General features: G+C 46.3%; 1 protein-coding gene across 1 annotated transcript; it reads left to right on the forward strand.

Moving 5' to 3' along the window:
* Positions 1–3,084: 3,084 nt before the first annotated feature.
* On the forward strand, positions 3,085–92,126 carry SORL1 (sortilin related receptor 1). Its single transcript, XM_063139547.1, has 48 exons — positions 3,085–3,124; positions 22,350–22,466; positions 24,371–24,496; positions 26,565–26,726; positions 29,448–29,515; positions 30,640–30,820; positions 34,466–34,567; positions 35,185–35,354; positions 36,482–36,674; positions 37,132–37,249; positions 37,874–37,947; positions 41,197–41,285; positions 42,305–42,483; positions 43,807–43,993; positions 44,861–44,989; positions 45,098–45,183; positions 46,092–46,264; positions 47,723–47,854; positions 51,380–51,471; positions 51,678–51,924; positions 53,744–53,882; positions 54,872–55,045; positions 56,403–56,516; positions 57,028–57,150; positions 58,751–58,870; positions 63,416–63,541; positions 64,503–64,610; positions 64,855–64,986; positions 66,297–66,428; positions 67,605–67,739; positions 68,224–68,379; positions 69,495–69,644; positions 72,165–72,293; positions 74,617–74,743; positions 75,082–75,251; positions 75,485–75,597; positions 76,697–76,801; positions 79,041–79,113; positions 79,759–79,841; positions 80,578–80,674; positions 81,653–81,837; positions 83,090–83,209; positions 83,910–84,074; positions 85,987–86,161; positions 86,523–86,629; positions 89,120–89,312; positions 90,179–90,391; positions 90,720–92,126. Exons 2-48 carry the CDS (start codon positions 22,377–22,379, stop codon positions 90,785–90,787), a joined length of 6,330 nt encoding a protein of 2,109 aa, XP_062995617.1. The 5' UTR covers positions 3,085–3,124; positions 22,350–22,376; the 3' UTR covers positions 90,788–92,126.
* The last annotated feature ends 52,053 nt before the right edge of the window (positions 92,127–144,179 follow it).

Consider the following 144,179-nt stretch of genomic DNA (forward strand, 5'->3'; position numbering starts at 1 on the left):
ACCCGGCGCCTCTGCAGACGTCAGTGGGACGATTCTTGTTAGATCCAGGGAGGCTTTTCTCTCTCCTTCTTTTAATGACTGCAGGCAGGCAGGAGACAGATTGAAATCTACTGGTATATCTCTGGAGGATTCAGAGTAGATCCTTCCGGGTTTCTGACTCCCATTCATTTAACAATTGGAAGCAAGCAACAACCAAGCTACTTTTCCATGGCTGGGCTTGTGCTAATCACTAGGGCTGTGCTCCGCTTCTCTTAGGATCGGAGAAGCAGAAGCGGATCGGGGTGCTTCGCCTCCCCTTAAGGCGGAAGTGAAGAGGATTGGGGAGGCAGCGCAGTGCCGCGGAGTGGATTGAGATGAAGGCGGATCCTTCGCTTCGATCCTTTGCTCCGCAAAAAAGGTAAGGGGGCCTTACCTGGCACTGCCACCACCTGTGTGGCAACGGCGGCAGAGGCAGGTAAGGGGGCAGGGGGGATGGGTTTTTTTACCTGGTCCATTGTGGCCTATCGCCGGCTTCACTAGAGCCCGCGGCTCAACCCGGAAGTGTAGGCCCCGGGGCCTACACTTCCGGGTTGAGCCATGGGCTCTAGTGAAGCCAGCGACAGGCCGCGACGGACCAGGTAAGTGGTGTGCATGAGGGAGGGTTTACCTGGCCCTGCCGCCACCACCTGTGTGGCGACGGCAGCAGAGCCAGGTAAGGGGGCAAGGGGGAGGGGATCTTACCTTTGTTGCAGCCTGGTCTTCCAGTTTGAGTCCTTGGGCTCAGTAGAAGCCGCTGCCGGACCGCGGACTGATGCAGGTAAGGGGGTGGAGAGAGGGGGGCCTTACCTGGCGCCGGTGCAGAGCTCAGATTCGGATCTGGAGCTCCGCAGCAAAGTGAAACAGACCACTGGCAGAACGGCGTGGAGTGGACCAGATCCGAAAGTTGCGGATCAGGATCCGAAGTGGATCGGGGGGGAGGGGTCCGTGCACAGCCCTACTAATCACTTGTCTTTTAGCCTTAGTATTTCCCCACCTGTAAAATGGGAATATTACTTGGTTGCCTTTGACCAGGTCTTTATGCAACTCTGCACTGGCCACTGTGAGAGTTATGTATTAGATTCCTCGATCTAAGGTAACTCAGATGTAGGCTTGTGTTTGTAAATACAGAATGTGGCTCTTGGGGGTGGGGTAGTTGTCACTAGATGCCCTGATGATTTTATACCTGGCTCTGATTAGTGGATATCAGGGTTCTAGTAAAAACAAAAACAAAGTAGAACCCACACACGCAGTCTGCATTAGAACAAAGTTAGGGAGGAACAACACAGCAGCTTGTGGTGACAAAAGAAACAAAAGGTTGTCTGTAATCTCCCTCTTTCTTATGGCTCTGCCCATTGGTTGAGCTGTTGTGACATCACGGAATGTTCCCTAAAGATTCTAACTACCCAGGGGAAAGCATATTGAAAATCTAAGGGGCTGAGGTGGTGCACAGCAAGGACGAAAGGCGACAGGCAGAATGGCTGAAACAGGGACTTGAGGAAACGATGGATGGGGGTACCACAACTGAGTTTCTCTCTGCAGCCGTTCAGATGTGCAAGGTAACACCTGCTGGGATTGAGTGATGAGCAGGTATGTGTTAAACAGCTCTCAAAGCACCAGGAATACAACCCACGCATCTTGACAGCTAAAGGTTGTTCTATGCACAACCTTTCTAGCCTCTCCCTTGACTTCATAATGAGATGGGGGCTGGCTGAGAGAGAGCAAAGCGGAGACACCCCTCCCAGCTCTGAACCCAGTCTAGTATGTGGCTCCGTGCCCCCCCACCCCCCAGTCATGCCTCCAACTTTCCCTTCCTTATTTATCTACGTTCATGTGTATGCCACTGCTTTCTTCCATTGCAGGACTCCCAGGGCTCTTCCCATCTGGGCACGGACCAAATCCAACAGGGCCAGTGCCAAAGGTAGGCGCACTTGTGGAAGGCCCTGGTCCCAGCAGAGGCCTACTGACAAGAGCTCCCTGGAGTGGTTTCCTCCTTTTCATGCCACCTGCCTCTGGCTTTGGCCCGGGCAACCACAGTGGCCAGAAGGAGGACCAACCAGGAGATGCTGCTGCGGCCCGCAAGCCAAGCCAGCAAGTGGCAGGAACGAGGAGGAAGACGAGGGACGTTGGCGGTGAGGAAGCAGACTTCACCGAGGGAGGGGCCCTTGCCTGAGGGCCCTCCAAACCTTGGGGCTGCCAGGCTGCTTAGCTTCAGAGGTGGCCGCAAGCGACGCGCCCTCCCACTGGGGATCCATTGCCGGGTTCCCCGCCGCCGTGAAACACACCCACTGCCCCGGCGACCCACGCAGGTAACACCCCTCCCTTGGGGCAAAAAGGAGAGGAAAGAAAGAACGCTCCAAGCGCTGAAATTGCTGTGGTCGGAGGCGGCGGCGGTGTTCTCTGCCCATGCCCGGATCCGATGGCGAGCAGCCGGCGCGCGCGCGCGCCCCAGGGGCAACTCGCGCTCGCCCCGCTTCCTTCCTCCGGGAGGTCAGCGAGGCGGACGCGGCGAGGCGAGCGGGCGCTCGGCGCGGGCCCCGCACGTGGCGCGCCCCCGCAAGCCCGAGCTGCGCGCAGCTGGCCTGGATCCGCTGGCCGCCTCCTCCTCCTCCTCCTCCTCCCTCGGTGCGCGCGGGAGCGGGGACGGGGGCGCGCCGCAGCCTCTTGCACATTCTCTCCTGGCGGCGGCGCCCCACGTTGCCGCGGCAGAGCCGGCGAAGCAGCAGCAGCAGCAGCAGCAGCAGCCGCGGAGGAGGCAGCAGGGAACATGGCGACAGCGACCAGGAGCCGCGCCGGGAAGGAGCCGCCGCCGCCGCCGCCGCCGCGCACGGGTCCGCCTCGGGCAGCAGGAGCCGCCGCCGCCCGGCTGCTGTTCTGGCTGCTGCTGGCGCTGCTGGCCTGTGGCCCCGGGCCGGCCGCCGCGGCCGGGCGGAGGACGCCGCCGCCGCCGCTGCTGCTCTCGCCCGCCGCCCGCCCCTCCCGGCCCCAGGAGCGGGGCTTCGCCGTGCTGCAGGCGCCCGGGGCCGAGAAGCCGCGCGGCCGGAGGAGCGCAGCCCAGCCGCCGCCGCCGCCGCCGCCGCCGCCGCAGCCCATCAAGGTGTACGGGCAGGTGAGCCGGCGGCCGCCTCCTCGCCTCCGCTTCCCCCCCGCCTCCTTCTCTTGCGGGTCCCCCGTCTGCCTTTGGCCAGCGCCCCCGGACGCGTGGCCAGACCCCTCTCGCAATTGGCGAGCCCCGCTCCGAATGGGGCAGGAGTCCTCCCCCGTCCAATGCCCCCCCCCACTTCTTTCATTTTAAGAGAGCATCGCACGGAACTTGGAGAGGGGGGCGAGGGAGGGTCCCCCCTTGCGCCGTTGGAAAGCCCTTGCAACACCCTGCACACACACACACCGGACTCTCTTTCCTCTCCCCTGTGCAAAGGGGGCTTTTGTTGGTGTAGCGTCGCTGGCCGGCGCGCTCTGGCAGCGGTTCCAAATTCGATGCGCCTTCCTCCACCTTCTGCTCCAGCGACCCGTGCGCCATTTGGAACTGGGTGGCGGGCACCCTTCCACTTGTCCTGACTTCTCTCCCCCCCCACCCCAGCCACCCCCGCCGCACTCTTAAAAGGAACCGGATCTGCCTTTCTAGCACTTCCCCGCTTCCCCTCCTTACAGCCCAGGTGACTCACAGGTTCGGTTCAGGGAGCAAGCGTGGCGGGGGGCCTGATGGATGGAAACCAAGTGTGGAGCGGGGAGTAAGTTTTTAAAAACGAATCCTTCAGTGTCAAACATGCACACAGAAGCAGTGCAATGCAGAGGGAGGGAGGGGATGCTGCAGCCTTGCAATGGGCCTTTGGGCCTGGGGCCAGTTCAGCTACCTGGGTCCAGGCCATTGATTTATAATTCTGGCCTTTTCTTCTTCTTCTGCTGCTGCTGCCGCTGCTGCTGTTTCTTCTTCTTCTTCTTCTTCTTCTTCTTCTTCTTCTTCTTCTTCTTCTTCTTCTTCTTCTTCTTCTTCTTCTTCTTCTCCTCCTCCTCCTCCTCCTCCTCCTCCTAATTTTTTTTTTAAATGGTTAGGCTGGGATCCAGATTTTTTCCTTCTTGCTCTGCAAAAAAAGGGAAATGGATCCATGCAGATTGCACCAGCTTTGCAAATAAGTTCCTAGTCCAAGAGTGTCATGACATAGGCTTCGTTGTAAATTTCTATCCTGTGGAAAGAAACACACACAGCTTATAAGACTTCCATTGCTGGTCACCTCCAAATGCTCCTCTCCATGGTCAAGAGGCTATTTCCAAGACCGTCCATCTTTCAGATTCAGGTTGCTCTCTTTTCTTAGGGCCATCCAATCTAGTATTGATTTCCCTTCCGCCCGATCCTAAGTGACAGTGTAGCTTTTGGTACTTGCTCTCTGCGAAGGGGAAAATGGCAACAACCTGTGAATAACCTAAGACACTCCCCAAACGTGTGGGCGGCTGGAACACCTTGGAATTCCTTGTTTGTGTAGGCAAGGGTTTGTAATCTCAGGAGAACTCCCCCCCCCGCCCCACCGCACAGCAACACCTGAATCTTGTTCATGTAAACATGTTGCCAACCTGGGACGGCATTGCCTCGCCATGTACTAAGCCCTTAGAAGGATTCAGGCTGGAGTTTATGGTGTATTTTGTGGCTTAAGGAGCGTGACAGAACATAGTTCGTTGTGCCCTCTGAACGTCTGATCTCTCAGGTTGCATACCTGATAGTTGCAGTGTGATCACTTTACACACTAGTAATGAGCCACTACAAGTCTGGGAACTAAATCTGGCCCCTAGCATTTTTTTTCTCCCTTATTCTCAGCTTAACCCCTGATCCCAATGATTCTGCACACCATGTATACCTGAGGCATATTTTCTTACGCTGAGACAAAAGCAAAGGACTCTTGTTCTACACTGGGAATGGTAGGAGAAGCTGTGGTAGGGCCACATTGTGCATCTCACCTGTACACCCTTTCTCTCCTCCCCCCCACACCAGCCTTTGCATTTGTCTCATGCACAAGGCACAGGGAAATGGTAGTGAGTAGCCAAGGGGGCACAGAACCTCTTTTGCTGTTCTGGCTGCAGGGATGAAAGAGCCCATTGCTTGTGGCTTAGTGGAGAGAGCTGGTGTTTGCCGGCATGCCTGCCTTTGCTGACTTCTGCCAGGCTGCTGCTGAAAATGGCCAGAGCTGTAGAACAGCACTTGATGTTGTATTTTTCTTCTCCTAATGCCCGACACAAAGTTAACAGAGGAGTGTCTTTTTAGGCGCTAGGAAAGAGAAGAAGTGAAACAGCATTGTGGAAAAACAATTCGTATCCATGCTGAAATCAAAGCGTAACTTGCATTTCTAATAGGCTGCCGGATCTGTTTTCAGAAACGGCAAACCACTATTTTTAGGAGAGAGAATGAGGAGCGCTTAGAGCACAGCATGCTTTCTGCCTGCTGAAAGGTGTCCCCAGACTTCTGCCTGCTTCTTATCTAAAGAATTATTCAAGTCATGGTTATTTGGGTCTTCTTCCCAACTTGGAAAGATGGCCTTATATCTAAAGGCACAGGCCCTTTTGGACTAGTTAATTCAATGTGTTGTATTTATTACTTGTTCATCCTCAATACTTCCTGTGTTGTTTCTGAGATGCCCAAGTTGCTTACATAAGGAACCATTTTTTAAAAAAACAACCAGCCATATAAATATGAAAACAGGAAAACACAGAGACAGGATCAGAGTAAATCAACAGCAACCGATTTTTAAAAAGCAAAGAGGAAAGAAGTTAATACGCCAGGGAGGCAAAAGGGTGGCTGGAACAGGTAATTTTTTTCTCAGCATTTAAAAACCATTAAGTGAAATTCCTTGAGGTAGGGAGTTCCACAGACTGGATGCTTAAATGGGTACGGTCCTCTCTCAAGTCCATGCCAACCATGCCTGTGACTGTGGTGGGATATGAAGCAGGTTTCCCACTGGCTACTTGAGAGAAGTACGTTTATATGGGAGGAACATTTTCAAGGTGGCCATACACTGACCTAGTTTGTACATAATGGGAAATTGTGGGTTAATTAGCCTATGATTTGCTGGGCATGAGCAGGAGTGAGCGTGCCGCCTGTGTCATGCTCTTCAGTTCTGCTGTCATTTTATAATGTATGATTGCCCTGATCATAGGTTACTTTTGTGACATCCAAACCCAGGCAATCTAGGTTGTTTATGGCTTAAACAGCCCAGAGTTAACCTATGATGATTTGTTCTATGTTTAACCCCTTATCATATGCATGCTGTGATACCACGTAGGTTTATTTTCTCGTGCATCAGTAACCCACATCCAGTGTGCTACTTGGGAGTTGGCTTGGCTTGTTAGGACTCATGTGTTCTTGAATTCTCAGAAGAGGTTGTAAATACAGAGTATGTTGGGAACGGTTGTAGAAAATGAAGATCAGTTTTTAATCAAAAGCATTGTTGGTTTTTTTCCTTGACTCCACCCTAGAAAATTTGGCTACTGATTTCATAGATGTGTCTATCCCTTTGAATTTTGAAAGTGAAACACTGAGGAAGCTGTATTGTACATCAAAGCTGATTAAAGGGGAGATTTTTTTTCAGCAGGGCAGGGGAGGGCAGGTCCTAACCAGCGGTAGATTTTGAAGTGCAGGTACGCATGTTCGTAGTCCCCCACAGCCAAACTCCCAAGGAGAGTCCCTCAAGGCAGGCAACTGCATCGATCCATATTTGTGTGTGCGCACGCTGTTACAGTTGGCTTTTGTAGGTCTTTTGAACAGCTAACGAGTCTAAATTAGGGGTGTGCTCTGCTCCGTTATGGATCCAGACCTCCAAAGCCTGGTTCCAGAGCAGATCGGGGGAGGTCCGGACCAGCCCGAAGTGGTTCGGAATGGTCCGAAGGAATTCGAACCGTTCCGAAGATTTGGAGCCAGGTAAGTGGGGAGGGGAGCTTACCTGACTCCACCACCACCACCGCAGTCCATGGGGCTACGGTGGCGGAGCCAGGTAAGTGGGGAGGGGGAGGGGGTTTACCTGGCTCTGTCGTCCGCCAAGGTCCATGCGGCAGCTTCAACTGCTGCCTAGGCCTAAGGCAAGTAAGTGGGGAAGGGGGGCAAAATGGTGTCCGAATATCGATCCGAACCTCTGGATCTCGCTCTGGTTCCGGAGTGGATCGGGGGAGGTCCAGATTGACCCAAAGTGGTTCAGGCCCGATCCAGAAGATCCGGATCAGGATCCGAAGCAGTTCCAAAAGGGGGTGCACAGTCCTAGTCTAAAATACCTATTTAAGACCAACCCCCCCCTCCTTCCAAATGCCCTGCATTACAACAGAGATAGCTCACAACACTGTATTGCTGGGGAAACCCATTTTCTGCAGCTACTTGTGGAGATTGCATCCAAGCTCATTTGGAACCAGGATGCCTGGGGGCGGGGCCAGAAGGTGTCAGCGTTCCTGGTAATCAAAGTCTCCTGGCACTTCGACCCCATGAGCCCTGGTTCCAGCGCACCATGGGTTCTAACGTTAAGGCCAAGAGCAACCGTGGTTGTTTTGTCAAGATGGACGTTCATTGTCTTTGCCTGTGCTGCTAGTCTGCATGGAGTGATAATGAGTGGAGAATAGCTATGACTCCTTCCCTCCTTTGCTGAATGTCTTACATAAGTGACATTCTGACTTTGGGATGCCAGTTTCCCTCAAAGACGACCCGTGCCCCTCCAAGACCTGCACAGGCCATCAGCCACATTTTCAGGACTGCTGGTGTGTGAGTGTCTCACAACTCCACCTCCCGATATTTGCAGTCCCAGGAAGTCCGCGAAAGCAGGAGATGAGCAGCCACAGATAGCGGGCAATCTGGGCTTAGGGTGATGGGTCTCCCCATTAACTGCCCTTCTCTTGGGCCGTTTCTACACCTGCCTTTTCCCCCGGGATCATCCAAGGACCATCCTTGTGCATGCAAATGACACACACAGGATCCCGGGAACAGGCAGGGATGATCCCACCATTATCCTGGGATAATCCTTAGGTGTAGAAAGTAGGGCTGTGCAAGGACACCCGCTCTGCCCCACTCCCGATCCGCAAATTGTGGATCGGGCCTGCTCCGCCCTGCCTTGATCCGCTCCGCTCCACTGCGGAGCTCCAGCTCCGAATCGGAGCTCCGCAGCGGCAGGGGGCAGCACCAGGTAAGCCCCCCTCCCTCCTCCCCCTTACCTGCTTACATCCCGGCCTGCTGCCAACTTCACTAGAGCCCGCGGCTCAACCAGGAACTGTAGGCCCCGCTTGTGGCCTACACTTCCAGGTTGAGCCACGGGCTTTAGTGAAGCCAGCGACAGGCTGCGGCCTGGTCTTCCTGTTTGAGTCCTCGGGCTCAGTTGAAGCAGCCATGGGGCCGTGGATGGATGCAGGTAAGACCCCCCTCCCCCTTGCCCCCTTACCTGGCTCTGCCCCAAACCCCCTTATCTTTTTTGCGGAGCTCCGGATCGAGGCGAAGGATCCTCCTTCACCTCGATCCGCTTCACGACGCTCCGCTGCTCCCCTGATCCTCTTCGCCTCCGCCTTAAGGGGAGGCGAAGCACCCCAATCCGCTTCTGTTTCTCCAATCCGAGGAGAAGCGGAGCACAGCCCTAGTAGAAAGGGCCTTGGTTTCTGCATTGCTCCCTCGCAATGGGAACTGAGCAACGTAGCCATTATGCAAGCAAAATTCTAAAGCTTATCTTTACAAGTACGGGTTTTCAAACAGAACGTTTCCCACAGCCAAGTTGTTACTTGTGAACAGGCATGGGTTTAAACATAACATTAAATAAATAAATAAATCCCAAAACAAATGTGGAGAGGAAACAAAGCAAAACAAAAATCCAATTGCAGTGTTATATAGTATGCAGTCTTGTTATTTTTTTTCTTTCTGGAAGTTTTCTGTTTATCTAAATTCATGGTTGGCCTGTATATATGTCAGCGTAACCCTGTGAAAAACAATGCTACTGTTACATCAACTGTTTGGTTATCCAAGTGTTTTTGCCTGTGCCCTGGGCTGTTTGGATGAAGGGGTTTTGTATTATGCACTACTGAAATGCAAATCGTTTTCCAAGAAGAAAAGGAAGACACTAGAAGCTGAGAAGGTCTACTGAGTCAGACCTTTGGTCCATCTAACCCAATATTGTCGACACGGACTGGCAGCCGTGGCTCTCCAGGGTTCGATGATGGGGATTGAGACTGGGACTGGAAATTGACAAATTCTTTGACAGGTGTATGGAGCTGATGAAACTGACAAGGATATTAATAAGAGGGTAATATGCTACATAGCAGACAGGTGGACTTGTGATCCAGTGCACTTGCATAAGATCGCTAATACAATATATATATTTTTTAAAATGACCTCATTTTCACAAATTTCAAGTCCTCCTCAAATACCAATTTGCGCAAAATGCCATTCGCATAAATTACTGGTCCCAGAAAAAAGTGCAAAACATTTCCAGAATTGGAAGGGGAAAAAATCTACTACATTCTGCCGCTGCTTACCAGAATGGATATTCATTTCCCTAACCTTCCCTAAAGGCCCTACCCTCCAGATGTGTTGGACTGCAACACCCATCATTCACAGCCAAGCACAGTGTACTTAACCAAGAGCTGTTCTAGTCACTGCAAAGCAAGTGATTACTTTGCCATGGAAAGCGGTATTGTGGTTAGAGTGAATGAAGCAAGAAAACAGCTTGATTATTTTTTTAAAGCCCAGCTTTTAAAGTTGTTTGCAAAGGCAGCTTCCTAAGCATAGTGAAAATTGATTTTTGCATTTGCTGTGAACCGTAGTTAATTTTAACCTAATTTTCTGGCTTTGTCAACTGTGGGCCTTTTTCAAGAACAATCAGACCTTAACCGCCTAGGATTCTATTTTCTGCATTTGGCATCTCATGAAAACAGCTTGATTTAGGGGGCTTTAAAGTTTTGCTTAGTTAGATAATGCTTCTCCCCCCCTCCCTTACAGCTGTTCAAGAATTAGTTATTACACAGAATTAGCTCTTCATAATCCTTATTTCATCATCCATTCTTGCTCTAGCCCGGTGGTGGTGATACATTATTTTAATTATACAGGAAACTGAGGCTTGAGTGGGTAATGTTTTGGCCCAAGGCCACCCAGGAGATGGCAGGGGGCAGGATCAGAGGACACTCACAAATCTCCTTCTAACAGCTGGATCCCACAAGACGCAGCCAGAAAGAAGTTCAGTGATTTCCCCTGACTGCTAAAATAGCCAGGTGTTTTTATCTTCATCTGTAGCTCTGAGAGTCCCAGGTAGCAGGTGGAGGATAATATAAAGATAACCTGACTTCCTTAAACTGACAGAAAACCCATTTCTCCTTGAAAATTCTTCCTCTCCCATTCCTTTTGGGCTTCTTTACTTGCAAATAAGCCATACAGATCCAACAGGAAGGATTGCACCCTTTGAAAGAACTTCCGTTTCAGCTGGATTGTGCCCAGTGGAGCTTTTTATTAGCAAAATGTTTGTCATTGTGACTGGCAAAGCGAGTGTGTGTCCATGTATAGAGGGGGGCTGTATTGTGCAAGACTTGTGTGTGAATACGTGACCCCGTTGCTTACACCATGCTGGTGCACACTATTCAGACGTTCTTGCAGCAAATGGGAGCCACTCAGCAACCCAGGTATGCTCCAAGCTTGCATTGTTGTCGTATTGCGTTTGAACCCAGACTTCTGACCCTCAACAAGCTAGAGAAATAACACAGCAACAAGACTGAGCATCCCTTGGTTGATGAACAAACATTGTGTGTCTGTGTGCTCTGCACACAGATGAAATATAGCCTTTCCCCCTCCATGGTGTTCCTTGTGGAGTTTGGACCACTTACTCTCAGGGTGATGGCCAGGTTTTAGCGTCAATGCAACATGAAGTGCAATGCGTCATTTCCCCTCCTCTCCATAGAAGTGAATGGCAACCATTTACTACTGAGAGTGGGTTAAGGGAGTGAATTTGGACAGCTTTGCTGCACTTAATTGTCCACGTTATCCAAGGTCAGGGTCTGACCATCCATGTGTGACCTAGACTTCAGCTGGTGTCATTTCCTTATGTACTTGGAACTCTGTGATCCGGCGCAGACATAATGTTCGTGATCTACGGTCCGTGATTTGGAGAATGGGCACATTCTGTAAGCTGACATTGTTCCTTATTCCGCCTCGCATGTGAATCTTTCATCCCGGCTTCTATGCTTTTCTTTAAGCACAACCGTGTAACATTATAGCCGCGTTTGTGTCTGCTGTGATTAAGGCTGAGGCCTTGGGAATCCGGATTTGAAGCCAGAGTTTGAACTGTATTTGTTTGAGTGATTTGTGCCTTGCCCTTCAAGGGTAAAATTACCAGGTTGGATTCCAAAAGACATAATGCAACTAAGAACAATTGAAGGAATTCAAAACCATTTAAAAATGAAACTGAAGAGGGGGAAAAAAACTACTTTAAGTAGAAATGAAAACCAGAAGAAAACGGTATGGACATTAATTGCCTAGGTACATTGTTATTTTAGTCTTATGATGGTTTGTTTGTTTGTTTGTTTGTTTATTTGTAAAACTTATATGCCGCTCGGTATGGGCATCCAAATGCCAGATGTGCTTCAATGTAAGCAAGTGTAAGGTGATGCACGTTGGGGCAAAAAACCCCAACTTCAAGTATAACCTAATGGGATCTGAGCTGGCGTTGACCGAACAAGAAAGAGATCTTGGGATTGTGGGGGACAGCTCCATGAAAATGTCCACCCAGTGTGCAGCCGCTGTAAAGAAGGTAAACTCCATGTTAGGCATTATAAGAAAAGGAACTGAAAATAAAATGGCCAGTATCATACTGCCCTTATACAAATCTATGGTGCGACCACACTTAGAGTACTGTGTACCAAAAGGGGGTTGGATAAATTCCTGGAGGCGAAGGCTATCCATGGCTACTAGTCCTGATGGTTGTGTGCTGCCTCCAGTATTCGAGGCAGTAAGCCTGGGTGCAGCAATTGCTGGGGAACATGGGTGGGAGGGTGCTGTTGCACCATGTCCTGCTTGTTCATCTCTGGCCGATGGCTGGTTGGCCACTGTTTGAACAGAGTGCAGGACGAGATGGGCCCTTGGTCTGATCCAGCAGGGCTCTTCTTATGTTCTTATGTTCTGAATATAATAAAATCTCTTTAAGCGATTGCTCTGGTTTGTATAAGCTATTAAAAAAAGTCCTTATGTAAACTGTCCAGGCAATATCTGTTGAAGGCCAGTATAGAAAATTGTAGATTATATTTTGTGTTTTTTTATTACTGCTATGGTTAGTGAACATGTTTAACCCATGGTTATATAGCCCCCATGGTTAAGAATGCTTCACACGATACACTAAGTCATGGTTCACGCAACACACTAAGCCATAATATTTCGCTCAAAATGCTTACCCACCATGGCTTAGCGTGTCGCCTGAACAAGGTCTTACTTAGACATGGCTGAAGTAGGGCAGACATGCCTTCCAGATGTTTTGGACTACAACTTCTATCATCCCTATCTGTTGGCCAAGTTGGCTGGTCCAATACATCTGCAGGGCACCAGGTTGGAGACAACTTAAATACTCTCTCTCCCCCTCTTTCTCTCCCCCACTCCCCCTTGGGTAATATTCAGGTCCTGCCTGGGAGATGAGGGGGTATTCATAGTTGCTTTCATGTTGGGACTTGGCAGGTGGGGGGTTTGCAAAGGCTGGCTCTTGGAACGGTGTTCAGGAGATGATTCTCTTCCTCCCTTCTTCTTCTTCTTTGAAGAAGACAAAAGCAGTAGCATGGTCATTTGGATTCAGGCTGGATTTGTTACGCAATGGCATATTTCCCCCTCCAGTATTTAGACTTTGGACTGCATGCAGATTAATTCTGTGCTGATAGCCTGGGGGAAACCGGCGAAGGGACGTAATTCCAACACAGCTGCTGGATTATACTGATTGGATGACAGCCCGGTGTCATTGCCGCCCGTAGTTGGGATGGCTGGGAAGGGATTCAAGCCAAATCTTTCTCCATCGTATGAACCTATGGAGCTGGCTTTATACTGAGGCGGAGGGTCTTCCAGGAGTTATTTTTTGAGGTCTCAAGCAGAAGTCTTCGTTATCTGAGACTCTTTGAGCTAGAGATGCCGAGAATCAAACCTGCGACTTTCTGCATGCAGAAGAGGGGCTCTCGCACTGAGCTACGGCATCTCCCCTTTCAAGCAGCCTTGCAAATAGGGGCACAACCCTATGCATGTTAAGACAGAAAAAAAGTCCTACAGCTCCCTGCATTCTCCAGCCAGGCTGGCTGGGGAATGCTGGGAGTTGTAGTACTTTTTTTCTGTCTAAACTTGCATATAATTGCACCTTAAGTCTGCTTAAGCTACTAGCCTGAAAGGGAAAACAGATTTTCCTTCACTGTACAACTTTTTAGGGCTGGTTTAAACATGCAGTAGAATCATTCATTCATTCATTCCATGTCTGTACTGCTCAATTGTCAAATCTCTCTGGAGGCTTTACAAAGAGTAAATCCCTAAAAATGCAATGTAATAACATAATATAAAGCCATTTGCATACAAAAATATGAAGCGGTTTTACACAGTCAACAATAAAAATCCCATTAAAAACCTTCTCATATGATGTCAAATGATAGTGGCTGCAGCTGGACCTCACTGGGGGGGCCTCAACCAAGAAGACCCTTCCTTGTTGCCATCGTCCGAACTTCCTTTGTGCAGGGAATGAGATGGTCTGGTTGAACGGACTGTACCACTTAACACTGCAGGTAGTAGATCACGTGTTTTTTTTTTTTTAAAAAAATGCTTACCTGTGTGGCTAAACTTGCTGCAGGTAGAAAACAAGCAGTCTGGGATAGATAATTCTCAATGTGCTTGGTTGGAAAAAACCTTTAAGGCAGATTTTAATATGGGGGAGCATTAAAAATGCCCCACCCCCGTGATGTGAGGCTCCACAGTCAATTCTAGAACCTCAGGACTCTACCACATTCTGCTGTATGTGTAAACCAAGCTTTATTCATTACAGGCAAATAGCTATTTACACGATTTGTATGACTCAAATAAACCAAGAGTCTTCAACATGGTGAGGATTAAGACATAATTTGCCCATCATACTCTGTGGGGGGAAAACAATGTCATGAAGCCAGATTTTATTGATGTGTTACAAAAAAGAAATCCAGTTTTGCTGTTTATTGGGTTTTGCATTGCGTTGAGATTGTGAAAGTGGGTCCTGAGATCAGAAAGGCTGTTTATCTTGTGGCTTGCTACTTGTGGCTTTCACCCACTTCCTGATTTGTACTCGGTTGCAATGTGTGTTTCAGAAGACTTCGTCTTCACGGCTTGGTTTTGTGATATGTAAAGACTTCCTGCCCACATCCTGAAGGAGCAGATACTGTCTTCTGCATCTTGGGGCATGTCTAGATGGAGCGATATCCCAGGGATTGTCCCCGGATCATTCCTGTGCATCCACATGACACACAGGGGATCCCGGCAGCAGGGAGGGAAGATCCCTGCCTTTCCCCGGGATATTGCCCTACACTTCTGTCCTGGTTTTTCCCACGGTCCTGGAATGATTCCGAGACATGGGATGTGTGGGTGGCTGTCCTGGTTTGTCCCGGCTCCTTGTGAGTAAATGTGAGGAGCCGGGCACAGGGCTCTTCAGGAGCTCCGTGCCCATTGAGGGTGGGAGGGGGGAGCGGGATTATTATTTAAAAAGCCCCTACCTTTTGCAATCGAGCGCTCATGCGCTCTTTTTCGATAAAAAAAACCCTAAAATGGTGGGCGCCACGTCCTTTTCCTCCCGGGACATCACGCGCTGCATGTAGATTGAGGGGGAGGATCTCACTATCACCTTATCGCGAGATCCTCCACCTTCCGCCGGTAGGTGTAGACATGCCCTTAAAATCTTTCCTAACCATTTAACGGTGGAGTTGCCCCTTTGCAGAAAATAAAGATACCTTTTCAGGGTTACAGAAGGAATGGTGAATGTGCAGCCTCCAAATGTTGTTGGACTACAACTTCTATCATCCTCAACCATTGGTTATGCTGGCTGAAGCTAGTGGGAGTCTAGAAAGCTGCTGTAGCAGGACACCACTGGGCGATAGATGGAGCCGCAGATGAGAGGCTGCCCTGTTTGCAACCGAGAGGCTGCTGAAAATTTGGAGCCCAAGTTTGGCCTGAATATCCCATGACAAAGATGACTAGTGGCAACATGCACAGCCTTTTTTGTGATGGATGAGAGGGCCCTGATTTCATGGCCTTTGATGGCTCGCAGCTCACACCTGCCTGGATGGAGGCTGAAAGGACCACTTTTTCTGCTTGGACATCGGCAGAAGACAGAGAGGATGAAGCTGGCCAGAGGAAGCTGTAGGGGTGTGCTGTTGCTTGTGCACAGGTGGGACTGATGCTGCTGTTACTGGTGCTACCTTACGCAACGGCTTGCTTTCTACCTACTCCACCTGTATATCTGCCAGTGAACAGATACTGCTCCCAAGGAAGCTGATCCCGTAGCGGATCGGATCCCTCCTGCTTGGAGAAGTGAGCGCTGTGCTGAACAATTCTTTCTTCTGCTTGCTTTGCTCAGTGCCGTGCTGTTGACATCACCTGCAGCCAAACACCTGCTGCCAACTCTTATTTACTGCTTATGGGCGGCTCCATTAAGAAAGTTGTTCTCGGGGGGCACCTGGGTCCAACTGCATTATCTGAGTCACAAGCGAGATGATTAATTAACAGCTGAATGAACGCCCGAAAGCACCGCGGGCACGCTGGATCCACTGGGAGCTAAGTATAAATAATCGGCGTGGGTGTAGAGGCGTCATTACGTTGGCAAGGTTCCGAGCGCTGTCGATCACACCCGTGTGTGTGTGTGTGTGTGTGTGCGCGCGCGCACTTAATTAATTAATTTATTTATTACATTTCTATACCGTCCAATAGCCGGAGCTCTCTGGGCAGTTCACAAAAATTAAAACCATTCAAAGTATAAAGCAACAGTATAAAACCATAATATAAAATACAATATAAAAGCTCAACCAGATAAAAACAGCAGCAATGCAAAAATACAAATTTAAAACCATGTTATTTAAAATTTATAGATTGTTAAAATGTTGGGAGAATAAAAAGGTCTTCACCTGGCGTCTAAAAGCATATGATGTAGGTGCCAAGCGAACCTCCTTAGGGAGCTCATTCCACAGCCGGGGTGCCACAGCAGAGAAGGCCCTCCTCCTGGTAGCCACCTGCCTCACTTCCTTTGGCAGGGGCTAATGCACAGATAGAAGGCGTGCAGCTTGCAAGGACGTAAGGACACGAAAGCAGTGGATGGTTCTGGATGGACTGTATGACGCTGCTTTTAACAGGCTACCCAGTTGGGTATTACAAATATTTATGGGGGTCAGAGAACAAGATGGAAATTAAGGCCTTGGAAAAGGGAAACAGTACATATGAAATATTTGTCCAGTAAAGGTAAAAGCAAAGCATGACATGTTGAAAAATAATGCCATGATGTTTACCATTCCAAAGGAAAACTGGCTGGCTTCTAGCACAATGGTTTCTGATTATTTATGTGTGTGTGTGTGTGTTAAAAAAAAACCACACATATCCCACCTTTCTGTTTGGAAACAAATCCACAAGGCAGCAAACAATCATTCAAATCCAATACAGAATAATTTCCCAGTATGGCCTTTTTCTGCAGCTAGCAAAGTGGACGGTAGCCCACAAAAGCTTATGCCACACAGCCAGATTTTCATAGCCACAAAAACACTGTAGTTTTTAGTATCTGGAAGTAGTATCAGAAGCAATATCTTGAGCATTGGTGTCTACAGAGGAGTAACAGCTGTTCCTTTATTGCACAAAAAGATCACCTGGACTGGATGCGCTTAATCACCCTGCAGAGACGAAAATACTTCCTCGTTAAGTGGAATTTATTAAGCAACAGTCGTGGCTGTGCACTCTGATTAAGCAGAATCTGATTTGGGTGGGGGGAAGAAATTAGCTATTAGAATAAATGATGCCATTTGAGGAACACGGAATCATAGGTTGTTAAGCTTTAAGGATAATGTACAGTTTTATTCACAAACATTGTGTACACTAATAATAGGAAACTGCATTCTGCAAGCAAAGTCACGTGATGAGTAGTGATGCCAGCATGCAGCTACTGTTAGTCTAGCTACTTCGAAAAGAGCACCTTACTCTCTGTATGGTGTTACAGATCTCTAGGGCCCAACGAAGTCCTTGTTTTGCAAGATTATAATGAGGCAGAACGGCGACAGTCTAGAAACTGAAAGCAGGAAGAATGGAAGGGGGCTGTGGCTGATGGATGGAGAAAATGTTGGTTTCCCCCTAAATTAGGAGGGTTCCAAGTTTTTTTAAAAAAATTCACCCAACTCCGAATGTGATATGCGTTTCTATGCTTGCGTGCGCACGCGATTCAATGTTGGTGTACCTACATCTCGGAGAAGATTATGGGTTTCACAGTAACTGGGGACTGAAGATGGATTGTTCTAAGATAATGATGCCACCTGGGTGAAGTTAGGGTCATGATAGCTAGCTCCTGCCTCGCATGCCAAGCACACGTCCTTTACCGAAAGGGGGCCACGATCCACGGTTTCTGGGAAACCATGTAATTTCCTTGGAGAGTCGAACTTGCCCGTATCTTTCGTGGAAGGCCTATGGAGGTTTTAATCCTGTGACAATATTTACACTCCAGCTGGATTATTTTTAGCACATGCTGTTATATTTGCTTAGACTATGGTCCTAAAGCTGCTTTCTCCAACCTGGTGCCCCCCAGATGTTTTGGACTACAATGCCCAGCGTTCTTGACTATTGGCCATGCTGTATGAGACTGATGAGAGTTGAAGTCCAAAATATCTGGAGGGTACCAGGATGGGGAAGGCACTCCTCAGGCAACGGAGTGATTTTAGATCTATAAGGAGTACTAAAATATTAATGATAATAATGATGTAGTATTGCTTATTTTTCAATCCCTCCCGGCCAAAATTCTATTTCCCCCCCCAAAGCCCTTTGGGGTGGGGTATGGGAAATCCAGTTTTCCCCCCCATATGGCTTCAAAATTTCTGGAAATTTTACATCTCTAGCTGTTACCCTCAGGTCCTGCTTCCCGGACACAGCTGGTTGGCCAGGATGCATTGCTAGCCCAATTTCAATAGACCTTTTGGCTTGATCGAGCCAAGCTCTTCCTAGGTTCTTGCATCCTTATTAGTGAACACAAAGGTCTGTTTCTGATGTGGTCATTCGGTAACAGAGCTGAGTTGCTCCTTCGTGGCCCAGTACCAGGGTTACGTACCTGAATTGCTCCTCTCCTCTATTGGTGCTGACATCTTCCCCACCCAATGCACTTAATTACATTTCATGGAAATATGCCAGGACTCTTCTTTAAGCGTAGGATTTTGGGGTGGCGTTCCCTGCATGTTACCCAAAGGAGAGCCGGACCTCCTCCCCTCCCAGATATTAATGGCCAGACTCCCCCACGCTCGATTTAGATGGGGTCCAGCGATGACGCGTGAAATCTCTTTCTCTTCTCTAGATTCTGAATTGACGTGCACTTGCCGGCCCTCGTCTGCGAGTGTCTCTTCCCTCTCTCTTTCCCCCTTTGCCACAGTCTGGGAGGTCTCTGTCGCCCCACCCCCCACCCTGGTGTCAGTGATGCCGCTATGTCATGTTACAAGAACCAGCACTCTCAGGACACCTAATTTCCCCAGAGCGGCTGCCCTTAATCAGGAAAATATAAGCAACCGATTGGAAAGTATAATCAAGTCCAGCCCTTTTTTTAAAAAAAAAAAATGTAGAAAGATTATAGCTGTTTACCTCCTCTGGGGAAAAGATACTTGGGATGAGCTTCTTGAGCAGCCCGCCCAGATAGTGTTCGACTGCAATTCCCGTGATTTTCAACCATTAGCTATGCTGTATGGGGCTGATGGGAGCTGTAGTACCGCCACATCTGCAGGGACACATTGCGCACCCCTTTGATACAGACACTCATAGCTTTCCTCCCTCCACCCTCTCCGGGAGTGGAGATTTAAAGCATCAGGATTTGGGTGGGGGGTGATTGTCAGTGAAAAACACACAGCATGGGAGTTTTTGAGGAGCCCCCTGTGCGCTCCCTCACCCCATGCCTGGCTTCCCCTTCAAACTGGAGCCTCAGTGACTGCTTTCTACTTCTTAAAACTCTCTCCCCCCTCCCCTTGCTGGGGCTACATGTGACGCAGTTCTCCCCTGGCCCTGTTCTCAAAACATTTCTTGCTTGTTCCCAAACATTGGGAGGTTTTTCCCCTGTCCTCGGTTTGTTACGTTTGGAGGCCTTCCTGTTGTTTAGCTGTGCTCTGATAAAGCTGCTTCTGCGTGACGGTGTGCAAAGTGGAGCCCGTCCGCACCGAGAGACAGTGTGGCGGGTGGTGTGTGGCCATAACGCCGGGGAGCGTGGGAATCCCAAGTTCACATCCCCATTCGGTTGTTCAGCTCACCGGGTGGCCTTGGCGAGTCACCTGTGTTCGGCCCAGCCGAATGTGCCGGGCCCTGAGGTTCAAACAGTGCTATAAGCTCCTTGAAAATATCTGAGGTCCCACAGATAGCACAGGATGCAGCAAACTTCGCTGAAGCTAAGTGGGTCTCCGTCTGCTCAGTGCTTGGAAGGGAGAATGCCTTGGAGTGCTTTGCGTGCCACCCTGGCTTTACTGAGAGAGAGGGTACAAAATGAGAGCCCTCTGCAAGTATTTGAAGTGGTGTCCCATGGGAGAAGGAACACATTTGTTCCCTGTTACCCCACAGTAGGGCTGCAGAACGGCCTGCCTGGGGTCCCAATCCATCCTTCCAGGTTTCCCCAGATGGCCATTCCCCCTCCCCCATTGATGGCTTTCTGGCTTCTGCATGTCCCCACCACCCAAATTCTAAAAGGTTGAAAGGCACCTCCTGAGTCTTCATTAACCCTCACATTTCACCGAGACTTCCCTCCAGTCACGCAACGTCAGTAGCCAAGCCGTTCTTATGGCCCGCTCGGTATGTCTGGCCCAATTAGCCTCTACCAAGCCCAAGTTCCTGACTGGGGGGGGGGGCATGCCTCCCCAACCCTAGCCCTGATTAGAGTTGGGGAGGCACGACTCCCCGGGCAGGAACTGGGGCCTTGGTTTAGCGCCAGCTAGGCTACTGCAATACTTTATACTTGGAGCTGCCTTTAAAACCATTTTGGAAGTTCCAGTTGGTTCAAGCTGTGATCAGTAGATAAGCTGTGTGGGGCTAGCTGACTGGAGCATATAACTCTGGCCTTGTTGCAGCTACAGTGGTTGTGTGGTTGTTTTCTGAGTCAATTAAAGTGCTGGTGTTAAGAATTTAAGTCCATCATGGCTGCGTGGATAGTGTCAATATATCATTTAGTCACTAGGTGGTGCTGGACTTAATTATGTTTGGGTGGAGTCAAGAGGTTCATGCTGCTGTTCTTTTCTTGTTTGAGCAAGTCAAAGTTATTGTCTAGCTTCCTGAATGGGGTATCCTCCAAACCTTAGGGACAATATTCTAGGACCAGGGCAGGATCTATACTACTGCTTTACAACGGTTTATAACAGTAGTGACACCTGTTGGGGCCCAGAACCCACTGCATATACAGTTTTCAAACCGTTTTCAAAGTGTCATATCCTGCCTAGTGAAGATCTAGTACAGGATACTCCCAAGGACTGCCTTCTCCCATGCAAACCCATCTAAGCTTTCGGATCACTCTCAAGGTTCTCTGTCACATTATCGGATGGGAGCAAAAGACAGGACTTCTAATAAATAAATAAATAAATAAATAATGGTTCTTACATCAGCTACTTTCCAGTACTCTCTTATGGACAAGTTTTGTATTTTTAAAAACCAGCAGTTTCACATTTTGGTTCTTTAAGAACTCTTGAGCAGATGCTCTGGACTTCAGTTCTGCTCATTTTTTTTCATTTGGCAGTAAGATCTATAACTCCGAAGCTCCATCTGAAGCGAAATTTCAGTTCTCATTATGCCTTGATTGCAGCTTTCTGATGAGATCAAGGCTGAGCATCAAAAGACTCTCCGTGGGGTTTTGTTTGTCTTGATGTAACCCGAAGAGACAAGGGCATTCCCGGTGGGCTTGTTTTCACCACCGCGAGCTGCCGCGGCGCGCTTCCCGAAAGCTGTTTGACTTTGATTTCCGTTCGCAATGTTTGGAGTGTTTAACATGCATTAATACCTGTTCCACTTCTAAGGAGCGTAGGTGGTTCAGCTGCGGGTTTTTCATGAAAGAGGAATTAAGTGGGAAGTGAGGGGGGGTTGCCGAGGGTGTAGTTGGAAATGCATAATCCTTCAGGGAAGATGGGTTTGTTGCCAGCCTTCCCTCGACTCAAGACTGAGTGAGTGCCTCCTTCTACATCAGCCTTCCTCAACCTGGGGCGCTCCAGATGTGTTGGACTGCATCTCCCAGAATGCCCCAGGCTGGGGCATTCTGGGAGTTGTAGTCCAACACATCTGGAGCGCCCCAGGTTGAGGAAGGCTGTTCTACATGATGTAACAAGCAGGCTTGCCTTGCAGGAGATGGTCCCTGTCTCATGATGCGGAACTATTGATGAAGCAGTGGCGGGAGTGGTGTGGGCAGGAGCCAGAGACTTGAGGAAGCGGAGCGATCACGGAGCAGAGAGAACCCAGCGCTTCTGGTTTTGATTTGTTTTAATCCCAGGAAACAAACGTTTGGGGTAGAATGTCAGATGAATCAAATTATTCCCTGTGAATGATTTTGGCTGCTGTGCCAACAGAGGGGGAATGTGTGTGGCCCTCCGGGTGTCGTTGGACTGCAAATCGCAATTGTAAACCGCCCAGAGAGCTTCAGCTATGAGGCGGTATATAAATGTAATAAATAAATAAATAAATAAATAAATCCAATCGCCCTTTGCAATTGGCTTTGCTGGCTACAGCTGATCTATTGTTTATTTATTTCTTGCTATATTTAGATACCACCTTTTTCTCCGAGGTGGGGCACGTGACCCTCCTCTGGGAAAAGGGGATGGATTTAGGGGAAGAAGCTGGCAGGCGGCATGGAGAACCTAAAGGTTCCCTGTTCCCCGTGGGATCCCCACAGCCGTCCTTCCCCTGAACTTAGGACTGCTCTCTTAAATAACTAATAATGTGAATCAATCAATCAATCAATCAATGGGTCTCCTCTTCCTTTCTCTCATTTGCTCACAGAAAAGGGAGAAGCAAGCAAAGATTTGTGGAGAAGTGTCTCTGCTTTTCTCTCCCAGTGCTGCATCACTTACATCTCTGACCTGGCTCCTTCCAGATGTGCTGGGATTGCAACTCCCATGATTTCTAGACTGTGTATTCGTTTAATGAGGGTTCTTCCTTCCTTCCTCCCTTCCTACCTCAGGTTAGCCTGAACGATTCACACAACCAGATGGTGGTTCACTGGGCAGGAGAGAAGAGCAACGTGATTGTAGCTTTGGCCCGGGATAGCTTAGCCTTGCTGGACCCCAAGTTAAGCGATGTAAGTATGCATGCAGATGTTTTGTTTTGGGGCTCCCTCTCTCTCTCTCTCTCTCTCTCTCTCTCTCTCTCTCAATCTCTTATTTTTAGGAAGAGAAATGTTATAGTTAATCAAATTCTGTCCACATGGTTTCTTAGCACTGATTAATGTTGCTGCTTTGTTTTGCACTTAAAGCACGTAAAAAATAAAAAGGTGGGGTTCTAATTGCAATTGAAAAATGATGTTTAATGCAAAGATGTTTGTCATGAAATTAGAGGCTTCAAGAACATATTGGAAAATGTGTACGCCTTAATGTATTGGAGAGGAATAAAAGGGCATACGAGAACCAGAGTAACCCTTGGAAACAATACGTGAGACAAAAATAACAGAAGATAACTAAATCTGCCCTATATGTGGCTTAAGCATGGGTCTATGCAACGGCACCGACCTCACCCAGAAGGCCTTGCCTAGCACACCCTTCTCAAGCCAAGCACTACCTCTTGAAAAGCCTGAGGAAAGGGTAAAATCAACACAACCTCTCCCCTATATGTGAGGGGACAAGGTAAAGGGGTTTGGAAAATAGGTTCTATCACTGAGATACAGAACAGCAGGTGTATTTTTAGATGTTTTTACACTGTGTAATATAGCGGGTAATCCCTCTGAGCTGACGCGTGGTTTGTGGTAACAGAACACAAAGTAAAGTTTATTGAAATTTAACAAATCTTTAGTATTTCAATTTAAATCAAGCCTGCATATTTTTATATTCAAAATAAACAATCCCAAGTGCCTTAAAATTCTCACTCCTCACACCAAACACTCTCACGAAGCACAAGCTGGACTAAAACTCCCAGACTAAAACCAAACCTCCCACCAAACAAACAAAACTCAACTCACAATCCCCTCAGCCAACCAATTTATACTCCTCCCTCCTCCTCTCTCACCGCATCACCAGCCCCACCCACTCAGTCAAACATTCTGCACTCACTAGACATACAAACCGCAGACATACCTAAGGGACAGAAAGGTGGGTATCGCCACAGTCTTCTAATAAGACAGAGCCCAATCCTGAATCCAGAGCATCACGTGCCTGAAAGCAAGTTGAAGCAGGAAGATGAAGTCAAGTGGGCAGTTGGACGCTCCTTCTTTTCCCCCTCAAATCTCCTACGACTCAAGAAAGATCTTGGTTAGCTGATTGCAGGCTGACTGGAGCAGCATTCCCAAACTCCGCAGGGGAGGGGAAACGTTCCCACAGGAATGCAGCTGAGATGATTCAATATAGTAACTCTGGCTTTGAGGCTGGAGTCAACTTGAGATAACAGCCGTGTAGGTGGTTGCACCACTACAGCCTAGCAAAATGAAGCTGAACACACACAACACAAAAAGAAAATGGAGTTCTTGAGATACTGCTGATAGTTCTGAAATGGACCTTCAGGAACAAGAGCCTGGTACTTCGCTATAGCACAAAGGTGGGCAGAAGGTAGATCTCTACATGTTTTAGATTTCAACTCCCAGAAGCCCCTGCCAGCATGGCGAATGGTCAGCAATGCTGGGAGATGAATTCCAAAACATCTGGAGATCTGCTTTCTTCTCATCCCTGCTATAGCAGATGTCCATCCCATAATCTGCAGATGTTCCTTGCTGTTCACCCCTTTCTGTTTGCTTTCAGGAGGAGCAGCTGCCATCGTTGCATGGTTTCCTGCGGAATATTGAGCACCTCCCTTGTTCCCCCTCTTAAGGCAGAGAGGTAGCAGCCATAGCCCTGTACAGTGGAGCCCCCCATGCAGTGCTATGGCAGCGCCTTTCCTGCCTCCTGACCTTTAAAGAAGGAGGATGCTCAACTTCCCTGTTTTTAAAGATGAACTCTGGGATGGCCTGAGGAACCATCCTTCTTCATGAGTTGTAACATTGGCATCTTTCTTTGCTAGGTCTATGTGTCTTACGACTACGGGAAAACATTTAAGAAGATATCGGAGAAATTCAATTTTGGTCCAGGGAACACCACCCAAGCAGTGATTGCTCAGTTCTACCACAGCCCAGCTGACAACAAAAGGGTAAGGAGTACAAAAATGTGTGTGTACAAACAAAGGATTCACACGACCACCATCTAGTTTTAAGGAGGGGCGTCCTGAGTATTTTCCAGTTCCATTTTGGAGTTTGAAACTTGGGCAGGGTCAGCATCTTTCCTGAAAAAAAAGTCTTACGTGATTCAAATATTTGGTTCTCCTTCCTGCCCCTGGTGCCAATTTTCTCCATGGCTACTCATCCTCTGTCTGGAACTGGTCACATGGGTGATTTCTCCCAGTTGGGGATGTCATCATGAATGAAATGACATCATGAGTCATGATGCAGCATTTGACATAATGATGTCATTGAGTGTCAGTAAATGACCTTTTGCTGCTGTTGCTTTTGACACTTGGGTAGATTATTAGAATCATAGAATAGTAGAGTTGGAAGGGGCCCTGTAAGGCCATTGAGTCCAAGTGATGTTATCGAATCACTGATTTTATTGATCGTTACGTGGTGATTATTATTTTCGTGATGTCTTTTCCCTACCCAAATTTCTGCACCACTGGACTAGTTCTACCCTCAGATGACTCCTGATCTGTGTAGAAAATGTCACGTATGCTTGCACACACCCCTGTAAATCTGTGCTTCATTGCTCGACCTCAATAGCGCAGAGCCTTTGCCACATTCTAGAGCAAACCAAGACGGGGCCCTGTGGGCGCCTCACGCAGGCAGAACAATACAAATCACAGTAACTAAACAGACGTTTGATTAATATTAACGGGTTTGTGTAGCCGAGGGAAAATACTTGTCTCCTGAGGATTATAAATTGCATTTGGGCAGGAAATCTGACTGAGTCGTTTCTAATGGTGGGGTGGGGTTGGGGGGGGGGGGGAAGACTGAAAAGCAAAATCCTCCCATCTGTTAATTTTTAATTTCTCTCTTGCAACATACACACGAATGGAGGCTTAGCGATTGTCCGTTGTGGCAGATGTAAGCCACACAGCAACGGTGCTTTTTATGGTTTTAAATTTTGCATATTTGTATTTTACGTTCCGTGTTTTAATCTTCGTAAACTGCCCATTGAGCTTTGGCTATGGGGTGGTATATAAACGTAATAAATAAATAAATAAATAAATAAATAAATAAGTTCCCAAACTTTCTGCTGTCCTGGGGCACGAGCAGAGCTGAAGCGTGTCTAGCAAAAATGAAGCCACCATTTATGTATTTAAAACATTTATATCCCGCCCTATATCATTAAGCTGTCAGAGCGGCGTACACCATGTTTGTCGCCTCCACCACAAATTGTCCCTTGGAGGAGGAAGACATTGCTCTCCATGCCCCGCCATTGTGAGGGATGCAGTTGTAAGGAGCGGCCTAAGGACGAAACAGATTCCCTGATGCTGGCCGCACAACAGGTGTGGTGGAATCTCAGGAGCATCACCACTGCCGGTCGGCTTGTGCCCAATCCTTGAACCCTGACTGGGGTGGGCAGAAAAGAGACAGTGAGATACTTTGAAGCAATAATAACTGTTGTATCGAACAGCTGCACAGTTGATACTTATTATTCTGGTAGCTGGTAGGAAAGAAACAATGTGTGTTCTCTTTTTCAGTGTCATGGGGAAATGTTCCTCTAATTTTAATCCAGAGAGAGAGAGAAACACTCATGTGCTCTGAGTTTCAAATATTGGGCTTAGCAAGGCTGCAGAAGAGTTCCATCTTTTTAAGAGGTGCCTAAAAGGGGGTATTTTTATTTATTTAGAATTCTTATATCCTGCCCCCCCTCCAAAAGAAGCATAGAAAGGCTTACAAGAATAATAAAACAACCCTAAAATCATACTACTGCGCTAATTGTTCAGATCCTCTTGTTTACATCCTCAACGCTCATAATCCTCCGAACTTGGGAGGCTTTTGAGCATCCCATGCAGAGCGGGCGGAGCAGCGGAGGCTTTGGGACCACAGAAACAGGTAGAAAAGGAATGATAGACACGTCTAGTGCTTTGCTTTGCCTCTATTGCTCCTTTCGCATCCTACTCTGTTCTGGAAGATCGCTGTGCAATTTTTGATGGCTGAATGATGCTTGTTCTCCTTTTCTGCTCTTATTCCCTTCCGCAGTACATCTTTGTGGATGCCTACACTCAGTACCTGTGGCTCACGACGGACTTTTGCAAGACCGTTCAGGGCTTCTCAATTCCATTCAAAGCAGCCGACCTGCTTCTGCACAGCCGGCTTCCAAACCTTGTCTTGGGCTTTGATCGATCTCATCCCAACAAACAGGTGAGTCGCTCTGGATGTTGCCTGCGGCTCTTTCTTTCAGCAGGGAACAAGACGTTCTGTATGAAAAATGCCGGTGTGATCATAATTATCTGCCTTTTGGATACACCTTGTGCCTGCTTAGATTAGACCGTCTTCAAAGCTGGAGCACAGCTTTTTTGGTTGGGCTTCACTATATTTGATGTCATTGTATACATAACAGCAATGGTAAAAGAATAGATAAGAAACATTTCCAAGGGTGGGCAGCCTTCGGTGCAGTGTTCATATGGGAAGGAAGGCCTTTTGAGAAGGACCCACTTTAGGGACTGGGAGGCAGGGGGTTAAAGATCACGTCCTGTGTAAGAGAGACTCCCCCCTCTCTTAGAATCATAGATCATAGAATAGCAGAGTTAGAAGGGGCCTAACAAGGCCATCGAGTCCAACCCCCTGCTCAATGCAGGAATCCACCCTAGAGCATTCCTGACAGATGGTTGTCCAGCTGCCTCTTGAAGGCCTCTAGTGTGGGAGAGCCCACCACCTCCCTAAGTAACTGATTCCATTGTCGTACTGCTCTAACAGTCAGGAAGTTTTTCCTGATGTCCAGCTGGAATCTGGCTTCCTTTAACTTGAGCCCGTTATTCCATGTCCTGCACTCTGGGAGGATTGAGAAGAGATCCTGGCCCTCCTCTTCCCAGTTATTGTCTTCCCATAGAGATGTGGAGTGGAACGAAAGAGGAGGGGAACTGCTTCTCTTCTTACGCCTTTCAGGGGAGGGTCCTCTTTATGTATATTCGGCTCTTGGGCAAGTTACTTTAGCCTCACCAGTTTGTGATTTATAACCAGCCACGTCCACCATGGGAGCCATTTTATGAATAGGCACCCCCACAACCATGGTAGCCATTTTGCAAGGGTCCCCATGACATACTCTCCAAATTCCAAATGTGTCCATTGACTCCAAAAGACACAATGTTTGTCATAATTTTACCTTGTGTTGTGACATCATAACCTTGGGCCACTCTCCCACCAATGGGAGGCAATAACTGTAGAGCCAGGGACACAGGACACAGTGAGTTGTAGGAAACAGTACAGGGGGAACAAGACACCCAGCTGCCATTTTCAGCAGCAGCCGTGTGTTTCAGATAACATATAGTCCCAGCCAGAGAGATGTGGTAGAAGAACCATCCCGGCCTTTTCTCAATGCACACGTGACTGTAGGTGCAGAAGAGTGAATTGTTCGCCAGTCAGCAGCAATTTATCGAAATCCCCTTGTGTTGTTTTTGTTTTGCTTTCTGTGGAAACAAGGCCTTGGGCGACTCTCCTCCTCCTCGTCCTCCTCCTCCTCTGTCCAGCCTCATTGTGAGCAAGGCCCATTGAAATAAGAAAATAGGCTAACGGCTCCCCACCCGCCCCCCGGCAAGAAGTGTGCCTTTGTTCCTCTTTAGGCCTAGTTTGCATTGTTCTCAGGCTGGTGCTTGCAATGGGCAGGAACTGGGAGGCGGAGAGACGCCAGACAGTCAGCTTACTGTGCTGCCTTGATATTTGGCAGGAATGACAGTGTTTGTCTTTCATGGTCACATACCAGCATTTATGTGGTTTTGCTCTCCCTCCAGTGTTTGGATGTTTGCCTCGCCATAATTGGTAGTTGGCGAATGCCCTGGGGGCGGCGTGAAGAGCCTGGAGACGATATCTCACCCTTCTCGGGCAAGTTAGCCAGAACACTTCCCCCTCCTAAACAAACAGGCAATAAAAAACAAACAAATCAAACTGCTCCCAGCATAAGATACAGAGAACAAATTAACGTTGTTTCAACCTTGGTTGTTTATTCCTACACCCACCTGAAACATGAACTTCTGGAGGTAAATAAATAGGGAGTGAGCAAATGCCATGGCACATAGGTTTCTGTCTCTTAAAAAAAGGGAAATTCATTTTACCCAAGGGAGACCTGCAACAAAATCTTACAGCATGGAATACTCCTGTTCATTAGCCAATCAGCCAGCCGTGCCCTTCTCAACGCTACTCCCTTCCACTTCGCTCCCTATTTTTCTCTCTCCCCGCCCCCCATAACAGTCAGAATTCTTTGCCCACTGGGCATACCCAATCCTCATTGATCTCCCTCCTTAATTTCTTTCTACTCCTGCCAAACTTGAGGTTTTTCCCCAAGTCTGCTGATAACTCCCTCTTACGCGTGGGTTGTGCAATTTTGGCTACGTAAGCAATGGCACTCATGCCCGCGCATCTGGAATGGGGGGAATGATTCACAGACTGATCTTAAACACATTTTACCGATGTTACTGAGTTCAGTGGTCCTTTCATAGAATCATAGAATCATAGAATAGCAGAGTTGGAAGGGGCCTACAAGGCCATCGAGTCCAACCCCCTGCTCAATGCAGGAATCCACCGTAAAGCATCCCTGACAGATGGTTGTCCAGCTGCCTCTTGAATGCCTCTAGTGTGGGAGAGCCCACAACCTCCCTAGGTAACTGATTCCGTTGTCGTACTGCTCTAACAGTCAGGAAGTTTTTTCCTGATGTCCAGCTGGAACATCAGGAAAAATTCTTCTGGATGCTGAGGAGTTCACAGCCGTACCTTAACGTAACTTGAAGCAGTGCTGTTCATTGGATGGATCAGAGGTTAGCATCTTAACCAAAGAGTGCAGAGTCCACCCTCATGAATTTTCATGCAGCCATTTGGGTCTAGCTGTCCTACTGGAACCCCAATAGATTTCCCCGTGTTTTCATTTTTCAGCTCTGGAAATCAGATGATTTTGGGCAGACGTGGATAATGATTCATGAACATGTGAAATCATTTTCTTGGTAAGTTGTAAAATTCTTCATGGGCCTCTGAGGAGCCTCATCTTCCTCCCCACCCAGTCTCACTTCTTTCCCTACCCATTATGAACCAGTCTACACATTATTCTGAAGGAGGTGGTGAAATCTTGGGACGTAGACCCACCAGGCTGAAGGGTGTGGGTCTATACATTGTATTTTTGAATGTTTCCCCTACATTAAAAGAAAAAGGGCCCTCCACATAGAAAACTGGAATATCAGGGAGAGGACTAGTCTAAATTTCCCTCTCAGGTGTTCTAGTTATACACCATAGTGAAAGGTGGTTGCCTTGATCCTTGGTTTGTGAGTTTCCCAAATGCAACTGCTAATCACTAAATAGGAACAGAATATTAAATGGACCTTTTCTTAGGTTCAGTCATTCTGTGCTGGTTGGTGTTTCCAGGCCATTTCTAATGCCTGAGGACTAGAAATGTAAAATATTAAATGTTGGTCTCTGAAGGTTCTAATAGGCCACTACAGTTTGTTCTGTTTCAGCAATGTGACCTGCCACAGTGAGAGCCTGGTGTTGGGCACTGTGAAGTCCAGGTTCCAGGCTGTCCAGTGTGTATCTAGTTCAAACAAAAGTCTTGGGGCAAGTCAGAGAGGCAGCACCAGGAACAGAGCAGCACCACGGAGAGCTCCTAGTGATGTTCAGAAGCCAGACAAGCTTGCCTATATGTTGCTCCAACAAACACCAGATCCTCAGTGAGCCTTAAGTGTGATTGTGGCTTCATTTAGGCTGGCTAGGCCCACATCCCTATTGCCTGAGGCCTTTTCTCTTAAAGAGACCTGATCTGTTTCAGCAACCTTGGGCTGTGTTGGCACAGAGAAGGATGCAGAACGGTGGTATCTTCATGGCTGGAGTCCTCGGAATCTGAGGATGGCAAGACATAATAAACAAGGAAAAATGGTGGGGAGGGAAGAAGTAAAACTTAAATAGTCTTTCAGCAGGGTTAGTGGATAGTCCCACTTCCCCTCTCATTTGGAGGTAATAATAGCAGTCTACCTTACAAGGTTGTTGTTAACTACGAGTTAGCTAATGGATGTGAAGCACCTGGGCTTTTAGGAAATGAATGTTTGTTATATTTTCCCCCTTTCTTTCTCCTGATAAGGGGCATTGAGCCATATGACAAGCCAAATGCAGTTTACATAGAGCGGCATGAACCTACACGCTCCTCGACTGTCCTTCGCAGCACGGATTTCTTTCAAACCAGGGAAAACAAAGAGATTCTTCTAGAGGATGTTGAAGACTTCCAACTCAGGGACAAGTATCTGTTTGCGACAAAGTCTGTGGTAAGGACCCATCAGCCGAGTGTCTATGGAGGCATCAGCTGTGAAAACGACAACGGCGTTTTAATTCATTCCAGCCACATATGTCAAGATAGCTGTGTGGTGTAGCGGCTAGAGTGTTGGACTGGGAGTCAGGAGATCCGGGTTCTAGTCCCCACTCGGCCACGGAAACCCACTAGGTGACTTTGGGCCAGTCACAGACTCTCAGCCCAACCTCCCTCACAGGGTTGTTGTTGTGAGGCTACAATGAAGAGGAGGAGGATAATTTATTTATAGCTGAAGCTCTCTGGGTGGTTTACAAAAGTAAAAACTGTAAACATTAAAAAAGCATGCAAAATTTAAGAATAATCTGAAACATAAAAACAACAATATAAAAACAACAGTATCCATTTAAAATCAACAGTTCTGGGGTCCGATAGAAAACAAAATTAGTGTTGTTAAATGCTGTTAAATGCCTGGAAGAAGGCACCTGAAAGATAACAATGTTGGTGCCAGGCGAGCCTCATCGGGGAGATCGTTCCATAATTGGGGGGCCACTACTGGAAAGGCCCTCTCCCTTGTTGCCATCCTCCGAGCTTCCCTCGGAGTAGGCACTCGGAGGAGGACCTTAGATGTTGAGCGCAGGGTACGGGTAGGTTCATGTCGGGAGAGGCGTTCCGCCAGGTATTGGGGTCCCAAGCCATGTAGGGCTTTATGTACACTGCCTTGGGTTCATTGGAGGAAAAAAAGGCGGGATATAAAAGCAATAATAAATGAAATAAAATAAAGGCCCCTCTGTCTTTTAGGAAAGGGATCTGAAATGTGGAGCGTCCGGCACCGTGCCAAATGATGCTTTGCAAGGATCACTCTGTTAGCGATGGAAGAATAGGGAGTGGGGAATATGCTGTGAGCTTCAGAGGAAAGCACCGGGGTCTCACTTGACCTGCGCTTGTAATCCAAGTTTGCTATTCCTTCGTTGGGGTGTGGTCGGCAGCCTGATACTTAAGGTTATCATAGGCCAGTCTTCCTGAACCTGGTCCTCTCCCGATGTGTGGGATTGCAACTCATCGTCAACCAAGCTGGGGAAGGCGGAAATAGAGCAGCACAGGTGTATCAATGGGCAGTTCGGTCCAAATGCAGAGTTTCCTTGATTGAGACATCCAGCTACAACTGATGACTGTTTTCAACAAGGACACCAGAATCCCTGCATTGGGAGTTAAACGCTCCTCCTTCTCCTGGGCCTCCTTTCATTTTATAATGAGAGAATACACATTCTGAAATTGGAATTATTTTCCGAGAGGGCCTGGCTGAGACCTAGGTTCAGCTCCCAGCCCCAGAACTGGCTAGTTAAGCTCCATCCTACCTTGCAGGGTCGTTCTGAGGATGAAAGGAGGGGCATGCACAAGGGCCCTGAGCCCTTTGCAGAAAGGAGGGTATGACAATGTGACACGCAGGGAAGCCAGCCTGAGACGCGAGAGCGTTGCCACGGCTGAGCCGAAGCTGATTTCTCTGCGGATTTGATTTCAGCACTTGAGGCAGATCTAGGTCAGTGTGAAATGCTGGAGCGGCTGGAATGGAGGTTGAGATGCCTGGAAGGAATAAGCCAACGTAGATGGCAGGAGACAGGGGAGTGAAATGGGAGGGGAGGGGGCCATGCAAGAAGGAAAGCGTCTGCAGTATTTCATGGGAAAGGACGTTGGGCGACAGGAAGAAGGCTTTGAGATTTGCCCACCCCAGAGTCATTGCAGGGAGGAACCTTCATTTGGGGCTAGGGCATGTACTGTCTGAACGTGATCCACGTTCGGCCCTGGGCATTGAACGGGACTCGCTGGACCAATAGCCCAGCTTGGGATAAAGCGGGTTTGCCTTTTGGAGAGGGGCCGTGGCTCAGTGCTAGATAAAGATGTATGAGAACTTGGTTTATTGCTTGCAAAACGTGCACGCCTTGTTCAATGACGTGAGCCTGTGTCCTCTGAAAATCTTAGTAAATTGCCAGACGTTATTTATTTATTTTATTACATTTGTATAACTCCCCCCCGCCCAATAGCCGAAGTTCTCTTGTGTTTGCTTTTGATTCACAAAACTTTCCCAGTTCGATTTTGGGCCAATTTCCTGATTTGTGCCGATTTCCCCCCTGCCGACTGAACACACCCGTTTTTGTGAACTGCCCAGAAAGCTTTGGCTATTGGGCGGTATAAAAATGCAATAAATAATTAAGTAAAATAAATAAATAGAGGAAAGTAACACAAATTAGGAAATTTGCGCAAATTTCACGTTTGATCACTTCTTGATATGGGCCATTTTCGATTTGTGCGAGCAGGACTCTGGCGTGAGACGAATCAGGACTTGGGTGAAGCAACGTTCGGAGAATCCTAGCAAACTCAAACATTGCTTGTTCCCCCATCCCTAGTACTAGCTAGAGCCCTTGGCCTGTATGCGGGATGTCCCAGTTCCGCGCCCGGGCATCTCCAGTAGTAAGGATCAAGTCATGGAGGGGTGATGGGAGAGACCTTTCTCTGCTGATGAGCCGGTGTGCATTGGAGCAGGCGGAGGTGGGCCTGACTTGATACGAGGCAGTTCCCTGATTCATCCAGGATATGATATTCTCAGAGGGAAACATTCCCTCACCCCCCGCCTGATCCTTTTATTTTAAAGCCAGCGAAAATATCCCACGGCAGAGTTACAACATTGTGGCATCTCTTAATTGCTTGGCTAGCCACCAAGAAGAAAGTGAGTATTGGCTTAGGCGGCAATCCCAAAACCACGGTTATGTAAGCCATCCCGCTGAAATGAATGGATTGACTTGGGTAGAGGAATTGAGGATTTGGAGAGGTAAAATGGTTCTCTGGCTGACTCACAAGGAAGTCCGTCATTGTTGTTTTCAGTTCCGAAAGCCGTGGTGTATACGTACCTGTAAAAAATAATTTGGGTAGGTAAAGCCTTGCAAAGGCACCGCTCCTTCCTACGCCTGTCTGAATGTGCCTAAATTAGTCACCTGTAGAAATCTAAAAGAGAGAAATTCAGAAGACCCAAGTCTTTTCCAGTTTGCAAGAGCTTTTCTTCCTAGTCACCCAAAGGTGCCTCTTCGCTTGCCACAGGTGAGTGGCACTTGAAAGGTTTACGTATTTGTAAATGGAAAACATTGCCTTGGAAACCGCTGAGGAAATGGGCCTTTGACAGGGACAGACAACTTTGGCGGAGCCCGGGGGCCATTTTCACCCTCCTGGACCCCCACCCCTGGTGGACTGGACTCTGTGGGGTGCCATGCCCTGGGGCAAAACATCAGCAGCAAAGCATGCACTAAATGGGTCGAATTTAGTGTGTTCTAAATTGAGAGTTTCGTGGCGCTAAAATGCTCAAATCCCTCTGAATTTGGCGGTACGGGGGACGCATACCAGTGGATGGCAGGGGCCATGTGTGGCACACCTATGGTTTCCCATGCCATTTTATTTCATTGCCAAATGCCCGGATAGATAATTATTTCCGCGTTGAACCAAAATGTAACTCCCTGGAGATCAATGGAGTGTAGGAACTTGGGTGCTGTTTGCACTAAGAGTTTGTTGATTTCCATAAAATCTTAACATAAAGCCTTCTTGTAAACCACGGCAAATTGGGGGTTGAAGTGATCCTGACTGTCTGGTTTGCTCCCCACCTGCTTTCCTTTTCCAGCACCTTCTGGGTACGCAGCAGCAGACGTCTGTTCAGCTCTGGGTGTCTTTCAACCGCAAGCCGATGCAAGCAGCCCAGTTTGTGACGAGGCACCCCATTAAGGTATTGACAGCTGTGCAACAAAAGGTGGGGATCTGAAGAGAAGGTTTGAGGAAACGCAAGGTCTATCCGTTGCTTTTCTGGACATACAAATGGGAACTGCAACAAAATGTTGCAGCGTGAAGTGCTCCTTTCCAGCTTTCTAGCCATCCATTCCCTCGAAAACGATACTACATTCCATTCCTCCTATATCCTGGTTTTCCATTCCTCTTTTAAAAATCTGTCATCGTTCAGCACCTACTGGGAGTATTGTCTTCACTGGGCTGTTTTGGGGGGAGTCCCATCCCCATTTTTTTTTTTTTATAATTCTGCAAACCTTGGGGTTCTTTAAAATTTATTTTCTGTTCGAGAAAAAACCACTATACTTTTTGTTGTTGTTTATAACCTTTATAACCGCCCTGAAAGGCAATGTTACTGTGCTCATTTTACAGACGGTAGAAGCTATGGTTGAGAGAGGATGGCCTAAAGCCACCTTGATAATTCATGGCAGAGGTGTGAGATTTGTACCTGGGATTTCCTTGTTCACAGCTCACACTCTTAAGCTGCCTCAACAGCTCTCACATGCTTTTGAGTATAAAAAAAGGGGAGGGGAAATCATTTTCTCAAACTCTGTCTTGAAGGAATACTATATTGCGGACACATCTGAAGACCAGGTGTTTGTGTGTGTCAGTCACAGCAACAACAGCACCAACCTGTACATCTCGGAAGCAGATGGCCTGAGGTTTTCACTGACTTTGGAGAATGTCCTCTACTACAGCCCTGGAGGAGTAGGGAGTGACACCTTGGTCAGGTAAGGAGACTGGTGTGGTCCAGTCAACAGAGAGATTACCTCATGGGCCACGTCCTTAGCTGGGAAAGGGTGGAAATGCCTTGAGGCTGTCTTTGTCAAATGGATTGAAACAGGAACAAACGATTCCTGTTTGAACAGCAGTGGCCTGGAACCAAGTGATGACAGCCAGCCAAGGAACCATTTTAAAATGGCTTTGCTTTCCTCCTTGCACGTGGGAGGAAGTTTGGGGCAGGCTTTACAGGATGTAGTATTTTAGATATAAGCTCCACACCCTTCACCCTGCTTCCACAGTACTAGAATTTAGTGTACTGTAGTATTAGTATTTACAATTTTTCAATGGATTTCATCACCATAAAGTGTGGTCACAGGACGTCAAAATGGGATTTAGGCCAGTCTAGAGGCTTGATTCTGACGTAACGCTAACCAATGATATGGGTTGTTCAATTCTGGGTTGTCTTGTTGTGGGAACTCAGCTGCACTGACAAACCATGATACGTTATCCATGAACAACTCAGAAAGAGAACCCCTGGCTTTTTGTTGGATTGTGAGCTCGGAGTTGTTTAAACCATGGGTTGACGTTATGTACGAACCCAGAATGTTAGCTTGTTCATGGGATGTGTTGTCAGGCTACATAGGCAGGGGGCAACCCTAGCCACTCTACATGCCAATGCTACAGCACTACAAAGGCATTTGGGATACATGGAGGAGCATGTAAAGGAGGAAGAAAACAACCAATGCTTGAACTGAGAAAACAAACCACAATTTGTTTGATCATCTGCCAGACAAATGCTGGGCAGAGCAACAAACCATGGGTTCTTGTTATGTGGGAACCAGGTCAGTCTATCAATGGCTGTTAGCTATGTTAGCTAAATGGCAGCTTTATATTGTGTTCCCAATTTGAGCTTGGAGACTCCTTCCAAAAGGCCATGGATAAAGGCACAGGAAGAAATACCTCTGCCTCTTTAAAGTTAATTTTGTTTGAACATGCTGGATGTTTTCACGTTGCCGAAAGCTCCCTCTTGGGTTGTAGACCCTTCAGTTCCCCTTCTCATTAGCCCGCCGCCATGAGGCATCCCATCCAACTGTGCTGAGTGGGTCTATGGTTTCTTCTTTCCTTTTCGGGGCAGATATTTTGCAAATGAGCCCTTTGCGGACTTCCACCGAGTGGAGGGCGTGCCCGGAGTCTATATCGCCACCTTGATCAATGGCTCGTTCAGCGAGGACAACATGCGGTCTGTCATCACCTTCGACAAAGGTGGGACTTGGGAATTTCTCCAGCCACCAGAGTATTCTCGCTACGGCGAAAAGATAAATTGTGAGGTAATGATGCCGGAATATAAAGAAAATCTCCCTGCTTTTGGACTGGTCGTTAGTGTTCTTGTCCCTTGGTTAGGGTCAGCTGAAGCTATAAATGTGTGTGGTGTATGCGGGGTTATTCATCGGATTCTTGGGGACATGTAATCCTGTGCCCTAAGGCCTGCCTTTGCTCCCTCCCCGCCCCCCAGTGATGGAAATCTGTGCACGAAATGATTGCATTAATGCACACTTGTGCAAGTGGAAAGAAATTCTCATACATCTATGAAGAAAAGAGCCAATTCTGTCTGTGACGGAATGATAGACACCTGACAGTCCGTGAAACAGAGACAGAACTGATTTAACGAAATCCACGCATGCCTAGTCCTGCACACAAGTTCATTGCCTGTTCTCAGGAGAGGCAAATGCATTTTTTGTCTGTTGGGGCAAAGTATGTGACACCTGTGTGGTTCAACTCTCCTAGCTTTCTCAGGGCTGCTCTCTTCACCTGGCCCAGCGGTTAAGCCAGCTGCTCAATTTCCAGCTGCGGAGAATGCCCATCCTGTCCAAAGAATCTGCTCCAGGACTGATCATCGCAACAGGTACAATGTCTGTCTTTGGTTTTATTTAGAGCTTTTCTGCCTCCTTCCCCACTTCCGTCAAGTCAGGGTAGTTAGAAGCATGTCCATTGTCAAACCTCATATTGAAACCATCAAGCCCTCATCTTGTCCCTCTCCCTGGCCGCCAGAGCTAGTTTGAATTAAAATGTTTTATGCGACTCTTGGAAGATGAACAGGCTCAGGCTTTGGTGGATCTCCAGGAAAGTCTGCATAGACAATTACAGGCATCGTCCTCTTCATTCTTCATGAACTGGTTCGGCATAGAGATGAGGTGCTTAGAAGAGCATTCCTAGTCAATCTTAAAGATACGGTGGTGGAATGAAACTTGGGCCTACGGGCCAGATCCGACCCTAACCTACCTCACAGGGTTGTTGTGAGCATAAAATGGAGAGGTGGAACCTTATGTATGACACCTTGAACTCCATGGAGGAAAGGTGGGATATTGAAATATAAATAAATATGGTTGAACTGCTGCTCTAAGGCTGTTCTGTTCTGTAGTTATCATTAGCACCTCATTGAGAAATTATGATTTATATAGTGTGTGTGTGTGTGTGTGTGTGCAAAGAAACCCTGAAGATCCATGTGTGGTTTTATTCCCCTTTGCAGGTTCTGTGGGCAAGAACATGGCGAGCAAAATGAACGTGTACATTTCAAGCAGCGCTGGTGTCAGATGGCAAGAGGTACGAGATGCAGTCTTTTTGCAGGAGACTGCTCAGAGGCTTCCCCTGACCCTGGTTCAGTGCAGGAGGCAGCCCCTGAGTAAACCAGGTGCATTGTGGGCAATGCTGCACCAGCCTTGTGCTAGCCATTCTCATCCTGTGCAACTGCAGTGAATATCACTGGGGCATTAAACTGTGTTCAAAGGTGCCTACATTTGTGGGAATTGGAGATGCTCTAGAGTAATCATACCCCCTAAATGGCCCTGGGTAGAGATGTCTAGATCTCCAACTGCTCATGGACCACAGTTGGGGCCCCTAACCCTACCCTAACCCTAAACTAATGCAAACAGAGGGTGTGCACAGGAGACCTTTCGTTTTGCTTAGTAAACAGTGATAGGAAGATCGGACACTGTCCTATAAAGATTGAGATCATGAGTCCATTTAGTCCAGTATCATCGACACTGGTTGATTTTCATGGGTTTCAAGCATGATACTTTCATAGCTCAACCTGGAGATGCCAGGGATCAGGGCCCCTGTCGTTGAGCTACAGCCATTCCTCAGTGTGGTCAAAACAGGATAGAATGGGGGGGAGGGGCTTCTGGAGTTCTGGGGGCCAATTTCACCCCCAGCACCCATTGTCTGACTGTGGAAACATGTAAAGAAGTATACAAGAGTTCCCTTGAGCCTATGCAGAGTACCTTGCCCTCCCTTCCTCCCTGAAGGTACAATCCACTCTCATACCTCTTGGATTAGCAGGAAGGGACTTAGATTTAGAGTGGGGCTGTATGAAAAATTTAGTCCACTTCATTTTTTTAATCAGGATTTATCAGTTTGCATCTTCTGGGCTGAACACGGTCAACCTGCGATCAAAGTCTGTTCATTCCCAAGCTTGCAATTCAATTCACATCCCCCCAAAATGCATTTGACGGCATGCGCACATTTGAAAAATGTGCACAAAACCTCATTAATCAACGGGAGAAGAATGCCTACATTTCAAACGCGTGCACAATTGATGTGTACATTTGGAAAAATGTGCATGAAACTGTGCACACATTTTCATGCGAAAAGAAAAGAAAAAGCTCACAATCTGATATGGACTTGAGTTCGAACGAGCTTTGATATGAAATTTGGAGAACTTCAGCAACTTGAGTTTTGTTGATTCCCACATCCTTAGCGTAGAGTTCATGACTTCCATGCAGGCCTCTCAGTTTAGAAATTAAGGGCATTTAATTTCTAAACTGGATTTAACGGCAAGAATGCTGTTTATCTATATCAGAAGGGGGTGCTCTACACAACCACTGCTTTCAAACAAGAGGGCAGGCCGGTTTGCTTTTATGTATAAGTGTTATGTGTTGTTTTTGGCGATTAGCCCTCAAAAACATAACCCAAAGCACACTGGGATTCTCTCTCCTTCTTTCCCCCCCCCCTTTTTGGGGGGTGGGTAGGGGAGGGGGACGTCTGTGTGAGCAGCCAAAGCGTTTGGCCCTCTTCCATCCGAGCGGGACTTGGCCCCGATTTTACGAGTGCTTCTGCCTGATTGGGTGGTCGGGTTGCAGAGGGGTTTGCGGTCGGCTGCTCCAGACTGTTGTTAGTCTAAGGCTGCGTTCTTACATCTGCAAAGTGTTTAAATGCTGTGAACAGAGCCACCTCCCTTTCCTCCCTGAGAGTGGTGTGGCTTTGGTTTGGCCGGCGCGGAGGCTGGTGTGAGGGCGGCGGCAGGCGCACATTTTTGCAATATATATCATGCATCTTAAAATGCTTGGGAGTGACTGGGGTATCATATTAAGGTGCCTCCAGATGGCCTGGGAAGCTGAAACATGGCCCACGTCACCTTGATCGCAAGAAAATCTGGACCTTCCTATACCTACTAGTCAATATTAGGGGCAGAAAAGGCTAACTAGTCTCTAGCACAGAGTAAGCCAAAAACAAACAAACCCAGATGAGATGGAGGGAGGGGATGTGGAGATTCTGTCATCCGCACAGACTATTTGAATCAGCCTTGGAGAAATTTCCAGTAGCGATCAGGAATGTGGATGTACATTTCCAAAATGCAACATGAATATACTAGTCTCTGTGTGCATGGTGTGTGTGTATATGTGTGTGTGTGTGTGTGTGTGTGCGTGCATCTATCAATATGATAACTTCTTTCCATATGCAAACACATCCATTTGGAATATTCAGAGAGGGCCATGTTCAGAGAGCGTGTTCAGAGACTGTGTTCAGAGGAGGGCAACCAGGATGTTCAGGGGTCTGGAAACAAAGCCCTATGGAGAGTGACTGAAAGAACTGGGCATGTTTAGTCTGGAGAAGAGAAGACAGAGGGGAGACATGGTAGCACTCTTCAAATACTTAAAAGGTTGTCACACAGAGGAGGGCCAGGATCTCTTATCGATCCTCCCAGAGTGCAGGACACAGAATAACGGGCTCAAGCTAAAGGAAGCCAGATTCCAGCTGGACAGCAGGAAAAACTTCCTGACTGTTAGAGCAGTACAACAATGGAACCAGTTCCCTACTCTCCCACACTAGAGGCCTTCAAGAGGCAGCTGGACAGCCATCTGTCAGGGATGCTTTAGGGTGGATTCCTGCATTGAGCAGGGGGTTGGACTCGATGGCCTTGTAGGCCCCTTCCAACTCTGCTATTCTGTGATTCTATGATCTCCATGCCTTAGATGTGGCCAGGAATATCTGTCACTGGGAAATCAGGTTCTCTTTTGGCTTGAGAGGGTTCCGCACTGTGTACTGTTTACTGTGCATTTGTAACCAGAGTTGCAGGCTGTTCTCTGAACTCTGGGAACTTCTTTGCACATTTTTTTTGGTAGCGGGGGGAAGGTTCCACAATCTGCGCAAATTCCTGAACGAAATGCACAAATTACAACCAACTTTGCACGAATTGCACAACTTTTCCCCAAATGCATAAATATCCCGGAAAATCTACAAACTGGCCTGAATCGCTGCAGATTGAGTTGGATGCCACATCTGGAACCCAAAGAAAGTCTGGGGAAGGGGGTGAGCATAGGAAAACTCCGTAGGTGTTTCTAAGAGCCCATTTGAGCTAGCATGATATATATATATATATATATTGGCAGAATGTCGTAATACAGGCCCGGGGAAAGCAGAAACCTATCTCAAAGCATCTGTCTTGCATTGGTATCCTTCATACTTAGAGGAGGAGTGTTAAGAGGCTGTAGACGCACTGCTGGTCCTTGGTGGGAAGGAACCATTGCCTCTGATGTTCTCCCATCATGTGCCTCCATTTACTTCTTTCATCAGGTCCTGTCTGGGCCCCATTATTACGCTTGGGGTGATCACGGAGGGATCCTCATGGCGGTAACGCAGGGCACAGAGACAAACCAGCTGAAGTAAGTAAATTAAGCTCCAGAATCTACATGAGCCTGCAGAGAGCAGTGAAGCAGCAGATAAAGAATCCTCCTCTGGGTTTGATTAAGGCCACCTAAGAAAATGGCAGTGGGAAGGAATGTGTAGATGTGTTATTCTGAATCTTTATAAATGGAGAACTCAAGGGGTTGATCAATGGTGTGACACCTCCCTCCCTTTCCCAGAACCATCAGTGATGGGGATGGAAACTAGAGAGGGAATGTATTGTGAGGAAACACTTCTTCACACCGCACTTTGTTAAACTATGGGATTCGCTGCTGCAGGATGTAACCTGCTTGTGGGCTCCTTACAGGTATCTGCTTTGGCCATTGTGGAAAATAGGATGCTGAACTAGATAAACCCTTGGTCTGGTCCAGCGGGACTCTTCTTTTGTTCCTAGGAGAATCCGCAGTTTCACTACATGGTGTGCAACAGATTGTGTGCACCAGATTGTTTCCACGAACAAATAAGCAATCTAAATAGTAGTTCAGATTTGAATTGCAATGGTTCTAGGGCAAAGCAGCAATAAAAGCTGTTGCATCCTGTTTTGTCTGCTCTAGGAAGAAGCTCAGGGCCAAAATGGGTGAGACGTAGGAGATCTGTGATTGGATCTCGTTACGTTAACTGTGAAACAGCCGCTGGAAGCTCTGGTTTAATTGGAACAGCAGCTCTTGGAAGTGATTTAAGAGCAACCTGAGAGACAGGGCCTTTTCAGTGGTGGCACTGAGATTGTGGAATACCATCCTCAAGGACATATGCCAGGCTCCTCCTCATTTCGTTTACCGTTGGGTGGGAGCAGGTTGGTGCTAGCCATAAACATGGGGCAAAACCCAAAGAAAGGGAAATCCTATTGCTAACGTTCGGCCACGGGGTCCAACGAGACTCAAACATGCTTCATTTTTAGCTGGTTTTTACCCCGTACTGCTGAAGCAAGTGGGACAGAGCTGCTGGCTTACAGTTGACACCCGTGACCATCTGCCTGCTGTTCCCTCTTTCTGTCTAGGTATAGCACAAATGAAGGGGAGACGTGGAAGATGTTCACCTTCTCAGAGAAGCTGGTCTTTGTTTATGGCCTCCTAACAGAACCCGGGGAGAAAAGCACCGTCTTCACCATCTTTGGATCTTACAAAGAGAATGGGCACAGCTGGCTCATCCTGCAGATCAACACTACTGAGGTGCTTGGTGAGTGTGTGAGGGAGGGAGCATCACCGACGTGCCCATTTGTGCTGCCCTCGTAAGGCGGCAGCCTGAATATTACAAACGTTCGCTGTCACCGAGAGCCAGTGTGGCGTAGTGGTTCGAGTGTTGGACTGGGACTCAGGGACCTGGGTTCAAGTCCTCGCTCGGCCATGAAGCTCACTGGGTGACTTTGGGACAATCCCATTGCCTCCTCGCATTCCATTAGAAGAGGAAGAGTTTGGCAGCGGAAGGGCTTTTAAAAGGAAATAAAATAAATGAGACGACATTCCACGTGATTCTGCTATTGCTCTGCAGAAAAAGTTAAACGCCTTCTGACTTGTCATCACCTAACCCTTTCGCCTGTTGAATGCTGTTTATCTGAGAAGATAACAGCGTTGTTTTACACCCAACTGGCTAGCCCGTTTTTTATTGGTGCTCTGCTGCAGGCAGTCAAATTCACAGAGGGCAGGAGGTACGCTTCTCAGCAGGATAGGTGCAGGAGTTGCGGAGGAGTACTGGGGCAGGTCCTGCATGAGGCATCGGAAGAGACACTTAAACATAGGGCAGGAGACTCCGTCTGGAGGCAGGGTTTGAGCTGAGGAACGCTTTTGACATACTGGGACAGTGGTCCAAGCAGTGTAGCAAGTGGGCCGACCGGCAAGGAAACTGGGAAGGAAGCAGGCAAGCACGGGGGGAGAAACAGAAGACCAGTGGTCAGGTTGGCAAGCAAGAGGCGGGTAGAGCCCCACAGAGCATGGTCTGAAGGCACACAGGGCAGACACCTTGCTGAAGCTAAGCAGGTCTGGGTCTGGTCCGTGCTTGGAGGGGAGACCACCTGGGAGCCACATGTAGCCACCTGGAGTCCCACAATGGGAGAAAGGTGGGATATAAATAAAAAAAACCAAAACCAACCACGGTGAACTTTGAGACAAAGCCAGAGTGTACTTGCACCGGATGGAGTGAACAGCGTCCATCTTCATCAGAGGCAAATAAATTTGCCACAACACTCTCGTTTGTTTTTACAAGTGTTTTGATAAGTTTTGTTGCCCTTTTAAACCCTGCGGTGTAGTAGATCAAAGGACTTGTAGCAGTACTTAAAAAAAAAATCAAAAAAATCAGGAGGGACGCTGACATCACCTGCCTCCTATTCAGATTTCCCTGTTCCTGCTGAACTTAGCTGCAATTCTCACAGTTGCTAGGTGTGTGTGTGTGTGAATTTCCCAGCAACGATAGATTCTTCCCAGTTGCAATGCAAGCATGACGAACGCCTGCACTTCCGAACGTGCCGCTTTCCCACTAAATCCAGTCCTGCTGCTTGTCCCGCAGGCGTGCCTTGCACGGAGAACGATTACAAACTGTGGTCCCCATCCGACGAGCGCGGCAACGAGTGTCTCCTGGGCCACAAGACGGTCTTCAAGCGGCGGACTCCCCATGCCACCTGTTTCAACGGGGAAGATTTTGATCGGCCGGTCATGGTCTCCAACTGTTCTTGCACCAGGGAGGATTACGAGTGGTGAGTGCATAGAGTTGTCATAGAATCATAGAATCATAGAATAGCAGAGTTGGAAGGGGCCTAGAAGGCCATCGAGTCCAACCCCCTGCTCAATGCAGGAATCCACCCTAAACACATGTCCATGGCATGTGTTTCGGTTCAGACATGCCTGTGCTTAAGAGCATTGGATGTACACATAGACCGATCCAGTTTATTTCAGCCCACGTATCTCTTGCCTTGATTGAATCGCCTGAATCAGCTTTCCCCAGCCTGGTCTCCTCGAGATGTATTGGACTACAGGTCCCATCACTGCAGCCAGGTTAGCTAATATGAGCACCAAGTTGGGGAAAAGTGGTCCCAAAATGCAGTTATTATTGTCTTGTCAATTTTTCCTTCATTAACCGGGGAGATGACAAACATTATTTTTTTCTCGCAAGTGAAGCTCTGGGTAAACCTTTTACCACACCCAGATTAAAATTTGGTAGAGTCATGAGAGGCCAAATAAATTTCTCCTGCATCCAGCTTGATCACAGCCTGAGAGTAATCTTGCCAGATGTGTTTTGTTTTGTTAAATTGATGGGAGTCAGGAATCCTTGCCCCGTATACTTCAAATCACTGAGAGATCTTCCCAATCTATCTTCTGCCTTTTCCTGAATTAATGCATAATCATATCTTCTGATGGAAAGGGCACAGTGTGAGTTAATTTGAAATCTGCTACTAATTCATCTGTTTCAACAGTTGCATTTTCCTGAATCCGTGGGGTTTTAGCTCTTCTCCAATTAGAAACGATGCACTCAATCAATCAATATAATTACACTTCAAAGTAATGTTTCTTCCTCTTCATTCTCTCTCTCTCTCTCTCTCTCCCCCCCCCCCATCTCTGCTTAGTGATTTTGGCTTCAAGCTCAGTGAAGACCTGTCATTAGAAGTCTGTGTTCCAGATCCGGAATTCGCCGGCAAACCTTTTTCTCCCCCTGTGCCCTGTCCCATCGGCTCAACTTACAAGAAGACCCGTGGGTAGGTCGCTGTGAACGGCCAAGAGTTCTAGGGCAGCATTAGACATACGTAGGATGGCAGCCTCAATGCCCGTGAAATCATTCATGCCCTTTTGTTTATCTGTGTTAGTTACCGCAAGGTATCTGGAGACACTTGCTCAGGGGGTGACGTTGAAGCCCGGCTAGAAGGGGAACCGGTACCGTGTCCATTAGCAGGTAAGTGGGTTGGGTGGGGTTGGGGGCTATTTTGGTAGGACGGGTGAAGATTCAAGGTGCAATGTTTAGTACATTGACAGCTTAGATCAGACTTCCCTAACCTGGGCCTTCTCTGTGGTGGTACCCCAACTGTGGAATACCCTCCCCTTGGAGGCCTGATTGGCACCAACACTGATTTCATTTCAATGCCAAGTAAAAACATGGCTTTTTAACAAAGCCTTTGATGGTTAAATTCACTAAGATGGCACATTGTTTTAACTGTTTTAACTGCTTTTACTGCTTTTAAATTATATATTGTTTTAACTTGGTTTAATTTAAATTCATGGTTTAATTTGTTTTTAACTGTGCATATTTATTGTTTTATACTGTATGCTTTTATATGTATGCTGCCCTGAGATCTTAATGATATAGGGCAGGATACAAATGTTTTAAATAAATAAATAAGTAATAAATAAATAGTAACCTGGTGCCCTCGAGATGTATCGATGGCCATCCTGGTTGGGAATAATGGGAGTTGTAGTCCAAGACATGGAGGGCACCATATTGAGGGAGGCTGGGTTAGATTAATTGATTTTTTAAAAAAAGGTTTGATTCAGTTCAAGCCACAGTACTTGCTTGGTCAAAACAAGACTGACGCAATATTTCTTCCCCAGTTATATTTGTGACTTTGGAATAACACTTCTGCATGTCACATCTCTGCTTTAGAGATTGAAGCATGTCTTGTCTTAATTCTTCCTGTTTGGGAAAGGTCACCCTATAGCGATTTTTCCTGTAAAAAAATACAGTTCACTCCTATTCAAGCTATAAATGAAGTCTGATCCCAGTAATTTACTCCTTACCAGAATTAAAATTGGTGGTAAAAAAAAATGGTGTTTTTGCAAAACCTCCCCACCCCTCTCTCTTTGCAGAGGAGAATGAATTCATTCTGTACACCACACGGTACTCTATCCACCGGTACGACCTCTCCTCTGGGATTAGTGAAGAGTTGCCTCTGACAGGACTACGAGGGGCAGTAGCGTTAGACTTTGATTATGACCATAACTGTTTGTACTGGGCTGACGTGACGCTCGACATCATCCAGGTGAGTTTGCCCTCTGAGCTCCTTTGGCGCAAGGGGATGGATTCTCATTGTGGGTGTCATGACGAATTCCAACACTTCAACAATTTCCATCTATTATGAAATAAGGTGTACTGTTCCAAGCCAGATGCATTTCTATCAAAACGAAGATAGGGGATAGTAGGCAGAATTTGAGTTTCCAACGAGGGAAGTCAAGCAAAACAGTGTTCAGGCGGTAGTGAGGCAAAGTCCAAGCAAAGCTCATTAGCACCCTGGATAGCTCCCACATGAAGCCCAGGCTGCAGAATCAGACAAGCAGGCTTTAATGTTGCTCCAACAGTAAGCAAACCCATCCTGAGCCTTAAATAGGGCTGCAGCTTCAGTTGGATGACTAGCTCTCCTTCTAGTGAGCAAAACATTTCACCTAAACAGGTCTATCCTGGTTCAGTTGCTGTTGACTCGAATGCTTCAGGGGAGGGTATATTTCTGCAGTTCCTGGATTGGAGTCCACGTGATGTCCTCAGGCCAGAGAGGTGCTGGCAGCATGGGCTTTTCTCATGCTGGGTCTTCTGGATAGCAGGAGATGTTTGGAGCCAGTTCCACAGGAAAATCACTCTCCCCTCTGATATACATCCTTCAAATCCCGGTCCTTGTCCTCCAAAGTTTGGGAGTCAGTTCCCAAGATGGGGACGCAACAGCAGAAAGTGATTAATTTGGTGGTGGGGGGCAGGAATGACCTTTTCTCTATCAAACTCCTACTAAGGTGGCCCTGTAGTAGAATTTCCCTAGGGCATGATCTGAGAGTAGCTGGTGAAGCCACCTTGCTGAAGCTAAGCAGGTTTCGATCCGGTCAGTTCCTGGATGGGAGCTCACTTCTGAGCCCACCCAGGCATGTCACCTTGCATTCCATGGTGGAAGAAAGCCGGATATAAAATGTACTGAACAAATAATAAATGTCCCTTTAGCGCAGGGGTGCTGAGACTAGGAGTCTGATCCACTGGACTCCCCAATCTGGGCCACACCCTGAGTTCCTCCAGGGCATTGCTTCCACTGACATTGGTGTTGCTAAGCCCACTGATATCATCCAGCCCACAGGGCATCTGGTGGGGAGATAGCCTGCCCAATCCTGTTTTAGGGGACCTGTGGTGCCGCTGTATCTGATGTGGAAGGAAAAGCTGCTAGCGCTGTCATTCAAGAGACACATCTCCTGGGATCCTATCCCAGCTTTCCCCAACCTGGTTGGACTGCAGTTCCCATCACTCCCAGGCAGTGATGGGAGTTGTAGTCCAGCAGATCTGGAGAAGGCCACCATGCTGAGGACAGCTCCCCTACTCCCATCCCTGTCTGTGGGTTCTTCTAGCATTTTAGGTTGTTCAGGGATGAGCGTCTTTCACCTTCTCAAGGGAGACTCCTTAGATTCGCTCCGTGCTTAGATACGGGCTGAACCTGCTAATGTTTTGGATACCTTGTGCTTCTTTTCAGCGCCTTTGTCTAAATGGGAGCTCTGGGCAGGAAATCATCGTCAGCACCGGCCTGGAGACGGTCGAGGCCTTGGCCTTTGAACCCACCAGTCAGCTGCTTTACTGGGTGAATGCCGGCATCCCCAAAATCGAGGTACACCTCTCTGCGCAGTAAAGGGGCTTTGTGGTCCAAAGTAGCAACCGTGCTCAGAGCTGACCTGCAAGCAGCCTTTGCGTGGAGGGTCAAGCCGGGAGCCAAAGCTGGGAAGTCAGAACTAGAGGACAGGGCTGCAGAATCCAGGGGCCAGACCCACCTAGGGTCCCAATCTGGCCCTTGAGGGTCCTGTGGACCCCATCCTCCACCAAAAGTGGAGTAGTTTTTGTGTATTCGCCCCCCCCCCCTCATTCTAAAAGTTTTGTGTGTGTATTTTTGCCCCCGTTCTAGAAGCTTGAAATGTTTTTCCTAATCCTCAGTTGCCGGCAGTAAGAAGTTTAAGCTATGCTACACTGATATTTTGGCCTTTGGCCTTGTCCACCACTGCAACACACTCCTGAGAGCGTCCCTGAAACTGAATCCATCCCTTGGGCTGAGAAAGGTTCAAAAAGCCTTGCTGGAAAGCCATCCGAGAGTCAGGGAAGACGTAATATGATTGATCAGACAAGGTCCTGTCCCGAAAGGGAAACCTCTATAGCTCTTCCTCTTGTGGAGAGACAAGGGCCAACCTGGGTTTGTGGAGCTGCATTATCACCAGTCACCTTCGCTGCCTAGAGATGCTCCCATGTGTGGCCTTGGTAGCTCACCCACAGGGGCTGTGAGCCCCCGGAGTTCCTGTAACAGGCCCTGCCTCCCGTGCCATTGTTGATTGGGCAAGGCAAAAGGCAACAAAGCCAAGGCCGTTCCAAGAGCGTGCCTCCTGGTGGCTCTGAACAGCAAACCTTGACACGGAAGCTACTGTGATAGGGCTCGAAGGGTTTCAGGCCTCCAAGTGTAAGTGGACCCCCCTGCAGACCAGGACCCATGGCAGCTCAACTTCTGGAACCTCCATACTTTGTTTGACAGCGTGAATAGCCCATCCGTGACTTAGCGGATGGAGGGGGTGGGAAAAATGCTGAAGAGGCTGTCAGGGGCGGTTCCCAACCCATCTTCCTTCCTTCAAAGCTTTTTGGCATAATGCTTGAATTGGGTGTCTGTGAGCAAGTGTCTTTCCATTAAGTCTCAACACATCACATATCTGTTTGCATATTCGTGATTTTCTCCCTAGCACAACAAGATGTTTGTGCTATATGCTCTAGATGGGTTTTTTTTGGGGGGAGGGGGGTTGCACAGAGGAGGATCAACATCTAGCCGAGCAATTCATGGAGAATAGGTCTATATCAGAGGGTAATAGCTGTCGTGTTTCTCAGAACACTCCTGCTTTCGATGGGAGGCAAATGACGAGGCTTGCTAAGTAATGCACAAAGCTTTTATTAAGCAACAAACGTCTCTTCTACCTGAAGCGAATCTAACCTCTTGGAAACGTCCCCCTAGTCAAAACTATATGAACTGAGCAAGATATTTGTGCTCTCAAGAAGAATAGGAAACCACTTTTCAAATGCCCGTAACTTCAGAGAGCCTGGTGCGGAGGCAGGTTCTGGCGTAATCGAACTGACTTTCTCACGCCTTCCTTCCGCCCCATGCGTTTGAGCTTCTGGCGGACCCTAGTATCAGCTAGCTTGTTGGGATGCTCACCCCCAGAAGAAACCCCACTTCCCACTTAGTGTGTAGGATTTGGCCTTGAGGAGATAAGCTCTGGAGAGGGCTGACTCCCAGCTGGGGAATCACCCGTGAGAGCTTCTTCCCCCACTGGTACAGGCTGTCTGGTGTCTGGCGCTGCGTCTTCTAGTTCTGAATCTGATTCTGATTGATTACCTAAAACATCTTCTCCCAAGGCAGGGGCAGTAGGGTTAGACATGACAATAGCCGTGGCAGCAGAATGGAACCTCCATATATAGACGAAGTCTACGTCTGAATACCAGTTGTTTGAGACAAATCTTCTTGCCCAGCTTTTGGATTTCCAGAGGCATCTGGTTTGAGTCCGCATGCTTGAGGACCTTAGGCTGATCCAGCAGGGCAGTGAAAGGTTCCTCTCCTGCTTGGAAACGTGCACGTTAATGGATTTTGTTGTCAACCTCCGGAAAAGCTTCAATCATTTAATCGCAGAGCAGAAACAATTCCAGAAATGTATTATTCATTGTAGTAGGCAATCAGCTCTGGCACGTTTGCAAACAGCTCCGTGAGCTGATACTGGTCTGCGTAAGACTGTCCAGCTACTTCCTAGCAACCAGGTCCATTTCCTTTAATAACGCTTGGTGTGTGGGTGACTGACAAAGTGAATAAATGAATAGATTCATCAGAGTTACCTGCAGGAAGCAATTTACTGAGCTTTACAGACTGTGTCTGAGGTTTTTGTTTTACTTATAGCAATAGAGCGAGTGGCTCATTTAATTTTGGCCATCCAAGTAGGTGCAGAACCACTGCAGCGCAGAGCCTCCAACTTCCAGCCCAGACAACCTATCCAGAAGGATACCATGGTCGATGGTATTGAAAGCCACTGAAAGGTCCAGGAGAACCTACAGGGTCAAACTCCCCCCCCCCAATCCCTCTCCCAGCAAAGGTCATCCCACAGGGTGACAAAGGCAGTTTCTGTTCTGAAACCAGGCCTGAAGCCCAATTGAAATGGATCTAGATCAGTGGTTCCCAAAGTGGGCGGTACCGCCCCCTTGGGGTGGGTGGGATTGCATAGTGGGGGCCTTAAGAGGCAAAGGGATGGGAGGGGGGCGCTTGAGGTGGTCTTTTCCGAGAAGTGCCTCTCCAGAAGGTCTTAAAACCCAGGGACATTTTTATGGGAGAAGGTAGTTTGGTCCCAAACCATATATATAGGGGAAGAATCCACACATGTATTAATACCGTTTAAGAAGAGTCCTGTTAACAGTGAATTGAAATGTTTCAAAAGCACCAAAACGCTAATGAAGAGACATACCCTGCTTGGTGTGCCACGCCATGCCGGCTGCAAAACAGAGGCATTGGCTCTCTTTTCCCTTCCTCCCTCCCTTGGCAAGCCTGTGGTGGGTGCTTCGGATTTTGAATAAATATTCAATTAATTGTTACTGTTTTGAATTTTATCGTTATTATCTTCTTTAGGGGGTCGTTGAAAATGGCTATTCTGAATAATGATATTTGTAGTGTAGGTTAAGGAGCACTGGGCATGAGTTTGTGGAACCAAGGGGGCGGTTACCTAAAAAAGTTTGGGAACCACTGATCTAGATAATCCGTTCCATTCAAGAGTGCCTGGAGTTGTTCTGCAACCACCTGCTCGGGCACTTTGCCCAGGAAGGGGATGTTAGCCATGGGCCTATAGTGGTTATCATCCTCTGGGTCCAGGTTAGGCTTTTTCAGGATTGGCCTGGTGACCGCCTCTTTTAAAAGTTCAGAAGAATGTGCAGAAGAGCAGCTTTGGAAGGCAGAACAGTCAAAGAGGGATGGCCCCAGAAGCTGCAGACACAACATATATTGATTCACATATTGATTCAGGTTTTGGAATAACTGACTGTAATGAAATGTTGCTGAACGTAGACCGTAGTAGCGCTGTTGCTGCAGCCGACGCACTGACCTTTCTCCACTTCGTGGCGTTTGCGCTAGGTTGCCAACCCAGACGGAGACTTGCGTATTACCATTTTGAATTCCTCTGTGCTCGAGCGGCCGCGCGCCTTGACTCTGGTACCTAAAGAAGGGTAAGTCTGACCCCCAAAAATGCTAACTTTAAAAAGGGTTGTAATGCTGCCCAGTTTCACATGGTTTCTTTGAGGATGAGTGGTCTGGGAGTAGGACCCCCCTCCCCGAAGCGCTGGATTCCCCAACGACGTCCGTCCATATTCCAGGGCTGAGCCTTATCTGATGCACGTTGCCCTGTGACTACCCTTGTGGTTTGCATTCTCAGGCTGATGTTTTGGACAGACTGGGGGGACTCCAAGCCCGGCGTTTACCGAAGTGAGATGGATGGGTCTTCTGCCACTTGCATTGTCTCAGAGGGAGTGAGGTGGCCCAATGGCATTTCTGTGGACGACCATTGGATTTACTGGACGGAGGCCTACATGGACAGGATTGAGCGCATTGACTTCAACGGCATGCAGCGGTCTGTCATTTTGGACAGTCTTCCTCATCCTTACGCGATTGCCGTGTTTAAGGTACTTTTGGAACGGCTCTGCTTAGGGGAATGCTTCTGTCCTCTGAAGGCGTTTCTCTCTCCACTCAAAAAGCTTTTCTGCACAAGGCTGCTAATTGGCTGCATCTATTTTCGGTTTTGTCTTCCAATTGAGATCTGAGCACTGCATGAAGAACTTTTCCTTTCCTGCTTTTCCATTACATAACCTCTAGGTGGCAGACTGGAAGAATAGTGCAAATACATAAGTGTGTGTGTGTGGAAATCCAGTATCTTTCACTTTCACAATTATTACAGCATTTTCCCTGCTCTACAAAAGCTATGGGATGTGCTCTTTAACCATCAAAGTGAAACTGGAGGTTCATGATGTTGTCTAATGATCTTATAAACAATCGTGAATAGGGAATGATGAATGCCTTGTGTAGAAAAGCCCAAAGTGTCTTGGTCTAGAGGGCCATACTCTTGAAGAATCTGAGAATCTGCCAGGGGCAGCTGTAGCCTCCTGTTAGCGATGGACAAAGATCAGGTAGCAGTGATGGACTACAACCCCTGTCACACCTAGCTAATGTAACCAATGGGGGCCTTGAGCCATGTTGGCAGGGGATGGTGGGGGTTGTAATCCAACCCATCTGGAGGGCATGAGGTGGAGGAAGGCTGTCCAAAAGATCTGCTACCAATCAAGGTAGGCTGACATAGGGCTGGATGGACACATAGCCTGGCCTCTTATAAGGCACTGTCCTAGGCCCTAGCTCAGGGAGATGGAGCCCATGCTTTGCAGGCAGAAGTCCCAGGTTCGATCCTGGCATCTCCAGGTAGGGCTGGAAAGAATCTTGCCTGAAACCCTGGAGAGCTTCTGCCAGTCAGTGTTGACAATATTGGGTTAGATGGACTAAGGCTCTGGCTCAGTATGGGGCAGCTTCCTATACTCAAGAAACAGGAAACCTCCCACTGTCTTGTTGCCAACCAAAACTGGGATAGGTGGGTGGGGGCAAAGGAGAAGCTTAAGCTAACCTGCATGGCCCTGCCCACACAGGAGAGTAACATTGAACTAAGCAAGCTCCATGCAGAACAATATGTAGCACGCTTTGAAAAACCCAGACCTGAAAAAACAGCCTCCTTTTCCTGGTAAGGTTCTCCTTTTGTTTGCAAGGACATCCTGAACAATAGGGACCTTTTTTCCTTACCAGGTTGCTAGGGGCAACCCCATAACCTGGATTTAGATGTAAGCAGCCAGAGGGGAATTGGAAACTGGCCAACCGGGACAGAGCTTTAATGGCTGATCCACTAACATTAAATTCCTTCTGCATGTACCCTGGGACAAATGAGTTTGCCCTGACTTCAGTGTAAGCTCTAGGACTTGTTTAGTTAGTTTTCACAGTCAGAATGATGTTGTGAGAATGCCTGAACACCCTTCTATCTGGAACGGCCTGGAACCAGAACTGGAATTTAAAATCTTAAAAATAAATTTAAAAAAATCAGGAGGTGGAGGGGCTTGTGGGTATCAAGAGAGCATTTCCAAGCAATAACTGAGATAACATGGCCTCATTCACACATCACACTAAGCCAGGATTCCTGGGTTAACAAACCATGATGTGAACAAGCAGTGTTCACATTGTGAGTGCTGCTTGTTCACATTGTGGTTTATTAACCCAGGATTCCTGGTTTAGTGTTATATGCTAGCATGGTCAATGCATGGCAAGCATTTTTTAAAAAAATTAATGTTAAATATTATTAATAAATTCACATACTTTGAGGATAATCGGTTTTGTTGGTTTTGGTGGATTGTTATGTTTTAAAGTTTATCTACAGTTATTGCTTAAAAGAGCGAAGCTTTGCTTTTTCAGAATGAAATCTATTGGAATGATTGGTCACAACTCAGCATTTTCAGAGCTTCCAAGAATAGTGGATCTAGAATGGAGACATTGGTTGACCATCTCAATGGTGTGATGGATATGAAAATCTTCTACCGCGGAAAGACGGCAGGTATTTCTGGGCCGCTGATGGACACTCTCTCTTAGTTCTGTTAGTTACATATTTGAATGTTTCCCTTAAACATGAAAACAGAATGGACATCATTCTATGTTTGAAAATCAGCCACATCCAACCACCCATTTCAGGGTGTAGAACAGGAGGTGGGAAAGAGGTAAAATGCATTAATTGCAATCATTTGCAGAAAATGATTGAAAGATGGAGACAAATACATCTATCCTGTTAAGGAGGCAGATCTGGAAGCAGGGCCTTTTTGGTTGTAGCTCCAGAGACTTGTGTCAGGTCTCCGTAAAGGTCTCTCTCCAGGCATCCGGCTTCTGACAGAAATGTCTGTCAGCCCAAGGAGGCCCGAAGCAGGTGTGAGGTAAAGAACTGACAAGGGCTTAGTTCTAGAGCAGCAAAATTCAAAGGAGAGGTAAGGGCAGGTCTTGAATCAAAATCAGCAGAGATTAAGGTCCAAGGCAGCAGTTGGGGAAAGGGTGCAGGGCCTTAGAAAGTAGCGTCCCCACACCAGAGGTGAGTTGCTTAGACTGAGGAGCAAGCTTAGAGGCTGGGGATTTATACGTATGTCCCAAATCAGAAGAGAACATATTTTCAGGTGTCTGAATTTTTTTTTTAGTTATGCCCAACTCATTTTTGAAAGGACTTTCCTTACTCAGGGTCACTTATCTTTCTCTGAATATTTTGGGGTAGGGGGAGAGGATCTTCTTCTGTCTAAAATGCTCAGTGGACCCGGATGAAGGAAAGTCTTTTTCGAAATGCATTGGGCATAATAAGAGTTTTTTTCTCAGGCACCGGAGAATATTTGCTCTTCTCTTTTGGAGACCCATAAGTGCCTTCCTCTCTTACTGTTTCCTTGGGACTTGGGATGGTCTAGGTGGGCTCTTGCGTTCATCTGTCGCAAATGAATAACCCCCTGAAGGAAGGCCTCTTGAGCCCTTGGGTTCATCAGGTGTCCCTCCTCTTCCTCCTCCTCCGGACAGGGCAGAATGCCTGTGTCGCCAGGCCCTGCAGCCTGCTGTGTCTGCCTCGGTCCAACAACAGCCGAAGCTGCAAGTGTCCCGAGGGTGTCTCCAGCCACGTGCTGCCGTCAGGGGAGGTGAGATGCGATTGCCCACCCGGGTACCTCTTGAAGAACAGCACCTGCATCAAGGAAGGTGAGGCAGGCACATGTGCACTCTGCTGCGGTTTGGGGCAGGGAGACCGGTCTTGTACACTCCAGAGCTCAGTGTTTTATGAACTGGGCTTATCTTCACTGGAGGAGTAACACTGAAGGGGGACTCCAGGAACAGATTTCTGTGAGGGGGCGAAGGCTCTGTAAAACCCTTACAAACTCTCAGGATGTTTTGGGTGGGGGAAAGGCATGGCGGTTAAACTGATGTGAAAACTGGTACCAACTTGTAGTATAGATAATGGCCGTTGTCTGACAGTTATGGGGTGTATAAAGGCGCACACCATCTGGATTGGACTAACCTTGGCCCGTGCCCCATTTCTGAGCCTGTGGAGAAGGGGCAGATTTAGCCTTCTCTTAGCTGTGTTAGTTGGAGTGTTTATTTTTATCTATTACATTTTTATACCCAGTTGAACTGGGATTGGGGAGACCCGGGCTGAAGCTCGCTGGGTGACTTTGGGCCGGTCACTGACTCTTAGCCTAACCTACAGGGTTGTTGTGAGGATGAGGAGAGGTCTCACGGGCAGGAGGAAAGGCAGGATATAAATGTAACAGTTCAATTGCACTTTGAATGCCGGCTGAGGAGTCTTTGAGAACTGAGCCAGCACTCATCTGCATGGCTCCACCCCTTCATTTGCATATTAATCTTGTGGCACAGGCCCCTCCCAAAGGAGGTCTGTTGTACATGCCGCAGAACTCCGTTGCAGTGTGGAGTGTCTTATTCAGCGTTTCAGCCAACCAGCCATATCTTCTTCTTCCAAAATACTCCATTCCACTCACTCTCCATCACTCTGCAGACACTGAACAGGTTTAGTCCTTTTGCTCCTACCACCGGTACACCTTTTCCCCCTAAAGCTATTTAGTATTTCTGAAAACGTCGCCCACTGATGGCACCATGTCCTGCTTGTTCATCCCTGGCCGATGGCTGGTCGGCCACTGTGTGAACAGAGTGCTGGACTAGATGGACCTTTGGTCTCATCCAGCAGGGCACTTCTGATGTTCTTATGATACCTCCATCTTGTGCATGGGTGATAGAGAAGGAAATTACGTGGAGTGGAGTGGAATGTGTGTGTTGATAGAGCACATATATATATAGTGGAGAGATCTACGAGGTGGGAGGTTGCAAACTATGCCCTGGGAGCCATTGAGACAATCCCCACACACACACAAAAAACCCTGGAGGCGTGTTTCTTGGTCACATTAATGAGATGCTAGGAGTGTTGTTGTGTTTTTACAAGATCGATTCTGCATTGTCAAGTTGTCCCAGGTTGTACTTTTCTTGTAATGTTTGCTTGCCGGTGCCATTCCCTCACCTGCCCCCTCTCTGCTGCTGTGTGTACCAGAAAACACCTGTCTCTCCAACCAGTACAGATGCTCCAACGGGAATTGCATCAACAGCATTTGGCAATGTGACAACGACAACGACTGTGGGGACATGAGCGACGAGAAGAATTGCCGTAAGTGTCGTGAGCTGCTCACACGCCGGTGGCACCCTCAGCCGACACGGCGCTTTGCGCGGGGGGCGGGGGCGGGGGCGAGCACCATCTGGCCCTGTCTGGAGGAGCTTCCAGGCCGGAATTTTAATGAAAGGTTGGGGAGGGAACCACAGAAGGGGAGATGCAAGGGGGAACTGGTCTGTTTCCACTTTGCTTCTGTTGCGGGGATTATCTAAAGCAGCCTTCCTCAACCTGGGGCGCTCCAGATGTGTTGGACTGCATCTCCCAGAATGCCCCAGCCAGCTGGCTGGGGCATTCTGGGAGTTGTAGTCCAACACATCTGGAGCGCCCCAGGTTGAGGAAGGCTGATCTAAGGCAACCTGGCATCCTCCAGGTTACAATGGCTGGGGGATTCTGGGAGTTGTAGTCCAACACATCTGGCCTGCTCTGAGTTTATTTGAATAAAGCCGCTGCCATCTCAGGATGACTTTGTTATGCCCTGGAACCTCTCGCTTTTCTCCCCTTCCAACAGCAACAACCGTGTGTGACGTTGACACCCAGTTCCGATGCCACGAGTCGGGGACCTGTGTCCCACTGTCCTACAAGTGTGATCTTGAGGACGACTGTGGGGACAACAGTGATGAGAGCCAATGCAGTAAGTTCGGCCACACCGTATATCTTACTGGCAGCTGGGATTGCTTCAAAGCGAAGTAGGAGCCTCCAGCTGACGCCATCTTAATTTCCCATGGACGCCTCTGAGCAAGTTACTTGTCCTTTGCCACTAGCCACGCCCACTCATGGAAGCCATTTTGTGGTGGTGCCCAGGACAGTTTATCAAACTTCCAAATGTGCCCACAGGCCCCAAAGGCTTGAAGGGGGCCCTGTCGAAGCCTCTGGAAACCCAGAGAAAGGTTCTCAATTGAGCAAAAGCTGCTTAGGAATCTAGCAAGATGTACCAAAAACGGGAGGGGGGAGTGCAAGTGTTGTGTAAGCTTCCAAATTAGTCCCTTTAAAATATCAAGCTGTGGGAATTCCTCTGGGTTGTGCTCAGCGGTTTTTCAGGGGGAGGAGAGAGGGACATGACACACAAGGGAAAGGAAATAGGGAGGGAAGAGGGAGGAAATAAAAAGAAATGAAGGATACTGTTCAGGCTGGTGGGAAGGCCCTGCTCCACCAGCTCATCTCCCAATGGAGGGGCAGACCAACAGCTCCTTCTTCCCCACAGGGTGAAGATGACAGTTAGCCTGGGGGTGGGTGGGTGGGTAGTCCAACTGAAGCAGGCTCCGATGGTCTCTGCCTGCTCCAGTCTCCCTCGCTTCCTCTTCCCCATAGGGTTCTAAAGCAGTTAGAATCCTGGCCTGGGACTCGGGAGATCCGGGTTCTAGCCCTACTTGGTAGGGCTGTCACAAACCCATCAGGAAGTGGCAGTTTTTGGTCCCCTTGGGTTCTCTCCCTCCCCACCAGTTGGATTGGTCTGCAAATCTCTTTACATGGAATTGAGTGCGTTCTTAATTTTGCCCGATGTTGTGCTCCACCCGATAAAAGGGGAGGGGAGACATGATAGCCCTCTTCAAATACTTAAAAGGTTGTCACACAGAGGAGGGCCAGGATCTCTTCTCGATCCTCCCAGAGTACAGGACACGGAATAACGGGCTCAAGTTAAAGGAAGCCAGATTCCAGCTGGACATCAGGAAAAACTTCCTGACTGTTAGAGCAGTACGACAATGGAATCAGTTCCCTAGGGAGGTTGTGGGCTCTCCCACACTAGAGGCCTTCAAGAGGCAGCTGGACAACCATCTGTCAGGGATGCTTTAGGGTGGATTCCTGCATTGAGCAGGGGGTTGGACTCGATGGCCTTGTAGGCCCCTTCCAGCTCTGCTATTCTATGATTCTATGAAAAGGTGCCGCCATAAAAATGTTTTGCACCTTCAAAGTATAAATCAAATGGTAAACGTGCCACTTAACTCCATCTTAATTCCAGGTTGTAACAGAGCAAAGTGTGGACAAGTCAAAGGGGTGGTGGTGAATACTTACACAAGGCTGACAGATGAGATGCTCTAACATGTTACCTAAGTGCAATTACATCTCTTATGCTGCCAGTAGATCTTTCCAGAATCCCTATTGAAATGGGGTGAGACAGGGTGAGAGAGAGCAGAGAGAAAACATCTACCTGATGAACGTCAGATGGAGTTTGCATCTGAATTTTCTCCATCCCTCCGTTCCTTCCCTGGGCCTGTTCCGCCCTGTGTTTGCAGACGCTCACCAGTGCCGAAATGATGAGTTCAGCTGCAACTCCGGGATGTGCGTTCGTCTCTCGTGGAAATGTGATGGCGATAATGATTGCCGGGACTGGTCAGATGAAGCCAACTGCACCGGTAAGCCCTGTGGCGTTACACCCCACAAGTCAGTTCCCTAATGCAGGTGTGTCTGGAATTGGTAAGTCTGTGGTGCTTAGAATGTTGACCTGAGTGGGTGGAGTTTGAATGTCTTAGGAGGTGGGGAGGAGTGATATATAAGGGAATGACAGGGGGGATTGAGGGAGACTTTTAGGTACTCTTGGGCCACAGCTAGACCTAAGGTTTATCCTGGGATCATCCAGGGTTCGCCCCTGCCTGAGCACTGGATCCCCTGTGTGTCACCTAGATGAACAGGTCTGACCCCTGGACGATCCAGGGATAAACCTTAGGTCTAGCTATGGCCTTGGAGTCTTCAGCCTTTAGTGCTTGAGCTCTCTGTGTGTAGAGTACTTGGGTTCTGGAGAGTTTGAGGTTCAGTGTAGAGAGTGGTGTCTTTTGAGTGGGGTGTGCAGATAGACAGTTGGTGTAAAATAAACAATACTGATAATAAAGTTCAAGAGTGAATGTGTGGGTGACAGGAAAGCGTGTATGCGAATGGGTGAAAGGATTGGATGAGAGGTTTTAAAAAGGGTTTTAAATGTTTTATTTTGAAACAAAGCTTGTGCATTTTTAAAATAAACTTTAATTATTTTGTTTTTAACTACCACAAAAATCCCATGTGTCTGTTTGGCATTTAACATCTGAAGTTTATACATTTAGCACCCCTTCTGACAATAATTCACCTCAGCACATATAACTCACAGCGCATTATTTTATTATTGAAATCCTTCTCCATTTAACTCCTTTCTCCACATAGTTTGGAGAAAGGCGGGGTTTGTCCCTCGCCTCAGGTGTATCAAGCGGTGGTGCTTGGCTTGAGCAGGGAGTGTCCGCACCGGGCCTGGTGTTCAGAGTCTGTGTCTTGGCAAGCTCCTCTTTTTTTTAATGTATGAGATCAATAAGCCCTGGGTGGGAATGGCTGATTACTAGATGTCCTTTGCTGTGAGCATTTGCAGCTTCTTTGGCATGGATTTGACCACCTTTCCCCCCCTTTTAAGGCCAATGGGAATTATTGAGTAGTATCAGGGACGATTCACCCCCCCCTACAAGCAATGGATTGCCAGCTTGTGATGTAATATACACATAAACACACACACACATATTGGCATGGTGTAGATCAAACCTGGGGAAATAATGTCCTTAAGGCTAAAATCCAACATTTAGGTCCTGGCAAGTTTGCTCCAAATAAATTTCAACCAACCTTCCCTTCTTTCCTGTTTCTCTCTTCCACAGACTCTAGGTGCATAAGCTTTCTTTCTTTCTTTTTTCTTTCTTTTCTTCATTCCTTCCTTTCTCCCCTGTGTGCAGTGAAATTGGGTGGGTGGGTAGGTGAAACATTTCTTATAATTTCTCCAAGGAGAGGAGAGATTCTCCGACGGTTTCTTGTGGGGTGATGCTCACCCTTCGTTCCTTTCCCTGTGTTTTTATTTTCTTTTGGCTGACGCTGGAAGTGGTGGCGGCAGCTACGACAACATTAACGCTGTTGGCAGCTAGTTCCCCAACCTGCTTCCTCCACATTGTCCTGGAGCCAAAGTCATTCCAGGGCCTGGGGCAGGGGAGGATGGAGCAGGAACAGCAAGTGCGGAAAAAGTGTTGGAGAACATTCAGAGGCAATTCTTCAGTGGCCTTTTCCAGGCAGCAGGGGGAGAGGAAAAAGGGAAATCTTGGAAATTTTCTCAGGAAAATGTCCGTTAGTGCAGATTTATTTTTTTTACATGGAGATGCTAAGGATTGAACTGGTTAGGCCTCATCTTGAGTGTTGCGTCCAGTTCTGGGCACCACACTTCAAGAAGGATGCAGACAAGCTGGAGTGGGTTCAGAGGAGGGCAACCAGGATGATCAGGGGTCTGGAAACAAAGTCCTATTTGGAGAGACTGAAAGAACAGGGCCTGTTTAGCCTTGTGAAGAGAAGATGGAGGGGAGACATGATAGCACTCTTCAGGGACTCTTAAAGGAGGGCCAGGATCTCTTCTCGATCCTCCCAGAGTGCAGGACACGGAATAACGGGCTCAAATTACAGGAAGCCAGATTCCAGCTGGACATCAGGAAAACCTTCCTGATTGTTAGAGTGGTACGACAATTGAACCAATTACCTAGGGATGTCATAGACGGGATAGCCATCTTTCAGGGATGCTTTAAGGCGGATTCTTGCATTGAGTATTGATCAGGGGGTTGGACTTAATGGCCTTATAGGCCCCTTTCAACTCTACTATTCTGTAATTCGATGATTCTATAAACCTGAGACTTTCCTGGGTGACAAGCAGGTGTTCTACCCCATGAAGTAGTTTAGTTAAATTGGCCCTGGGGAGCAGGCCTTGCTTGGCTGTTATTTGTGTTCAAGCCCCCCTGATGGCTTTCACAGCGGGGCGGTTGGTATTCTAGTGGTGTGGATACACTTGCAGCGGCTTATCGCTCCTGTGAGTTTCCAGGAGCAAATAATTATAGGACAGGAACCAACTCCGAAAAGCCTGTTGCTTCTTCTTCTTCTTTTTTAAATATATTATTTTGCTAAGCCCTGGCTTGAAATTATCTGAGGATAACAGTTATTTTAGAAATAGTTCATCGGCGGCTCTGCAGGCTGAATTTATGCCTCTTATCGAAAATAATTACATTTCACAGTGAATACTTAATAGAATATTACGGCCGGAAGAGTGTAGTAGCTTAGAATATCAGGAAGCACGTCACTCACTTGTTGGCAGTAAGTAGCATGCAATTCAATTAAGCTGAACATGGCTCTCCTTCCTGATAAAGAGGGATCTGGGTTTCTTTTTAAAAAAAAAGGAAAGGGAAAATGAAGGTTCATCACAACGAGATAGACGGGACTGGCTTGAAAGCCAGGGCAAGCTCTGTCTGTACCTGAGGCAGGTAAACCTTAACGTGTCTCTTTCTATCTCCCCGCTGACACTAGGAGGTCCTTAAAGGCTCGTCCCTGTAGGGCAGCACCCAATCCTGCCTGTCCATGCGCGAGTCCCACCGCCGCTTCTGTACCGTGCATGGCCGGCCCTGCCAGTTCCATTGGGCAAGCAGCCCCCACCGCTTGGGCAATGACAAATTTGCACTCCTGGGTGCAAGCCCTGAAAGGAGCGGAAACACTCATTTCCGTAAGGGCACGTCGGTGGAGAACCACTGCATTGCCACTGGGCAAGGGGGGGGGGCGTGCTTAACGGAATGTGTGGGACGCAAAAGAATCGGCAGGGGCGTTAAGAGCCGTGTCGGATACTGCCCTTAGTCTCCGTAACCCAGGCCTGCCTGATATCTCTTACAGGAAAGATGCAAACATCCAGGGCCTTTAAGTCTGACGCTTTAGGCCGAGGCAAGACAGAAGCTTATTAAAATATGAACAAACAAGCGTGAGAGGATAGAAATGCGCATTTAAGGACAGGGGTTGGGATGAGCTGGCAGGCAGTTGTTATATTTATTCATTACTAGCAAACGGTTTGGAATAGCTCTGTTTGGTACAGCAAAGCCTTCAAGCAAACTTACACAGCTATCACTGCCAGACACATTGTACATTGCCTTGACTGAATGAAGCCTTCTGGTATGCCTAGGTATGCATGACCCCTGCCGTGGTGCACCCCTATCGCCCCCGAGGGAGGAGTCAGTCCACTCCATTTCCAAGTGGTGGTGGGGAGCCGCCCCACAACACAGGCAAGGAGGCAGGCCAATAACTCTCTCCCTCAGCCTGCTAACCTCCCCTAGCTTCCAACAGTATGGATTGCAAAGCTATGTGCACGTTTGGGACATCTGCCCTTAGTGGCTGAGGATGCTACTGCAGGCTTCAACCCCATGGGCAGATTTACATTAAAATTAATGCATTTTTTTAAAAAAACTATCCCCATGGTGCACACCTCTAAGTTCCCCTTAGTGTGTATGCCAAGTATCAGGTCTCTAGGTTTCATGGTCTTGGTGCTGACGGGTGGACAGATAGACATCCTGTTTTCTGACTATAGAGAAAGCATCGTTTTCGTGTATGTGGGGCTGCCAAGTCACGTGTGGTTCAGACCTTGACACTTGGTGCTCCCTGTATTGGAGCCTGGAATCTGTCCATATGTTAGATCTCAGTTCTTTTGCTGCTGAGCTGTGATGTGTTGCCTTCCCACAACAGCCATTGGCTTCCACTCTACCAGGTATATCCCTCCATCTCCCCACGCTGCTCCCCACTCTTTTGATCTTCCTGCGCCCCTCCCACTCCTTCCAGTCTGTCCCTAACATGCCTGGTCTCATCTGATCTTGGAAGGTAAGCAGGCTAAGGCCTGGTTCGCACTTGGATGGGAGACCACCTAAGAGTACCAGGTGCTGTAGGCTTGCGGGCACCTCAGCTCAGCGGCAGAACACCTGCTTTGCATGCAGGCTCAGCCCCCAGCATCTTCAGGTAAGGCTAGGAAAGGATCTTGCCCTAAAACCCGGAAGGGCCGCTGCTGCCAGTCAGTGTCGGCAATACTGGGCGAAGTGGACCAATCGTCTGACTCCGTATAAAATTAGCTGCCTGGGTCTCAGCCCTCTCTTTGGTGTCTTTGCTTCTAGCAGTTCACCACACCTGTGAAGCCTCCAGTTTCCAGTGCCATAACGGGCACTGCATCCCCCAAAGGTGGGCGTGTGATGGCGACGCCGACTGCCAGGATGGCTCCGATGAAGACCCCACCAGCTGTGGTATGGGAGAGGCTCTCCGCCGGTGGGGGGAGATGGAAACCCTTTGCCTAAGCAAGGCGTGGGTGGGTGAGACGGGACGACGACATTCTTTCAACCCAAAGGCCAGATTCAGTATCGGAGAAAGTCTCAGAGAAGCTTCAAGCTCTTATTGCCAGTAATGGAGACTTTGCGGGTGGGAGTGGGGGGCGGCAGCATTTTGACCTTTTAGAATGGGGTGGAGGGGGAACCTCACAGGAGCCGGAAAACCAGCCAGCCACCAGTGGCCGTGGGAAGGCGATGTGGCTCAGGCCCTGAGCGAACAGTCGGACACAGTGTGGCGTCCCCCACCCTCAAGGAGAGCAGGAAGCTTCCAGGTGTTTTGTTGGGCTGCACATCCCAACCAGGGTGTTTTCTCCCACAGAGCCCAGTCTCACCTTTGCCTAGGGAAGAAACAAGCCTCTCACGCATGTTTTTTAGTGAGGGGAATATTCACTTCTCCCTTCGCGGAGGAGAGCTTTTGGCGTCTGTTTCTCCTCCCCTTCGCTGTGGCCAGTCTTAATCTTCGAAGTGCCGACCCTTCCAGTGGGAGGGTTCCCAGTCCGGTTTTGCTCCTGCCTCCTTTTAGAACTGCTGATCCATTTAACGTCTGCCTCTTAAAAACCCCTTATAACTCTTGAATTACCTTCCACCACCCACGTTGTCCCTTGTCCCAGATTTGGAGGACGGACTGTTTGAATAATCCGGCCCTCTTCCCCTCAGTTGAGTTGTCACTGTTTGGAGAAAGGGGATTCCCATTTTTTTTTAAAGCTGGTGGTGTTTTTCCACTCTTGTTTTTGGCGCGTTCTCAAAATCAGCCGCATAATTCTCGCCCCCACCCTGCCTCGGCGGGCGTTCAGGTCCACGCAGGTGTGGTGGAAAGTGCTGAGCCGCTGAAAGATTTGCTTTGTGTTTTTCCTGTCTCTTAAATCGGATCGAACTGCAGAGGCGAAGTGCAATGGCTTCCTGTGTCCAAATGGGACTTGCATCCCTTCCAGCAAGCGGTGTAACGGGGCGCATGACTGCTCTGACGGCTCTGACGAACAGCACTGCGGTGAGTGCACCTCTGGGGTGGGGGTGGGGTGGGGTGATGGAAGCAGCGGCCTGGGTGGGTGGTATCACCGGGTCACCCACATCTCCCGGCAGAGAAAACGGTGCCGCTTCTTTCCACCCACAATTAGCATGGCCAGATGGATGTTTTGAAACTTCCCAGTAAAGTTCCCCCCAATCCCACCCGCACCCCATTTCCCCACTCATTTCCCCCTGTTCTTTCTCCTCCTTTTCCCAACGGTCTGCAGAGCCCCTCTGTACGCGCTACATGGAATTCGTGTGCAGGAACCGGCAGCAGTGTTTGCTGCGCTCCATGGTGTGCGACGGCACCGTGCACTGTCGGGATGGCTCGGACGAAGACCCCACCTACGCCGGGTGCTGTAAGCATAGCGGCCGAGAACGGCGTCACTAAAATGTGATTTCCTCGGGCACCGCAGGGCTGGGGCAGCGTCAGTCGCTCGGTGTTCACGGGCCCCCTCTGTTCTCCGTGAGCTCCGTGCTTGGGAAACGAGGGAGTCGAGGAGCTCTCATGAAACCAGAGCAGAGGCGTGGCGGAGTCCCGTGTTTCTGGGCTGCCGTGGGTCTAGACCAGCCTTCCTCAACCTGGGGCGCTCCAGATGTGTTGGACTACAACTCCCAGAATGCCCCAGCTGGCTGGGGCATTCTGGGAGATGCAGTCCAACACATCTGGAGCGCCCCAGGTTGAGGAAGGCTGGTCTAGACAGTGGAGGCTGCGATGTGAGTGAGCTGGTGAATCCGCTCAGGATTTCAGTCGGAACTCTAAAGGAGCTCACCAAGATGTCTTCCCCCACAACCTTTCTTTTCTAGTTTCTAAATCTAGTCACATTAAAATCAATCCATCAGTCAGTTAAAAAGCAACCCTAATTCTGCTCCAAGAGAAGCTGAGTTCTCCAGGATGTTGTACAAATTGTGTTCATTTGCATACCTCTGCTTCGTTTTGCACAATTTGTTCCACTTTTGCTCGTCATCGGGCACGGAGGAGCATCCAGAGCATTCATGAGCACTGAAAACCCCAACGTTTGCCCACATGCTTTCCAAGCCTGTCTGAGGGGCTAGAAACAGAATGCTGTGAAAGGTGTGGCGGAGGGGGCAAGGGGAAAAACTGAGACTGGGTCTTGGTGTCGCGGTGCTTGAGAGAGATTGCCCTGCAAAACAGAACAGCTTCTCCCTGTTTCTCTCTACGCTTCAGTCCCTCGGAGTGCCACGTGAGGAGAACAATATGCACCTACCTTGCACAGGTGTTGTAAGGAACAGAAGAACTTTGAACCCTCTGGATTCATTAGATTACCTGCGTGCTGAATTCAGCACTTGCAGGATGGGACTGCAGAATGACTTCATACGTTCAGGGCCAGTTAGAGGGTCAGATCCTGACTGAAGCTGAAGGGGAAGGAGGCCCAATACAGGCCCAAGCAGGAAGAAGTGGGTGGGAATGTGTCTCCCTGGGGCCGCAGGGAAACTTGGCTTCCTTGCCCATCTGAGCATTTGCGGTGGAGGCCTCGAGAGCCATTGCTTGAGAACTGTGAGGTTCTCACAAAGTGTGAGCCCGGACCCTGTATGTGGGGTCTGTGTGTGTGTGTGAGAGAGAGAGGGGGTGCAGTCATTTTCCAAGGAGACACACGATTGGGTCATCTGACTTCCTGTTCTGTTGAAATAACCCTCTTCCTTGCAGCCCAGTACCCCGAGTTCCACCACACCTGCGACCAGTTTAGCTTTCGCTGCCAGAACGGCGTCTGCATTAGCTTGGTGTGGAAATGTGACGGGATGGACGACTGCGGGGACAATTCCGATGAGGCGAACTGTGGTGAGCGTGGAGGGCTTTCATGTATCACTTCATGCTTCAATACATTTTACATTCTGCCTTTGAGCCCCTTGCAAGTAACCCAAGGGGGCTCACACAGCCCTCCTCCTTTCCTCCATTTTACCCCCACAACAACAACCCTGCAAGGTTGGTTAGGCTGAGAGTCAAGGTGCTGGCCCAAAGTCACCCAGTGACCTTCATAGCTGAGTGGGGACTAGAACTCGGATCTCCTGCATCCCAATAAAACTTAGAATCATAGAATAGCAGAGTTGGAAGGGGCCTACAAGGCCATCGAGTCCAACCCCCCGCTCATTGCAGGAATCCACCTCAAAGCATCCCTGGCAGACGGCTGCCCAGCTGCCTCTTGAATGCCTCTAGTGTGGGAGAGCCCACAACCTCCCTAGGTCACTGGTTCCATTGCCGTACTGCTCTAACAGTCAGGATTTTTTTCCTGATCTCCAGCCGGAATCTGGCTTCCTGTAACTTGAGCCCATTATTCCGTGTCCTGCATTCTGGGAGGATCGAGAAGAGATCCTGGCCCTCCTCTGTGTGACAACCTTCCTCATCACTATGCCACACTGGCTCTCTAAAATAGAAAATTAAAGGCTCCCTGCCACTGCCCTCTATTTCTGTTTCTCGTCTTTCTTCCTTTTTAGTTTTCTATTATAATTCCACAGGAATGGCTGAGGCTTGGCCCCTTCCGGTGCCAGATACGAGGGCCGCACTTGCTGGAGGTGGGCTTCCTGGCCACATGAAGCAGGAACCTTTTCTATAGGGGGACTGCTCTTGTCCTGGTTGCCTTGTTTGTTTATTATATTCCACTCTTCAAAACATTTCCTAGGGTGGCCTACATAATACAATCAAAACAATAGCACACTTTAACAAAAAAAGAGAGCAAAAACTGGTCCTCTTAGGCTCTTCCATGGCCCCAGGTCTTGCCAGGGGAGCTGTGTCTCCTCAACCCTAACCCCAACCTGAAGATTAACCCTAACCCTAAAGTCCTATTAAATGTGCCTTCAGCCACTAGAAGTCAGTGAGCAAGCCGTCCTGGTGTCCCGCTCAGTCTGTCTCACCCAGCTAGGCTCTTCAGTGGCCCCGATTCTTGCCAGGGAAGCCGTGCCTGTTGAACGTGGTAGCTGTGAACAGGTGGGACCTAACTGGAATCTTTTCTCTTGCTAGAAAACCCAACCGAAGCCCCGAATTGCTCCCGGTACTACCAGTTCCAGTGTGACAACGGACACTGCATCCCTAACAGGTGGAAATGCGACGAGGAAAATGACTGCGGCGATTGGTCGGATGAGAAGGCGTGTGGAGGTAAGCGCCTTGGGATGTTGCCGTGGGAGAGAGGTTGTGGAAATCTTCTCCCTGCTGCTGCAAGTAACTAAGAAAGTTAGGAGAGGCATTTCAACTTTTCAGAATGGGGGGGGGGAGAAACGGCACAAAAGTTAGGAAACCACCAAGGAATGGGTGGGAAGAAAGGGGGTGGAGTTTGGGGAAGGAGTGTGGCCAGACAGGAACGTCTGGAGGGTCAGTTTGGGGCTCCACTTAGGCCAGATTTGCCCACAGGCCTGAGCCTCAACAGCCCTACCACAGACAATTATAGCTCAACAGAAGCTCTGTGTTTAGAGGCGCCATGCCTCAGGTGACCTAATTCTTCTGGGGGCAAATGACGACGGGGAAAGGGCTGTGACACTTATTATGCCTTGCTTTCCCAAAGCGCCCAGCTAGGCTGCTGTTGGGCAGAGGTCCCCACGCTCTGATCCAGTAGCACAAACCAGTCTTTCTGGTGTCATTTTAGGTTCAGCAATCATTCCAGTTACCACGTCGGCCCCCGCCACGTGTTCGCCCAACCACTTCCGGTGTAATGGCGGTGCTTGCATCATGAACAGCTGGGTTTGCGACGGGTACCGCGACTGTGCAGACGGCTCCGACGAGGACGCTTGCCCCACCTCTCGTAAGGATCCCCGGCTAACGTTTGCTCTTTCGGTCTTGTCTTACATAGATCCACCTTGTCATTCCTGCCCAAAGAAGGTGTAGAAGGGAGCAGAGAAAGGCCACAAGGTGGAGAGAGCAATGAAGGATGGGTTAAAGTGCCAGGGGTTGCTGAGATGCTTGTCAGCAGTTCCTCAGGGTGAAGCCCAGCCAGCTTCCCAAAACACTTCACCTGCCCCTTGCACCCTGCACCCATAAGAGACTGTTTGGGCGCATTCTAGGATTCAATCAGGTGGGCTCCAGACGCTCCACAGTGTGGTGGTAGGTTTTGAAGTGCCCATGCACATCAAGAGTGCCACCATAGCCAAGCCCCAAAAGGAGAGCCCCAAACTGCAGGCCGCCGTGTCGATCCATTTCAACAAACCCGTTCCGGCAGTTTCCATCTCCGCCAGGAGCGGGTTTGTTGTCAAGCGTAACGTTCTTAATTGCTCACTGAAGAACAAGCCGTCCCCAAAAGACGTTGCATGGCAAAAGAGAGCAATATATTGTTGCTGGGGAAATTCATTCCCCCCCACCCCCCGCTACTGTCAGGATTGCAACTTAGCTCAGAAGGAACACAGGATTCTGAGCTGGGTGGCAGGTGGCGGCAGCGTCTGTGAGGAGGACATCAGGCCTAGCACTGGGCCACTGTGAGCCCTGGCTCCGTTACACCATGGCCAATGCCCCATATAGACAGAGTGAGCACCTCAGGACACTTTTCAGAAACTGTGCAGGGGTTCTTCAAGCAGAAAGCGTTCCTTAGTGAGAGGAAGCTTGAAAACCTCTTGAGTTATGGGAGAATCAGGAGGCAACAGGAGCCGTGGATCTTGCTGGGGTAGCCAGGGCAGAAGCTTCTTGGGTGCATCAGTGTTCCAAAGGCCATTGTCAGGATGGAGGAAGACCATGCAGCTGTCCTCTTTCCTTAGAACAGGCTGAGGCTGCCATCTGGTGGTCTGGGAGGAGAGAAGCATCACTCCTGGACCGCACTGGGATTTGTAGTAAAACAGGGCGACGGTCTAGCTCCTTAAAGACGCAGCGTCCCGTTTTGCTTCTAACGCGGAAAGCTTTTGACGCCGCTTTTGTTTCCCCGCTGCCCAGCCATTGGTGCGACGTCGCCGTCCGCCAGCTTCCCCGGACGCTGCAGCCGATTTGAATTTGAGTGCCAGCAAATGAAGAAATGCGTCCCGAATTGGAAGCGCTGCGATGGCTTGAAAGACTGTCAGGATGGCACGGATGAGCTGAACTGCCGTGAGTGCTTGCTGGGATGGCACCGTGATGGCTCCTGCGTCCTCCACCACCCCGTGCCATTTTCATTGTCAGTTAAAAAAAAAAAAGACCATCATGGATGACATTTGGGTCAGATTTCTATGGCTGTTTATGCCTTTCTGCATGATGGCGACAAATATCTCTGGATATCCGAATGATGTTTCATGTCTTGGTAGAGGTTTAATTCAGTGAATGTTGCTTTTGCTTGCAGAAGGGCCTTATTCGTGATGGCACCCCACCTTGCCTGCACCTTCTTTATTATCTTTTCTGCACAAGGTGAAGAACTTTTAAATCATCCAGGTGTTGGGTAATCACTGGACTTTTAACGTGCTGGAAGTTACAAACTGAACCAGTGAATAGCAGAGTAGCAAGCGGTTCTTAGTCAGGACGCAGCAAAGACCAATAATAAGGCAAGGATTCCTTGTAAGTTATAAAGGTAAATCCTTTACTGACAGATATAATTTAGTTATGGCAAGTTACAAGTTACAAATACTCACACATGGTCATCAAGCTGGGGTAAGATGAGGAATAGTAAATGAATGATGATAGATGATGAATGATGATAATTAACAATGGTTCAAACACAGTTTCTTTTATAGGCAGTCCTGTACAAAATGATGCAACCACTAATTGACAATCTTAGAAAATGACTCTATGCAGTAGTCCAATAATTCAATAAGTGTCCACCTGCAAAGTTGACCTTTAAGTGATTGTGTTCTGCTGACTCCTCACTTCTTCCAGGTTTTGCAGGACATTGTAGGAATAAAGGAAAAGATAAAACCCAGAGTCCATTCCAGGACTCAAGACCAGGCTGTTTAAACATGTGCTTAAAAAACACACACACACCTTGGGTTCTTTCTCTTTAAATATGACCTTTTAATCCAAGCCGCAGATTGATTTAGACTGCAATCCCATATGCACTTTCCTGGGAGTAAGTCCCATTGAACTCATTTGAGCTTACCTCTGAGTAGTAATGTACAAATTGTGTAAAACGTCTTCCATCTGTGTTTCATGGATTGTGCAGTGTCGTTCATTTTGCCGTCCATTCACAGATGGATTCGAATAATCTATTTCTGTTATGCAGAAAGACTCACAAATAATTCCGTACGAAAGTTCACAATATACATCATTTATGTTAGTACATAACATTAATGTATTGTCCCCGCACCCCACATCCTTCCATTTAACTTTTCCCTGTGTATATTTTCCTGCTCGCATATGTCTCAGCAGACATGCACACATTTTCCTGTGAATGAATTTGTATAAATTTTGGGAAAGTTAAAGAAAAAATCCAGAAATCCAAGGTGTCCTCTTTTGATTGAATATGGATGATTACAATTACTATTTGTTTGTTTCTTAGCTAACTGGGCATGAGCAAGTGGATCATGACTGGGCCTCCCTAAACCTTGGTTGGGAATAGGTGCGTTGGGTAGTTACTGTGGCCAGGGTCTGTCTTGCATCCCAGCTTCCTAAAGGAGGTTGTCCAGACATTCTGGCCACCCTAGTATCTATGTTCTGACCATTCCATGGCCTACTGACCCCAGCAACTGGAATACTGAGGCTTACTGTCTCTGTTACTGGGAGAAGCATATAGCCATCATGACTATTTATTTTTATTTATTTATTTATTTAGTAGCCTCTGATAGTCTTATCCACTTCTTTTTAATATTTATATATATATATATATATATATATATATATATATATATTTGAACTTAAACATACATCAATACAAGAATACAAGAATACAGTAACCAAAAAAAATATTAAATCATAATACATAGAATTGAATAACCTTATAATATTTCTAATTTAATATTTTTAACATCATCCCATAACATAAAGTGCATCCCCCCACCCCGGGATCTATTCCTGTTTCCAAAATCTCATTGTTTCTTCTGGAGGTGGTTTTCCACTCCCCTTAGATCAGCCTTCCTCAACCTGGGACGCTCCAGATGTGTTGGACTGCACCTGGGAGTTGTAGTCCAACACATCTGGAGCACCCCAGGTTGAAGAAGGCTGCCTTAGATAATACATATTCTAGGAACTGATTCCAAATTCCTTCAAAATCATTCGTTTTTGTTATCCCACTTCTTACTTTTATATTACATGTCAATTTATCATTTATAGCAATATCCCAAATTTCTTTATACCAATCCTCGACATGATAATCTCATTGTACCTTCCAGTTCCTAGATATGATCAACCTTGCTGCTGTCAGCAAATTCGTTATCAGTTCTTTTGTTTCTTTATTACATTTTAAATCTCCATATAATGATAGCAATGCCACTGTGAATATGTCTGCTCCCCCTTTAAAGTCATCCAAATTGGTGGCCGTCACTACATCTTGCATTGCAGATTCCGTGGTGCCGGGCGAAGAAGTCCTTCCTTTTACCTGCTCTGAATCTCCCAAAATTCTAGCTTTACGAGAGAGGGAGAAAAATGTCTCCCTGTCCCCTTTCTCCATGCCAGGCTTAGTTCTGTACCTCTCCATCTTTCCAGCTACACACAGTACCTTGTCGTGTCCTAATGGGTTCAAATGCGAAGACGGGGAGGCTTGCTTCATGATGACGGAGCGGTGCGACGGATTCTTGGATTGCTCAGATAGCAGCGACGAAAGGAACTGCACTGGTAAGTTATGGAGTAAAGTATTTCCTGGGTAGGGACAAGTACGTCCACTTCACTGCTTATTTTCCCTTTGAAGAGCATCCTTTTCTTTTCTTTTTTGCAAGGCTTGTGTTTAGGAATGTCCATGTTGGACTGTATTTGATAATACTTTCATATTCTGCTATTTGCATGTATTCACTCGGTTAGGTTAGCGTTGGAAGCCCTGCTCTTCGTACCCCTATCATCTCAGGTGTGGGGGCTGTCCTCGTGAGGCAGGACGTTCTCCGTGGTGGTGCTGAGGGTGTGGAACTCCCACTCAAGGGATGGGCTTCATTTGGCTTTGTTATTAAGGTTCACGGGGCAAGTTAAGACAGTGTTCTTTCAGGCACTCTTTCAGGCACTCTTTCAGGCATGCATTTCTTCAGTGTTTCTCTTCTTTCGCTGCTTGTTCTTCAGGGTTTATGTTTGTTGTTGTTGGTAATGATTTATTGCTTGCCACTTCTGTGATTTGTTTGGCCTTGTAGATCCTTGCGGGTGGAAACGTTGGATGTAAATGTTGTAAATACATCCACAAATAAAATAAGTGTTGAGTTTAGTTGAGAGGGATGTTAATTCCAAGTATTGGCTCAGCCGCTAAGCTCTCTGTACAGCCCTGGGCAAGTCCGTTTCTCTAAGTCTCACTGACCTTGGCAAGTTGTTTTGCTGAGAAACTGGGCATTGTGAAAAACAGTCTAATAAATTATAATGGTTGTTTATGCTTTTCCCAATGAGATCAGCAGCTCAAAGCTTGCAGGCTTCAGTAAATGGGAAGGTTTCCCCCAGTGCTGATCACAGAGACCATGTGGAAGAAGCATAATCCCACACAGGTCATTGACCCTAAAGCATGCATGTACTACATGTGATCCTCCAAGCCAAATGCAGTCCACCAGCAATGTATCATGGCCCGCCAAGTGCTGACCCCCTTTCAATGCAGTCAGCCAAACCAGGGTGAGCCGTCATCCTGCCTCTGGCTCTGTGGTTCCCATTGTTCAGGACTGGCCTAGGGCACCATCGAAATGTAAAGCAAAAGAGCAAAAAGTCGTACTTAAGCAAAAGAACAAGATGGTCCCTGCTTGCAGGTTTACAATATGAAAGACTCGACACCAAAGGAAACAGAGATGAGGAGGGAAGAGGCAAAAGGCAGACTCTTGCACAAATTCTTAAAGTTATAGAGTTCTTATATAGTTAAGGGCCAGGAGAAGCCAAAGGGAGCTCATGTTGTGAACCTGCAGTCTCACCTCTCCTTTTTCCCTTATCCCTCATCACGAAGGCCTCTTGCCCACACTGAGGTGAGGATAAGATGAAAAAGCCCTAAAATAGTAAATGAGATTGTACCACTTCAGACTGCAGGCAGGACTGGGGAGATGATGATCTGTAATGCTCTCCATGTACGCCGCTCTCTAGCCCTTCAGAAAGGAAGGCTGTAACCTAGCTCTCTCCCTGACATGCTAGGTTTTTTCTTCTCCTTGCAGGAAGTTTTATTTTTAAATGTAGGGCAGCCATCAATAATGGCACCCCTCGCCCCCCCCTCACCACCACCACCACACACCTGCATGCTAAAGTAGCACAGCCTGTTGCTGTGTGGACCACAGCTGAGAGAAGCAGGTTGAGTTGCCCTCACTCTCGCCCCGGGGTTTTTCGTCTTCCTCCCATCCTCCTCTGAACCAGCTCTGCGGTTCCACCAGCAACATTTCTGGCCCACAATTCATTATGGTTTACTTCGCGATCGATCGCTGCCTCTCTTTCCCGCCGTTCCCACCCCTGCCTTGGGATCCATCCATTTTCTTCAAAAAGCACACAGGGCTACTGAGCATCCATCCATTTTTTTTACTACTTTAATTAAATATTGATTCGGAAGCTGCTTCCCAAGCCCTTGGTTCATCCACCAGGCCTGTGAGACCTGCAGCCGGGCCAAAACCCTGAAGAAAAACACACCGCCCTTCGACATCATCTTTGCAGGGCTGAGCAGCCACTGAGAGAGTTTGATGCCATCTTGTAATGTTTGGAGAAACTTTCAGCTGACCTGCGCAGATCGCTTGCGACTGGGCAGCGCGTTTGACTGTTTTCTCCCCCTAACATCAAAATTTCCCACAATTCATAACCCAACAACAAACATGTTTTCTTTGTGGCTTGTTCAGGTTTAACAAACCATGGTTTGTTAGCGCAGCTGGGTTCACGCCACAGAACAACCCATAGTTCAACAACAACCCGTGGTTCAATGACAATGTTGTGTCGTATGCTACAAATCTTTGGACCCAGACGTCTAACCCCTTTATCAAATCCAGAATTTTTACATTCCTTTCCCTAGATGATACCCTTGTCTATAAAGTGCAGAACCTCCAATGGACAGCTGATTTTTCAGGCAACATCACTTTAACCTGGACCCGGCCGAAGAAGCTGCCTCCTGCCTCCTGCGTCTACAATATCCTTTACAGGTATCCTGGCCAGTTTGGGCATCTCAGTAAATGGGGACATCAGCAGATTTTTAAGTGCAAAACCTAATGGTACGACATAATAACATCCAAATATGAGAGTTTCAGTCCAACAACATCTGGATGTTCCCCATCCCTAGCCGAGCGGTCCTGTTGATGATACCTTTGTCAGAGAAGCAAAGTGGGCCACCCTTCATTTTGGAACTATACAGTTGATGCTGTTTGCTTGAGCTGCTTTGAAAACATTGAACTCCAAAAATGCCCCCTGCCCTGCCCTGCCCTGCCTGCCCATATTCCAGAGCGATGTGGTTATGGTTGTTTTGTTGAACTCCCAAATCCAGGTTGGTTGGAGAAAGCGTGTGGAAATCCTTAGAAACTCACAGCAACAAAACCAACAGCGTCTTGAGAGTGCTGAAACCGGACAGCACGTATCAGGTCAAAGTTCAAGTCCAGTGCCTGAGCAAGGCGTACAACACGAACGACTTCATCACGCTGCGTACCCCAGAAGGACGTAAGTCAGCCCGGCCAAGCGTGACAAGCTTCGAATTAAAGGCGGCTTTGTTGAGCCCAAAGTTCCTGTTGACAGCAGAGGTGGCTCGTTGTGTCTCTGCATGATCCATCGCTGTTCCCGTGCCCACGCGGAGTCTGTGTGCTTGTGATTTTCTGCATCAGGCGTGACTGGATCAATGCAGGCAGCTGAGGCTGGGTTACCCTAATCATACGTCCCTCCCCTTCTTTTGCCAGTGCCCGATCCTCCTTGCCACCTCCAGCTGTCGCTGAAGAGAGAAGCCGTAGTTGATGTGCTGTGCCAGTGGGCACCACCAGCAAACGCCCATGGCTTGATCAGAGAGTATGTTGTAAGTATTTCTAGGCTGTTGTTGTCGTCTCTGTTGTAGCATCTTGACACTATTCTCTCTCAAACATTTAAACAGCTTACAATAAACAAATTAACCCCCCTGAGCTATCTTTAAAATGCCCCAGAGGGCATAAACATTGAAATCGGTTAAAGGCCTAAAACTGAGCAAGAGTGGACCAATCTAAACTCCACTAGGGAGGGAATTTCACAATGGCGGGGCTGCCACAGAAAAGGCCCTGTCCTGTATTCCCACCAATGTAACCTCTCCTGATGGTGGGGCATACAATAGGGCCCCTGAAAGGGACCATAAATTGTGGCCAGGTCATAGAATCATAGAATCATAGAAGAGTAGAGTTGGAAGGGGCCTATAAGGCCATCAAGTCCAACCCCCTGCTCAATGCAGGAATCCACCCTAAAGCATCCCTGGGAGATGGTTGCCCAGCTGCCTCTTGAAGGCCTATAGTGTGGGAGAGGCCACAACCTCCCTAGGTAACTGGTTCCATTGTCGTACTGCTCGAACAGTCAGGAAGTTTTTCCTGATGTCCAGCTGGCATCTGGCTTCCTTTATCTTGAGCCCGTTATTCCATGTCCTGCACTCTGGGAGGATTGAGAAGAGATCCTGGCCCTCCTCTGTGTGACAACCTTTTAAGTATTTGAAGAGTGCTCTCATGTCTCCCCTCCATCTTCTCTTCTCCAGGCTAAACATGCCCAGTTCTTTCAGTCTCTCTTCATAGGGCTTTGTTTCCAGACCCCTGATCATCCTGGTTGCCTTCCTCTGTACACGCTCCAGCTTGTCTGTGTCCTTTTTGAATTGTGGAGCCCAGAACTCCTCCTTATGGGAGGAGTCCACCTGTCAGATATCCTAGTCCCAAATGGCTTAGGGCTGTTTTGGCAAGAACAGGCACCTTGAATTGGGCCTGGAAACAAACTGGAAGCCAGTGCAATCGATGTAAGACCAGAAAGCAATCGATCTGGTTGCAGAATTTTGTGCTGCTTGGGATTTGGGGAGCCTGATAAATCAGATAAAAGATTTCATTTCTTACAAGTGCAGAGCCTGAACTTTGTAGGCTGGGATTTACCTGTTTTTGCTATCCTGTTAGGTGGAGTACAGCAGGACTGGTTCGAAGGAGTGGTCATCTGTAAGGGCCACCAGCAACTATTCAGAAATTGAACGTTTGCAGGTCAACACGTTGTACACATTCAGAGTGAGTAGATGTGTTCCATTATTATTTATTTATTTATTTATTTATTTATTTATTTATATAGCACCATCAATGTACATGGTGCTGTACAGAGTAAAACAATAAAATAGCAAAACCCTGCTGCATAGGCTTACATTCTAATAAAATCATAATAAAACAATAAGAAGGGGAAGAGAATGCACCAAACAGGCACAGGGTAGAGTAAAACTAACAGTATAAAAGTCAGAACAAAATCAAGTTTTAAAAGCTTGGGCAGGTGAGAAACATGGCATTAGAGGAGCGAAGAGCACGAGCGGGGCAATAGTGTGAGATGAGAGAGGAAAGATAGGAAGGAGCTAGACAGTGAAAAGCTTTGTAGGTCAACAGGAGAAGTTTATATTGGACCACCCACCCACCCCCATTTTAGCATAAGCTAGGCCAGATGTTTTACTGCTGGTGTGTGTTGTTATTATGAATTTTTGCTCTTTTATTCTATGGGATTTTATTGTTGTAAGCTGTCTCGGGTACCAAATATTAAAATAGAAATATTTTAAATAAATAAAGTAGGCCCATAGGATCTTTGCTTCTCCTCCTTTGCTGAGAGCACCTGAAAGAGACCTGAATTATTATTATTATTATTATTATTATTATTATTATTATTATTATTTTATCTCTTTCTCGCTCATGGCGTTTTTTCTAGATGAATATAACAAGCATTGCCAAGTCATGCTGTCTTTTACAGATCCAGGAATTTCCTGGCAATTGAGCACGTTTTAATTATGACTTTCTGGATGTTGGAGTGGATGTATTTTGGTAGGCCCTGTTTCTGAAGGTTTTCTGTATAGTTTTTCGATGCGATGTCGGTGACTGATGTTTATTACATCTCTATACCGCCCCATAGCCGAAGCTCTCTGGGTGGTTTACAAAGACAGTGAACATTAAATACATATATACAAAATTTCAAAACCATAAAAAGCATAGGAACAGCAATAGCCATTTAAAAACAGCTGTGTTACTAAGCTGCTTTTAAAATGTCCCTGAATGTCAAAGGCTGCTTGCAATGGCAACACTGGAGGTTTGAAGAAGAAGCTTCCGTGTTCCTCTCTGCAATGCTGAGAGATGGTTAGAAGTGGCTGTGGCGTTACACCCCACAAGTCAGTTCCCAAATGTATGTCTGCAGTTTGTAAGTCTGTGGTGAGTTTAGAATGTTGGCCTGAGTGGGTGGAGTTAGAACAGCCTTCCTCAACCTGGGGCGCTCCAGATGTGTTGGACTACAACTCCCAGAATGCCCCAGCCTGGCTGGGGCATTCTGGGAGATGCAGTCCAACACATCTGGAGTGCCCCAGGTTGAGGAAGGCTGAGTTAGAATGTCTTGGGATGGGGAGGAGGATATATAAGGGAACGACTGAGGGGATTGAGGGGGACTTGTTAGGTCCTCTTTGAGTCTTTAAGTGCTCTCTGTGTTTAGAGTACTTAAGTTCTGAGATATTTGAGGTTCAGGGTAGAGAGTGGTGTCTTTGGAGTGTGGTGTGCGCATAGTTGATGTATATTAACCAATACAGATAGTAAAGAAAGTTCAAGAGTGATTGTGTGAGAGAAAGGAAAGCGCGTATGTGAATGAGTGAAAGGATTGGATGAAAGGTTTCAAAAAGGTTTTAAAATGTTTTATTTGAAACAAAACTTGTGAACTTTTAAAAATAAATTTTAATTATTTTGTTTTTAACTACCACAAAAATCCGATGTGTCTGTTTGGCATTTATCATCTGAGGTTTACACATTTAGCACCCACTCTGACAATCATTCACCTCAGCACATATAACTCACAGTGTTTTATTTTATATATTGGAATCCTTCTCCATTTAACCCCTTTCTCCACATAGTTTGGAGGAAGGTGGTTTTTATCCCTTGCCTCAGGTGTATCAAGCGGTGGTGCTTGGCTTGAGCGGGGAGTAGCCGCAGCCGGACTTGGGGTTCAGAGCATCTCCGCAGGTTTCCAGAGCATCCCTTGACAGGCCGGGCAAGTGCGAGCCTCTCATCTCCTCGAACTGTACTCACAGGCTCCCATGTGAACTGGGGATCCCATCTCTGACCACACGCAGGCCACTTCCCTGTAGAGTAACAGCACAAGCAGCGTCTTGCCCTGAGCTCCTCAGCAACTTTGTCCCTTATAAACCTGCCTCATTTTCATTCAAAAGCTGTATTTTTCATTTTATTTTTGCCAGCATGCCTTCTTACATATTAACTAGCCTTCTGATTTGCAAAGGTTGCTGCAGTAACTAGCCGTGGAGTGGGAAACTGGAGCGATTCCAAGTCCATACGCACCGTAAAAGGCAAAGGTAAGCCCTTACGTAATTCATTCCTTTTACCTTTTTTGTTTTGTTTCACTGCAGCCGGGGGTTTGGTGTGCACGTGCATGTGTGTGCCAGAAAAGCTTTCAGAAGAGTTTCATTTCTCTCATTTTGTCATTTTAATATTAATATATTCATTGGCAGCCTTGTGACGTGTGTGCTGTTGTGTGAGCTCTCTCCCCTAGGCTGTGGAGCGACCCGATTGCAAAGCCACCCACAGTGACTAACGGTCCGCCCCTATTGTAAATATTAATAACTTGCTATGTCAAACACTTGTGTTCCCAAACTTAAATTCCCTGCTCATAACAGCTGGTGATTCCCTCTATCCCCTCACTGATGGGAATTTGGGTGGCAGGACTCAAACGCCTTTAACCTTGCATAAATGGGGCCTTTACGGCTGCCATTTATGCAATTTTGGAAATACTTTCCGGAGCTGCCATTATTGCACACGATGGACGAGGCTGGGTGGTCACTGGGGCACTCAGAAATGCAGGCCTGTGAACGTGCCACGTCCTAGCAAGATGGTTCCTGGGGGCGGGCGTGAGGGAGTCCACTGAATTCCCGGGCCCAGTTGGGCGCCTGTGACAACCCTAGTAGCTGATGCCAGTTGTATTTCTTTCATCCCTGTTTCAGTTATTCCTCCACCAACTATCCGTGTTGATAGTTACAATGACAATTCCATAAGCTTCACCCTCAAAATGGAAGCTAACATTCAGGTAGTGCTGCTATTATTATTATTATTATTATTATTATTATTATTATTATTATTATTATTAATTTATTCCCAGCTCAGAAGCAGCAGTCAAAGAACAATACTTTGCTGCACATCTTTGGAAACTTTTTCAATCATGGATTTGGCAGGGGGAGGGGATCGTGCAGCAGTGGCACGAATTACCCAGTGACGTTTGATCTGCGATTTTATATTTATGATGGCATTAGAGGGTTTGCAATTCCTGGGTAGATGCAGCTTTAATTATGCTGAATTTTCAATATAATTAAATCCCTGGTGCTAGAATCTAGTTTGTCTGACAGAGCCTTTCCCTGAGGTGCCAAAGATAAAAGGATGTGTTCCGGTTCTGATTTCGTTAGCCATGATCCTTTGTGATTCTGTTGCATAAGTTCTTCAGAGGTTTATGCACACTCTGGGGCCGGTCCACACCTTGGGCAAATGTAGTTGCCATGAATTACATCTAAGTCCTTCAACACTGTCTTCAGCCATCTGGGGAAGGAGAAGCAGGTTCCATTTGCAGCTTAATTTCCCACACCCCTAAACAACTCCATAACGTGGCATTTGTAAGAACTGCCTTCCAGCTGCAGGGAGCTTTTGGTCTATCAAGACCAGCTCCCCCCCTTTTTTTTTTAATAAAGAGATACATGCAAAAATTGAACATATATTTATGTATTTGTTGATTCCTCTCCCCTCCCAACACTTTCGGTGTTGCTGGCCAACAGGTGAATGGCTACGTTGTGAAAATCTTCTGGACTTTCGACACCCACAGACAAGAAAAAAGATCACTGTTCATAGATGGGGGAAAATCGGCACAAACTGGTAAGCTTTATCGACAGAATAACAACTTCAGCTGAGCACTTCTGAAGAGTAAGAAAGGAATGGGAGAAAAGGCCTTCTCCCTTAGCTAGGGTTGTCTGTCATGGGGAAATCCTGTCCTTTTTAGGCCTGATGGATCCCTGTGGGCCCCCCGACTTGGCTAGCGTTTGCAAACTGAGCGGTGGTTAAGTTCTCTACTAGCTTGCCTGGTCTCAAATGAGGCCATTGCTGGTGGTTCTGCATGGCCCTGCACTCTGTTTGGAGTCCACTCGGAGTTGAGCCTTCAGTGTACTGGCTCCCTCTCTGTGGAACTCCCCGCCTCTTGATGTCAGGTAGGCACTTTTGATGCCAGCTGAAGACATTTTTATTTAAGCAAGTCTTCCTTTTATTTAAGCCACAGTTTTATTAGCATAATTCGATTTTCACATTTTTAATTCTGGATTTTGATTCTTTTTTCTTCCTTATCATCATTCACTGCTCAGGAATCTTGTTAGATCTAGAGCAGTTTAGAGCAGTATGTAAATCCTGCATAGAAAGAAAGAAAGAATATGCCTAAGGAGGATCTACCGCTGGCCTTGAGGGCTCCCTGGCTCCCAACAGTTTTCTTAATTTATCTGAAATTTCCAGATCCATTTGGAGGTTCCCATATAGATGAAACACTTAAGGAATTTCATGGGAAGCAAATGAAAATTAAAATGTTCTGTGCTGAACTGAACAATGTACTTAAGTGAACTGTTTTGACATTTTTGAAAGAAGGAACGAGCATCACTGGGCCCCCATGCTGAATAAATGAAAGTCAGCCAGCAAACAGAGTGGCAAAGTGGGAGGGGGGGACATTTGCGTTCACCACTAGATCTGATGAATAGAACCTCTCCTTTCCAGGGATGGGAGGTGTGTGTGTGGAGCAGTTGCTGTCTGCACAGCCTTACTTTGACTAACTGTTTTTTTCTTCTACTTCTTCTTCTTCTTCTTCTTCTTCAGTAAGTAACTTGACTGCTCAGACACCGTACGAGATTTCTGCCTGGGCGAAGACAGAACTGGGCGACAGTCCTCTGTCATTTGCACATGTGGTGACCAGCGGTACGAGACCACCGCCTCCCAGTCTGAAAGCCAAAGCTATCAACCAGACCGCTGTCGAATGTAACTGGACTGGCCCACGGAACGTGGTAAGGATTCCTTCCTTTCTCTTTGGCGAAAAGAAAACATTTTCCAAGTGTTCGTTTTTCATTTACGTGTAATATGATGCATTGATTGCAGTCAGTCCATGATAGCAGAGTTGTGGGCGAATGATGTCACATATTCCAAGTATCAAAGGGCCAAAACAGATGTTACTTAAAAGTTATATCTAGCAACTCCTTTCCCCCCACTTATTTTTACTGTAAAGTAAGTGCAGGGTCCCAATCCAAATCTTAAAAGCACCCCATCCTAGGGTACTGATCCAAATTGCTCCCCTCTGTGGCTACCCTAGAGTAAAAATGGGAGGGAGAAAGACATAGCTGCTACGTACAGGTTTAAAGTTATGTGTGATTTGGCCCAAAGGCTTTTTCCATCAAGAAAGGACAGGTTTATTTTTTTCCAGTGATTGTGTGTTAGGTTTAGCCTCACAATGGCCATGGGAACTTGGCCATGCTAAGAGGCAGGTTTGAGCCCAGATTTCGGCCCATTTGCTGTGCAGACTGCGAATGGTGAGGGTAGGGATGTCGGGGGAATCCATCCAGCAGGTGAAGTTCACTGAGCTTTAATCAGCTTAGCCCCCTGGACTATGGCTCGCTTTTTTCTATCTACATTGCACAAGTTATGCAAATTTGCACAAATTACACAAATCTCGGCTGTAATTTGTGCAAATTACACAAACCGGCCGAAATTTGCATCATTTGTGCAAAATGTGATTACAGTTTGGTAAATTGCTTTTTAAACAATTTCTTAAAAACAACAACAATGAAAAGATTCCCAGATTTTGGGAAGAATCCTCCGTTTGGCTTGCAAATGCAAAAGCCGCGTCAAGGGTGCTGCGGAAATCTAGCAAGCTTGAAAGGGGCCGGATTTCCCAGTGACGGACATCCCTTGATGGGAGCTATGCTTCAACACATTTGGAGGGTTGGGGAAGGCTGTGTTAAGTGATAAATGCCCTGGTTTGGTTGCCTGTGGTGAGTAACTGATTGGCAGCCAGACAGAAAAGCTTCTGTACATTTAAAGAGAGCTGGTTCCTTTTTAACCGCTTAGTCCATCAGTTCTGTTAGCCACAAAAAGTAGCCCAGGCATCCCTGTGCTTTGATGGCTGCTAAAACCTTTTTGTGCACTAGAGAATTCTGTGGATTTGTTTGCAAGGCTTTTGAAAAAGACTGCCAATTTGTTTTTCTCTCTGGCTTCCCCCCCTGACTCCTCTACCCACCCCCCCACCCCGCCCCTGATGAACAGGTATATGGCATATTTTATGCCACATCTTTCCTAGAGCTTTACAGGAATCCTAACAATGCCACCACCACACTGCACAACATCACGGTCATCGTCAACAGAGATGAGCAGTACTTATTTCTGGTAAGGAGTTTATTTTCACCTCCCCTCCTCAAAACAAATGCAACTTGAGCCCGCTGTTTGACAAGTCAGACTTGGGAGATGATCTCAGTGGTGTATCTTTGGATGGAGCTGTGAATTACTGCAGCCATCCTGGCCACACATGGAACCCGTGTGTGTCCCCATCACTTGGTATCTTCTGGAGAGGTCCCACTGCAGGTGTTCTACCATTTAGATAAAAACTGTAAGAGTGAGGAGCAGGATCTCCTGGTCACTCCCTTCACTAGTTTTCATTGTTGGATACCTGACGGTTCTCCCTGCTGCTGAATTTTTATATTAGGACTGAGTTGTGTCTGGAATGTAACTGGAACATGAGGGGGCTTAGGATTCCGCAGATCCACAACCTCCCCTGACATACCCTTGCCACACTAGGTAGGACTTCTGGTGGCAGAAATGTTCTTTAACCAAGCCATAGTGTTTCTTCATTATGTTGGGGGTTGTATTTGAAGAAAGAGGCCACAGCTAGACCGAAGGTTTCTCCTGGGCTCATCCCGGGTTCGCCCCTGCCTGAGCACTGGATCCCCTGTGTGTCACCTAGATGAACAGGTTTGACCCCTGGTCAAACCTTAGGTCTAGCTAGGGGATAAGCCTTAGGTCTAGCTAGGGCCAGAGGGAGTCACTAGAACAGCTGCATAAATGACTACTAAGTACTGACCTCCTTCAGGTACGTGTGGTTTCTCCATACCACGGACCACCTTCCGATTACATCGTGGTGAAGATGATTCCTGACAATCGCCTTCCCCCTCGGCATCTTCATTCGGTGCACCTGGCAAAAACGTTCGCTGTTATTAAGTGGGAATCGCCGTATGATTCTCCTGACCAGGATATGGTAAGATGATTGTGCAGTTCCGGTTGAAAAATGTATGCGTTCACATCTGTTATGAAAGTTTTCGCACGCTGTTCTTGCAGCTACAACGAACCAAAGAGCCAAGGGAAAGGCATTCAATTGCTCTTTACAAGAAATATAGGCCTGTGTCACATGAAACGCAAGACTGTGATTTAGCGTTCCATGCATGAGGCCAAGATGTGTGCGCTCCCCTCTGTTCCAGCACACCTGTGAAGAGGAGATTGTAGGTCTTTGGTTCCGCTTTCAGCTAACCGCGGTTACTCGTTATGTCTGAACCCTGACAAACTCTGATTAGTGTTAACTGTGGTTTAGGGCCAGGAAGGGCAAACTGTAGTCGTAGGGCCTCATTTCAAAAAAACGGTGATCAGTTCAGACCCACGGCAGGAGTGATCTGTCCCTTACCTGGAAGCCCAATGGGCAAGAAGGAAGAGAGAGAAAGAGTGAAGCCGGTGGCAGGAAAAGAGAGAAAACAGAGGGGGAGAAAGAGGGGACCCACTCATTTTTGGCTCTAGCTCCACCCACTGCTGACTTTGGCCCTGCCCACTGGTGACATACGGCCCTCGACACATTATGTATGGGGGAATGTGACCCTCGACAGAAAACAAGGTTGCCCATCTCTGGTTTAGGGAAACAAGCCAACTTTGAACAGCTTTGGTTTACAATCCTGGCTTGTTTCCTTAAGTCATAGTTAACACTAACCACAGTTCTTGGTTTGGACATAACAAGTGACTGCAGTTATGTGAGGCTGAGGCTAAATTGTGATGCAAAAAGGAATCTAAAATGTGAGCTGCAGCGATGTTCCCAGCACAAACGTTGGCAGCTGCTGTGGAAGGTCCAGAGTTTTTATAGGGCACGTTTACAGGGAACACTAGCTGGTGCACCTGTTGTAGGGGTTAAGACTGTCTTCTTCATCTGGGTGGCCTCTAGATGTGCTGGACTACAATTCCCATCATTCCCAGCCAGCTTGGCCGTTGGTCCCACATCTGGAAGCACAAAACGGGAAGTCTGGATTAAGAGCTCCACAAGTATATAATGGATGCTCCAGGTAGCATTATTTATTAATTTACAATATTTATAAAAGAACGTAACAATAAAACCTTTAAATAAAACCCATCTAAAATGTGTAGGGGCCACCACAAGGACTATCAGCATACTCAGAAAGAAGATCAAAAGCAGAAAATTAAAACTGTTTAGTTTAAAACAAAGTACCAATAAATACGGAGGCTGGTCATTTGAGGAATGCTTCCTGGCGCAGAGCGGTAAAGCAGCAGTTTCTGCAGCTGAAACTTTCCCCACGGCCTGAGTTCGATCCCAGCAGAAGCTGGTTTCAGGCAGCCGGCTCGGGTCGACTCAGCCTTCCATCCTCCCGAGGTCGGTAAAATGAGTACCCAGATAGCTGGGGGAAAGGGAATAACGGCCAGGGAAGGCAACGGCAAACCACCCCGCTATAAGGCCTGCCAAGAAAACGTCAGCGAAAGCTGGCGTCCCTCCAAGAGTCAGTAATGACTCAGTGCTTGCACGAGAGGTTCCTTTCTTTCCTTTCCTGGAACAGAGTTGTTTTCAGGAGGGGACGGAAGCAGCATAGTGTTGGTGCCGCCTGACTTCCAGGGGCTGGGAGTTCCAAAGGTGTGGGGCCACCACACTAAAGACTTTTCTTCTGGTGGACTCCATTTGGGCCAAAGGTCCATGTGGAACCGCCAAGGGCAGAGTCTCCAATGAACTCAGTGACTGGGCAGGTTGGTAAGGGAGAAGGTGCGCTCTCTCTCTCTCTCTCTCTCAGGTATTCGTGTTCCAAATGTTTAACCAGAGAAGTTGGACGTTGGCAAGGAGTGGGTGGGTAGATAGGTGGAAAGGAGCTCTTGATGTTCACTGGGTACCACTTTGCTCCCCTCAGTTATATGCCGTAGCAGTGAAAGATTTAATAAAGAAGACAGACAGAATCTACAAGGTGAAAACACGTAACAGCACTGTGGAATATACCATCAAGAAGCTGGAGCCCGGAGGGAAATACCATATCATTGTCCAGCTGGGAAATATGAGCAAAGAAGCCAGTGTGAAAATTAGCACAGGTGAGCAGTGGCAGTTGGGAAAACCAACTGAATCAACGCATGGGGCTGAATTTGTACGGCCCTTCTTGGCCAAAGGCTAGCAGAAGAATCATAGAATAGTAGAGTTGGAAGGGACCTATAAGGCCATAGAGTCCAACCCCCTGCTCAATGCAGGAATCCACCCTAAAGCATCCCTGACAGATGGCTGTCCAGGTATGTTAGTGGGACTTATTTCAGAGTAGATGTGCATAGAATGTGCATAGAATCTGAAGTCCAGATGTTTTTTTACAGGCGTTTCAAAAGAACTGAGAACGGATGGGGGTCAAGTTGCTAAGACGTTTGCTTGAGTGCTTCCCTTCCGTCTCTCTCTTTGTTTCTGCAGTTTCCCTGGCTGCTCCAGATGCCTTAAAGATTATAGCAGAAAATGACCATATCTTGTTGTTTTGGAAGAGCTTAGCCTTAAAAGAACATCATTTTAGCGAAAGCCGGGTAAGTGAACATCCACATTCCAGGGCTCCCTTTTCTTCCTTGGATTTATATCCTGCTTTTCAAGTGGTTCTCAGTGCAGCCAACGAAATGTTCCATTACAATGAAACCAATTAAAAACAAAAATATCAAAACAAGGACCTCAAAATGCCAGCGTAAAAGCAAGCACACGCCAAGAAGCATAATAATAACAGACAGAGGATTTTAAAAGTCTGGGGAAATGAAGAGGTCTCTTCCTTCCCCACCAAAGCCCATGGAATTGTGTTCCTCTGTGCTGACCTGGCACCTTCCAGATGGCTTAGGAATTGCAGTCCTAACCCATCTGGAGAGCACCAGGTTGGGAAAGACGGCTCTATGCATTCTCTGCACCTCCAGGGAACAGCTTCAGACCATTTTAGAGGTCTAGCTAGGAAATTGGCACTTGGGGAGGGAGGCTTGCCCAGGAGAGTTTTCGCCATTAGAATCATAGAATCATAGAGTAGCAGAGTTGGAAGGGGTCTACAAGGCCATCCAGTCCAACCCCCTGCTCAATGCAGGAATCCACCCTAAAGCATCCCTGACAGATGCTTGTCCAGCTGCCTCTTGAAGGCCTCTAGTGTGGGAGAGGCCACAACCTTCGAGGGGATCACAGAATCATAGAATAGTAGAGTTGGAAGGGGCCTATAAGGCCATCAAGTCCAACCCTCAGCTCAATGGCAGGAATACCCAGTTTGGCACTCCATTCTGAGAGTTTTTCCTGTTTAGGGAAGTCGGAGGAATCCGTCCATCCACATCTATATGTGTGTGGAGTTCGCTGACCTTTCATTAACTCCCCAGACCTCGGTTTGCTTCTCCATGTGCTGGCCCAACTCAGTGGGCATTAAATTGGGCCAGCTCGTAGATTTTCCAGTGTGTGTGTGTGTTCCTCATAAATAGAAAGCTGTGAAAATTGCAGCTGCAATTTGAGCAAATTCTACAAACTGCAGACTCAATTTATGCAACTTTCTATATATGAGAGAAAAAGAAACACACACACACCCAAAATATCCTGGATTCTGGGAAAAGCCCTGCAGCCATGACAGTAGGAATCCGGCCGGCCCCCGAAGGGCTGGAGTTTCAAACAATGGACGTCCCTATTCCTGTTAAGTGTTTCTTGGCGCTTGGCTTCAGCCTGTGCTTATTTAATTTATTTATTTATTTAAAACATTTGTATCCCGCCCTATATCATTAAGATCTCAGGGCGGCGTACAGATAAAAGCATACAGTATAAGACAATAAAGATGCACAGTTAAAAAAAAATTAAACCATGAACCAAGTCAAAACGATATATAATTGAAAAGCAATTAAAACATCTTAGTGAATTTCTCCTTCTATTCTCCCCCTCTTTAACTGTGAGTTCTTCTTAAGTAGGCTACACCCACGTTGCTCTTGCTTCTCTTATTTCTCGCTTAAAAGGACAGCAAGGAACTTTTCAGCAGGATGGGCAGATATCACCCTTGTAGGATCTCCTTTGTCTCTTTTGTTTTTTGCTAGAACTCAGAGATCTGCCTGGTGCATAAGACAGATGCTTAGAATGAAAGAAGTCCGATCCCTTGAATTTGCTTTGAGTACCAGAACTGAATGGACCTCTCAGTCCCCACTCTGAATCTCAAGCCAGGTTTTGAAGTTGGCTTACAACTCCTGGCTTTCCTGGGAGCAACAAACCAGGAATCAGGGTTGGATGTAATGCTCAGCTTTTCCTTGCTGGCGATGTTCCTGGTTATTGAAGCCACTCCCATTGGTGGGAGGAGCCAAGCAGGAGCGATCAAGCAGTGTGCATCAGCAACGCTCACTCGCGTAGGGTCTGGAGCCAGGATACTCTGGAATTTTCACATGTGGTTTTGTATGAACACGGCCAATGCATGGTTTTAATCTATAAAGCCTTACACGGCTTGGGACCACCATACCTGATGAAACGCCTCTCCCGACATGAACCTACCCATACACTGTGCTCAACAACTAAGATCCTCCTCTGAGTACCTACTCTGAGGGAAGCTCAGAGGATGGCAACAAGGGAGAGGGCCTTCTCGGTGGTGGCCCCCCAATTATGGAATGATCTCCCCGACGAGGCTCACCTGATGCCAACATTGTTATCTTTTCAGTGCCAGGTCAAGACTTTTCTCTTCTCCCAGGCATTTAACAGCAAATGCTGAGTTTTTAAGTGACCCAAGAATAGTTGTTTTAAATGGATATTGTTGCTTTTTATACTTTTGGTGGTTTTAAATTTTGTATATCTGTTTTAAGGTTCATTATTTTTAACTTTTGTAAACCGCCCAGAGAGCTTCGGCTATGGGGCGGTGTATATAAATGTAATAATAATTAAAAAAAAATATGAGACAAATGAAATAAATAAAACAGAATGAAAAGCAGAGGACAATGCAGGAAAACCACGAATGGGCCATAAATCATAAATACAATAACCAATAGCTCTTTCCAACTGAAATTACCTTTATTTTTGTTTTCGCTTAATTTCAGGGGTATGAGGTCCACATGTTTGACAGTGTGATGAATAAAACTGCATACCTGGGAAACACCACTGAGAATGTCTTCAAAGTTTCCAACTTGAAGGCCGGCCGCAATTACTCTTTCACAGTGCAAGCAAGATGTCTCTACAGCGGGCAGCTGTGCGGCGAACCTGCGACGCTGCTTTACAACGAATTAGGAACTGGTAAAGAAAAGATTTCCCTCAGATTCAAGCATCATGTTCTGCTCCATTTCCCTGCGATGTCTCTTCGCGCCACTGTAGGACTGCTTGGAAGCCGGGAACGGCATGGACAGATGCCGAGCACCGGGGACCTTCTTGGCCCCTCATTGCTATTCCTTCTGGCCACCTTGCACAAATTATGCAAATCTCAGCTGTAATTTGTGCAAATCACACAAACCGGCCGAAATTCGCATCATTTGTGCAAAATGTGATTGCAGTTTGGCAAATTGCTTTTTAAACAATTGTTTTTTTAAAAAAAACCAATGAAAATATTCCCAGATTTTGGGAAGAATCCTCCGTTTGGCTTGCAAATGCAAAAGCCGCGTCAAGGGTGCTGCGGAAATCTAGCAAGCTTGAAAGGGGCCGGATTTCCCAGTGACGGACATCCCTTGATGGGAACTACGTTTCAACACATTTGGAGGGTTGGGGAAGGCTGTGTTAAGTGATAAATTCCCTGGCTTGGTTGCCTGTGGTGAGTAACTGATTGGCAGCCAGACAGAAAAGCTTCTGTACATTTAAAGAGAGCTGGTTCCTTTTTACCTCTTAGTCCATCAGTTCTGTTAGCCGCAAAAAGTAGCCCAGGCATCCCTGGGCTTCGATGGCTGCTAACACCCTTTTGTGCACTAGAAAATTCTGTGGATTTGTTGGCCCCTCATCGCTATTCCTTCTGGCCACGTTGACATTCGGGTTGGGAGGGCTCCCCAAAATTGCCAGTGCTCACATGGTTCTGGGCTTCCAAGAGTTATCACAGCAGCACAGGGAAATGGCTCTTATGAATCCTTATGAATCACTTCTCACTTCCTTCTTTCCTTCCTTCCTTCCTTCCTTAGGAGGAGATCCTGCTGCATCAAAAATGGGCAAATCTACAGATGTTGCTGCCATAGTGGTACCGATATTATTCATCTTGCTAGTGACTGTGGGCATAGGTTTTGTCATCTTGTACATGAGGCACAGAAGACTTCAAAATAGCTTCACGGCCTTTGCCAACAGCCACTACAGTTCCCGACTGGGGTCGGCGATATTCTCCTCAGGTGACGATTTAGGTAAGTGGCACCATTTTCCACAGATCTCAGAGGAGGCCTTAAATGGGCAGAGCTCATAAGGTCAGAGCTGTGCTACGCAAGTCCACAGGGGCGGGGTTATGTCTGTAGACGTTCCAGGCCAAGACCTTGCTTCTTGGCCCACTCCAGACATTCACAAAATTCGGATGCCGGTGAAGACTGTCCCTCTCTCTTGTCAACAGGCACATTTTTTTGATGTGCCTTGAAATGAATGGGAATCTCTGGCCACGAAGGAGCTCTGCCCGCGCACGTGAGCGCAGGGAGCCTCGCTGCCGTTCTGTGTCAGCAGCCTTGTGTGTTTATTTCCCAGGAGATGACGATGACGAGGCACCAATGATCACAGGCTTTTCAGACGACGTCCCCATGGTGATAGCATGAAGAGTGTTTCTGGCTCCGGAAACCAAAATGGTGTAAATATTTTATTTGATAAAAAAAAAAAATCAGAACAGCCAACTGTTTATTTTAAAACAAAACAAAAATATATATGCACTTTTGAGTTGCAATACGTTATTTTTGTATGGGATGAAAAAAAAAAGAAGAAGAAATAACTATTACACTTTGTAGTACACAGCTGTGAACTTTCAAACCAGGTTGATTTAGTAACAATTTCTGTTGTTGTTGTTTTCCTTTCCAAACCCTAATTTAGTCTTACAAGGCTGTGCTTGCTGAGCTTGCTTTTGAGTCTGTGAGATATGTTCTGTTCACCGTGACTCCGATCCTCAGAGAACTTGTGGGGGTTCAGAGGTGAACCCCTTGACCCTCCCTCCAGCTTGGATATCATAGGATGGAACTTGGTGTGATGAAGGATACCATGGGTGGGTTCCCCCCCCCCCGTGTTTTGAAGCCTGCCCACCCCCTCCACTCGTAACGGACAATGATGGAAAGCGGTGATGTGATCTCATCAAGTTGTGCGTTTCCCTACTTTTCTTCCACGAGATTGGCTTCCATTCCAACCCTTTTCTTCCACAACATTGGTTTCTATTCCAATTCAAGAAGGGGGATTCTTGAATGGGGGGGAGGGGCGTTCCTAGCAGTCAGACTCAAGCACTTTGCCTCCTGTGCTGCCCTTCCCAATGCAAGCTCTGATGTTCGAAGGCAGCCTGTCTGAGCAATCTCTGGTTGGGGTGAGGAGATGCCCAGAATATTGGGTTTTATGTCCTCCCCCCACTCAGGAAGGCAGGGATCACGTGACATTTGCAGGCAGACTGGTTCCTCTGGTCTTGCCTCCAGTTTCCTTCCCAGCTGTTGCTCTCAGAGCTCGCTGCTCCCATCTGAACCACTTGCCTCTGATGTGGGAACATTGTCTGATCCTAATCTCCTGCTTCTGTTCCCTGATTGCTGCCTTAGATCTTAAACCCTGGCTTTTCGGAGGGGGGGGGGCAGGGAGACACACACAGCACACCTGCTAGTGGCCCACCTAAACAGGCAGCCCCCGGCCCTTGCTGATGCCTGGCGCCCACAGAGGGAAGCCCACAGCGTTAGAAGAACACGCCATGTGTCTCCATCACTGCACGCTACGAGGGAGATGGAACTTGACTTGAACCTCTCTTCTGTGCTGTGTCAAGTTCTGCCCTTAATGGAGGCCAGGCCAAGGAGGTCACTGTCTGACCTTCGTGATATGAAGGCAGAGCAGCTGAAGCAGATGAGGTGGGACAATACGAATGGCTTGGCCATTAGTTTTCTCTCGGGGCGCGTCCCCCCAAACGCTGCTGCTGCTACAATGCTCTATTCATTCCCAGGGGGATCTTACCATCCCCTGAGTCTAGCAACTCAAAGAACTGGTTCTCTGAGGATCAGAGTCTAAACTTTTTTTTTATTTCCCCTAAGAGAGAAATTTTATTTAAAAATAAATAATTCAGGAAAAATAAATATATATCTATATCTATATATATCTATGAAGAGATGTAATAGTTCCTGAAGGTTTTATGGACTTAAAAATATTCTTTGGGTTTTGTTTTATATGAGATTTTTGTTCTGTTTTATTAATTTATTAGGAAATCTGCTTTTGGTCAGAATTCCAAAATTCTCAAGTCATGTGCACACTTATGGTGTGGAGAGACGTGCCACTTTAATCTTTTGCAAAATAGTCAGGTTGTTTCATTTTTTTTCCTGTGTCCTGTAATTGAATCAGGTATTATTGCCATAGTAAAACAAACAAATGAACAAAAATGACATTTTATTTTCATCTTTGAATACGGTTTTCATGCTTGATGAGAAAGCAAAAAAGAAAAGAAAAATGGGGTGAGGACTGAGGACAGAAATCGTTTCTGCATAGCAATTTGCAAGCATTCACAAAACCAAAAAGAGAAGAAAAAAAGGGTTGCACAACATCCCACATGCTTTTTCATTTGATTTCCTGATTGCCTTTTTGAGGCTGAGTAAAGATGATTAAGCCCCGAACCACAGCCCTGAGTGTATCTTGATGTATGCAGACAACAGCTCTTGCACAAGCGGGCTTTCTCATTCTCCTAGATTAGGCTGCAGAACACCTGGCCTGTGAGCTTAACTGGGCCTGCTGGCTCCCCATGGAGTTTCTTTGGGTGCCTCCAGGGGGCAGGGCTTGGCCTGCAAGCCCCAATGCTGGAGGAATCATCACTGTTATCTCCAACCTGAGCTCGGAGATAACGACATGGATACAGATGCCGGCTGGGTCTTGACCATTTGCGCAATGCAGGTGGGAGGTTCTGGATCATCAAGTCTTTTCCTTGAAGGTGGGTAGTTCCGGAACCCTGACCAGGCTGGGATCTAAGAGTGCCAGCAAGATGAAACAGGCCTTTAAATTCTCACTCCAGGGCTTTGACTCACTCCTGTTCAAGGACTTTGACTTGTCCACAGTGTGGACACTTCCTTCATCCTCACTGTGAAGCCTGTTTATACATTGTGGCTCCTTAGATTAACACAGGCCTTCTGATCTGCAGAAGCAAGAAAACTGGAGAAGCTGGAGCAAAGTAAAAAATGGCCATGCGGTGTCTGTAATGGCCCACTTGATTTCACGTTAAATGTCACCAGCTGGTCTGTGTGTTTGCTGTTACCTTTTCTTCAGAATGCAGTTTCCATCCTCAGTTGGTTTGGGCTTTTGAGAAAGAGCTCTCTTATTCGTGACCGACAGTCCCCGGCTGTAGCTGTGGGTGTAACCTCGATGTTCAGAGTCTGATATGTTTGCCAGTCAGCTGATGTTGCAGACTTAGCATAGCTATGCAGGTTAGGCTCCAAAGATAAACATCAGCCATTCTCAGTACCTGGTCCCTTTGTCTTGTGTTTGCATGAGTTAGAATGTGGATGCCACCAGTCAGAATAGTTAGTGGGAGTAAGGGCTCATTTAGTTACCCCTAAACACACACACACACACACACAAAGAGGGTGCAAAATACTGTTTCCCTGTGGTGAGCATAATCTTCTAAAATGTCTTCTCCAGAATTCCAGCCCAAATGTGTGCAGGCTCAGACCCTCCAGTGCTTAGCACTGCATGCCTCTGGTAGACCTTTGGCCCAGTGCAGACATCCTTAAAGCTGCCATATAATTAAAGGGTCTGGGATAGGTTTTGCCTTTCCACCATATCTCAAAATTAGTGTGCGTTATGGGTGCCCCGCATGGAGGCCTGTATGTGCAAAATCCCAGCCTGCCTGGCCTTTCTTTCTCTTCTTTTGAGGAGGAATAAGTAGTGTGATCGGATGGCCATGAATGCAGGCCTCGATGTTGCAGTGCGTGGATTCTGTGTGGGGTGCAGGATGGAAGCCAGATCCACCATTATGCAGAGCTCTGCCCATGCCGATAAAGCTGTGAAGCAGGCCGCAGAAGGCTGGCATGCAGGGTGAAGAGGCTTTTACTACATGATTATGCCCACTCCATGGAAGCTCTTTTCAGCAGCCTAGACCAGGGGCTTGTAACTTTTCACTTGGCCCTGCATCTTAGCGGGGCGCCCATATTCTGTATATGCAAACGTAAGTCGCTCCACACCAAGAAATGCGACACTTCATGTTCGTCACGATGCAAGTACTTTTATCGACTTGAACCGAAAGTGTATCTCTTTTCTGTGTAACGTAGTCTTCCTAAGGTGGGAGCGGATATCAAATGGGCCGTGACTTTGATAAGCAATTGGTTTTCTGTAATTTCCACCATGCCTTTCCAATAATTGAGTGTTCTTTCTTTGACGATGAAGGTTTTCCCCGCACAGATGAAGTCAAGATTAGCATAAAAGAGCACAAAAGGTATCTTAAAGCTGTGCGCCAGTGGGCGCTGTGGGTGAAATTAACCTGCCATGGCATGATATTGCCCTGAGTATGTAGAGCCATGGTTTTCATAGCTTCAGGGTACATGTTCGATGTTGGCTTGTCTCGCAAGAAACCCTCCTCCTAGCCCCACCTGCATCTGCTGCAAAAGCATTGCAAGAATTTGAACATGTGGTTTGTTGTTGGATTAAATCTCTGGGTTGTTTAATTCTCAGCAACCGAGAGTGCTGGGTTCAGACATCACGACTAACAATCCGTGAGTGGGGTGTTCCTGAGTTGTTTAGCAAAGCAATGAAAGGTGAAGTAGTAAGCATAGGGCAGGAAGTCTGCCTGTTCACTCATGTGCAGCCCACCAATCCATGTGATGTTTAATCCTTGAACTGGCGTTATGTGCGAACCAGGTCAGTATCTTCTGTGGTTTGGATTAAAAGCTTAAGCTAGAGGAGAACTTTGGGGCCAGTTTGGAGGCAGATATTACAAGCCACCCAGGTTCACATATCCGGTGCAGGGAATAGGCATTTCAGCTATACCGCTTGTGCTTGCCAGAGCTGCTAAATTACCGTGTGTGAACTGTGTGTATCCTAAAATACACCCCCTAACATTCCAGTGTCCCGGTGGAATCTAGTCCGCTGTTACAGATGCAGAACCCTTCCTGAAGCTTCAAAGGAAAATCAGGGGCTCCCTGGATACACATTGTCTGACAAACCCACTGTGACAAATAGCAAATTGCAATGGGTCGGAGAGATTCCTTTGGAGGGCCCTTGGCAGCAACGTCTCTGAGCAAGGAAGTTCCCTGATACCAGGCCAGGTTTCGTCTATCTAGCCAAGTCATGCCTCCCTTGGGCTGGGGTCTCCAGGGGAAGCCGTTCACATCACCTGCGACTCGACCCTTCTAACTGGAGATGTTGGTCACATCACCTGCAACTTTCTCCATGGCAAGCCGGCATTCTTCCAGTGAGCTCTGGAACGTCTACAGCTTTAACTCTCTGTGGTTTGGTACTATGCTAGGCAGACACCCTCGGTCCTTTTAAACAAAACAGAAAAACCCAACAACCCCAAATCTATTTTTCTTTCTGCAAAAACAACCACTGTGTTGAAGATTCTTGACAGGGCTAGTGCGTTTTATATATAAATAAGCGAACTGTCAGCTTCAGACGTGTGAGCAGGACAGATGCAGTGAGGAATAAATTGTATATTTTTACGAACGTTTGGAGTACAAAGATGTATGTGAAGATTGTCTTTGTTTTGTTCGTTGTAAATATGTGGATGCTGATTTGTCTGTTTTGTGCCAGTAGTTTTTGAAACATGAGAAATTTCCCCCCTGATGTCCCCCCCCCCGATACGTTCAGTGTGATCAACAAAGGAAGCTATGCAATGCTTGGGTTTAGAGTGACTGATTTCATCCCAAAAATGGAGGGCAGTCTGGCAGAGGGTGCTTCTCCGGCTCTCATATTGGACGTGGCGTAAGAAGAGGGAAAACTCCGCCAGACAAGGCTTGTCAGGAGTCAGGTTGATAGGAAAGTATTTCTCTGGTAGTATCTGAGGCCACCGACTGACAGAAATGGGTTTAGTCAGTGAGTGCAGTTGGGGATGAAGACAAGAGCCCCCTGCACTTATTCCTCTTCTTCACCAATAGTGGAGGTGAGAAGGAGGAATTGCCATGGCATGGCCTACTTGCTCATTGGCTCTCTGCCTGTCAATTATGCAAGCAGGGCCAATGAGAAAGAGGAGGAGGAGCCATAGTAGCTAGTGGCAATGGCAATGAGAAGGTAGAACCCCTATGGGAGGACCCTCAAAAACGTGGAGATGACGCTGTCCAGAAGTCAAGTAGGCAGGAGTTAAGGTAGCCCACAACCAAGGCAGGAAGGCAAGGATTTTGTGAGTAAGGGAGAATGCAGATCATTCAGTGGGCAAAATCCTGGATTGCTGGCAATGGCTGTCAACAGAACCGGGGCCCATAATATAGCAGAGAAAGGGAGCCAATATCAGGATTTTGAGCTATGGTCTCAGCCGCATCTACTTTGATTGTTTGGAAGAAAGACTGTGGTTTTTGTTTTTAGTGGCGTTTGTTTAGCAGTTCGGGATTGGGAAGGATGTTGCGAGGATGAGCAAGCTTCTGATATCTAAAGATTGCACCTGATGATTCTTCTGAGACATCACAGGTCGCATTTCTTGAGTTTGGAGGGGAAACATCCGAGGCAGAAAACAAAACAGAAGAACAAAGGGTCTTGTGGCACCTGAAAGACTTGACAGATTGTGGCAGAAGCTTTTTTTGGGGGGACTAGAGCCCACTGTCAGATGCATGAACCCTTATCAAGAGTTTCATGTGTATACATACACACAGTGCACGCAATGGAGGAGGGTACGTATAGGGGTGGGGAGTGAAATCCGAGCCAGACTGCCCTTCTATCCCCAAAACAAAATTACGAATTGACTCTGTGGCTCATTTCCTTGGCCCTGTTTTTCAAAGACTGCTGTGGCAATCTCAAATCAATCTGAACCCGGAAGAGTTAATGGAAAACTAGAATGTGGAAGGAAGAATTGTTTTAAGTTTAAATAAAATGTGCAGAAAAAATCCTGCTCAAATGTATATTTCCTCTACTGTCATCTGTCAGTCAGCCATCAGCTCAGCGGTAAAACAAGTGTGAAGTCACATAAATGGGATGTTAATACACATCAATTTACTTTGAAGTACATGAGCCTCGGCAGGAAACACTTCAGAACATCTTAGGGAAATGTTTCCGCCCCGCCCTTCTTAGTTTCATTTGTTTTGCTTAGCATGAAACAAGAGCTGGTCAAGTGTAGCTCTGAAAGACTTTTCTTTTTTGAAGGATGCATCCCACGTTTGAAACTTTCAAAATGTGGGTATTGGTAGAAATCTCTGCATAGGATTTTCTGGCAGCATTATACCAAGTCAGACCGTCTGTCTGTCTAGCTCACAATTGCCCACACCAATCTTCCCTGACCTGGTGCTTGCCAGATGTGTCCAACTGCAACTCTCAGGGTGGTATCCAGATGTGTCCAACTGCAACTCTCAGGGTGGTATCCAGATGTGTCATTCCGTTCTCACAGATGAAGTTGCGCTTGTGGAAACTAGGTTCTCAACCATGCGCGAGCAAAGAGTCCAACTGGAGTTATGCTTCTGCAAGCTGTTTTACATGGCTCTTGTGCAGTGCCTTGTGCAACATTGCACACCTGCTTTTCACCCACTGTGCAATTGGTTGCGCATTCTGCCTGTGTCACTGGGTCACGCAAGTGCTTGTACCCGATGTGCAACGTGTGGGGGAAAGCATTGTGCAAGCGTAATGGGCAACCGCCTGCACAACAGAAAGACTGAACCTTTACCCTTGTGTTAATAGGGTCTTTAAGGCCCCCATTGGCATGGGGGGGGACACGTGGTTCCCCAAAGCTCTGGAAATTGTGCATTTCCTGCTTTCAAGCCTATGGCGGCTGCCATTAACACAGAGGGCAGAAGTGCGTTTGTCAAGGCATCACGATCCCTCACCAGTGGTCTGAGCTTGCTGCTAGGGCATCCGCCTGGGTCCATGAGGGTCGGACATGGGGGCAGGGCGCTGCTCTCACGGACCCAGCCGGACACTCACAAGAACTCTATTTAGGAGATGCTTATTCCCCATGCCGGTTTAATGAATTCTGTTAGCCCCACCAGAATAAAACATAGATAGGTCAAAGCCCTTAAATGATCCCAGGGTTTCCTTTCCTTGCTTTCACCACATTTCTGCTTCATCCATTGTGTAAGCAAATCCAAAATGCCAGTGTGTGAGAAGATAGTTGTTGTAGGATAACATGGTGTGAATAAACCCATCCTTGACACAGTGGTTACCCAGAGGGCTTACAACTAGTGTGAGTGTGTTACGTGGTATGATTTTAAAATTGAGATCATAGGACTTTTGCAACGCTGGGGGAGGGGAAAAAGTCTTTGTTGAGTCTTCTTTTCAAATTTAGCACCAAGCGAAACGTTAATGAACTGGAGTGCTGCGCTTAGGTGACTTGAATTAGTTGTGTCTACCTTACACTGCGTCTTGCCTTCCCAATTACATTTGCTGCGAACACACACTCATGGAGTTGGCTCCCTCCTCATTATCCGGATCCGTGGGGAATACCTTGGTGTTCTTCCTCCAAACCGTGTGGGTGTGTGGAATATTTGCATGCAGTAAATTACATTTCAAACACTGACAACAAGGCTGTTAGCTCAAGGAAGAGGCTTGACTTGCTAGCAGGAGAATGCGATGGATTTTTTTTTTTTTAAAAAAAAATAATCATTAGGAAAGATGGGGGAGATACAATTAATGGGCTTGTCATGCAAAGTGTGATACCAGCTAATCTGCACTTAGGGTGGTATGCCAGCACATCAGGAGACCTATGGTGTTATGCGCCAAGCACCTTTGTCAAATGCGCTACCTTGATCATGGGATGCTTTTTTATGAACTCCAGCTTTAGACAGTCCATCTAGCACAACCTTCCTCAACCTGGGGCACTCCAGATGTGTTAGACTGCAACTCCCAGAATGCCCCAGTCAGCTGCTGGGGCATTCTGGGAGATGCAGTCCAACACATCTGGAGCGCCCCAGGTTGAGGAAGGCTGATATTGCCCCATTCAGAAGACACGATCACGTGTTTCTGACTTACTTTTCACTTCCCTTTGCAGATGGCAGGATCAGGAAGTAACTATTGCAGAAACCTCTGCCCCCAGTGTCTCTTTGTACACGTGACAGCAGAATCTCCAAGCTCAGGGCCATGATGAGACCTGTAAGAGTGCCCAGAGAGTAGTAAGTAGAAGCTGACCTGGAGGAAAGGGAGAGAGAGCAGATCTATTTTGACTCTCGTGCATCTTTTGTGACCAAACCTATTTGAGTTTTATTAATTTGTGTTTTGCATTATGCCCTTTTTTTTGGCAGTCAGCATGTTGAATATAATTGGATCATTCGGTTAGGGGAAAGTAGGTTTCCAACTCTGTGTCAAAGTGAGCGGAAAGTGAGGACTTGCTGCAAATGGGGTTGAGGATAAAAATCGAGAGCTTGGCTGATGGCAAATGCTTCTTTAACCTGCCAAATGTCAGGGCGCAAGGAGGATCTCTTAATTGTAAAATTGTAGAGCAAAAGCCTATTGACATATCTGCCTGCAACTGAATAGGGACCTTGGATCCTGAAGAAGGGGAAATGGAAAAAAATGAAATCACCATCAAGGCTATATAAAGGGACCTTAGAAAATAATGCCACCGCTAACTTGCTGAACTCACAAAGAGGCCTGTGGAGTTCATTGTGTGGGTGACTGGAGCCAACTCCAGCAGGTGGTGCTAAAGAGGCAGAATCACTGGAACAACCCAGCTTCTGCATGACAAAAACCAGATGTGGCTCACTCCAGCTTTTTGCCAATTTTGCCTTGGGCTGGGCTTTGCGTTTCCTAAATTAAAGTCAAAGCTCCCCCCAGTGTCAGAGGGATAGGAGCAGTGAATCCTCAGCACACACGAAACCTCGCCTTTGGCTCCCCCAGTCCACTCATTCCCCACTGAAATTGAAGCCCAGGACTGACAAACTCAACTTACGTACCTCCTCCTCCTCCTCCTCCTCCTCCTCTTTCTACCTTCACCTCTCTTGCATCCATTCCTAGCTGTGGTTGTTACCGTCATCCCTTCCTCTGCCATGCCTCCACCCACCCACTTACCCCGTCAGAAATGAAGCTGCAAGCCACTTGGGGGCAGAAACCAGTTTCTTGTCTGTTATTCTGCAAAACCCCATGCACATTGATAGCACTCATGTATATATACACATAAACATTTTCTCCATCTCATGGATTATTATTAATAAAACACAGAACCCGAAACACACAGCATATTCTTCTTTATTATATTTGCCCTCTGCCATATGGTACCAGCAGCTCCATCAATGTAGCTTACACAATATAATATCATTTACATGTAAAACCTATACAAATGAACAGATTTGTTTCAAAAAATTTTTTTAATAAAAAGCAACAACAAAAACAAACCACTCTGCAATTAAGGAATTTCCAGGATGGTTTACATCGGTCATAAAACACAATACAACAGTAGACAAAGAGAGGCAGTAAAACAATCACAGCAGTGGTGTTTTTTTAAAAAAATAATAAACACACCAATAAACCTATGAAACTGCAACCAAAGTGCAGCCAAAAGACAACACACAAAATAGCAATATATATCCAACATCTTGCTACTACAAAAGCTTTCTGAAATAAGACAGCAAAACCCTTTACCACTCTTTGTTGTAAAATAACAAGCCTTTCAGACAACAAAAGATTGGATCGTGCAAAATGGAGGGGTCTTGAGACAAGGGCACTTGGTGGATGATTCCACAGGGCCACAAGTGCTTTGTGCTAAAACCTGATCTAGTTGCGATGCTCACCTGCCCTGTTCTATTGCAGACCAAGCAAAATACGATTCAATTGAAACTTCCAGTTCTTTGCAGCGCTATTCGAATACAGAAGGTGGCAGTGTAGACTTTACATTATCCACAACTCTGGGAGTCCCTTTTCTTTCTTTCTTTCCATTTTGGATATATTTCTGGTGGCCTCCAAAAATTATTTGCTCCAGATGAGTTTTTTTGCTATTGTAATATGTTGTTTCACCCAACCCGCTCTGAGTGAAGTCAGAAGAAGGATACTGGGCTTTTTCTTTTTCTTTTTTTCATATACTAGCAGACATTAGACACACAGTTCTTAAAGGGCCAAACGTACCCCTATTCACATTTCGACAGCTGGTTGTCTTTTTGAGCTCAAAGAATCCATCGCTGATGGTAACAATGGAACTTTTGTGGAAGGAATATTACTGGAGTGGAACTGAATGTACATATTGGATGAGCATTCCCTGGCCTGCATTTCTCTTTGAAGATTAGAGCTACTAAGTCAAAGGAAGGGATCAATTCATTCTGTAAGGCAGCCTTCTGCACCCTGGTACTCTCCAGATGTGTTCGACTAATCCTATCATCCCAGGTCAACATGGCCATGCCGTCGGAGGGGGGGGAAGGAGAGTTGTAGTTCAACACATCTGGAGAGCACCAGCATTGGAGAAGGCTGTTATAAGCTAAATGAACATCTAGTCCTATGGAGTGCCCACTGTCTCTGGTCTGTGATGAGTTACTTGGTTTCTGCCAAGTTCACCTTTCTCTATATGCTCTTTTATGGTTACCAGGCTACATATAAAATATGAACAGATAGAATTCTATCTTAACCAATTTTTACATCCGCAAATTAATTTGTGTCACAATTTACAAAGTTCTTTGGTATCCCACATTTCATGTAAATTGCAGGTGATAGCATGGTTTCTGAAAGCGATGAAATTCCTCATTTGGGGAATCTGATACCTTTTGTAAAGAAGGACTCGCTCGCTTAAGAGTTGGGTTAAATGGCTTCACGAGCGATGTGCAAAGTACCGTGGAGAAATTGACGAGTCTCCTAGAGCCTGCCTTTGGCTCCCCTAGATATTCTTCAGGCCTGAAACAGATGCCGTCCAGGACGCAGGTCAGGTACATATTCCATATGTGCCCCGTCTTGTTTAAAGGCACTTGCCAAGTGTAGTGTTCAAATGGGCCATGAATCACAGGCATGGCGAGGTAAATGCTGCATCATCGTGCAAATGTGAGTGCATTTAAATTTGCCAGGGCCTGTATGGAATGTTTACATGAATAAACCCTTTTCCTATGGCTTGAGTCACATCGGTTTTAGCTCACAGGTATTTCACCTGAGCAGGCTTCCATTTTTGCTTCTGGCAAAATCTGGCAACTCAAGTTTTAAACATTCTGTGAGACAGAAAGGATTTCTGTCTGCAATAATAAAAAAAAATCTGTTCCATGTCCCAGTCTCGCTCCAGATTATAGTAAGACACATTGGGTTAGATCCAAAATAAATTAGTTCTACTGTGGTCCCATTGAAATCAATGTGAAAAGTTAAGTCACAACTTAGTCATTTATTTCAATATTATTTCCTAACATGCCAGGTCAGACTGTGTGTTCCTCTACCCTACTATTGTCTACTATTGGCATCCAGAATGAAACCTTTCTCCATCATCACCAGCTCCCTGATCATTTTTAGTTGTTCGACTGTGCACACTGGTTTCATACCAGTGGCTGAGAGTGGGTTGTTGTTGAACCGTGGCTTATTGTGTTGTGTGAACCCAGTGCATTTGCTGGTCCTTCTGGTCTTTCACGTGGGCACTGCAATGGAAATAGGAATATGGGTGTTGCTCCTTCCTGCATCTTTTCCCAACATTGTTTTAGCCTCGACTGCTTATCGGGTCCCCATCCCTCCGTCTTCCTCGTTCCTTCCCCCACCTCTTTTGCAAGCTCCTTTGTTCCAGTGTTTACAGTGGCATCGATCTGCTATCAGCGAGCAGTGCAGGCTTTTGGGCGGCTGCCGTAGGCGTACAAGCAAAATGCAGCCAGCTGGAACTTCCTTCCCCGGGCTTTGTGCTCTGGGGAAATGTGTTGCATCAGGTGTGGCTTCCATACACGGCCACGGTCCGTGCAGTGGCCAGCAAGGGCTGCCCATGCCTCACTATGCAGCTTTCCTTAGGCCAGGTGGGTCGCTGTGGTCATTTCCTCCAAGTATCAAGGACTGCAGCCATTTCTGCTCATTGCCTGCTGCTTAGACGAGACAATCCTGGCAGGAACAATGCAGGATTTCTCGGGTTGGAAAGCGTTTTGGTGTCACCTAGATTTGACCCTGGGGGGTGCAAATGAAGGTTTGCTCAAACGTGGCTGCCCTTTCACGGCCATTTGAGGGAAATGAAAAGAACCTGCATTGCACTTTAGGCCTTCCCATTCATTCCCCACTATAATTCCTTGGTTTCTTAGGAGGAAGGCAAAGGTGGGGAACCTTTTCTCTCTCTCCTGCTGAGGAATTATTATTGAGGAGTTAATCCATAAGAGGGTCACAGGCTATCAGTGGACAGGGCTGAAAACAGTGGTGGACAAGGCCTAAGTTGGGTGGAAGGACCCCTTCTCTCTGTGTGTCAGTCTAAGCTCCATCCAACGAGCGTTTTAATGCACACTAGTCACTGGGCACTCAGGGATGTCTCACATGACGTCTGTCTGTCTGACTGACACCCTTTCTTTCTGTCATCCTCCTCTCTCCCTGACACCCCCTCTTCTCTTTCTCTTTCTGTCACCCCTTCTCTCTCTGTCTTTTTGACACCTCTTCTTTCTCTCCTTTTCTGATGCCCCCTTCTCTCTCTCTCCCTCCCTCACCCCGTTTCTTTTCTCCCCTGCTCCCTCTCTCGGTGCCAGGAGAGGAAGAACTTTCCATTTTCAGAGGCCTCAGCTGAGTGCTTACTTAGGGGTTTTGCAGTGAGGCCCACAGCTGCAAAGTTGCCTACCGTTGCCATAAGACGACGTTCCCCCTTCAAGCTCAGCACCAGCAGAACTTCCATAGGGAGAGAATGGCAAGCTATTAAGACGTCCATCTCTCTGGTCACCCACCCACCCTCACTTCAGATGGCCCTGGGATCTAGAGCAGCGTCTCTCTCTGGCACATCTTAACACATGGATAGACTCACATGGGACAAACTAAGTTTACAGCATCTGAGATTGCTTAGCTTAAGTAAAAGGCAAGTACAAGATGACGTAATAGAGATGTACACCATTATACATGGTGTGGAGAAAGTGTATAAGAAAGAACGGTTCTCCCTCTCTCGTAATATTAGAACCTAGGGTCATCCAATGAAGCTGGAAGGTGCATAATTCAGGACAGGTAAAAGGAAGGAGTCCTTCATGTATACAAACTCTGCAATTTGCTATCCCAGGAAGAAATGATGGCCACCAACTTGGATGGCTTTCAATGGGGATTAGAAGGGAAAAAATCATGGGGGATGAATTAGTCATGATGGCGATGTGCAATGTCCAAGATCAAAGGCAGGATGCCACCAAATACCAGTTGCTGGTGGACATGGGTGGGAGGATGCTGTTGGACTCATGTCCTGTCTATGGGTTTTCTACAGGCATTTGGTTGGCCACTGCATGAACAGAATGCTGGACTAGATGTGAGCCTTGGTCTGATTCCTCAACAGCTCTTCGTTTGTTCTTGTGTTAAGGAGGTTCTTCAGTCACTTGTGCCCCAAACCGTTCAGGGCTTTTGAAGTGAACACAACCATGTTGAATTGTGCTCAGAGACAGACCATGATGGAACAATGCAGTTGTTTTAAGACTAGTGCGATATTGGTATAAGGATTGAAGCTTTAGCAAATTAATTCATTGATGCCACTGCTCCTGGGGGTTCTCAGGGCTGAGAGAAATTGATAATTATTGGACAGAGCAGTCTTCCCCAACCTGGTGCCCTCCAGACGCTTTGGACTTTGGCTCCCATCAGACTCAGCCAACATGGCCCTTGGTGAGGAATCATGGGAGTTCAACTCCAAAACATCTGGAGGGCACCAGGTTGGGGAAGGCTGGGAGAGTCCAGCAGCAGCAGGTAGTGACAGAAGGAAGACTGGGTGGCCTGCAGAGAGCACTAAGGAAAACCTCTGCCTGCCCTCCTTCTTCAGTCCCCCTTTTGCCACCATCACCTCTGACAGCACCAGAACAAAGGGCATGACAATGTATCAATGGTGGCACAAGCCTTTAAACCCATTGACAGCACCTGGTATTCCAGATGTGTCGTAGGGAGGCAATATGGTTTGCCCATGGATTCCATCTTTGTTTGTTTGTTGTGAACTGCTCTGAAAATCATAACAGGTGAAAAGTGGCAAGCAAACATTGTCAAATAATAAGAAAATAAATAAATAATGGATGTAAATCTGTGTGATTTTGCAAGATGGATAAAAAACCATGCTTCTGAAGTTAACGAGCACGCTTTGGTTTTAGATGTGTCACAGCAGGTGTCGTCTTTGGCATCCAAGTAGGAAATGCCTCTTTGTCTGGAAATAAAAATGGAACGCACTGTCAGCAGCACCTGCATTAAAAATCAATCATAATTTTTCAGAGAAATCTGCTGACTTGGGACACTTTGTTGGTCAATCAAAAACGCCCTTCATCGATTCATCCATAAATTGACTAACAGCGTTGTCCTGTGCATGTCTTCTCAGAAGCCAGCCCCATTGAGTTCAATGGGTCTTACTCCCAGGTAAGTGTGTATAGGATTACAGCCTGGAGGAAGGACATAGCCATCAATGGCTATGAATCCTGATGGCTCTGTGCCACCTCCAGTATCAGAGGCAGCATGCCTATTTAAACCAGTTGCTGGGGAACATGGGTGGGAGGGAGGGTGCTGTTGTACCCATGTCTTGCTTGTGGGTTTCCTGTCAACAGCTGGTTGGCCACTGTGTGAACAGAGTGCTGGACTAGACGGACTCTTGGTCTGATCCAGCAGAGCTCTTGTTGCGTTCTGACAGCCTCAATGCTGCGGCCCTTTTACAAGTCTCTCCATCCCAATTAAAGCCCTCGCCATAACTTTCCAGAAGGAAACCAAAGGCAGAATGGAGCGCCTGACCCAAAGTTAAGGCTAGAAATGGGACAGACACCAAACGTTGCTTCCGCCATGTTCTGTGTCCAAACCACACCGGCTTCCGTTTCCTACGCGATAATGATAGGCCTCTAATAAAGGCTTGCCATAAATGCCCTCGGTCATTTCCCAAATTGTGGTACCAGACATCCCTCTTTCCAAGCTGGCAACAGGCGGCTGTTTCTCTGAATTGGGCTTTATGAAGTCCTCGCTCAGGCGCCTGAAATCTCCTGCTCCTTTTCAACCCTCTTCTACTACAAGAGCTGCTCCAAGCTGTGGAATGCAGTCAAACGCCTCCATTTTAAGTAAAACGTTGAGGGTTCTCTCCCCATTTAATATGGTTCTGGGGAAGGTGAGTGTGCAGTTATTTGCTTCCCTAATGTAGGAGTTGTTCAGTCTGTCTGTCTATGTTTGTTTTCTAAATTCTTCATTAGTTACTTTTTGTTTAACACGTTGTTGTTGTTGTTTTAAAATTATTATGCAACTCAGTGGAGACTGATGTTAGTGGTGCTGTGGATCTGGCACCTTGAATAGCTCCTTTAGAGTTCTGACTGGTGCTGAAACCCAGACCGGATTCACAATGCCATTGAAATTGCAGCCACCAGCCTCCACGGATGCAGCTTCTGTACGTCCTGCTGCAATGAAACCGGGTCATACTTGAAAGTTTTGCCAAAACCTCCCACAGCCTCCCACTCATGCCAGGCAGGGTTTGCACATGTGATGCTGACATGTCACTAGGTGAGCTTCAGGGGTGTCATGTGATTCAGACAGGTGGGCAAAAGGACCTACAGAAGCCTCATGTGACCTGGTCAGCTGACTCCCCCAAAACAGCATGTGGGTAGCTTTCGGGGGACGATTGGGCCAGATACTCTGTACAGCACCATGTACATTGATGATGCTATATAAATAAATAAATAAATAATAATAATAATAATAATAATAATAATAATAATAATAATAAGGCATATAGGAAGTTGTGCTATCAAAGTTGTCTTGGGCTGGGGTGAATTCCAATCCTGGCTGCTCAGATTGAATCAAGCTAGCTCAGCCTTCCTCAACCTGGGGTGCTCCAGGTGTGTTGGACTGCATCTCCCAGAATGCCCCAGCCTGGGCATTCTGGGAGATGCAGTCCAACACATCTGGAGCACCCCAGGTTGAGGAAGGCTGAGCTAGAAGGTGCAGCTTTTAGACCAGGGTGTTTCTTTAGCAACTATTACAAGCTAAGATAGCCAGAAGACAATGCATTAAAAAGCTGGACGCTTCCACACGAAAGATGCATATTCTCCCTATACTAAAGCTCCTCTCCAGACCAATTATCTCCTTATTACAACAATTTCCTAGATGGTTGAGTGCATTAGAATTAGTTGAGTGATACTGAAGTACTCTGTACTTTCCTTTTCTCTCTCTTCTCCCTTCCCCACCAGTAGCAGGTGGAAGCATTGCTTTATATAACTCAGCCTCGCCCCTGCTAGGTCTCCCCGCCAGAGTTAGAGGCTGATTCCCTGATGCTGCAGGTTCATTCGGGATCCATCCTTACATGAAGGCCCCGGCCGACAGCGCAATGCATCTCCTGTCAGGAGAAGGAGTGGATGGGTCGTAAAACGATTCGACTGCCTGTGGTTTGAGGATGTGCTCCAGTTACATGAAGGAATGAATTCCTTTGGCTAAAAGCCACTCCGCCAAGTAATTTGAATCTTGGGTTTGTGTACGCGAAGGGCCCCACACTGCCTGCCTGGTGTCACTATAAAGGCCAGTTTTATATGCGAGCTAAATGATGCTATTGACTATTCCTTGCTAAAGCAAAGAAAATCAAAGTTAATGCTTGTAAACTGAAAATTATATATATAAAAAAGATGGAGTCAGATATATCCCACGGCAGGCATGTATGGCACACAGAGAAGGGAATGGGAATACAGCCCACTGGAAAACTCCTGAACAGTGCTTTCCTTTACATGTCTACTCAGAAGCAAGCCTAGCTGACTTCAACAGGGATTACTTCCAGGTGACTGTATATATAGGTGGTAACCTAAGAGGCGACTAGATATAGATAGCCAAACTACCTTGGAACTGCCTCACTACCATCTTGCCTGGCCACGTGTGTCACCTTTGCCAAGTGGTAAGGGTAATTTAACCACACATCAACTGACAACCTTTGGGGAAGATGTGAGGGAAATGGCCAACCTGTATTGCTTCAGTGTCCACCGGCCGAAGTGTGTCATCATTTGCGAAGCTGGCCATCCCCTGCCACGTTTTGGGAATTTATACCATCCTCTTCCTTCACCACATTTCTGAGGTGAATGCAGGCAAGTGCTCATTTACCATGGGGTGAATGTTAACTGCTAAGGGGCCACATTTCAGCAGGGGCCGACTGACCAAAGCCCCTTGGAGTTGCTCCTCTTCTTCACCATGGCAAGGTGCTCGTTCACCTGCCTCTCACTCTCTGGCCCAGACAATGGTAGTGGTGAGAAGGACAACACACTTCAAGAAGGACGCAGACAAGCTGGAGCGTGTTCAGAGGAGGGCAACCAGGATGATCAGGGGTCTGGAAACAAAGCCCTATGAAGAGAGACTGAAAGAACTGGGCATGTTTAGCCTGGAGAAGAGAAGACTGAAGGGAGACATGATAGCACTCTTCAAAGACTTGAAAGGTTGTCACAGAGAGGAGGGCCAGGATCTCTTCTCGATCCTCCCAGAGTGCAGGACACGGAATAACCGGCTCAAGTGACAGGAAGCCAGATTCTGGCTGGACATCAGGAAAAACTTCCTGACTGTTAGAGCAGTACGACAGTGGAACCAGTTACCTAGGGAGGTTGTGGGCTCTCCCACACTAGAGGCCTTCAAGAGGCAGCTGGACAAGCATCTGTCAGGGATGCTTTAGGGTGGATTCCTGCACTGAGCAGGGGATTGGACTCGATGGCCTTATAGGCGCCTTCCAACTCTGCTATTGTATGACAGGCAGGAGATGCCACCTCCTTCCTCCTCATTGTCTCTCTGCCTGTCAAGAAAGCAAGTGGTAGGAATGATGAGAAAGAAGAGGAGGAGGAAGAGCAGCTGGTGACCATGGCGGCGAGAACATGGACTCACTAAGGGAGGAGATCCATGGAGGATGTCTCGCCCAAGGGCTGTTGAGAACCTGGAGCAGTCACTGGCTATCCACACAGACATGCACAAACACCAGCTTAATCAAGAAAGCATTTTATTGCTTAGCTGGGATCAGAAAGAAGATAAATTTGCCCAGTGCCACTTTATAAAGTATGGCACTTTATCCGCAAGATGCTTTATACTTTGCAGGGAAGATGGTGCTCAGCTGCCCCATCGCACCCACCCCCACCCTAAACTATTCCTGCATCTCTCTGCCCCCACTGGAGTTCCTCCCCTTCCCCTTTTCCAGTCTCCCGGTCTCAAAGGGACAGGAGTCCAAACGGCCTCAAATGAATGCATTTGTAGGCATTGCTTTAAAAATGCAAGGGGGGAAATGTTCAGTCTTCATGACAGCTTATTGGTATTTTTAATTGTTTGCTCAATGACAGCGGCCATAAAGAATTTAAAGAGAGAGACAGAGACAGAGACATAAGGTAGGGTGACCATATGACCGGATTTGCCTGGATTTGCCCGGGTTTTTGATGGCAAATCCGGGTGGGGGAGGGGAAATCCGGATTTTTTCCAAAGAACAGCTCTAATGGGAATTAACAAAAATGCTTATAACTCCATCATTTTTTAAGATAAAGACATGAAACTTGGCACAATGGTAGCTCTTAGGAAGGGCTTTAGTCATTCCAAATTTGAAAGAGATCCGTTCATCCATTGATTTTTTAGGAGTTTTTTAAAAATTGAGGTTTTAAAATTATTATTTTTAAAATCATCATTTTTAAAGATAAAGAGATGAAACTTTGTACCATGATAGGATTTAGAGAGCACTTTAGCCACACCAAATTTGAAACAGATCTGTTCATCCATTGATTTTTTAGGATTTTTTTTAAAAAAATGACGTTTTAAAGTTATTATTTTTTAAGCTGTCATTTTTAAAGATAAAGAGCTGAAAGTTGGCACCATGATAGCTTTTAGGTAGCGCTTTAGCCATACCAAATTTGAAACAGATCTGGGGCCAGTAGCAAACCCTGTTAACAATAACAGCAGCTTGCAATGAGTGAAGATACAGTCAGAAAAGATATTTGAGGGAAGGGGAGAATGTAACACACAGAGTATAGCAAAAGCTTCAAAGTACAGCAAAACCTACAAAAGTAGGAGTGAGTGAAGTTAATTTCAGATACATTGAATCTCTCACTTGTTCTTTATTTCAGTGATTTTCACATTAAGATGCTATGTAGAACAGATTTGTCTTAAATGTGTGCTGTAAAATCAGACATGTGACCAAGGCTATGTTCGGGTAGGCACACCCCCTTGGTACTGGACACGCCCCTTTGGGGGTGACCATGTTGTCCTCCTTTTTGGTTTCCAAAATATGGTCACCCTAACATAAGGACAACCAGCATCGAAGTAATTTGCACTGCTGGGCAAAAGGAGGCAATAAAAATGTTATATAACGCTCCATGGTGTATACACTTTTCCTATACTTGTCTTTGGCTCTGATCGTGCACTTCAACACATGACTGTATGTCTTTTAATTACTTTTTTCCAGTAGGGCTTCATCATCCGTTGACATTGGGTAAGGATTTTTTTTAAAAAAAAAACCCATTAATATACATCACTTTGCTCTACAATTTGCTTTGATACTGCAAATGCATTAATTGTGAGAGCAAGCGAGTTTCTTTCCTTCTCAATTCTATTCCAGCTTCTGCCTGGTGATTGGCTTACAAGAAATCCCCCAGAACCAATGGAGATGGCCTTTGCCATTCATGTCCTAGCAACAAGGCTTGTTCCAATCCTTATCCAGCAAACTGACACCTGAAAAATTACATCATGAATAAAGGAAAGCAACAAGGGCCAAGACATTAAAAAAAAAAACCTGTCTGCTGCAGAGTTCATTTAAGGTGTTTCAGTCTAGATTCTTAAAGCTGCAAGGCTCTGAAATGGGTTGCTGATCTGTGCAGCCTGCCAGTCTTTGCCTGTGACTGGATCCAGATTCACACCCAATGCTTTCAGGTTGCTCTGCAAATATATTCCTAGATGGCAGTGCGTGTGGGCAGCAGGGCCAATGCCCAAACCAGCCAAAGCGTTTGAGAAGGGGAGCTTAATAAAGCACAATGCATCAACTGCGGTGTGGGTGGGCAGGGTCCAATAGTAATGGTAAAAGCTCTTGAGAACAACAAGAGCACACGTCAGACTTCTGTCTCGTCCTTTCTGCTTTCCTCTTGCTCTGAGTAATCTATCATTTAAGAACGAATTGATCCATAAAGGTTGCACGATAGGTACAATAGCCTGAAATCAGTCGCTGGAAGGTTTCGACACCGGCTGCAAACTGTTTCCCTCCATGCCAAGATCAAACTCTTTCCTTTCTTCCCTGGGTATCATTTTTTATTAATGAAGGCAGAACTGCCAGCAGACGGAGCGCAGTGGAGAATTTTCTTCCACCCCCTTTGTGGGGTTTTTTTTTTGCATTGTATTTTCCAGTAGAGGAGGAGATTGCGACCAGCAAAGATTTTATTGTAACGGTACCAAAATGGATTGTAGTCCATTTGAGGAGTGAACGGGCCCCTTATTAAGGGGTTAAAAGAAGAAAGATATTTAGGAGAGAGGCAAGGCAGCCTGGAATTAATGGTTTATTAGGAGGCTGGAAAACCAGCAGAGAACACTCCAACGGCATTGGAACAAAGAAACAACAGCCCAAATGCATGGGGTTTAAACGCAGTTCATTACAAGGAAATGTTATGTAAATGAGAGGAGGAAAATCTATTTGGACTTGAGTTTTAGGGATTGCAACGTGAACAGAATCTTCAAATAAGCCCTCCGTAATTTGAATTGTATTTGCTATCTTGGCTTTTCTGCAATACCCAGTTTTGGCCTCTGGAGTGTGTCAAACATCACTCTGGTGTTTGAATTATGGGAAGGGGAAAGATGCAGGCATGCTCTCTCTCTCTCTCTCTCTCTCTCTCTCTCTCTCTCTCTCTCTCTCTCTCTCTCTCTCTCTCACACACACACACACACACACACACACACACCTTTAGCAACAAAGTTGCATTTATGGATCTCCAGTGGAGACTGTGTAATGCGGTCAGTTGAATTACAGCTCTGAGCTACAAAATCCATATTATGCCCAAGGTCTCCACCACGTCCATTTATTTATTCATTCCTCTGAGCGTTTGCATGAACAGCATCTCATGATGCAGCAAAATAGATGTGTTAGTGTCTGAGCTCTGACTTCGTTTTGCCGCGCTTTGAGTGCAACGGGCGCTGGCAGCAAGGGTAAGGTCGGAGGCTCTGGCAGCCTGCCGTGCTACTTGGAAATCATAATCGCAATAATAATCCATTACTATATAAGGCTAGCAGAGGAAGGAGAGGAGACGCAAGATGTTTGAGGGTGCGGAAGCTAAAAATGTGAACACTTTGCAAAGAGCAAAGCTCGGTTCAGTTATTTGGCCCAGTCTGCCCTGTATTCTCGAACTGAGTAGTGTCAGCTTGCCAAATAGAGTATTATTTATTTATTTATTTATTTATTTATTTATTTATTTATTTATATAGCACCATCAATGTACAGGGGCCCAGGTCTACCCCCAGTGTAGAGGAGTTTAAATCTCCCCAGAAGGCCATGCCGCTGGCCCAATCCACTTTCCCCCAGATACCAGTCTTTTGGTAGTTAGCCAGTTTTACACACTCCCCCTTTTTAAAAGGCTGAAATGCCTCCCCTACAGCTACATTACTGGCGGTAAGAGAAGCTGAAAGCACATGGTTGCTTTGTTAGAGTTTTGGTGTGCATCTCCCCACCCCTCACCCCCAAATCCTGCCTACTATATCCTTGCCAGAGAAAGGTTCCAAAACAAATTGTCAATAGGTTGGAAGAGCCAGGGACAGACTGCCATCAGATGCTTGGATATGATTCCATGAACTATAATATTGCTGCCTTGATTTGCTGCTCGTGACTGCAAGGAACCATCAAAGGTCTACTTTGTACTGCCACCGGCCACCAGGAGCAATTAAAGGTGCTTGGATTGTTTCTCCCTGTGCTGTTCTTCTTCCTGACACATTCCTGACTGCATGTGCACTACGTTTTACCAAACCGGTCAGCTCTTCATCAGCTCAGAAATGTTGGACTGACAGTGCTTCTAGATGAACCTTTTATCACATGTTCCACTGGCTTCATTCATGGAATTTAATGAGGGGTAAAAATGAAGCTCATTGGATGACTTTGGGCCAATCAGTGACCTGGTTTCCATAAATACTGTGCGTACCAAGTTGCCAGTTCAAACCCCCTGCTACAGCTTGTGTCATCCGAACCTGGAGACGGTGGCTTGTAGGGGTGGTTAACAAAACATGGGTTCTGGGTGGTTCCCACCCCATCTGTGTCCTGCTTGTGAATCCTTGGTCAACAGCTGGTTGGCCACTGTGTGAACAAAGTGCTGGACTAGATGGACTCTTGGTCTGATCCAGCAGGGCTCTTCTTACGTTGTTATGTTGTTATGATATACATCAATAGTGAATGGAGGTGCTGAGTGATGGTGGTGATGTAGCTAACCATTGGTACTGGGAAGCAAGAGGGAGGGATGAGCATGCTTGGGGAAACTCCCAAATTTGCATAAGTAGAGAAATCTTAAGAAAATGAAAAGGGGAAGGAACCCAGAACAGTCCAATGAAGACTGAGGCCTTAGCTAGACCTAAGGTTTATCCCGGGATCGTCCTGGGGTCATCCCTGTTCATGTAAATGACACACAGGAGCAGGCAGGGACGACCCTGGGACAATCCCGGGATAAACCTTAGGTCTACCTAAGGCCTGAGAGTGCTCACTCAACAGAAGGCTGTTGTTGGGGAAGAAAAGAGGGGAGGAGGAATAAATGGCGCATTCAGAAAGAAGGCGTGCCTTGAACACTCAACAGGGTCACTCCATGCTGCAACACATCTGCAACACATCTGGAGGGTATGAGGTTGGGGATGGTTGACTCAGAATCTGTTGTGCAAATGGTTAAATTAATGCACACAGATGTCATTCCTGAGTTTCCACATATATCCAGTGAGCACCTTAAAGTTCAAATATATGATTTGGCAGGAAGAAAACACTTTACCTGTACAAAACAAAACTCTTCACCTACTACATGGAGAAGCCACTCAAGGAAACAATTCACAAAGCATACATGCTTAACATCATTGAACCTGTTAACTGCATGGAATGGATTTCTCCCACCATCCAGAATAGGAAGGTTAATGTGACGATCCACATGTATGTGAACTTGACAAGCCACAACTCAAACACTGTGCACTAGTATCCTCTGCCCAATTATCACTGTATTGCTGCTCACCTATTAAGACACAAGGGTCATTATAACTCTTGTTTTATCCCCGGTGTATCCTCAGCTTGCTTTACAAGAAGAATCCTATAAGTAAATACTCAGCTTTTATCACCTTAGGAATGTTATTCCAATCTAAATGCAAGCTATTAGTGTTGATTCCTAAAGCATCAATATTTCAATATTTGGAGAAACTAAAGTTGTTAATGCTTCCATTATTACATTCAGGTAAAGATATGTTTGAACATGATATTATCCTATAAAGCAGGGGTGCACAATCTTGGGGCTGCAGGTGCCCCCCAAGGTCCCTTGATCCCCAGGTACCTCCATCAGTCTCCAGCTCAGATCAGTTGCTTTGTCAAATCACCCCCATTGCACAGCATCTTCCTGTTTTGAGAGGAGGAAGTTCTAGAAATGGGACTTCTATAGACAGGCGCCATAGAGGCCTGTGAGAGCAGCTTCCAGAGTGATTTTTTTTAAAAAAAGTAAAATGTAAGTAAACAATAGATCAGCAGGGCTGGGACTATAATGTAAAATGGTCTAAAGTTAGCTTTTCTATAAAAGTTACCATGTAATCTTTATTGAATTATTGACCTCAGTGTTTGCTAGAGAAGGATTCCCCAAAGAACTTGCAACAGATAATGGTGTGCAACTAATATCTGCACAGAATCCGCAATACTTCCACATTCATTATATTATTATTAGTCACAAACCATTTCTTTCTACCATCGAAATGCTAAATCCCTGGTTTAGAGGATAAATTGGAAAAAGAAAGTCCACAGGTCAACAGTAACAAAAATGAGACAATGAGTACAGGTTTTAGAAAAATGTTGTGTTGTGTCATCGCAGCTGCAGTTAATTCCCATTTGTATTTAAAATTCTAGCTTTAGTAGGCTGGGGCCATAGCTAGGTTTATCCTAGGATCATCCTGGGTTCGTCCCTGCCTGAGCGCTGGATGCCCTGTGTGGCACTTAGATGAACAGGTTTGACCCCAGGACAATCCTGGGATAAATCTTAGGTCTAGCTACGGCCTGGATGTTGGGACTAGATATCCCACTATGCTCAGATAGAAACTTAAACAATTAGTGCTGCCTTTAATACAAAATGATTTCTAGCTGCATACCTATTAAATAGTGTCGATTAAATTGTTTAAAACAAGAGTCAACATGTAAAACCAGTGGATTTATTTATTTATTTATTTATTTATTTATTTTACCGTATTTAAATGTCACTAAATAATGACAGTACTCTGGGTGGCTAATATGAAAAATAAAATACTTACAGGCCAGAAATAGAGGTAGTTCTGGGGAATTAATGACATACAAGCTGAAATGTGTAGGGGTGGTGATGGAATTGTCAACGTCTTTACAAGGCACCCCTTAGGGCATCCTGCCTCTTATGCCTACAAAAAATGGATTTGTCAGATACATTGATGTACAGGCAATGCATTATCCAAGGAGTTCTGCAAGAAAACTAGCAGTATAGAATTCCCATTTATTCCCCCACTCCCCGCCAATTGTTCAAGCTGTGGATTTCGCCTCGATGCAGACTAAACATATTTGCCACTTGGTGATTTTAAATCCTGGGGTTGTGCTCTCCATAATGAGGCTCACCATAGAAGTGGAATGGACACCGCAGAGCCAAATGACCTGGAAGCTGAGATGGAGGGGAGATCTTTGGATCAAGAGGCCAGGAAAGTTACATTAACATAGACCAATTCTGTGAAAGTTTATCCAGTAATATACCGAGACTGTTGTCCTCCTACCATCTGGCATCAATAAAGTTCTTTATTAAATGAAAGGATGTGATGCTCCGTTTATTTGTTTGACAGAAGAGCGACACTGAAAAAGGAGAGATTGCCAACTAGATTGCAAACAGGAAATTATTGCCTCTACCCTGGGCCCATGGCCTGCCCAACTCTACGACAATCACTGGGGTGTGTGTCTATTTTTAGGGCCAACAATAAAGCAGTGTACAAGAAGAGTGTGAAATGATGTCTGGCAAAGTCATGGAGGGTTGTGGGGTGCAACTCCAAGATGATATGCGGCCGTGTACGATCCATGAACTGTACTCTGGCATCCTCTGCACTGCAAGTAGAGGTGGTGGCAACATTTGTAATTATCTGGTTTGGACCATGATTTGGTCTAAGGTTGCTTCAATAGCTACAGGCATAACAGTTCTTTTACGTTCACCCTTTGCTCTCAATAATGGCTGTGAACGATGTGGCTAAATCAGCAGGATCAGAATACTTTATCTAGCAAATAACTTCTCTTGAGTGTTTCTTGTAAATATTCTACGTGGCTGTTATACGGATTCATTCAGATTTAACCCAATTCTATTCTCGGCTTTGGGGGCTGGCCAGGTCTGTGTTTTGAAATTGGTGCTTGGAAACACTCTTCCCAGGGGCACTGCCATCACTTGAAGACAAAGGCATCATGGCACTTCTCAGGCCTTCTTGGGGTGAGGTGTGTGTGTGGGGAGGGGGGTCAAAATGGCCCTGGCAGCTCTTCCAAGCCGTGCAGAATCTCATCTTGTTGCCTATAATTTGTAGCTTCTGCCTGGGGCGTACTACCTGCTTCCTTTGCTGGACGCTTGCTGTGCTATCTCCAATATCAGAGCCAATGTACACCAGTTGCTGGGGAACATGGGTGGGAGGGTGCTGTTGCTCTCATGTCCTGCTTCTAGGTCCCTGGTCAGCAGCTGGTTGGCCACTGTGTGAACAGAGTGCTGGACTAGATTATTGATTGATTAATTGATTGATTGATTGCATTTTTATACAACTCAATAGCCAAAGCTCTTTGATGGACACTTGGTCTGATCCAGCAGGGCTCCTCTGAAGTCCTATCACAATTTCCACCGGAAGGTGACATCTCAGCCTCCCCTGACCTTCAAGTCTCCGTCTGTGTTACCACTACTTGATGAAAATGATTCCTCTCTGCCCAGCATGGCCCTCTTGACATGGTTGGGATCATTCTCCTTCCTCTCTCACCTTTGGTAAATATAATATAACACAGGCAGTTTGCTTGTGACTGCAGTTGATCAAATTTGCACCTTTTCCACAACTGAATGTGGATCTGAATGCAGTCTGGCAGGTGAAGTCTGTACTTTTACAAAAGTGAACAAAAACACACCCACACAAAAAACCATCAACCAACCTACAAAAACATGCGTTTGGAAAATGCACATGAGAGAATGCATATTTTTGACAAATACATGCAAACACACTATAATTAATTGGAGAAAAATGTGTGCACTGCAAAAATGTCTAGAATTGATGCTTACGGTTGGAAAAATAGGCATGGATTTTCTTGCAAAAAGAAGCAGCCGCTTTGCCATCTGATACGGGCATAAGATGGAGCAAGCCTGGAGGTGGAATTCGGAGAACCTTGAAGAGTTCAAAGTTGGCTAATTTCTACATCCCTACATAGTGGAGGCTGGTGGCTCCAATTTCAGTGGGGCTGTGAACCCGGGCTGGATTCAGACGGAACTCCAAAGGAACTTTCCAGTGGGTATGGTGCCTGGGACAGCTCCTTTAGAGTTCTGTCTTGTTCTGACTGAAACTCAGAACAGATTTACAATCCCACTAAAATCAGAGCTCTCAGCCCCCATTGCCCTTACATACATCACAGGCAATGATGGGGTGGCTTTTTTATTTTGTTTTCCCCCTCACTTTCAGTGTTCCCAATTAAATGCTGACAACAATCCCAAACCCTCACCTGCCTCCAGCCAGAGCCTTGCCTGACAGAAACCGAAGGAAGAGAGATGCTTTTGAACTGGGGTGTTGGAGGAAAATCTTGAGAGGGCCTTGGACTGCAAGAAGATCAAACCAGTCCATCCTCCAGGAAATAAAGCCAGACTGCTCACTTGAGGGAAGGGTAGTAAAGGCAAAACTGAAGTACTTTGGCCACATAATGAGAAGACAGGAGACCCTGGAGAAGAGGCTGATGCTAGGGAAAGTGGAAGGCAAAAGGAAGAGGGGCCGACCAAGGGCAAGATGGATGGATGATATTCTGGAGGTGACAGACTTGACCTTGGGGGAGCTAGGGGTGGCGACAGCCGACAGAAAGCTCTGGTGTGGGCTGGTCCATGAAGTCACGAAGAGTCGGAAGCGACTGAACGAATAAACAACAACTATCTATCTATCTATCTATCTATCTATCTATCGATATATCTTTCCTTTTCTAGTGGATCATTCCAGTGAAGCCAGTAAACTCACCACAAGGCCAACATTTGCTCTGCGCAGGAACCTACGAAGTGAAAAGAAAAAGGGGAAAAGAAGCACAGCTTTTCTCACAGAAGGATAAAAGCTTAGGTTGAGTTCGGTTTGCCAGTGCCTGCCTGGAGTTCTCCTCACTCTCCTACTATTCATTTGCAGTTACATGTCTGCGCACACGGATGTACACACATGCTGCCCCCTCCTGCAGACACCTGCAAGATCGTCTCATAAAGCTTGCATTCATAAGGTCTTGGCAACACCACCCTGGGAACTTGAGGCTACAGGGCGGCAGTCATTATATCTGCAGATAAAAAAATGAAGGGGGGGGGAACCCATTCCCTCACCGAAGCTTCTGAAAATAGACCCTGGCTGCAATTTTACTTTGGCACCACAGGGTACGTTAAAAAAGGAAGGAAGGAAGGAAAGAAAGAAAGGTAGGTTCCTACATCTTGCTCCTTTTCTGAAGTCAGGCTGTCCAGAGCTGTTGCGGTGCACATGGTGAATTGCAGCATATTTCTCCCTTGCGACACCGGCCTGGCACTAAAGCAAGTGCCTTCCAACTTTACAGAATCCAGAAGGGGGAACTTCTGGGCTCCTCCCCCTGACCTTGGGACTCCACCCCATTTTTTCCACTATTCACCAATGATCAAAGTAAAGCAGGACAACCAGAGCAGATGTTCTAACATCTCAGACTGTGATCCTCTATGGAGGCTCAAGACAAAAAAACATTAAGATGCTCTATGTTGCAAGGTGTTAAGGCAGAAGGTGAGATGTTTTAGTCTTGATCATGGGCATTTATGTAGTACTGACAGTGTATATAGTGCTTTTTAGAATAACACAGGCAAACAATATAGGTCTTTGTTCCCAAGGAGCTTACAATCGAAAGTCCAAACGAAAGATGAGAGATACATTTTATTTGTCTATGGCACAAAGGCTGTTTCAACCTCAATAATAAGACAAGATGTCTCTATAACAGCCAAAATTCTTACAAACTCATAGGGAGAGAATCCATATAAACGAACCAAACTCAGAGAAAAGGCTGAGATTTATACTATTGAAGAAAAAAATGATACAGACCCTAGTAGCAATAATAACAGAAAATTATAGCAGGTGGTCCCCTCTGCAATCTACACCTGATTTCTTTAGAAAAAAAATTGTGGATTTTTTGAGCTTCTGAAGCAAATGCAGCCTTGATTGTAATCGCTTTACTATAATCTGCTAACATATCACAGATAATAAAGTCTGACGCTCTGAGGAGATGGCATGGGGGAAGAGAGGGAACAGCAGTAGTAAGCAGCAGCCCCTGCATTTATATGGACATGGTTTTGGTTTCTTTTGAGGAAAGGCTACAACATTTGGGACATTTTAAGTTTAGAAAGCAGATGGCAAAGATCTGGTGATGGCCACTAGCTTAGATGGCTTTAAAAGAGAATTGGACACATTCCTGGAGGAGTCTAGCAATGACTACTGGTCATGATGACTATATGCAGGTTCAGCACATAGAAGATGTGAATAAGCAACAACCGAAGAGGGCAGATACCTTCATGCCCTGCTTTTGGACTTTCTCATGAGCCACTGCAAGAAAAAGGATGCAGAATTAGTTGTTGTTTATTCGTTCAGTCGCTTCCGACTCTTCGTGACTTCATGGATCAGCCCACGCCAGAGCTTTCTGTCGGCCGTCACCACCCTTAGCTCCCCCAAGGTCAAGTCTGTCACCTCCAGAATATCATCCATCCATCTTGCCCTTGGTTGGCCCCTCTTCCTTTTGCCCTCCACTTTCCCTAGCATCAGCCTCTTCTCCAGGGTATCCTGTCTTCTCATTATGTGGCCAAAGTACTTCAGTTTTGCCTTTAATACCATTCCCTCAAGTGAGCAGTCTGGCTTTATTTCCTGGAGGATGGACTGGTTGGATCTTCTTGCAGTCCAAGGCACTCTCAGAATTTTCCTCCAACACCACAGTTCAAAAGCATCTCTCTTCCTTCGCTCAGCTTTCCTTATGGTCCAGCTCTCGCAGCCATAGGTTACTACGGGGAATACCATTGCTTTAACTATGCGGACTTTTGTTGTCAGTGTGGTGTCTCTGCTCTTAACTATTTTATCAAGATTTGTCATTGCTCTCCTCCCAAGAAGTAAACGTCTTCTGATAGACCCTTAATCTGATCCAGCAGGGTTTTTCTTATGTTCATATCAGTGGATAGCAATTGTTAAAACATCACTGATTCAGCCTGGTGTCATGGATGTATCTGCAAAGGTGCCCCATTCATTTAACAAGAAGGAATAGAACACTGTGCAAGAACTTTGTGAGAGCATCAAAATCCATGTGGCATTCTGGATTGGAGGGAACACCTACCCATAACAATCAAGAAAACACATAGCTTCAATGTGCTTCTAATTTAAGTTTTTTAAACATGTCTAAATGTGCATGGCATATATTTATGTTTTCTTAAACCAGGTAATCAGAAGGATTTGAAGTTTGCTTAAGACAATCAAGGTAATCACTAATCAAAAACAAACAAAAAAACAAAGAAGAAAGGAGAAGGAGGAGGAGGAGGAAGAGGAGGAGGAGGAGGAACTGTTAAGACTGCCTGCCTGTTAGGTTTCTTTTTATCCAATTTCCTAGCTTATCAAAGCCAAAATAAAAATAAATAAATAAAATCCTTGGTTGCAATAGTAGAGTTTACAAAGGTAAAAACTACATGGAAATTCTGTCATTGACTAGAAATACAGCAAAGATGATGTTCTTCAGAGAATGGAAGTCATATGAGAAATAATATGATTAATTTTTGGTTGCATATGGGAGAAAGATGACATTTGAAGGCGTTACCAGACTGAGTAGGAGAAGGCTGAAGACAGGCCTAATATTGGTCCAGAATGGGGAACGTTCCTCTAGAACTCTGGCCTACAATCCTGTATAGGAAGAGAAGGGTATATTCTGGTGCCACCAGTGATGCTCAGATTGGCCTGCTCTGAGATCTGTTTATGAGAACACCCTGTCACTTACATGGTATGGATATGCTATATAAAATACAGCTTTATAGTATTCTATGGATAATCTTCTATAGCAGCTTTCCTGGCAATGGTCAGGGATGATAGAAGTTGTAGTCCAAAACACACCAGGTTGGGGAAACCTGTTCTATAGGATAAAAAGAAATCCAAGAAGTTGTTGCATTTCCTCAGGGTGAATGGCAGATAACACCCCCACAGCAGAGCATGACTTATAATAAGCACTCACTTTCATGCATTCCTCAACTGTGCAAAGCTTGCAGCCCCATTAAACCTATCGCAAGGACATCCTAAACAATGAAGGATACCGACTGAATGGGCATCCCTCAACATTGGCCCATTTCTGCCCAGGGCCACCTACTTTCTGCTCCTGTCCGACTTGAGGATTCTTGTGTGATGGAATCTGCTGCCATGGAAGATCAATTGGTGAATATATCCTAGGGCAGTTGCTCGATCTATACCCAGAGGACTCCTTCCCCCAAGCCCCACAAAGTGTGAAATATTGGATTGTTTTCCATAAGAGAGTGAAATTACAAAGAAGCTAAGAAAGCTGTGTGTGCTTTTGACTTCGTAATAACTGTAGCAAATTTCCCCAAGAGATACAAACAAACACATGCTGGAATGGAATATCAATGAGGTCTTTTTTAGAGCAAGGCGCATTAAAATGCAAAACAGGAGATAATGAGATAAAGCTGCAAGTAGCAGGTCCCCGATTTTCAAAAGCCTTGAAGTAGCTGGAAATGGGAGGGCCAAATGGACTTCATGAAGCACTTGGGTATATTAAGCTGGCTTGCTATTTTGGGAATAAGGAAGAAAAGCTACAACTCTCACTATCCACCACCATGCCATGGGGCTCTTCTGACACACACTATGTTTTCAAATTCTCGTTTGTTCACCCGTTCGAGGGTTGTAGTGAGCTGAAAGACCATCGGTTACCCTTGGGAAGGAGAACAGAGGTAAGGCGCCCAGATGCTCCTGCAACCTTTGCGCAGAAGAGGGAGTTCTAGCAGTTCAGCTCATCACATAGGAATAAGCTCATGCTGAGATTCCCTCTTCTGTGTAACTCTTAAAAGGGCCATTCATCCTTTGCATCTGATTGCGTTAAGAGGAAGCTCTTGGCTTACGTCTCCTCTGTCCTGAAAGAACGGACGTTGTGAACAACAGAAGGGTTCTCTCTGTTGGACTGAGTGCAGAGCTTTGCAGAGTAATACAATCTGTGAATGACCCCCCAAGGTAGTCAACCAAAGGACTTAGAGGTCATGGACTCCATTATTGTTACAACTGGGGTGGTGTTGGTATTATCTCAGAAGAACCCTGAGATAGCATGCAACGTCCGAGTCCTCCTTATGAACTTAGCCCGGTATAGGGAGCAAAGCAGACTTGCTAGACACAGCCCTCCTGGCAAGCACTTATGTTAGGGTGAAATCCTATGCATGTTCAGAGAGAAGAAAAGTACTACTACTTCTTCTTCTTCTTCCAGCAGTCCCTATCCAGCATGGGTGGCTGGAATTCTGGGAATTGTAGGACCTTTTGTGTCTAAATATACATAGGATTGCACCCTTAATGCTCCTTGCCAACCCCTCCTTCCTGGTGGTCTTGTGGCAACTGCAAGATGGCAACGGGTGACCACCTTGAGCAGGTGGTTATACCTGTAACCCATGTCAAATGGAAATGTCAGCAAGGGTTCATGGGAGGAAACCGAGAGGGGCAAAGCTGGAGAGGGCAGGAAGGGAAGAGTGAAGTACAGAAAAGTGTTCATTCAACCACTCCAAGCCTGGGATGAAGTCAGGGATTTAATTCCTTCCAAGTGCCATATGTGACTGCCTGTGGAGAGAGGAGGCAAAGCAGCATTTCTCTGACTAAACTAATAATTCATATCAGTGTCAAGAGCTGACTTTTGCGGACTGCAGCTCTCCAGCTGTTGCTCGACTTTGGTCCAGACACTCCCAGAGGGATTCGTTGTAGCTAGCAACACGTCTTGCTTATAGGATTCGCATGCAGCGAAAGGGGTGGGAAAGGGAGGCTGGTCGTGAAGTGGGGGACCCGCAACTGTAAATTAAAGCCATGTGTCTGCTCTTCAAGTGCACTGAAATTCAAAAGTCTTTGTGGCTTCTCAAAAAAAGGAAAAAGAAGGGAGGGGGAACCTTCCCCCCTTTATTACAGTAAAGAGTGGGTGGGGGAAGAAAAAAAGGGGGGCCCTCCAACTAATTTAAAAGAAGCAACGCTTTTATGTTTACCCTTCCTGTTTCACGTAGGAGGTCTTGAAATAAAGGTAAGAATGCAGAGCCCTTTTATACTTTCCCAATAAAAATTCAGAGTGCTTGGTCTGGCTCTGGGAGATGGAGGAGGGGAGCCTTCCCCCCCCCCCTCCACTGTGCAGTTGAGGGAAAGCTCAAAGCAAATGAGCACACAATTAAACAAAACCCCAGAACCTGGTCCTGTGTTTTCCGAGGCAATAGTTCCTTAATCCAAAGGAGGCAGAGCCAGCTGCATCCACAGGTACCTTATCTCTGCGAGCGCAGAATTCGCAAGACATCCTCATAGTGACATGTTGCTAACAACAACAACAATGAAGGAGAACAAGGAGAAGAAGTAGAAGAAGCAGTTGTTAAGAAATTAAGGTTGGCAGGACCATGTGAGTACAGACGCAGAGGTGGTGCTGTGCGAATCGCAGAATTGCCGGGGAATGACATTGCCTCGTGCTTTCTGTCAGCCCCATTGTCAGCTCTTCACTCCCCGTGATATTAGTTGATCGCAGTAGTTTGCCTTTGGAAGCGTGTGCAGAACATGAAACCATCTGAAAAAAAAAATGTTTTACATCTCATGTGATGAATGAGGCGTAGCTAGTCAGCTTGGCTTGTGGTTCACCACCACCCCAGCCTCAGTTTTGAGAGAGAGAGATGTTATATCATCCCAAGTCGTCTTCTTATCTCCCCCAGGCTCTTACCTCTGCAATCTGCTATTCTCCCTAGAATACTGGAATGAATTCCAATGCCTGACTGGCTCATAAACAACAAATAGAAACCCTGATCACACCCACTGATGCAACCTGACTTCCCGGCTCCATCATTATGGCAATAGAGCCATACACCCTGTCATCTCTCTCTCTCTCTCTCTCTCTCTCTCTCTCTCTCTCTCTCTCTCTCTCTCTCCTTCCCTCTGTTTTGGTCACTATTGTCTGTGGCTTGGCTGCCTTACTAAGAGCTTCATCACACCAGCATTATACTGTGCCATCACTGTGAATTGCGTGCAAAAGACTCCAAAGTTTCCCAGCTTATAATCTGCTCTGACGTACTCCCATGCATCCTGCTTTAATTGTGCTATAAAGCTAAAAGACCCGACCTATTTTGATACCCCTTTAAGAGCGAAACATGTGTTGTTTTCCGAGCGACCACTGGGGGCGCAGGAGGAGGATTCGATAGGTTTAAACTACCAATTAAACAAGTGCTTACATCTGCTTAAGTTTTAAAGTTAAAGACATCAAAATTGGCACATTTCTCCCCCTTAACCCCTTTCCTGGTATGCAAAGGATCTTAGGAGGGCTGCCACCCGAGGTGTGATTTAGCCAGCAACAACAACAACGACAGCATTACGCTGTAGGGGATAATTCGAGGGAAACAGGTACATGAGATGAAGCCATAACTCACTCCACTGATATTAGAGGGCATGCTTGAAGCACGACTCAGTTGCGTTCATCCATAGTGGTACACTGGTTTGAGGGGGGGAAAGCATCAACCACCAGGCAAAGTGTATGACTGGCACTTGCAGGGACAAACTGAAGGCAAATTTTAGGTGGGTGAAATATTAATTGATTGTAATGTATATTATAAACACAAAGCACTGGGCAGCCCATGTGGAAAAGAAGCCATACAGCACACCTCTGCTGAGGTGGGTGAAAGAGGAAATGGCATGATATTATTATTATTATTATTATTATTATTATTATTATTATTATTATTATTATTATTATTATTAAAAAACCTTTGATGATGATTTCAATTCATACCCTGCCTATATACAGAATACCTTAGGCAGCACGCAAAGTTAAAAGCAATTTAAAAGAGATAAAGCAATCAATAAAACAATACAGCATAAAAGTAATTTATCATGGTCAGCAATAAGATTTTAAAAAGGGAAGGCCTGACGAATAATATAGTCTTTTATGCCTCCATTCAAAGAAGTCAGCAGGGACGTTTCATCTGGCAGGTCCTTCCACAGCAGAGGGGCAGTGAAGGAAAAGGTCCTCTGGCGCATGGCTGCCAATCTCACATTCGGCAGCAGTAGCAGATGACCCTCTGAGGACCTTAAGGGGCAGGCTGGAGCATAGGGGAGGAGGCGCTCCCTAAGGTACCTTGGACCTAGACCATGTTAGGCTTTAAAGGTACGAACAAGCACCCTATATTTTGCCTGGAAAGGAATTGGCAGCCAATGCCCCAGAGACAAACCTGGCTGCCACATTTTGTACAGTTGAAGTTTCCGAACTAAATATGCAGGGAGCCTCAAGTATAGCCCATTGCAGGAATACACATTTTTCTAATGTGGTTTTGGAAACATTTCTAAAAGAAAAGAAAAGAAAAAAAGGTTCCCATTTGGGATTGTGAATGGAACATGTTTACATGATTTATGAATTCAAACAAAATTCTCATGCATTCCTAGTATATGGTACAATTTGATTTTAATTGTTACTTATTGATCTTCTATTTTTATAATTGTTTCATTATATTTTGTGGTTTTAAAGTTTTGTTGGGGTTGTTAACCCTAGAAGGTGACTTATAATTTATTTTTACATAAGTAAGTAAATAAGAGGGCCATCCTATGGCCCCTAGGCAAGCATCCCAGGGAACATAGGATGGCTCAGATTCTTGTGATCTTGGAAGGGGGTGTCAGAGATCCCCCCCCACCCAGACCTTTTGCAGCCGGCATGGAGAGAACCCTGCCATATGCCTCTCCAAGGTTGGGAAATCAGCCCTGGAGAGGGGAAAAGGGGATATTCCAGTGCGCAGGGCAGGGAGGAAAGGAGTCTAGAAAGGCCAGGATATGATTTGCAACATGGGATGAACATGAAAAGCACAAAGACTGGAAGACAGGAAGGCAGAAATCCCCTTTGCGGCTCCTCCTGTCCTGCTGGCTTTAGCCGGTCAGGGCAAAGGAATTTCAGAAGCTTCCCAGTTTGGGGGCTTCCAAGCAGCGAAGGTGCAAGCCATAAGACTTCACCCTAACAGAACAAATGATCCAGATTTTGTCATACTTAGAGTAGACTCATTGAAATCAATGGGAGATTAGTCATGAATAACGTAAGTCCTGTTAATTTCCACAGGCCTACTTAAAGCATGACTAAGCCTGGATCCAGCCCAATAAAAACAGCACAGCTAAAAAGTGAGTAAGCATATAGAAGTGAGTAAGCATATACAAATAAGAACTAAGCATAAAAGACTTTCCTGAATGAAAAAATAAATTCCAAGCATTTTTAAAGGCACAGAAAGGGGGAAGCTGGCTTGCTGGATTTCGCCAAGGAGGAAATTCCACATTTGAGGTGGCAGTACAGAAAATATTTTACTCTTTTTAATTATTTTTTGTCCATTTCAGTTTCCCTCAGTTTCTCTTTTTTTCAGTCTTTAGTTTGTTCCATTTCCACATCAGGTTGATGACATTTGCTTGAAAATTCATATGCATTTTTGTGCACATTTCTCCAAATATAAAGCATTTTTGCAAGCTCTTTTTCTAATATAAAGCATTTTGCAAGATATTCCTCCTCATGAAATGCATTTTTGAATATATTTTTTTCTCACTTCCAAAATCATTTCTATACTCATTTATTTTACTGAAGTAATCCATTGCAAAATTTGGGGAAGTGTGCATTTCCAAGAATAACTGATTTCAGTTCTCATATAGGTTAAAAAAATATGCGAAATTAGGAATGAATATCTCCTCCACCCCTACATGTATATGACTTTTTATATATATTTTTCTGCTGAAGGGATCTTCAGATTGTTTTGGGGTCCCATGAAATTCTCAGGCCCAATTCATAGTACTGGTTTGCTCTTTCTTGTTACACTAGTAATTTAAGACACAATAACAACAGGGAGTACTCCTGATTACATATCCATGTGCAAAGTCTGCATTACAAGGGTATGTGGAGAGGAATTTTCAGTGGCTTCTACTAGAGATGTGTGAAACTGCCACAAGGAATTCTGCACTGACATCAATTTTCTCAGATCAGAACTCTTTATTTCTGTGGAGAACCGGATTGCCTTCCTGGATTTTGCTATGCCCCATTTTAATGAAATATCTCTGATATTTTGCATTGTTAAGTTGCCTATTCAAGAAACAAATAACACAACGCCAGTATGATGTAGTGACTTGAGTGTTGAGTGCTTATTTTGGTTACAATGGCACTCTTACCAGTGTTTCTGTAGTCATAAGGCTGTATGTGCCTTAAAATTACAGAGCCATGGGGGAATATATATATATATATATATATATATATATATATATATATATATATATAATGCACACACACACACACACACACACACACACACACACACACACACACACAAACTGCAGTAGAAAATGTTGATTTGGGTGCTTGAAGTTATGTGACATATTAGGTTGGATCCAAGTTAGTTGAAGTGAGCTCCCATAGAGATTAAGTGGTATTCCAGATCATTCATGACAAATTTGTCCCATTTTTTTTAAATGGGACCTCTGTTCAACTAAATTAGTCTGTAACCAACCCATGATCTGGATGAGCAAAATCCAAACTTCATCCTGAAGTGTGTTTTAGCTAGGAGCCCTCCACGTCCTTATCTACTCTACGTGTTGCCTGGGAAAGGGAGATGTATTGGCACCGTGCAATGCAAAGGCTTAATGTTATGCCCCCCCCCACACCCACACCCTAAAGCATTGGTTCCCTCTTATTGGCAAATCAGAGCAGACAGGAAACTGCTTCCTTTTGAATTTCCTTGGCTGATATGTCATGTTGTACTGTATGATGGATGAGGCTGAGTATGACAATTCAATGCAATTACTAGGTCAGCTCTAGCAGATTTTGAAGGCAGCTACTCTTTATAGAGCATACAAGAAAGAAAGAAGGAAAGGAAGGAATGAAGGAAGAAATAAAGAAAATATCAACCCTAACAATTAAGTTGCTAATAATAGCCCTCAGCATATATATCATTCCCCACCTCTTCAATATGAGATACAAAGAACATAAGAAGAAGAGCCCTAATGCTGGATCAGACCAAGATTCCATCTAGTCTGTTCACACAGCGGCCAACCAGCTGTTGACCAGGGACTCACAAGAAGAACACAGTGCAACAGCACCCTCCCACCCATGTTCCCCAGCAACTGGTGTCTATAGGTTTACTGCCTCTGATATTGGAAGTATCACATAGCCATTAGGACTAGTAGCCATTGATAGCCTTCTCCTCCAGGAATTTATCCAACCCCCCTTTGAAAGACATCCAAATTGGTGGCCAATCACTACATCTTTCAATAATGAATTCCATAGTTTAACTCTGGGCTATGTGAAGATGTCCTTCTTTTTATCTGTCCTGGATCTCCCACCAATCAGCTTCATGGGATGACCCCATTGGGTTCTAGTATTTTGAGAGAGGGAGGAAAATGTCTCCCTGTCCACATTCTCCACACTATGCATACTTTTGTACACCTCTAGCATGTCTCCCCTTAGCCTCCTTTTATCCAAGCTGAAGAATCCCAGCTGTTGTAACCTTCCCTCATAGAGGAGATGCTACCATCCCTTGATCATTTTAGTTGCCCATTTCTGCACTTTTTCTAGCTCCTTTTTTTTAGGTGTGGTGACCAGAAGTGTGGTCACACCGTTGATTTGTATAAGGGCAGTATGATACTGGCCATTTTATTCTCAATTCCATTTTTTATAATGCCTGACATGGAGTTTGCCTTCTTTACAGTGGCCGCACACTCGGTGGACATTTTCACTGAGCTGTCCACCACAAACCCAAGATCTCTGTCTCGGTTGGTCACTGCCAGCTCAGATCCCATCAGGTTGTACTTGAAGCACGTTTATAGAATCCACCTTCAATATATGTCACAAGAGCTGAACCAAATAATCTAGGACTGGTTAGCTGATTTTGCGTATCATGAGAGGGTAGCAAATATTTAATTGGACATTGTTGTATTTTTACTGCCAGAGTGATGCGGGGTGGGTGGGAGTGATTGTAGGGTTCTTCTTTCTTTTGCCTCAGGTGCCAAAATAACTTGGCTGGCCTTGGTTACTGTGCACCTTGACTTGAGGAGGGGCAGGAATGGACACCTTTTACTGCTCTGCCTCAGGCAGCAAAATGTCTTGGCCTGTCCCTGGTGTACATGGCATAGCTATTTGGACAACTGTAGGAATGCCAGTGCAGCTGAAGGAAGTGAGCAATCTCTGACGTTTGCACAGACCAAACATTTTTAATCCCTATTTATTTATACTGTGCAACATTGAGGAGGTTTGGGCAATGGTGTTTCTCTAGTCTTACACAGTCTTCATTATCATTTTCAAAATCTGGACCCCTGTGCTCTTGACCTTGCGATGCACCCTACCCGGGAGTGTTGGGGATTGGGTATCTCCGCCCACTTTGGGAATTTGAGGAATAAATCCCTGGTGAGGTGATATTACAAACAGTTTTTCCTTCTTCCTGCCTAAGGCAATGTCTTTTAGAACCCAGGTTCCACACATGTTATCCATCATGTGGATCAGAATAGGATCTTATCAGAGATATTCTGGCAATGATGACTTCTTGAGAAGGTATACAATTCCATCTATCTATCTATCTATCTATCTATCTATCTATCTATCTATCTTTCTTTCTTTCTTTCTTTTCTACTGTCTGTCTACACACACACACACACACACACACACACACACACACACACTAACCCTTCCAAATAAAACAAATTTCAGCACTGCTGAAAATGTTCTGCTTTGTGTCCCACCAATCTCCTGGTCTGCTGTGTGTCATAGAATGTTCTGAAACATTCCAAGTGAAGGCTTTTCGTTATGGAATGTTGGAAACCAGCGTATGGGTAAAATGTGGACTAGTATCCTTAATGTAGTGCTTCATCTTTTCAGGAACTCCCTAGAGATTGCATTTATTAATCTCTTTTCCTAGTTCTTCTCCCTTCCCTGGACACTTGCTTCAGCAGCCAAAGAATATTGTATGATCCAGGAACAAAGCAATGTGAATTAAGAAGAGAGAACTCAGAGGCATCCTTGCTGGGAAAGAATGGCAGGATGTCTGTGGGAGTCTATTTTGTCACTCGACAGTTCAAATCTGGTAAGCACCCTAGGCTGTCCGGAAGACGAGCGTCTTCTTTTCTGGGCTATAGTCTGAAACAGTAGAAAGATACTGATAGCAAGTAGAGCTGGTGGGGTTTTTATACCCCCCACCTCCCAGGAACATGAGAATCGAGGACTTCAAGACAGTTGCCCCTCGCAACAGCACATGTCGGGGAGAGCAGATATTGTCTGCAGCTGCTGGCATTTGTCAGATTGGAGATCAATGAGAGAAGTCTCATTTCACCCCACCCCCAGGATGCTATGCAGAGAAGGCAGGGGATTATCACCTTAGAACAGAGGCAGGCAGTAAACGTGGCAAGATTAGCTGTCTCCAGTGCTCATTAGAGAAGGAAGAGGCAATATTATGAAGGTGAATCTGGTGTAAAGTGGATCCATGCACTCGGCTCATTGGGAAGGTGTCCGAAGACCCGGAGGCTAGGGTGAAAGGCGCGATGGTGCCTTTAATTCAAAGTCTCTGGCTTGGCTCACTTGTGGAGCTGTCTGCACCTGACTCAGTAACATTTCCAGCTGCTTGTGAACCTGTAAAGTCACCTGACCTTCCATACCATCCTCCCCACACCCTAAAATCAGAAGGAGAGGGTGCAATTTAGATTGGAAGCACGTTTGAGTGGGACTCAACCTGGCCGTGGAATAGCACAGCCTACGAGGTGCTCTTGGCCTCTACCATCACTGCTTTTGCTGGTGTCTGAAGAGTGTTTTATTCCAGCAGGCTTTTACTGCAATTGGCAAATAATGTTGTATGTTTTGGTTTTAACTCTTGGCCCTGGTCTCCTTGGCTGATTGCTTTATATTGTTGCTTCTATGAGACACTGTAATGTTTATTCATCTATTTTTTTTTGGCCAAATCTTATTTTAATTCTGAGTTCAGGTTATTCTTTCATTACATTAGTCCAAATAAATGTATTAATTATCTTCCATATTGCATCCATTCATAAATGTGAACATTAACAAAGAAGACCTATAAACATAGCCGAACTCATACCAGTTAAATAGCCCCTAATAGCAAATAAGGTTATATTGAATCGTGAACTTCCTCGTTCCAATATAAAATAAAGACTCAATTTCCCTATGAAATAATTATTCACTAAACTCCATTTTTCTATAAAACAATTATTTACAAACGTCTTTCTCTGGCTCTAATCATATTAGTTAACTCGGTTTTGTAAACTGCTGTTAGTGTTGCTTACATGCTAGAAGGATGATGAATAAATACATAAATAAATAAAATATTGAGTCAGACCTGTCTTTCCAAGTTCTCAGGCAGAGGTCTTCCTGAAATCTTGAATTGGCTTTGAATCTCAGTGGCAGTGAGATTTCAGGGGCAACTTCCAGACATTTTTTTAAATTTTATTTTTTAGGGGATATTTCATGAGACTGGCAACATGCATTTTGCACAGCCATTTAAAAGGAAATTTAAGAGTTTTCTTCCTGCCAAACAGCTGTTAAGGTGTTGACTTTTCTTTTCTTTTTTAAAAAGATGAAAATATTAAGACGCTTGACCAAAAATGTAGTTCAGTTATCTCTAAAACACTCCACAATGAAACAGAAAATACACAATTTACACACTTAACCCTACACATTTTTTTAATTGTTTCATTCTAGCCTCATACCATTGCCAGCAGTTAAAAACGTATCAGTGCCTTCAAGCTAGCTAGCAGAAAGAGGGCTCTTAAACCACACGAATTCTTTCCCTTCTACTCCCATGAACCTGTCTGGGCACCACAATCCACTTTTGGAGCCAGTCTTTAAGACCTTCTGTTGTGTCTCTTCTCGTGAGTATAAGTGCACAAATTGTGAGCACAAATGCTCAAATTGTGATGAAAATGGTAGAGGAACCATTCATAAAATCTGGAAGCCCTGACCCTGGAGTCCCTCAATGTTTTTGGCTCGCCTGTATCCTTCTTAAAAGCAGAAATAGAGTGAAATCATTAGGGCTGTGCACGGACCCCACGATCCGCTCTGGATCCCGATCTGCAACTTCCAGAGCGGGTCTGCTCCGCACTGCATCAATCCGCCTATGGTCCACTTCACTTCACTGTGGAGCTCTGTATCCGAATCAGAGCTCCATTTTCCCCCATAGACTTGCATTGAAATCCAAACACTTATAACTTTTTTTCTGTTAATGTTAGAAACCTCAAAATCAGCAGCATGAGAGCTTATCCATTTATCCACCTTCATGCCCAGTTGGAAGGAAATTTGGGGGGAATTTTTGAAAATCCTACACCCCATTTTCAGAAATGGGATTTACTCTGAAATTTTTACAGATACAAACTTGAAAGTGGGCACCCTCACATATGCCACCTAGATCCACATTCATGGCAAGTTTCAAGCAAATCTGAGCATGCCCTGATTTTTGGCCATTTTGTTTTCATTTTAAGCATCACCCCCTAACCCCCATTCACTCCCCTTTCTAGAACTCGGTCAGTTTTCAGGTTAGAAACCTCAAAATTGCTACCATGAGAGCTTATACATGTATCCACATTCATGCCCAGTTTGAAGACAATCCGAGCCTCCTCTGATTTTTGGGGAATTTTTGAAAATCCTACACCCCATTTTCAGAAATGGGATTTACTTCAACATCTTTCCATACCTGCCCATAAGGATCCATTGCAAAGTGCGTGCCCATAGCAATCAATAATAGCACAGAATTCTCCATAGAGAAACCATGGGGATCCATCACAAAGCACTTCCCCACAGCAATCAATAGGACAGATGATTTGGGGGAATAAAGTTTTTTCTAATTAAAGATCTTCATCTCAGGTGAAACACTTTAAAAATGCACACATACCCCAAGAAATCTTAAACAGGGTGAGTGTGCAATGCAGCTGCCTTTTATCACAAGGAAGGATACCCTGAGTCAAAGCAAGACATGCACAAACCATCCCTGTGGGGCGGGCACAGAAAAGGACAGGCAGCGTGCCCCTGTAGCACTGGGAGCAACATGCCAGAGGCTTGTGGAGTTGAACCACAAATCCCATCATCTAGTACGTCACCCAGGCACCAGGAGGGCAGAGAGGCAGGCAGAGATGTACGACTATGCCATAGATTTATAAACCGCCCAGAGAGTTTCGGCTATTGGGCAGTATAGAAATGCAATAAATAAATAAATAAATAAATAAATAAATCTATGGGGAAGTAAGTCCCAGCAAATACCCCACAACAACAGCACCCAGGCGGAGGTGGGAAGGCAAGCATGCAGCAGATATTTCTGGGGGCACAAGTAAGTGAGCCAAGGATTGCTTCAAACCGTCCCTGTGAGGCAGGAACAGCACAGAGAGATGCCTTTTCTTTTGCATCCCATAACTAATAGGGGACTAGGAGGATAAGAGTAAAGCTTTGTGATCCTTGCTTCAGAGTTGATTGACTGCACTGTGATCACAGCCATTATTAAATAACAACAACAATAACAATAGCGTTAATAATAGCAGTACTAATATTAATAATATTTATTTATTCATTCATTTATTACATTTTTATATCGCCCAATAGCCGAAGCTCTCTGGGCGGTTCACAAAAATTAAAACCATTAAGAACATAATAAAACATCCAACAATCTAAAAAACCCAAATACAAAATAAAATATAAATAATAATAAATATTTATAATAATCACAAATACAATATAAATAATAATAAATATTAATAATAATCACAACAATAAGAAGTTGAACCACAATGAAAGCCTGCCTGACTTCACTGAAGAGGGAAATCCAGGAGAGCTTGGGCTATGGGGTGGTATACAATTTAATAAATAAATAAATAAACACAGGAGGGATGGAATTAAAAGCAGCAGTGTTGCTGAATCACAACAACAAGAAGATTTTTTTTAAAAAAAGAGGCTATGTCTGTCTTTTACCAGTAAGAGGAAAGTGGACGTGCCCAGGGGGAGGGAGAACTGTTGTGCCAATTTGACTGGTCCTGTGTAGGTACCAATCCTTAAGAAGCTGCATCTCACTTCAACTCATGGTGCTCCTTGGCTTCTTCCACTGGTTAATCTTCGGAGGATTATGACGATCCTCCAAGGGCAGGAGTGTGCACTGGGCACATCCACATGCCCTATGGACATCATCCCCTTGCACCACATCTATTCAGCTGTTCATCAAGGTTAGGGTGGGTAGCAGTGCTGTGTTTCCTATCTGTTATTTATTTGCTTAGTATATTATTTATGGTTGTGTTTGTGCATTTGGTGGGGCTATTGTTTCAAAAAACACTGGGAAAAGTCCGTTCAGACAAAGAAAGAAAAGTTACCTAGTATCCCAAGTTACTTAGTATCCCAATTTGCTTATTCCCCCCACCTCCAACTTTGGGATTGGAGGATGCTTCATCAGGTGATCATGATTGGGAGTTGAATCTGCCTCTCATCCCTTCAAAAAAACTGCACCCTTCCCACTTTTAGCCATTCTAAATAAATTAATAGCAAGCAAACCGCAGGATGAAACAGTCTGAACATCTCCACAAATGACCCCCAACCACCACTCTCTAAGCACAGTAAGTTTCAGGGATGTGGGTTTCAAAACAAAAAAGTTATACTCTAATCTTTTCCACAATGCAATTCTATGGGGAAAAAATGGCGGGCAGAGCGCTCCACGAAAAGCGGATCGATTAGCTTGTGGTCGCTTCTCTTTGCTATGCTTTGCTAGCCCCCAACTCGCTTCTCCTCTGCCTATAATGGAGGCGAAGCCCCCAACTCACTATCGCTTCTAAGAACCAAAGAGAAGCGGATCACAGCCCTAGAAATCATGAAAAAAAATCATAGGCCAGGACCTTCTCTGCCTTCCCAATAATTCAAGTACATATTAGGGCTGTTGTAGCGGTGTGCTCAGGACTTGGAATGACCTCTTTAAGAGAAGGTCCACCTGGCCCCATCCCAGCCTGCTTTTCTGCAGGCAGCAAACATTATTTTATTTTAGTGGATAACTAGATGCTGCCATTAAGATTTGACTGCTGCTGCTGTTGTTCTTTGTTATTTTAATAGCTTCGTATTATATCATTATTTTATCGAGCATTCATTGATGACCTGGCCTTTGTTAGCTGCCTTCATTATAGTTTTATAGAAAGCCAGGGTATAAATCTTAGATGCAATAATCAACTTTGCATGAGGTGCCTGTACATAAGGCCTTTAAGGAGAGGGTGAGGGGAAGCATGCCACCATTAAAACATCTACTCAGTTCATCTTAGCTATGGAAAAGAAGGCGATGGCTTTGTTATATGCTCTGTTCTCCAACGGCCCCCCGATTGTGTAAGAGAGAACAGATAAAACTGCCAGAGAATAACTGAAAAGATTCTCTGTGCAGAGGGAGGGATAATCTAAACAGCTTCTCTCACTCCATCAGAAAAAAAAAAAAAAGATTGTCTCAAGCAAAGGGATGGAGTGTGACAAATTTATTTGCAAACAGCCTGATAAAAGAATGCCAGCAGAAAGAAGAGAAAGTGCTGATGGACGAAATCGCAGGAATGAAAACAATGGACCCAGAGATAACAGAATAAGGGTGGAAAAGGTTCAGCCAGTAAGGAATGCGGCTTACCCACAGTCTGGTGTTCATTATGGGATGGCGTCGGTATGGACCATGTAAAGCAATTTTGCCTCCTTTTCACTGCAGAGGAAGATTTCTCAAACTATAAAATGAGCAGTTTAAAAAATCGGACACGATAGATAAATGCTTAATAAACCTTTATGGTTTTGCTGGATCTAACGATCAGCATTTATGCAATGGATTTCCAGGGAAATAACATGTTATCCCAGTAATCCTTATAGAAACCTTGTCAAGGAAAGCCAGTGTGAGTGCCATGATACTGATGGAAGGTTGACTCTGAGATAATAACAATGTCATTTGCTACATTTATATGCGTTGACTTCTCCAAGAGACTTAAAATGGCACACATCTCACCCTGCCCTTATTTTATAGAATCATAGAATAGTAGAATCATAGAATAGTAGAGCTGGAAGGGCCTACAAAGCCATCGAGTCCAGCCCCCCACTCAATGCAGGAATCCACCCTAAAGCAAACCTGACAGATGGCTGTCCAGCTGCCTCTTGAAGGCCTCTAGGGTGGGAGAGCCCACAACCTCCCTAGGTCATTGGTTCCATTGTCGTACTGCTCTAACAGTCAGGAAGTTTTTCCTGATTTCCAACCGGAATCTGGCTTCCTGGAACTTCAGCCTGTTATTCCGTGTCCTGCACCCGGGGATGATCGAGAAAAGATCCTGGCCCTCCTCTGTGTGACAACCTTTTAAGTATTTGAAGAGTGCTATCATGTGGGGGCTTTTGCATGCAAAGCAGGCTTTCTCTCTACCACTAAGCTACGGCCCCTGTGCTCAGCTTTCTATGGTAGGGAGAAAAAAACATGGGAGGATATATATTTGCATTTCAGACGACTCTTAGTACAGTAGCAGGACAGTGATTCTGCTTCTCTCTCCCTTTCACCTCCAAAACAAAGGTCTCTCCCTTCCATTTAAAATGTCGCATGAGCCTATGTGCCTGTCAATTTTAATAATGATAAAATTATCAAGCCGGAATGGTTCGTTGTTAAAAACAACCCAAGATCACTGAATGGATTAAAAATAAAATAAGGCTGGCCTATTTCCCCCCTTTTAAAATAGTCTGTTTATTATTTCTCGCAGGTCTCACATGATCTAGCTGCAAAGCCTCAAAACCATGCCAGATTGTTTATTTTATATCTTCGATCACAAACCGGAGGAGCTGAACTGTAAGCATTTTTTCTTGCTACTCTCTGAAGCACTATTTTTACGTTTCAAAGGACCTTATGGCAGGCTTTGATTTCCCCCTTTTTTTATTAACACCCTCCAAAGGCAACCAGTTCTCTACCCTTCACCTTTGCCTAAGTCAATCTAAGCCTCAAAAAGTTTCTATGTGTGAAGTCCTTACATGATGATCTGAGATTTCCCAGGGCTCTGTAGCTTCCAGCAGAGGCTTGCAGGGGGAGCTGAAAAATCTGGTGTTTAATTCAAATAGAACCCAAAGTATGTTGTTGTTGTTGTTGTTGTTGTTGTTTATTACATTTATATACTGCCCCATAGCCAAAGCTCTCTGGGTGGTCTACAGCCTTAGAGCAGGTTGCTCACACAGAGATTTTGGCTCCTGTCTCAAATATTTGGAGCCAGGGCTAGCTTTTTATGAGTACTGAAGTGTATTGATAACTGTTGGGGCACATTAGGGCTGTTTCTACTAGGGATGTGCTCCACTTCTCTTTGGTTCAGAGAAGCAGGAGCGAGGTGGCCTAATTCGCCTCCGGAAAAGGCGGAGGCGAAGAGAGTCAGGGGGGCTGCAGATCGAGGCAAAGAGGATCGCCTCAATCCGGAGCTTCGCCTGCAAGTAAGTGGGGGGAGGGGGACTCATCTGGTGCTGCCGGCGCCACCATCCATGCGGCGGCGGCGCCAGGTAAGGGAGCAGGGAGGAGGAACGCTTACCTGCATCCGTTGCGGGCTTCAATTTAGGCCCCAGTTGAAGGTGGAAGTGAAGGCTGAGGCCTCTTCCGGCTTCAACTGGGGCCTCAATTGAAGCCCATGATGGATGCAGGTAAGGGGGCGGGGTGGTGGCTTACCTTGTGCCGCTGCCGCTGCTGCCGTCCATGTAGCGACGGCGGCGATGCCGGATCTCACTCTGTGGAGCGGAGCGGGAGATGGGCGGAGTGGCGCGAAGAGATCGTGGCCCGATCTGGATTTTCCAGATCGGGCCACGAAGCGGATTGGGGGGGTCCATGCACACCCCTAGTTTCTACATGAGGCATTTATCGTGCGCTCGTGATTTATCACTCCCAGAAGTCTGTGGCCCCTATGCTTGATGTCATCCTCCAGGGCACCTCCTGTTCTTTGCAACCTTTATCACGTTTTGCCTCTTCCTGCTATGACCGCAGTAAATCTATGGTGTACTGCTGAAATGGCGCTTTATCGCAGCAATACTACAGCACCCTCTAGTGGCTTCATAATGAAACATGTGGGGCTTGCCCAGAAAAAAAGAAAAAAAAAGGGGGGGGACACGTGGAAAGGAGTGGATCATAATTCCAGAAGGAATCTGGAAGAAGAAACCCCAGTACAGTTGTGTGATGTTAGCTTCATGTGGAGAAACCCTAGGCATATAACGCTTTTCTAGCATTTCCCCTCTTTTTATCCTGTATTATCCAAAATGTCACTGTGTGTGCTATGGGGTATATATGCGGAAGAGGGATGTAGTGTCACCTTGATGGGATCAAATTGGTATGACATGTGATGTAGATTTGGCCAACCATACCACTGAGGGGTCATGATCTTACACAGGAGCTCCAGTTTTGGAGTGGTTAAAGACTGACAAAATATTATACATTCAGTTTCTCCCAAAGAAGTTTATCGCTATACTTTCTGTATATGAAAAGCCCACTAATGGTCTTGTTACTTGTTTACAAAGCCATGAAGAACTCATGAACAGGATACTTAAGAGATTGCCTGAACTCTTATCAGCCTGCTCAGTTCCTGCACTTATCAGGAAATAATATACTGTCCACTACAAATTTGGCAGGCATCTATCAGAAAATATCATTCCCAACAGGTATCCCCAGGAAGGTAATATTGTTCTCTGCAGGTTGCTTAGAATGATAAGTGATTCATAAATATGATTAAATGAAATAAATACACAAATTAGCTGTAAGCAAGTTCCTCTTCTCCCAATTCCTCGTCTCCTTGGTTTTGAGCTTCCTTGGTTTTTCCGTTCCACTGCTTAACCACCATCTCCCCTTCATGGAACATGAGACGATTAAATGGCATCCATTTCTATTTGTGGCACCCAATAAATCTAAATTTTCAAGCATGGGGAACCAGGCTAAACAGCTGGCATGGAGATAAATGGTTCTTCTTCCAAAGACAAATGTATCATTGCTCAAGGGTTTCCTATGTACAAACTATTTAGAAAAAAAGGCCTTAAAAAGCACATCTTTCCCCAAGAAACACACTCAGAGTATGTCTAGCGACTAGCCAAGTTTTCGTGTGATTGTACCTGGAAATAACACAGCTGGCTTGTGTGGTCCACACCACATCACATGACCTGTCCTGATTAAGGTTACTCATTAAAACAGGCACTAACCTTTCTTGTGCTTAGATGAATATCTTAAAATATCTTTTGTGGTTTTGATTTTAAATGAATTTCTGCTGTTGCTGTTATTAGTATTTTGTTTTTGTTTTTAATGTGCCATATTCTTTAATTTATAACTCTGGGTATTATTTTTTTTTAAATAGACAACTATTATACACACTAAAACCAAATATGTATCATGGTTATTGTCTTACCCTGACATTTTTATGATCAGAGCCTTTCCCTTTGAACACTCCCTCCTTTTAATTTGATCTTGTGTATATCCATCCATTCATCAATAGGAAACCTCACTAATTATTTCTAACCTCACGCTGCTCTATTTCACAATCCTTATGTATATTGTTCTCACCTCTTCTTTTTGCACACCACATCACAACTGTATTTATGTGTATGATGCTGCCTGTGCAGAAAGCAGTAACATTCTCTTTAATCCCGTACTTGGAAAATTGTGTGCCTAACAATTTGAAAGTAAAATTGGGTCACACACACACACACACACACACACACACACACACACACACACGCTACTGGTTTCTACATACTCAGGGGAATCTGTAGATATGCATAATTCTACACAATTGTAAATTTAAACACACCTAGAGCGGATCTACACAGCGTACTGAAGGCGCTTGCATGCGCCTGCAGTGCGCCCCCAAAGTGATTGTGTAGATCCTGCCCTGGAAGAGGCGGAGGAAGAGGCGGAGGAGGCGGCGGCTGGGGAATCCAGCCGCGTCCTTGCCGCCCCCGCCGCCCCCACCTCCCCGCCGGCCTCCTGCTGCCGGCGAAAGAGCCACCCAGGTCGGAGAGCTTCTTCTGCTCTCCGCCCCGCCTTCTTCCGCCGAGCTCTCCGACCCGGGTGGCTCTTTCACTGGCAGCAGGAGGCCAGCGGGGCGGTGGGCAGCGGCGGTGGCAAGGACGCGGCCGGATTCCTCAGCCTCCTACTCCGCCGCCTCTTCCTCCACCTCTTCCAGGGCAGGATCTACACAATCGCTTTGGGGGCGCACTGCAGGCGCATGCAAGCACCTTCAGTACGCTGTGAAGATCCGCCCCTACACACACACACACACCAATAACTCCAAAATGGTTCTTTGAGCTTGGAGGACCTGTGAGCTCCTGGGACCCAAAGAATATTGAGGGCAATAATATAAGAAAATGTTAAGAGTAACTCATCACAGTGTCCGAAGAGGGAACTTTCAGGTTCACACACTGGACATTAAAGACAGGAATTCCTATTTTTGTTGCTACCCTTGTCATTTGGGGGTGGTGGCGGGGGAGGAGGAGGAGGCAGTATGCTGCTATGGATTAATGGTCATAATGAGGAAGAAAAGTGTGGCGATGGGTCTAAAGAATCTGTAAGTTGGGCAAACTGTGTAAATCTAAAATTAAGTATAGGTCAGGCTAGGGTGTTTGTACATGGGAAGCTAGACGATGTCAGGTTTAAAAAAAAATAGAGAGGAGGGAGCATTTGACCTCTAAGCCCCAAACAGCTTAGAGTTTACTAGAAGTCAGCATTAGGGTTAGCAGGGATGCATGGAAATAGGTGAAAATACCATCCTTTCTCTGTTCTGCCCTCCACCCAGCTATCTGTAATAATAAAAGAGGATGTATGTCTGTTGGTCAGCTTCGTAAGACAATGACCATAAAATCTAGACGTCTGAAATTTGTCTTGATTGGGGTGGGGTTGCACCTGACATCTATTTGTTTTTAAAATGCATCATTTAATTTCAAATAGTTTAAATGCGTCCCTGTGGTTGAAGCCTGCAGTGACACCTTCAGCAAACAGGGGCAGACCTCCCAAACCAGGAAACAGCTTTGCAGTCCATAAAGTTTGAAGTCAGTGGAGATTGGTAGTCCAAGTGGCAAACACCACCCCCATATCAAGGCAATTGAGTGGGAAGACCCCTCCCTCTGTGGGCTATAGGGGTGCGCCATGGCAGGAGCTGTGTCTAGAGGTACCAGCAGCATAGCTTTACTCAGATGGGCTGGGGGGACAGTGACCAACTCTGACAGCTGCATGTGCTTCTTTCATGGCTGCTCTATACCAAACTGAGAGTTATTTCAACCTGTGAAGAGCCTGGCCTGTTCACTAGTATAGCAGTCAAGTACTTAGGTTGAAGGCTGGCTATCAGCCCAGAACCCAAGCCTTTCAGTATGTGGTGAGAGTGCTTCTACAAGTTGCTCAAATCCCTTTCATACGTGTGCACCCCAAGTGGGGTGCACCAAAATCTAAAGAATATTCGTGGATGGACTCTGATGCACATATATGCAGAGGAGTCTTCAGGAAAGGCCTTTCTTAGCTGCTTGACATCCTTGCAACCTTCCACAGGCAAAACCTGTTCTTCCATACAGCAATAGCTGCAACCTGTCTCTTGAATCTCATTCCTTCCCAATACACGCAAAGTCGTCTTCTTCTTCTTCTTCTTCTTCTTCTTCTTCTTCTTCTTCTTCTTCTTCTTCTTCTTCTTCTTCTTCTCATAGAATCATATAGAATCATAGAATAGCAGAGTTGGAAGGGGCCTACAAGGCCATCGAGTGCAATCCCCTGCTCAATGCAGGAATCCACCCTAAAGCATCCCTGACAGATGCTTGTCCAGCTGCCTCTTGAAGGCCTCTAGTATGGGAGAGCCCACAACCTCACCAGGCAACTGATTCCATTGTCGTACTGCTCTAACAGTCAGGAAGTTTTTCCTGATGTCCAGCTGGAATCTGGCTTCCTTTAACTTGAGCCCGTTATTCCGTGTCCTGCACTCTGGGAGGATCGGGAAGAGATCCTGGCCCTCCTCTGTGTGACAACCTTTTAAGTATTTGAAGAATGCTATCATGTCTCCCCTCAATCTTCTCTTCTCCAGGCTAAATATGCCCAGTTCTTTCAGTCTCTCTTCATAGGGCTTTGTTTCCAGACCCCTGATCATCCTGGTTGCCCTCCTCTGAACACGCTCTTCTTCTTCTTCTTCTTCTTCTTCTTCTTCTTCTTCTTCTTCTTCTTCTTCTTCTTCTTCTTCTTCTTCTTCTTCTTCTCTCCCCCTCCTGCTCCTCCTCCTCCTGATGGCAGAGCACACAGATGAGAGTTGGTTATGTTTTTCCTTTCCTTTCCATTTTTTTTGGCAGACTTGAATCAGGAGAGGGGAAAAACCCAGACCCTTTGAAATGAGACTTAATGCTCGGCACATGGTCCAGAAAGCTAATAAATGATGCTCACCTCGCCCTGTCTTGTACAAGAGAAGGGGAGGTAGGGGAGGATAAAAGTCTCTTGAGCAGGGATTAGATCATTTCAAATGGTCACAACATCGCCTCTTAACTTCTGAGGGTGAGAGCCGGTTTTGAACTTGGTGGGGCAGTGTTTTGACACAAATATTTAAGCTGCAGCCTCCCCTCCTCCCCCACTCCCTAAACCTTTTTCAGGGTTTTATTTCAGAACCAGAAAGAAAGAGAGGGCACGGCTGAAACAGATTAGCTTTTTGGCATTTCTCAAAGCAGCAAGAGACATCAGACACACATCACACTAAGGGATGGCTGTCAGCTCAGGCAAAAACAAAAGGCAGCGCGCCCCTGTGGATTGGGTATTAAACTTGCACCTTGGAAGCCTTGGGTTCAAATTCCAGCCTTGTCCCATAGTCAAAGGAGCAGAATTGGCAGAGACATTGCCTCCTACATTTGTTCCCTAAAATCTGGAGTCCTGTTTACTACAGGTGTGTGTGTGTGTGTGTGTGTGTGTGTGTGAACACACACATCCACACATGTGGGCTGGGGCTGGTGAAATGAGCAGGAGGAACCACAGCTGCATAGTCCACGTTTGCAACCTGGTGACTCTACTTCAAGGGAAATCCCCTCTGAACCATATCTCCTCTGAAGTGTATCACTATTCTCCTGGAGGGCACTTTATTTATTTATTTTATTTATTTATTTATTACATTTTTATACCGCCCAATAGCCGAAGCTCTCTGGGCGGTTCACAAAAATTAAAACCATAATAAAACAACCAACAGGTTAAAAGCACAAATACAAAATACAGTATAGAAAGCTGTAAAATTATC

This window comes from Elgaria multicarinata, chromosome 12 (assembly GCF_023053635.1).
Source record: "Elgaria multicarinata webbii isolate HBS135686 ecotype San Diego chromosome 12, rElgMul1.1.pri, whole genome shotgun sequence".
NCBI lineage: Eukaryota > Metazoa > Chordata > Lepidosauria > Squamata > Anguidae > Elgaria > Elgaria multicarinata.

Excerpts from the sequence above, each read along its gene's own strand:
- SORL1 (XM_063139547.1), top strand. The coding sequence starts at position 22,377 with ATGGTGGTTCACTGGGCAGGAGAGAAGAGCAACGTGATTGTAGCTTTG. Across the intron at positions 53,883-54,871 it reads CTACCGCGGAAAGACGGCAG|GGCAGAATGCCTGTGTCGCC; the intron begins GTATTTCTGGGC and ends TCCTCCGGACAG. Across the intron at positions 72,294-74,616 it reads CGACGAAAGGAACTGCACTG|ATGATACCCTTGTCTATAAA; the intron begins GTAAGTTATGGA and ends TCCTTTCCCTAG.